This window comes from Tamandua tetradactyla, chromosome 10 (assembly GCF_023851605.1).
Source record: "Tamandua tetradactyla isolate mTamTet1 chromosome 10, mTamTet1.pri, whole genome shotgun sequence".
In the NCBI taxonomy this organism is placed as follows: Eukaryota; Metazoa; Chordata; class Mammalia; order Pilosa; family Myrmecophagidae; genus Tamandua; species Tamandua tetradactyla.
Window position 1 is genome coordinate 45,740,034 of NC_135336.1, and position 121,896 is coordinate 45,861,929.

At 38.9% G+C, this 121,896-nt stretch overlaps 3 protein-coding genes and 3 pseudogenes across 7 annotated transcripts; 3 read left to right on the plus strand and 3 right to left on the minus strand.

Annotated features, from left to right (window-relative positions):
• Positions 1-12,898: 12,898 nt before the first annotated feature.
• LOC143648447 (large ribosomal subunit protein eL24-like) lies at positions 12,899-16,304 on the plus strand. The gene is made up of 6 exons (XM_077118513.1): positions 12,899-13,007; positions 13,131-13,206; positions 13,768-13,878; positions 14,856-14,992; positions 15,516-15,579; positions 16,184-16,304. Exons 1-6 carry the CDS (start codon positions 13,003-13,005, stop codon positions 16,262-16,264), a joined length of 474 nt encoding a protein of 157 aa, XP_076974628.1. The 5' UTR covers positions 12,899-13,002; the 3' UTR covers positions 16,265-16,304.
• Positions 16,305-26,335: 10,031 nt separating this feature from the next.
• Positions 26,336-103,469, minus strand: LOC143648449 (centrosomal protein of 97 kDa-like). Of its 4 annotated transcripts, XM_077118519.1 has the most exons (12): positions 103,345-103,469; positions 101,377-101,519; positions 100,234-100,392; positions 99,140-99,241; positions 97,761-97,874; positions 97,088-97,254; positions 79,070-79,234; positions 74,183-74,316; positions 72,993-73,767; positions 66,010-66,085; positions 27,717-27,841; positions 26,336-27,053 (listed from the first exon to the last, which is right to left on the minus strand). In XM_077118519.1, the coding sequence occupies exons 1-12, from the start codon at positions 103,385-103,387 to the stop codon at positions 27,041-27,043; spliced, it is 2,016 nt and encodes a 671-aa protein (XP_076974634.1). In that variant the 5' UTR covers positions 103,388-103,469; the 3' UTR covers positions 26,336-27,040. The 4 variants fall into 4 exon arrangements, with proteins under 4 accessions (XP_076974634.1, XP_076974633.1, XP_076974632.1 ...); XM_077118518.1 differs by lacking the exon at positions 26,336-27,053 and having other exon boundaries at positions 27,662-27,841; XM_077118517.1 differs by lacking the exons at positions 26,336-27,053; positions 27,717-27,841; positions 103,345-103,469 and adding exons at positions 56,480-63,474; positions 102,894-103,178.
• On the minus strand, positions 46,161-53,103 carry LOC143648844 (solute carrier family 28 member 3-like; annotated as a pseudogene).
• Positions 66,850-72,982, minus strand: LOC143648452 (heterogeneous nuclear ribonucleoprotein D-like pseudogene; annotated as a pseudogene).
• Positions 103,165-106,429, plus strand: LOC143648453 (large ribosomal subunit protein eL8 pseudogene; annotated as a pseudogene). Its single transcript, XR_013158556.1, has 2 exons — positions 103,165-103,635; positions 104,969-106,429. The product of XR_013158556.1 is annotated as a large ribosomal subunit protein eL8 pseudogene (transcript).
• An 11,231-nt stretch (positions 106,430-117,660) lies between these two features.
• Positions 117,661-120,061, plus strand: LOC143648455 (large ribosomal subunit protein eL24). Its single transcript, XM_077118524.1, has 6 exons — positions 117,661-117,775; positions 117,901-117,976; positions 118,514-118,624; positions 118,835-118,971; positions 119,279-119,342; positions 119,938-120,061. Exons 1-6 carry the CDS (start codon positions 117,771-117,773, stop codon positions 120,016-120,018), a joined length of 474 nt encoding a protein of 157 aa, XP_076974639.1. The 5' UTR covers positions 117,661-117,770; the 3' UTR covers positions 120,019-120,061.
• The last annotated feature ends 1,835 nt before the right edge of the window (positions 120,062-121,896 follow it).

Below are 121,896 nucleotides of genomic sequence, written 5' to 3' on the forward strand. Positions count from 1 at the left end.
GGCTGATTACAAATGGAATCAGCTGTGGATGCAGCTGACGAGCTCATGATTTAATTCTATGAAATGTCCTTGTGCAACAGACAGGCCAGCACTTGCCCAAGCAGACAAACAGATACCACCACTTGGCCTAGTTGACACATGGACCTGACCATGACACTTTTGTACTTTTGAGCTCCTTAATTGGGAGCATAAACATTTATGATTGTTATGTCTTCTTGGTGAATTGACACTTTAATTAGTATATAGTGTCCTTCTTTGTCTCTTATGAGATCTTTACATTTAAAGTCTGTTTTGTCCGATATTAGTACAGCTACTCCTGCTTTCTTCTGGTTACAACTTGAGTGAAAAATCTTGCCAGATCTATATAGTCTTTTCTCTCTTTCTCTCTGTATTCTTTAAATTACTCTTAGTGGTACTCTTCAATTCTGTGCCCTCCTCCAGACCTCCCTCTGTTGTCTTTTTTTTTTTTTTTTCAGCTGGCAGAACTCCTTTTAGTATTTCTTGTAGGGTCGGTCTCTTGTTGACAAATTTTTTCAGTACTTCTTTGTCTGTGAAAACTTTAATCTCTCCCTCAACTTTGAAGGACAATTTGGCTGGGTACAGAATTCTTGGCTTGAAATCTTTTTCTTTCAGGATATTGAATCTATCATACAATTGTCCTCTCACCTCCAGGTTGCTAGTTGAGTAATTCGAACTCAGTCTTATTTGGTTTCCCTTGTATGCAGTAGATCATTTTTCTCTTGGCACTTTCAGGATTTTCTGCTTCCCTTCAACATTTGACAGACTGATTAGTATGTGCCTCGGGGAAGGTCTATTTGGATTTATTCTGTTTGGCATTTGTTGAGCCTTATTATATCCTTTATGAAGTTTGGGAAGTTTTCCCTCATTATATCCTCAACTACTCTTCTTAGCCATTTACTCTTCTCTTCTCCTTCTGGGACACCAATGATTTTTATATTTGTATGCTTTGCTTTGTCTATGTTTTCCCTGATTTCCAATTCAATTTTTTTCCGTCTTTTTTGCCATTTGCTGTTTTGAGTCTTCAAAGTCAATATCCTCTCCTCTATATCACTTATTCTTTCTTCTGTCTCTTCAAATCTGGTGTTGTGTGCCTCTAGTATGTTTTTTATTGGGTCAACAGTCTTTAATCTCCATGATATCTGCTATTTTTCTATTTATTCTTTCAAATTCCTCTTTATGCTCTTCTACTGTTACCTTGATCTCTTTTATGTCATTTGCTATCCCATTTACTTTGTTAAGTAGAACTTTATGAACATCTTTGATTACTTGTTCCAACGTCTGTGTCTCCTCTGGTGTTTTAAATTAGTCATTAAGCAGGGCTATATCTGCCTGCATTGTGATATGCTTAGTGATCTTCTGCTGTCTTCATGGTATGTAAATATCTTGATTGGTTTACTTTGGAAGTTGATTTCTTTCAGTAGTCTAAGGCCTTGTGTTTGTGGGATGGTTGTACAGCAGGGAGCAGGGTACAGGGTGGAGCACTCAGTGTGGTGATTTTCAAGGCATGTATAGGCACAGGTTGGAGATCTTACACTGATGCTTGTGAACATGGGCATCCAGCAGCCAGGAAGGATGTACCTGTGCAGGTGCACCAGTCCAGATGGTATAACCCTGGTATGCATTGGTCTAAGGCATGGGGAACTTTGTGCACATGTGTAGAGCTGTGGCAGCAGGTCAGCATTATGCCTTCATGGATTGGGGGCAGATGTGACCTGGCTGCACAGGTTATCACTTTCTCAGAGCTGGGAAGTGAGGCTGGGGGCCGAGTGCACACGTGGCTCTTGGACTGCTGTAAAGTGTGGTTCCCAGAGCTGAATGATGTGACTGGGGGCCCGTGTGCATGTGTGGACCTGGGAGTGCTGTAAACAGATGTGCAGAGCTGGGGTGGGAGGGTGGAATGAGGCTGTGTGACACTATGGACAGGGGGGCAGGGGTAGCCTTGCTATGGAGGTTAGTTCCTATAGCATTTATGTGCGGGCAAAAGCCTGTGGGGAACAGGGAGGGGGAAGTAGTGCTCAGGAGGGGTGCAGGAGAGGTGGGCTGGGCTGCACTTGGGGTGAAGATGTGGGGAAGGTACATGCCCTGTGGGCTGGTGGGCTGGGGGCATCTGAAGTGCGGGTGATGGGAATCAGGTACATGGGGTGTGGGATGAGTCACCGGTCATGGGGCTGCCCTGGTGAGGGTAGTGTCCCACAGAACAACAGCCTGGCTTACTTCCTAGTCCAGGGCTCCCATCCGTGCAGTACCATGGGCTCCGCAACTCTGTGCCAGGCTCCAGCTTTCTGTCTCTCAATTCCTCAGCCTCTGCAACCAGGGCTGCCCCATGTGGTGCAGAAGGCTCTCTCAGGTCAACCGCACTCCTGAATCACTGCCTAAGTCTCAGTCCTGTCCCTTCTCTAACTTTCCCATGGAGCAGGGCTTATCTCGAGCTACTCTATTCCTATTGTTTTTATTACATTCATATTTTAGAGAATGTCAACAAAACACCAGGGTATGTTTTGCTATAGACTATTGTATTAGTTAGGGTTCTCTAGAGAAACAGAATCAACAGGGAACACTTGCAAATATAAAATTTATGAAAGGGTCTCACGTGACCGTAGGAATGCAGAGTCCAAAATCCACAGGGCAGGCTGCGAAGCCGACGACTCCGATGGATGGCCTGGATGAACTCCGCAGGAGAGGCTCACCAGCCAAAGCAGGAATGGAACCTGTCTCCTCTGAGTCCTTCTTAAAAGGCTTCCCATGATTAAATTTAGCATCACTAATTGCAGAAGACACTCCCCTTTGGCTGATTACAAATGGAATCAGCTGTGGATGCAGCTGATGTGATCATGATCTAATCCTATGGAATGTCCTCATTGCAACAGACAGGCCAGTACTTGCCCAATCAGATAAACAGGTACCACAACTTGGCCAAGTTGACACATGTCCCTAACCATGACAGAGCTGAAAGCAGTGACACAAACAGACATTTGCACACTGATGTTCACAGCAGCATTATTCACAATCTCCTAAAGATGAGAACAATCCAAGTGCCCATCACAGATGCGTGGATTAACAATGGTATATACATATGATGGAATATTATGCAGGATTAAGATGATATGATGTTCTGAAGCACATGACAAGATAGATGAGCCTTGAGGACATAATTCTGAGTGAAATAAGCCAGACACAAAAGGATACATACTGTATGATTCCACTTTCATGACCATAGTAAAGGTAAAATCAGAGGTTTATAATACAGAATATAAGAGACCTGAAGATACATGGCAGCTTGAAATGGGCAAACAGTTAGCTAATGAGGTTGAACTCCAATGTAAGGGAATAGATAGAAGTGAAGGTGGTTCACTAGTGGGTCTATAAATGATATTACCATATTGAAGGTGAACATGATTGAAAGGGATTGTATAGACTCATGTGTCCTACCAATTAACACTACAAATATAAATAAGTTCTTGCATGAACTAATGCAAGGGTATGTATCTTGTACAAAGAGTGTATAATTGGGGTTGTAAGGGGGAAAATGCTATTGCATGCTATGGGCTATTTTAGCAGGAAAACATCAACAATACTACAGCAATACCAGGGGTATATAATGGGGGGAGCGACAAGAGTCAGGGGGAAGTTTGGATTTTCTATTTGGTGAGGATGTGTTTATTGGTTATCTTTCTCTTGGGAAATGAAATTATCTAAAATTGAGAGTGCTGAGGGACTGTTGACTTCGGACATTATACATGAGGCTCAGTAGATGGAGGTGGCTGAAAGATGCACTGAATGAGAAGTAGATTGGTGAATGATGGTGTATACATATAATTGAATATTGTGCTGCTACGAAAAGAATGAAGCTGTGAGGCATGCAACAATGCGAGTTGTTGTGGGACATTTGATGGGGCAAAATAAGCCAGAAACAAAAGAGAAAATATTGTATAATCTCATTTAGAAAATACTTATAAGAAAATTTGGGCCTAGATTATAAGCTCTTATTGCAGTTACATTTTGTCCACAGTGGTAATTTTTGTTTCTGGATTTTGAGAGGCTGTTTTATATATGTATAACCTGGTATTTAGAGATAAGAATGAAGCTGACCAGGTCAGGATTAAGGTAATTCAGAATACAGAATACAGGAAGACATTGTCTATATTTAGAATGTCACCTACTCTTTGAGACCAAAGGAAGAAAGATTTATTTTGTCCAGAGCCTAATTTTCTGTAGCATATAATCTAACTCAATCTGTCTGGATAGATCATTTAAGCAATTCAAACACAGGGAGCCTAGAATAAGAAAGAGGGCCTTAACTCTGTATAGCTTAATGTAATGCCTGGATACATCCCAGAATATTCTAGAATTAAGCAGATAATCAAAAAGTGGGTGCTTCCTGCTGGGAATCTCCAGGGCTCCAAGTATGATCATCCACTTCATCCTGGAGTCTGAAAGGAGTTGGAGCCTTAGGGCAAAAGAGCAGTGTCTGAGTGGGTATCATAGTGCTACCTAGGGTCTCCCAAAACCACACTCTTCCTTGCACAGCAATTCAATGCTAAGGAGCCTCTTTTAGGAGAGTCGGGGCAAGGTGGGCGGGGATGGGCAGGGCAAAGCAGCCAGGGGAACCCAGGTCTGCAAGCCCATCAGAACTGCCCAGGATTTGGGAGGATCAGATCTCATCAATGATGGGAGCAGCCGCCTCCCAGGAACAAGTTATGAAGAAAAGCATCCTCCATATCTCTTGGCCTTCCACCGAAGTCCACAAACCTTCAGCTGCTTCCACCCCCTGGGCAGACATGGGATTTGCTGGGAGCTTTTGTGCCTCCCTGGGAGCCCAGTCTGTCACCTACCCAGTCAGCTGGGCTGTCATAGGGGCTCCCTGTGCCTTCTATCTTTACTTGGGTTTCCCGCTGCAAGCATACACAGGCCCTTGGACCTCAACATGGGTACTCTTTGGCAGTTATCTCTGGATGGGGCATCTACCTCCAGGTGCCTGGATGTCTTCCATTTGGTCAAGGGGTGCCTCCGCCTTTGATCCCTGGGTGGAAAGTCAATACCCAGCCCCCTTGGCCTGCAGCATATTTCTTTACCCCATAGACCACCCTCTGCCATATTCATCTGTCCCTTCAATTCTGAGCAAGAATGTCTTCCACACAGTTTGGCAGTTCTGCAGGAAGCTAAGTATAGAACTGCCATATGACCCAGCAATACCATTGCAGCAATACTCAGAGGACATGATGGCAAGGACACAAACGGACATTTGCACACCAATGTTTATAATTGCCAAGAGATGGAAATAGCCCAAGTGTCCATCAACAGACGAGTGTCTAAAAAAGCTATGGTATATACATATGATGGAATATTATGCAGCTATAAGACAGAATAAAGTCATGAAGCCTATAACAACATGGATGGACCTTGAGGAGATTATGCTGAGTGAGATTAGCCAGAAACAAAAGGACTGTTGTCCTTTTGTTTGGTCTCAGTGTCTCAGTTCTATGGTCTCAATGATACAAACTAACATTAGTGAATGAACTTGGAGAATTTCAGCTAAGAACAGAAACCATCAGGAGATAGAAATAGGGTAGATGTTGGGTAATTGGAGTGAAGGGATATAGATTGTGCAACAGGACCGACAGTAAAAAATCAGAAATGGATAGCACAAACCTAACTGTAATACAATAATGTTAGTATACTGAATGAAGCTGAATGTGAGAATGATAGAGGGGGGAGGGCTGAGGGCACAAATGAAATCAGCAGGAAAGATAAATGATAAAGACTGAGATGGTATAATCTAGGAATGCCTAGAGTGTACAATGATAGTGACTAAATGTAGAAATTAAAAAATGTTTTAGTATAAGGAAGAACAAAGGAATGTCAATATTGCAGGGTGTTGAAAAAAGATGGTAATTCATATTTTAAAACTTTAACTTATGTGTAAGACTAAAGCAAAAAATGTTTATTTGGTACAAAATGTGTAATTTGACTAGTGCATTTCCAAATATAACTTCCGTGGACGGTTTAACTGAACACCATAAGTACCTGGAACCTTGAGTAAGGCGTAAGGTTTTGTGGGTTTGTCCAGAGTGGTGTCCTGATAAATCCCAGAGTGATTTAAACAGCAAATTAAAAAGTATTTGCAAAGTCAAAAAAAAGTATGTCTTCCACAATCTTATCCAGGTGCAATACCAGTCTCCAACTTGGCCTCTGGGGCGGTAGTGAGGGATCCATTCAGAGCAGTTTATGGCTTGAAGAAGAGCAAGGTCCCTCCTCCAGAATTGGTCTCTCCATTCAGGATATGGGCACCCATACTGCCCTCCAGCCCAGAACTCTTCCCTCTCCTGATGTGCCCAGCACAGAACTTCAGCCTTATCCCTTCCTGTCCTGCTCACCTCAGTCATCCTGTAGAGCTCCCCATGGCCTCTTTGAGCTCTAATCAATCCTCTACACAATTGCCCCACCCCCCTCCATGATCAAAGACCAGTCACACGAGGTCCAGTAAGCTGGAGTTTCTGCTTGCAGTCTTACATTTTATCTTTTAATATTTTAAGCTATAAGTTTCTCATTATTCTTCAGTGAATAGGGCATACCCATTGGCCCATACAAGGTTATTTGTTAATTGCTTTTCATTTTCAGTTTTTTACCCTACAACCCCAAACTCTGCACCCTTGCCCCATGCCAAACCCTTCTAATAGGCTAGCATTCTAATATCTTTGATATTAGGCCCTTAATTATGCATGCATCAACCTGGTAAAAATGAGTTTTACATGTTATGTTCTTAAAGTACCTAAGTGATGTTTTAGAAAATCTCAGTTTTTTAATACTTTATAGGTTGACCCAATACTTAAGATCCATCACAGTTCTGTATGTTCATTTATTTCCTGGCTTCAATCTGCTGTAAAGAAGGTCATAGCATGCTTCAGCACCGTCTGCTCTTCTCCTCCCCAAATGAGGGTGTCTTCAGTTCTCTGCAGCAACTATTACCCAGCAAGCCCAAAGGAAAATCAAATCCCCCTGACATGGTCTCTTAGGGCCTGAATGAACATTTTTCAGAGTCATGGGAACATGACTGATTTTACTGAGGCTGGCCAGGCCATTCTCCAGAATGGTTTCATCAGCTTCTACATCCATTAGCATGACCTGTGTTCCCTGCCCCACATTTACTGTGATACCCATTTTTAACTTGCCATATTGATTGGTGCAAAGTGTTATAATTGTTTTAGTTTGACTTCCTGTCAGCCATTTGGGCTTCCCTTTCTATAAAGCCACATATTGATTTAACTTACTTATTTTTAAATAAGGACTATTAAATTCTAGATATTAATCTTTGTCAATTTTGCACATACAAATGCCTCCTCCACATCTGTGTCTATACTAGTGATTTTCAAAGTGTGGTCCCAAAGTTCAGCATCAGTATTTCCTGGGAAATTGTTAGAAACACACATCTTCAGCCCTGCTCCAGACCAAAAAAACAAAAAACAAAACAAAAAAAGTATTGGCAAAACCCCTTGAGGGATGGGAGAAAAAACATGGAACTATTAAACTTTACTACTGAGAGAACCTCAGATACTGTGTCAAACGTTAGGGACACCCAAATCAATAGGCCAAGCCCATGATCTGGAGGCTTGCTGTTGTGAAGCTTATGTGTATGTAGGGGAGAAACTTAGCCTACCTATAGGTATGCCTAAGAGTCACCTTCAGAAGACCTCTATTGTTGCTCAGATGTGGCCTCTCTCTCTCTAAGTCCAACTCTGCATGTGAAAGCATTGTCCTCCCCACTATGTGGGACATGACGTCCACAGGTGAAAGTTTCCCTGGTGGCATAAGAGATGACTCCCAGGTTTGAGCCTGGCCCTGATGGGCTCGACAATGTCATCCTGACCAAAAGAGGGTGTTCTAGTTTGCTAGCTGCCGGAATGCAATATACCAGAAACGGAATGGCTTTTAAAAGGGGTGATTTAATGAGTTGCTAGTTTACAGTTCTAAGGCCAAGAAAATGTCCCAGTTACAAGAAGTCTATAGTAATGTCCAATCAAAGGCATCCAGGGAAAGATACCTTGGTTCAAGAAGGCCGATGAAGTTCAGGGTTTCTCTCTCAAGTGAGACAGCACATGGCAAACACAGTCAGAGCTTCTCTCTCAGCTGGAAGGGCACATGGCAAACACAGTGTCATCTGCTAGCTTTCTCTCCTGGCTTCCAATTTCATGAAGCTCCCCGGAAGGCGTTTTCCTTCTTCATCTCCAAAGGTCACTGGCTGGTGGACTCTCTGCTTTGTGGTGCTGCAGCATTCTCTGCTCTCTGAATCTCTCATTCTCCAAAAGATTTCCTCTTTTATAGGACTCCAGTAAACCAATCAAGACCCACTCAAATGGGTAGAGACATGTTGTCCCTTAATCCAGTTTAACAACCATTCTTAACTAAATCACATCAACCAGCGAGATGATCTCATTACAGTTTCAAATATACAGTATTGAATAGGGATTATTCTACCTTTAAGAAATGGGATTTATATTAAAACATGGCTTTTCTTAGGGGGCATACTTCCTTTCAAACCAGCACAGAGGGGAAAGAAGTATAACAGTATCAGTGGCTGAGAAAGTTTAAATAGAGTCAAGAGGCTGCTCTGGAGGTCACCCTAATGCAAGCTTCAGCTGGACATTGCTACCTATCATAACTTGCCAAATCCCAACCAAAACTATTCCTGTCAATCCTAAAAAATACCTAGGGCATTATATAAGATTCTACAAAGTTTCCATGCACTAGGGTAACCTTCTAGAAACCTACAACCTCCAGATGGGTCCCTGGACCAGACAAGTCCTGAAATGCAGAGGGGCCAGCCCTTTCAGAATATCAACTAGCTCCATCCCCCTACCCCATATTATCAAGCCCCTTTCAACATGAAAAGGTTGGAATTGGCATAACCCAAATACTCATAAAGAGTGGGAGAAGGATCAAAGGTGATGGCGGAGTTATACAGAAAGGGTCATGTTTAACAAATGAGTATGAGTACTGAATCATTATACTGATGTGATTGAATACTGAATGATTCTTTTGGCCTTAGAAGAGCTAGAAATAAAAACCTAAAATTATGAAATTGTAACCCATACCAAATTCTGAGGTCTGTTCTGCAACTGATTGTTGGGATATACTTTGAAATTTATTGCTTTTATGTATATATGTTATTTAAAGAGAGAGAGGAGTATAACAGAGCAAATGGGATTTGGCAAATGAGTATGACTGTTGAATCATTATATTGATATTTCTGTTGGTCTCCGCTGTATTGGAGCAGCTAGGAGAAAAAAACAAAAAATTGTGGAACTGTAACCCATACCAAACTTTAAAATCTGTTCTATAACTGCTTGTTAAAATGTAGTTGGAAATTTATTGCTTTTTTTGTATATATATTTCACAATAAAAAAAAAGTGAAAATAAAAAGACATGCAGGCACTCTCCCAAGTAAAGAAAGATGAAGAGAAAGAGACTCCCCAGATCGGGACCATCTGCTTTTGTTTTGCTTTATTTTCTTCCTTCGGTCTTCCTTGTTCGAGGTCCTTCCTCTTACCCTCAATTTTCTCCAGGGCAGTGCCTGGTGGTAGAGAGTACATTGGGTGAGTTCGTTGGTTTCACCCTTCTCCATGGATGACTTAGGTAGGGGTCATTTGGCTTCAGATGGGTCAGCTGCCTAAGGGGTGTTTCCCCTCAAGTGGGTCACGTCCCGGCAGGGTGTCTGTACCAAACTTGGGCCCTGATAACCTTGATCAACCATCTCTGTTCAAGGGCTACACAGTTTTTTCCCTTTCTGCCTGTTCTAGACTGCCTCAGTAGTAGCAATAACCCCCAGATATCATAAGGCAAATCTCAGACTTCATATTATTTTATCTGGAAGTATTTAGTACATATCTGTATTTAAGACTGTAAAAAAATTTTATGAAAGCATAACCACAGAACCATCATCACATGTAAAAAATTAGCAGTACAAGGGCAGGCCACAGTGGCTCAGCAGGCAAGAATGCTCACCTGCTATGCTAGAGGACCCGGGTTCAATTCCTGGTGCCTGCCCATGTAAAAAAAAAAAAAAAGAAAGAAAAAAAAGTAGCAGTACAAGCAGTGTGGACAACCAAAGCTATAGGCTGAGCCCCTGATCATGGGGTTTGTACTTATGAAACTTAATCCCACAAAGGATAGGTCAAGCCTACTTAAAATTAGGCCTAAGAGTCACCCCCAAGAGAGCCTCTTTTGTTGCTCAGATGTGGCCTCTCTCTCCAGCCAACACAACAAGCAAACTCACCACCCTCCCCCTATCTACGTGGGACAAGACTCCCAGGAGGGTGGACCTTCCTGACAACGTGGGACAGAAATCCTAGAATGAGCTGAGACTCAGCATCAAGGGATTGAGAAAACCTTCTTGACCAAAAGCGGGCAGAGTGAAAGGAGACAAAGTGTTAATGGCGGAGAGATTCCAGAGTCAAGAGGCTATCCTGGAGGTTATTCTTATGCATTAAGTAGATATCACCTTGTTATTTAAGATGTAATGGAGTAGCTGGAGGGAACTGCCTGAAAATGTAGAACTGTGTTCCAGTAGACATGTTTCTTGATGATGATTGTATTATGATATAGCTTTCACAATGTGTCTGTGTGATTGTGAAAACCTTGTGTCTGATGCTCCTTTTATCTACCTTGTCAACAGATGAGTAGAACATATGGAATAAAATTAAATAAGGGGAACAAATGTTAAAATAAATTTAGTTTGAAATGCTAAAATAAAAAATTAGCAGTAATTCCTTAACATCATAAAAAATCCAGTTGGAATTCAAATTAACCCAATGAGTTAATTTCTTCTTCAATCAAGGCTGAGATAATATCCAGAGGTAGTAACTGGTTGACATGGTTCTTAGACCTCTTTTAATCAACCGGCAGTCAGTTACAGATGTACTAAAAGAAAAATTTTCATGCCATTTAGGATCTCAGAGTTACACTGAGCAATTCATGCATCAGGCAACATCCTATTCAGTAAATGCAAGGGAGCTCCACCCAGGAAGTGGAAAGAGGAAGTTTTTATAAGAGAACCCTGAAAGCAAGTGAAAAAAATCTTCTGATAGGCTGATGTTACCTTTCCATTTTGTATAAGGGGGTCTTACATAGTAAGGAGCAGATATATATTAATTAGTATTGTCCATTCTGATAAACTATTTCTCCTAGACTAAAATTGATTTATTACTACATGTTGCTTATCTACAACCCTATAGTGTTCATTTTTTTGTCTTCTGGAAAATCCCTTCTGGGAAAGGGGTCCCTCTCAGCAAAGCCCAATGCAGGTGGGCATTTAACGTACTTAATAGGTAAGTGACCAGTGCAGTCACACAGGGCCAGTGCTTCAAACGGTCTGAAACTTGGGGGTTTAATGCTCTATGGTGGCTGTATTGAAAGTTTTAATATTATCTTTGAATTTGTTTTGTAACCACAATAGAGTAGGAGAGTGGAATAGAGCATGTACAGAGGCTTGGAGCCTGCCTCAGCTCACATACAGTACCATTTTCTGCTGCAGTCCTAGACCAGTCCTCTATCACCTGTTGCCCAGTCACAGGACCTCCTCCTGCCTTCTCCTGGCAGGAACCATTGCCATCCTCTACACAACCAACCCACTCCCCAGCTGACAACACCTTACATTATGCAAGCAATTTGGTGCCCCACCCCTGATCCAGGTACACAAAAGTTGGTCTGAGAGGATTGCCCTCTGCTGTGGGCTGGGGCAGGAGGCCTGTGAAATGGAGATGGCTGGCTGAGTTTTCCAGCTGCAGCTGGGACATAAGTCCAGCTGGAGCTGGTCCAATAGGAGAGAGCATCGGCAATTGATGGGCAACGTGTGTGCCCAGGCAAGCTGCTAGGAGGACCTGCTGGGTATCCGTGAGAGTTTGCACTGGCCCTGCCAGCATCCTCCTGCCTGAAGAACGAGGTCAAACAGCACATTAAAAACACCATTAAACAGAGAGAGAGAACTGCAGAAGAAAGGAACGGTTTTTTATTTTAGTATCTTTCACAGCACTTTTTTCCCAGTTTTTCGAACAAAGGGTCCCACACTCATTTTGCTCTGGGCCCTCCAAAGTTATTTATGTAGCTGGCTCTATTCACAGGTTCTAATCAATCTCTCTCTCTCTCTCTCCAGAGTTGCTTGTGCTCAGAGAACGTCAGGCACTGCTTTTTTTGTTTCCTAGTCTTGTACTCGAGTTTCCCATCCAATTCAATAACTGCCTCTTGCCTCTTAAGCAGTAGTACCCAGCATCACAAAACGAATCAAGAGACTGAGGCCCTGGCACAGCCGATTCATCTGGCCACCGTCGTTTTCCCCTGGCTTTGCCTCTCTGTGCCGCATTCCGCCGGTCGCACCCGGGACAACTCCGCAGAGTTCCTCTCGACCCGCAGTCATTTTGCGGTGCTAATATATATAAGGCATAATTCCTGGCACAAAGAAAGCACGGAATGAAATATTATAATTAATGCAAATCTCCACCATGCACAATCCCATTAGTACAATCTGGAAAATAGCTAGGAAGATATTACTCTTTTGCAAATGGTGAAACTATCAAAATCTAATTTTGTTGGTTGAGGAAATGGGGCGACATGAAAAGTAAAATGTTACGTCTTTAGATTTTTTACCTGTGAGGAATTCGTCTCGGTCACTAAACTATGAGAGAGAGAAAAGGGAGAGCCGCTGGTTCACATATTCTGTAGCAGGTGGATGGCTCTAGAAACCCCTGACCATAAGAGAAAATAACTAACACAGAAACGAATTGCCCGCCTACCTGTGTAAATCTCGCCGCCGTCCTCCAGCCACCTTGCGAAACATTTATCCAGTTGGTCGCCTTTCGAGAATGACGTCATCGTAGGGCGACGGGGCCAGGGAGGAAATGTGGGAGGGGTTTCTCTGCGACGTTATAAACTGGCTTCCCATGATCCTCTCCTTCTCTTCGCCATCTTCCCGGTCCCTAGGCGTCTGCAACCATGAAGTAAGTAGGAATACTATTACAATCTGTTTCCATCCTTGGGCAGGATTGTCGCCCTGTTGTTCTGGGCATGGCCTTTCTTTACCGTAGCCTCCTACCCTAATGGGGCTTCACTCTTCCTTATAGGGTGGAGCTCTGCAGTTTCAGTGGGTACAAAATCTATCCCGGACATGGGAGGCGGTACGCCAGGACCGACGGGAAGGTAAGAGGCACCGTAGGATAAAGACAGCTTTTTGTTCTCGGGGGAGCGGACAAATCGACTCGGCAGATTCATTTTCGACATCACCCCTGGTCCTTGAAAGGCCTCGGGAAACTTGTGTGCAAAATTTGTAAGGATCTGATGTCTCCAAGTGAAAAAGGTCTTGGGCCTTGATCTAGTGTAGGGGTGGGCTTTGTGCAATTTTAATAGCCCAATGTAAGGGAAATAACGGGCTACCGAGACATCTGGCTCTTTTATGGACACTAGATCCTCCTGGAATCCTGAATGCCTCGCCGGATTTGACACTCCTCCTTCCCCCACGCTACAAGCTTATTTGTCTGCTTTGGAGCAACGAACGACCAAACGCAAAGATATTCGTGATGCCACCTTGCTAGCTACCTGCCAGTAGTGCAGTACAAGCCTTTTTTTTGTCTGTGTGAGCTTCAGGTTCATCAAATGAGACTAGGACTAGAATCCTAGGGATATCAAGCTCAGCGCCCCCTCACCCCCACCCCCACCCCCGCAAGTGTAGTTTAATAGGTAACTACAAACTTGTCATGACAGGTTTTCCAATTTCTTACTGCAAAATGCGAGTCGGCATTCCTTTCCAAGAGGAACCCTCGGCAGATAAACTGGACTGTTCTCTACAGAAGAAAGCATAAAAAGGGACAGTCGGTAAGTGAAACGCCCTTTGATGTTATGGTTTCTTGAAGTTATTTTAAGCTCTCTGAGCATCAGTTTTCTGCTCTGTAAAATTGTGCTTAAATGAAACTATGTGAAAGCGCTCCAACTATAAAGGATTAAACAGTGAAGAGAAACTGATCATATAAAAATATATCTGCTTATATCTCTCAGGCTCACAGTAATAGCAAGTTGGAATTTGAAAGTATACTCTTGTGTGAGTCAGATCAATACTAAATATACTTGGATTATCCGGCACCTTGGAGGGATTTAAGGTGTTCAGTGCATGGAAATTGAGTAGTTAACTACAGTAACTTAGTTTTGATTATTATACGGTAGGAATAGTCCTAACATAGACAATAGTGGAATCTTCCAGGAAGTAGTTTAATTCGTTCTCAAGCCTAGTGGATATGTTTTGTTCACTTTTCGTGCCCTTTTCACTTGATGTACGTGCTTTGTGAGTAACAGAGTTTGTCATGGTATAGGATTCAAGCGCCTTGGAATCGTTAGGCCTAAATGCCTTCTCTTAAGTAAGTCAAAGATACTACTATGTATTGTGAAAGTGCTATCATATATAAAACATTGTTAAAGTTTAGAGGAAGAAAAGTTTTATTTCCAGTTTAAATAAAAAATGGATTTTAGAGAAGAAAAATATTAAACCAACTGGTAAATACTGGCATTTCCTACAAGATTTCATCCTGACGTTTACTTCAGTTGAACACAAACCTGCCCTGTTTTATGCCTTAAAAGTTTTAAGGTATTTTTGCACAACCTTGTCCTCATAAACAGTGTATAAGCTTCTGATCATCGTTCTTAGAGTTTAACTTTTTGTCTTTAAAGTAATAAAAAAATTCCAGGTATTGTAGTAAATGGTTTATCCTAAGTGGAAAACTTACAGCTCCATATTTAATATTGAATTAATTTTTGTTGGATGTGGATCTTAAAAGACTTAATTCCTCATCTTTTTATAGGAAGAAATTCAAAAGAAAAGAACCCGCCGTGCAGTTAAATTCCAGAGGGCTATCACTGGTGCATCTCTTGCTGATATTATGGCCAAGAGGAATCAGAAACCCGAAGTTAGAAAGGCTCAACGAGAACAAGCTATCAGGTGAGGATTGTTTTCAGTATAAGTGTTTTGGTTATTGGGATGGATTTTTGTGTTTTGATACTTTTATCTATATGGGGATTTTCAGTAAAATATTTAGGTTTATATTATAATATTTTATAATGTAAAATAAGTTGCATAATACAGTGGTAGAATTCTTGCCTGCCATGTGGGAGACCTGGGTTTGATTCCCGGTCCATGCACTTCCAAAAAACAAACAAACAAGCAAAACAAACAAAAATTCAGCAAACGGTGCTGTAGTAATGGGATACGCACATGGAAAAATAATGAAATGTGACCCTGCCAAACAGCATACCAAAAAAAAAAAAAAGCCTAAGATAAGGCTGCAACTCCAACCAAAATTGCATAATACAATCTAAAATGTTAAATTGACTTGGGTTTTGTATTTATCCTGCAAATAAATGGAAATGGAGGAGGATGATGATAGTTCTCCTTCTCCAGGGCTTTGTTAATCTGTACTTTCAGAAGTGAAGTGCTTGGCCCTAAATTATTTTTAATCCCACAGGGCTGCTAAAGAAGCAAAAAAGGCTAAGCAAGCATCTAAAAAGACAGCAATGGCTGCTGCTAAGGTATTTATGGGGCTTTTCTTGGATTTCTTAAATAAGTCAACAGGATATCTTATTTTAATTCAAATAGTGGTGAAGGTTTTAAGAAATGTAGTGCAGGTCACTGATAGAAATGATGTTAGTAACTGATTTCTTAGTGAGTGGTTCAGGTCCCCTGAGAGATCCCTTCTGCCAAAGTCAGATGAGTCCATCCATGCTAGAAAGGAATTTACGAAGGGGGAAATAACAATGGCTTTTTATTTTAAATCTTATTTTGAGATAAAAGTTTCAAGAATAGTACAAAGAGTTAGTAACAAAAATATAGACTATTCACATTTCACCAGTTTTGCCACTAATGTCCATTTTCTGTTCTAAGATCCAATTAAGGATCCCACAATGCATTTAGTTGTATGTCTTTACTCTGTAATCTGTGACAGTATCTCATTCTTTCCCCTACATCATAGAGTGGCCTTTTAAACATTTTTATATCCTACTTAAGATTAATGTTAGGAATGTAGTTAAATAAGAAAGCAATCTAGAATACTTAGAGAATCTGGACCTAGAGGAAGGTGATAAAAAAGAAAGAGCTTGGTGAAATAATGCCACGAAATCCTATCTTTTTTTACAGGCTCCCACAAAGGCAGCACCTAAACAAAAGATTGCGAAGCCCGTGAAGGTTTCTGCTCCCCGAGTTGGTGGAAAACGTTAAGTTGGCAGATCAGATTTTTAAATAAAGATCTTGACTCAGACATGTACTGGCTTTTTTTATACCCTTAAAACCAGAGGTATTTGACCTGCATAGTACAGTTGAACTATGTAGTTAAGGGTTTTTTTTTAAGAGCTAAGCATTATTCAAGGGTTTGTGTCACACTTTTTAAATAAATTATGTTCTTGTTAAATAGCTTTAACTATTTTAAACTTTAAATACACTTTTCCATGAAATGGAAATACTTGCTAAATCTGGATTAATAGATCAGAAATAGAATTAAGTTATTGCTTTGATAATAAACATTTATTCTGTATTGGGTTTGCTTTGCATTCCTTGGCATCTTACATCTTACCATTTGCTGCTCCCTGAGCTAGAAAGTGCTTAAAACTTATTAAGCAAGAGCAGATTATTTTATTAATCTTATTATTTATTAATCTGCTCTTGGTTCCAGAAAATGAACAGCACTCCTCCTTTGAGAAAGGATCTGTTTTACAATCCCAGAATAGCTTGTTGAGTTAGGGATTTGACAGAGCTATAGGCAATTACAAAGTATCTGAGTTGTCTGTTTATACTGAAGCAATGTATATATGGGCATATAAGGAAAATATTAGTCACTATCATTTATATAAGGAATAGGCTTATGCTTCTGCAGAAGGTAGATAGGCTTTATCATAGAGCATTTGTTACTTGCCTAGCTGTACAAATTGACAAAAATAAAATAAACCACAGTCCCCTTTTGGAGTATGGTTATTAAGATTATTTTGAATACCTTGGTTAAAACTGATTTGCAGAGCACCTACTACATGTCAGGTGCATGACATTCTTGAGCTCTGTCCTTTCAGTGGTAGAGGTATCCCTGTGTTTTAGATAAGGAAACCTGTTCATAGATGTTCACTACTCCGTAATTTTGCATACACCTCTACCTTATCTCCCCACCCTCGTTGACTTTTTTTTCTACATTTTTATTGAGAAATCTTCACACACAGTCTATCCATAGTATACAATCAGTGGCTCAAAATATTATTGCACAGTTTGTATTCATCACTATGATCATTTTTAGAACATTTGTATCATTACAGAAAAAGAGAAAACTCATACGTCTCATATCCCTTATCCTTTCCTCTCATTGACCAAAGGTATTTCAATCTACCCAGGTTTTTTATTTATCTCCCTATTTTATTTTTAAGTTGGTTGTCCCCACTGCTTGTGAGAATATCAGAAATTCCCCAGTTAAGTATTTCCTCCTTTCTCTCCAGTCCCCAAGGGGACTTTGCAAATACTTCCCAAATTTCTCTGGGATATAGCAGGGCATCATACTAACCTGAAAAAACCAACAAGATCTCATGCCCTATGGTGTTCAGATAAACTGACCATACAAGTTAAGTAATGTGCTATGCAAGATATGAATCTCCCTTTGGGCTTACACAGAAGGTGAAGTTTTAAAATATGGACCATATCATCCTTTATCCTGTAATCTGATTTACCTTAGTCTTTTCCAGAGCAGCCTGGTCACTTCTTCAACTGTTAATGGCTTGTATATGGGGTAATGTTGACTTTCGTAGCTTCAGGGCTCTAACTCCGAATGTTACATAAATACCTGAAGTTTCAGGGAATGACCAGGTTATACACAAATAGCTCAATATCTCAGAATTTAGAAATAACAGTTATAACTCCTGAATATATGTGACTGCGACTCCTGAATGTGTGTGATTGCCATAAGAGCTTACAATCTAGGAACCTTAACAATAGGCCCCAACCTGATAACCCATGCTCTTGACTTCCATTCTCTGAGTTTGTATATTATAGTTAGTCCGTACGAATGAGGGATGATAATATTTGTCTTTGTTTCCGGCATTTCATTCAACATAACAGTCCTTAAGGTTCATTCCCTAATTGCATGCCTCATAACATTAACCTATTCTTGAAACTAACAGGAAACTTCTTCCAAGAGGCCTTCCCAGGGTTTCCTTTTCCGCAGCCTTCCAGAGCAGAGTATAACTTTTTCTTTGTCAACTATGTTTTTTATATATATACACAAACACATACAAATAAGAGACTGCTCATAATTTCTTACACAAACTTGAGAAACATGCTTTTACACATAGGAATACTAGCTGAAAGTAAAGTCAACACCAACCACTTTCCCCCCATCTCCATTCTGTCCAAAGGATGGAACTGATTTTTCATTCTAATACTTAGAAGGAATTCAGGCCATGTTAATAAGCTTTGGGGATAACGAATAACAACAATCCCATTGGGGAGTTGAGAATGTATAAACAAACATGTGCAAGTAAGATACGTAAAACTGAAAAAGAAAAATGCAACGTATACTGGCTGGCTGGCCTTTTTACATAAAAGGAAAGCTTAAATATTAAGATTTCACTTGAAAAAGGCTTTGTTAATGTAATGATGTTTTCTTTATCTAAAATTACAAGGAAAGTAAGGTCATTTAGCTGTTACCAAGCAAAGTTTACATAACCAAATTAAATCTCCAACTTGAATGCAGAGTTCATGCTTTTTTAAAAAAAAAAAAAACAACAAAATGTCTCCTTAGAACACTATTCTGGTCTGAATGTTGGGTTCTAATAAAATGGAACCGCCCATTGTGATTACCTTTTGGCTCAGAATGAACTGTAAATAAACACTACTTACAATACAGCAAGTTTAGACAATTTGTAATCTAAAAAATATTCTTTTACCAATCAGAAAGCTTTAAAAAAAAAATCTCCATATTTGCAAAAAGGTACAGAATAGGAGAATCGCTAAATGTATTAGTAGACCTCTGAGTGTGTCTGGCTGCAATCCAGGGACATCTTTTAAACTTAGATCTTCTTTAGTAGTAGTGGTTGCCACTTCCACAACTTTTGTCATTTCTATATACTTGACCTGCATTATTAAATCTTAGGTAAAGATTTTGTTTAAATCTATTAAGTTTATTTTGATTTTTGATGCAAATGTACTAAGAAATGATGAATATGCAACTATGTGATGATACTAAGAATTACTGATTATATATGTAGAATGGAATGATTTCTAAATGTTTTGTTTGTTAATTTTTTTTAATTAAAAAAATTTATTTTGATTTTTAACTTTATCATGAAATACAACATATATACAAAAAGCAACAAACTTCCAAGTATATTCCAACAAGTAGTCATAGAACAGATTCTAAAGTCTGGTATGGGCCACAGTTCCGTGCTTTTTTGTTTTTTCTTCTAGCTGTTCCAAGACATTGGAGTCCAAAAGAAATATCAATATAATGATTCAGCACTTATACTCATTTGTTAAACACAACCTTCTCTGTATAACTCCACCATCACCCTTGGTCTTTCTTCCACTCTTTAGGGGTATTTGAGCTATGCCCATTTTAACTTTTATGTTGGAAGGGAATGTCTAATATGGGATAGGAGTATGGAACTAGTTGCTATTCTGGAAGAGCTGGCCCCTCTGCATTTCAGGACTTAACTGGTCCAGGGATCCCTCTGGAGGTTGTAGCTTTTGGAGAGTTACACCAGTGCATGAAACCTTTGTAGAATCTTATATAATGTCCTAGGTATTCTTTAGGATTAGCAGGAATAGTTTTGGTTGTGGTTTGGCAAATTATAGGTAGCAATGTTTAACTGAAGCATGCATAAGAGTGACCTCCAATGTAACCTCTTGATTCTACTTGAACTCTCTCAGCCATTGATACCTTATTTGTTTCACTTCTTTTCCCCTTTTTGGTCAAGATGGCATTATTGATTCCACATTTTATTTTGTTTTTAATTTTTTAAATTAGCTTTACATACAATAAAGTACTCACATCTTATGTATATATTTTGATGAGTTTTGACAATAGTCCAATTTCTTTATCTTCACCGGTTGATGACTCTTGGGGTTATTTTCAGGTTTTGGCTGAAAGTAATGTCTCGTAGTAAGATCTCTTCACCATCTCTGTATAAATATCTGCAGGAACATACATTTCAATTTCTCTTGGATATATACTTAGAAGTGGAATTATTGGGACAGATGATAAAGTTATGCTTAACTATCAGCAATGTTTGTGAATTCCCAACACTTGGTACTGTTGGTCTTTTTAAGTTTACCATTCTAAAGAGAATATATAGTAGTATTTCACTGTGATTTTTATTTGCATTTCCCTGATGAATAATCATGTTGAGCATCATTTCATGTAATTATTGGCCATTTATATACTTTTGTGAAGTAGAAACTTTGTTTTTTGGTCTATTTCTAGTTGTTTTTTGTGTGTGTCTTATCATTGAACTGTAAATGTTTTTTACGTATTCTGGCTAAAAGACTTCAGAAATCTTTAGTTTTTGGTTTTACTATCTGGAAAAACCAGTCACTATTGACTAATGATTTCCCCCAAACCATGAGAAATCTTGCAGATCAAGCCAAACTTAATTTACTAAACCTATTCATTAAACAGTCTTCATGTCTTAGAATGGGAGGATTAGGGGAGGATATTTGTAGGTTTTTAGGCAAGTGTGATTTCTGGGACAGGATAGAAAGCAGTGTCCAAAAAGGAGACTAAAACAAAATTGGGGAGGGGCGGATAACAAAAAATTGAAAACTTTTTATTTTGCCAAGTTATGACATTAAAACAAAGTCAACCTCTGACTATTCCCAGTACTATTTCACAAAAAGATTTTTTCCACAAAAAGTAATGTCACGTAGTAAGATCTCTTCACTGGTGACTGACAATTTCTGAGTAGTGTGGATTAAAAATATGAAAGCAATAGGGAATAGATTTCAAGAAACTTGACTTTGAAAAGGAGGGAGAACAATTGGGGATGGGAATTCAAAGTAGGAAATTTTTGTTTTTATTTTAAAGTGGGCTGCTAAATACATATATTTAGAACTGAGATAAGAAAAAAATAAAGTTGAGGGCTGAAGGCACTGGAGCAGTTTCTAATGACTTGTACCTGAGGAAGTTAATTAGAAAGTTTTTTTTTTTAATTTTTTATTAATTAAAAAAAAAATTACAAGAACGAAACACAAACATTCCCAGCACATACACTCAGCAATTCACAATATCATCACATAGTTGCATATTCATCATCATGATCATTTCCCAGAACATTTGCATCAATTCAGAAAAAGAAAAGAGAACAGAAAAATAAAACAAAAACAGAAAAAAAAATTTACATACCATACCCCTTACCCCTCCTTTTCATTGGTCACTAGCATTTCAAACTAAATTTATTTTAACATTTGTTCCCCTTATTTTTATTCCATATGTTCTACTCATCTGTTGACAAGGTAGATAAAAGGAGCATCAGACACAAGGTTTTCACAATCACACAGTCACATCGTGAAAGCTATATCATTATACAATCATCAAGAAACATGGCTACTGGAACACAGCTCTACATTTTCAGGCAGTTCCCTCCAGCCTCTCCGCTACATCTTGGATAACAAGGTGATTATCTACTTAATGCGTAAGAATAACCTCCGGGATAACCTCTCAACTCTGTTTGGAATCTCTCAGCCATTGACACTTGGTCTCATTTCACTCTTCCCCCTTTTGGTTGAGAAGGTTTTCTCTGTCCCTTGATGCTGGGTCTCAGCTCATTCTAGACTTTTTCTCAATCCCTAGATGCTGAATCTCAGCTCATTCTGGGATTTCTGTCCCACGTTGCCAGGAAGATCCACACCCCTGGGAGTCATGTCCCATGTAGACAGGGAGAGGGTGGTGAGTTTGCTTGCTGTGTTGGCTGGAGAGAGGCCACATCTGAGCAACCAAAGAGGTTCTCTGGGTGGGGAGGGGACTCTTAATAATTATAAGTAGTAGCCTTAGCTTCTCCTTTGCAGGAATAAGTTTCATAAGGGCAAGCCCCAAAATTGAAGGCTTGGCTTATTAAATTGGTAGTCCCCAATGCTTGCGAGAATATCAGGTCTTCCCTAGGCAGGGATGTTTAACATTTCCACATTTTTCCCCAATCCCTGAAGGAGACTTTGCAAATAGTTTTTTATCTTCTGCCCAGATTATTCTGGGATATATCAGGGCATCACACAAACCTGTACAAACCAACGAGATCTCATTCCCTATTCAAGGTTCCATGTAATTATGGTGTTCGAATAAACTGACCATACAAGTTAAAGTATATACTGTGCTACAGGTAATATAAGTTTTGTACCAAATAAACTTCTTTCAGTCTCACACAGAAGTTGAAGTTTTAAAATACAGTCAATATCATCCTTTATCCTTTAGTCTGATTCATATTAATCCTAACCAGATCAGCTTCATTCATATATCTAATTGAAGCCTGATTTCTATTCCAGTTTTTTAATAGTTGCTTATGCGGTAATGCCGATTTTCATAGTTGCGGAACTCTAGCTCTAAATTTCAGGTATTGCACAGAGATACCCATGTACCAGGGAATCACCAGGTTATACACAAAGAATTCAGCCTCAGAATTTAGAAATAACAGTTACACACTCAGGAATAGAATGTGACTCCCGTTAGAGCTTACAATCAGGAACCTTTACTGTTTAATCAGGGTTCTCAAGAGAAATAGAACCAACAGGAGATATCTGTAAATATGAGATTTATACAGGCGTATCGTGCAACTATGAGAATGGAACAGTCCAAAATCTGTAAGGCGGGTTATAAAGCTGGCAGCTCCAATGAAGGGTCTGGATGAATTACACAAGAGACTCACTGGCTGAGGCAGCAGTGACAAAGTCTCTCTTCATCCTTAAAGTCTCCAGCTGTTAAGACTATCTCTTTGCGGGGAGGTGCACCTTAGTTGATCGCAGATGTGATCAGCCACAGATGCAATCAACTGACTGATGAACCTTAGACATTATCCCATGTGAGGCTGAAGCTTAAGAAGTAACAACTGCTTAAATAATTTAACTAAAACATACTCCTAGACTAATTGCTGCACTGGCATATGAAACAACCAATTTCTATCAAAAAGCTGATCATACTTTGTCCAGTTTGTAGCCTATACACTCATTCTGTGAAATGGAGAAAATATCTTCATTTGAAAATGTGTTTTTACACAGCTTATACTTGCTATTATCATGGTCAGACTTTGTTGGCTAGTGAGAAATGTGGTGAAGCAATCAGTTCTCCCCAAGAAGCAAAAAAATTTTATGCAAAAGCAGAAGCATTATGCAAAGAATATGAAGAAACCAAAGGACGTGGGCCAACAGTCAAAATTTCAGGACAGTTGTTCTCTAGGAAACATGGAACTCTTGTGAAGATTACCCTAGAAAAAAAGTCAGAGAGAAAATGGATTTATACCAAATCCAAACCAGAAGAAGTAGTAAAACCTGTGAAAGAACCAGATATCAAACCTCAGAAAGACACTGGGTGTTACATCTCATAAAATACATTCACAAAATGTTCACTTTGAATTTTATACTACAAGATAAACCATGGGACTTCAGATTTCTTAAAATGATTTCTCTGAAGACTGTATAAAATAATTTATTATATTCAGAGGGACTCTGCTTTCAGTTTATCTGTTCTTAATTTGTGTTTGGTGTTATATTTAAATGTTCTTAATTTTTAATATAGTAGAGATGCTTCATACTTTGTTCCAGGTTCTCCTTTTTTATCAGGACAGCATTCTGAAGATTTTAGTGTGCCGCTAAAGGCTGTTTTGCGGGTTGGCTCTTTTTTGAACTCTGGGTAGTTTCAGGTAAAGATATTCAATTATAGGTCAGAATCATATGGTTTCAGATAAGTTTTTCTATCTTCACAAAAAAAGTTTCCTTTCCTTCCTCTATTTTATACCAGAAGAATGACAGGAATCATTTTTCAACAGAGATAGTTATTTCCATTCATCATATTAATTGTAGCAGAGGCTTATTATGTTTTGAGTCATATATCTTTTCTGTGGGAAAAAAAGTCACTTGTGGCTAAAGATGAGACTATCACTCATACCAATTCCCTTATATATAATAGAATGTACAAAAATGAGCAAAAGACTTGAACAGACACTTCTCAGAAGAAGCAATACAAATGGCCAAAAAGCACATGAAAAGATGCTCAACTTCCCTCGCTATTAGGGAAATGCAAATCAAAACCACAATGAGATATCATCTCACACCCACCAGAATGGCCATTATCAATAAAACAGAAAACCACAAGTATTGGAGAGGATGTGGAGAAAGAGGCACACATCCACTATTGGTGGGAATGTCAAATGGTACAACCGCTGTGGAAGGCAGTTTGGAGATTCCTCAGGAAGCTACGTATAGAATTGCCATATGACCCGGCAATACTGTTGTTAGGTATCTATTCAGAAAACATGAGCGCAAGGACACAAATGGATATTTGCACACCAATGTTTATAGCAGCAATATTTTACAATTGCGAAGAGATGGAAACAGCCAAAATGTCCATCAACAGACAAGTAGCTAAGCAAACTGTGGTATATACATACAATGTAATATTATGCAGCTGTAAGACAGAATAAGGTTATGAAGTATGTAACAACATGGATGGACCTTAAGGACATTATGCTGAGTGAGATTAGCCAGAAACAAAAGGACAAATACTGTATGGTCTCACTGATACAAACTGACATTAGTGAATAAACTTGGAGAATTTCATTGGTAACAGAGACCATCAGGAGACACATGGTAAGATATTGGGTAATTGGAACTGAAGGGATACAGACTGCAACAGGACTGATTGTAAAAACTCAGAAATGGATAGCATAATACTCCCTCACTGTAATACAATAATGTTAGAACACTGAATGAAGCTGAATGTGAGAATGATAGAGGGAGGAGGGCTTGGGGCACAAATGAAATCAGAAAGAAAGACGATAAAGACTGAGATGGTATAATTTAGGAATGCCTAGAGTGTATAATGATAGTAACTAAATGTACAAATTTAAAAATGTTTTTGCATGAGGAAAAACAAAGGAATGTCATTACCGCAGGGTATTGAAAATAGATGGTAATTAATATTTTAAAATTTTAACTTATGTGTGACACTAAAGCAAAAAATGTTTATTTGGTATAAAATTTATATTTTGGCTAGTGCAGTCCCTAATATAACTTACGTGGACAGGTTAATTGAACACCATAAGTACATGGAACCTTGAGTAGGGCATAAGATTTTGTATGTTTGTCCAGAGTGATGCCCCAATAAATCCTTGAGTGATTTGAACAGTGAGTAAAAAAGTATATGCACAGTCCCCTTGGGGGAATGGTGAGAAAGGGGGAAAATTCAACTTCCCCAAGTGGAGAATTCTTGATATTCTCACAAGCAGGGGGGACAACCAAAGCAATAGGCTGAGCCCCCAATCTTGGGGCTTGTTCATATGAAACTTAACCCCACAAAGAATAGGTTAAGCCTACTTAAAATTAGGCCTAAGAGTCACCCCCAAGAGATGCTCTTTTGTTGCTCAGATGTGTCCTCTCTCTCCAGCCAACACAACAAGCAAACTCACCGCCCTCCCCCTGTCTACCTACATAGGACATGACTCCCAGGGGTGTGGACCTTCCTGGCTACGTGGGGCAGAAAGCCTAGAATCGCTAGGACTCAGCATCAAGGGATTGAGAAAACCTTCTCGACCAAAAGGGGGCAGAGTGAAATGAGACAAAATAAAGTGTCAATGGCTGAGAGATTCCAGAGTCGACAGGTTATCCTGGAATATGTGTTATTCTTACACATTAAATAGATATCACCTTGTTAGTCAAGATGTAATGGAGAGGCTGGAGGGAACTGCCTGAAAATGTAGAGCTGTGTTCCAGTAGCCATGTTTCTTGAAGATGACTGTGTAACTATATAGCTTTCACAATGTGACTATTTGATTGTGAAAACCTTGTTTGTGATGCTCCTTTTATCTACCTTATCAACAGATGAGTAAAACATATGGAATAAAAATAGATAATAACGGGAACAAATGTTAAAATAAATTTAGTAGATTGAAATGCTTGTGATCAATGAAAGGGAGAGGTAGGGGTATGGTATGTATGAATTCTTTTCTGTTTTTTTTTATTTCTTTTTTGAATTGATGCAAATATTCTAAGAGATGATCATGATGATGAATATGCAACTATGTGATATTGTGAATTACTGATTAATATGTAGAATGGAAAAAAATAGAATGTATAATTTACTGGAAAATCAGTATTTATAGGTATTTTGAGACCATATAAAGACTCATTTCTATGCTCTTAGCCCTGTGCTTCATTTTAGTCTCAATAAACCTGCCATGATTTTTACAAGTTCCCTTTCTAAATGAGGTTTTTACTTAAAGGACAGAACTTTGTAGCAGCACTTAGTGTTTCCATATGAGAGAAGACATGGAAAAATGTTTTTTGAACATGTCAAATATGGCATGATGGAAAGAAAAAACTCTAAACTTAAATGAATTGTGTTGATGAATTGCACTGACAGCTCTCTACTTCTTTTTTTCTTTTGGTACAGCAGGTTCCAGGAATCGAACCCAGGTTTCCAACATGGCAGGCGAAAATTCTGCCACTGAGTCAGCATTGTACCACCTTCCCTACTTCTTTTTAAAAGAAGTTAGAATAAAATGTTTTGTTACCTAATTTCAGCATACATTGTTTTTATATGGTTTTCTAATATACATGTCCTGTCAGAATAGTATTACTTTAGGCCAAAAGCCATAGCAAATACTTAGCAAACAAATGTAGATATAGTAGCATATTTAAAATAGATGGTTATGTTTAAGACAGAATTAGTTTAGTATATACACAAACTTAAGAAATAGTAGATGCATAATACTTTAACAAAAGTCACTTATCTGTTGGTATATCTTCTTTTGATCTCCAGGGACTTCAGTCAGTTTTCCTATTTTAAATGAGATATATGTTCACTTAATAAAAAAAAATAATAGCATATGTCTACTGGGAGCTTAAGATGTAATAGGCATTGTGCTGCGACTAGAATCCCCACAGCAACTCTGTGAGAAATAAATATCATTATCCTGAAGAAAATCTGTATAAAGTATTGATATCAGAACATGCGTTTCATTACAAACAATAGATCAAGCCTATCTGAATCAATATTGTTTTCAAATAAATAGTTACTGAAACTACATATCATACTTTACACTCCTTAGGCTACATAGAATCAGTGAGGCTTTGTTTTAATACATGGAAATGCTAATTACTCTTTTTAATGTCACATTTTAAATCTGAAACTACATTTTCCAAAGTAAATGGAATAATAACTAAACAGACATTTAATTTTGTTTGACTATCTACAGAAAAACATCTTATTTAATTTCACTGTATTTGTGCAGTCCTTATTTAATAAAATCATTGATGTTTGCTATATGCCATTTATATGATAGTAATGATATAGCTTTCACAATGTGACTGTGTGATAAAACTTTAAACAATATTTGATGCCAGTTTATTGCTCTGCCTATAGAACATATTAATCTTAGGCACTAGTTCTTCTTAACGTGGTTACTAAATTTCACAACTGACAGTTTTTGGATTACAGTACCATATACAAAATGGAAACATAATGTGTTCAATGCTTCTGTAAAACTCAGTAAGGGCGGGCCACGGTGGCTCAGAAGGAAGAGTTCTCGCTTGCCATGCCGGAGACCCAGGTTCGATTCCCAGCACCTACCCATGCAAAAAAACAAACAAACAAAAAAACATGTCAATAAATACTGGTATAACTTGAAATCAGCAATTGGCAGCTTTGACATGGGCAGATAATAAATATCCTATTAACTCACCCAAGGTGACACTATATGATGAAAATATCCCATTTTATATAATATTGTTTGAAAGGGCATTGAAAATTTTGGAGATTTAATAATTGTAAAGAAGTTGCATGAACATTATAGTGTAGAGAGTTGTAATTATCTGTGCTGTCACATACATTTAACAAGTTATCTTTTTATTTATGAAAATAAAATACAATTTTACATATTTAAAAAAAGGTGAAAGTGAAACTACAGAAGACACACATTCTCTTATCAGAAAAAAAGGATGTTAGTACACCAGGAAAAATAGGAGGTATAAGTAAGTCTTGGTGAAATTACGAAGCAAATTAAAATACAATATGATTAAGCAACTAATGGAATGTATTTTTTAAAAAAGATCCTTTTGACCTTGGTACTTGGAATATTCCCCTTCAAGAGATATAAGTTTGGTTGCAAAGGATCATGCTCTATAGTGAATAACATTTCCATAATAACGTGAAAATGGAATGGTTATAGCTTCATGAATCAATGTGATCTGCCTTGAACTTTTTATCCAGGGAACTACAAAAAAGAAACAGAGAACAACTGAGTCCGGCTGATATACCAATAATCCTTCGTAGGGCTAAATAATACCTCTGCCCCTGCAGAAAAGAAACAAGCCATGCCTACACCAGCAAGTCTGTTTATTTTCACTAGATAGATCTCTTTCTGCAGAGATATCCAGCCTGTCCAGTTGCAAAATTAATGAAACATAGACCAAGGACATCCCATCCCAAGCAACTCACTTAGCTCTCTCCACCCTTGCTCCATGCTCCATGCTCCATATTCCCCTATACCCTCCCTATGTTCCTAACTGCATATATACTGCTTGCCCAAAACTTGCCTTTTGAGCAGTAAGTTTCTGTTGCTGTTCCACATTAATACAAAGTATAGAAGAAGTTCATTTAATGAACTTCTTCTATACTTTGGCTTTCAGAGTCTGTTTCGAGCAAAATAGTAGTCAATAATATAAATACTATTTTTAAGAACAAGAACTGATTTGAGGGTGTGAAGTGAGGATAGTACAGTGGTAGAATTCTCTACCTGTGAGAGTGTCTATGACTTCCCCCAGCAGGCACTCCTCAGTCTCTTAACCAGCCCAAACCTATTCTCCTCTGCATAAGCTTTCAGAACATAAGCCCACCTTCCACCTCGGACATGAAAGCAGATAGGCATGTTGTCCTGTAGCTCATGCATTTCCCAAACAAAGAAACCAAGAAAAGACAAACAAATAAAAAATTAAACAAATGGTGCTGCAATAATGGGATACTCAAATGAAAAAAGAATGACGTGTGATCCCACCATACGGCATACAAAAAAAAAAAAAGAATTGATCCATAAAGAATATATATTAGTCTTATTACAGCAATAAATCTAAAGATTATAAAATCTAACAGTACAAAACTAACATTATAGTTAAAGAAACCAAGTGTAAAATCTATGGGACAACTTGTCTTCCTCACAGTAGGGAAGTAAGATACACTGTTGAAAGTTTATACATTATTTAAGGTCATAAACATAATAATAGAAATAAAAATAATTTTATAAATTTTTCAGGGTGACAGGAAAAAGTATAAGCAGAAGGACTCATCTTTCATTACTATAACAGAGATTGCATGAACAGCCAACATTTACTGAGGCACTCACTGACACTTTACATTAATCCTTTAATTCAATATTCAAATTCTCTCACAAAATAGGTCTTATTATTATGCCCATTTTACAGGTGAGAAAACTTAGGCAAAAATATCTTAATAATTTGGCCACAGTCATAAATTATAAGCAGCAGAGCCAGGATGAGAACCCAGGCTGTCGGACTTCAGATCTGCGCTTAACCACATCTATGGAGGAGTACACTTCCTCTGTGGAGGAATCAAAAGATACCATATAAAGCAGAGATATCAAGATTTAACTATGTAATATATAATAAGCACTGACTGCTGGGAATTCATGGACACACTCTCAGCTGCTATCTCCTAACCCTCACCTACCCCTGTCCCCTGTGATGACGTTTCAATCTGTTTCCATTCCACAACTTGGAGATGTTAAGTCTAATGAAAAGGTCTGAGCAGACATTAAACCCAGAAACCAGGAACAAGCAGCGCCAGATGCTCATCAAGGCAAGAATTGTAACTGTGGCAAGACCCCATCTCCCCAGTGTGGATAAATACCACTCAAACAGTATAAATCTGTCTCGCTTCTCTAACATGAAGTGGGGCATGTGGAGCTACCATCTATAGACTCCAACTTGAGCAGTTTGGGCCACCCCAGAGACTGGCCATATGGAATTTCTCTCCCTGCTCTTCTGGACCTTTTGTGCTATGTAAGTAACAAAGTGTTCATTTGCTGAAAGTTTTGCCCTGCCCTGAGCCTGTGTTCCCACAAGGCACTATGTAGCAACTCACTCCACACTAACCACCCAAACAATTAAAACAAGTAGTAACGTCCGGGGAGAACAGTAAGAGTGAAGAATGGGCAGAGAGCCCTATTATGCACTTACTACCATGCCCTGTTTTTTGAAATTGTTTATACTATTCGTGAATTATTTTCTTAATAAACAGAAAGGCAGATGGATAAAAGGAGATAGATGACCTATTTTATGTCAGAGCTAAGGGACACTTATGATGCCCAAGTGCTGGATATTTATATAACCCAGGGGATGGGGCCCTACCAATGAACAAAAACATGTATTAAGCAACCTTTGAGCCCTAGCAAACAGCTGGGGCTGTTTGAGATTTAATATCTCCCCCAGGCAGATTGCATTCTCTTGCAAAATGGAAACATGCTGAACACCTGCACATAAACAAGTGGGAGGAGTAACACAGTGGACTAGGCAAATTTGGGAGATGACTAACTTTGTTGGGAGAGTGTGACTTCCCCCAGCAGGCACCCCTCAGTCTCTTAACCAGCCCAAACCTATTCTCCTCTGCATAAGCTTTCAGAACATAAGCCCATTTCCCACCTCGGACATGAAAGCAGATGGTCATGTTGTCCTGTAGCTCTCAACAATGTTGACAGAAGTTTGGGATGACCAGTGGCTGCAGCAGATTAGAGGGTCTCTGATGACTCCTACACATAACATTATTCCAAGCGGGGTAATCAGGCTTGTCTGGAGTAATGACCACATCAAAACCCCTTGTGCTGGTTTGAACCGGTAGTGGACCCCAGGAAAGCCATGTCCTTTAATTCTCATTCAATATTAGTGGCTGGGAGCATTTTGATTGTTCCCATGGAGATGCAACTTTTGATCAGATAGCTTCCATGGAGTTGTGACTCCACCCATTAACCTTTAAAAGAGGAAGGATTTTGGAGAGAGTCCCTTGCTAGAGCCACGAGAAAGCCACAGCAGAGCTGAGCAGAGCCACGAGGCCGAGAGAACCACCGAGTTCACTAGCCATTGACCTTTGCAGATGAAGGAGAACGCCCCTGTGGGAGCTTCATGAAACAAGATGCCGGGAGAGAAAGCGAGCAGACTGTCACCATGTTCGCCATGTGCCTTCCCAGTTGAAAGAGAAACACTGAGCCCATCGGCCTTTCTTGAATGAAGGTAAACTCTTCTTGGTGCCTTAATTTGGACATTTTCATAGCCTTGCTTTAACTGGAACATTTTCTCAGCCCTAGAACTGTAAATTAGCAACTTATTAAAGTCCCCTTTTTAGAAGCCATTCTGTTTCTGGTATATTGCAATCTGGCAGCTAGCAAACTAGAACAGATTTTGGTACCAGAGGAGTGGGGTGCTGCTGCAGTATGCAAATACCAAACATGTTGGAACGGCTTTTTAAATGGATAAGGGCAAGATTCTGGAAGAGTTGTGAGAAGCTTGAAAGAGAGGTCTTTTTAGAATGCTTTGAAGAGACTGTTGGTAGAAATGTGGACTCTAATGACACCTCTGACCAGGCTTTAGACATTAGCCATTTAGAAATGAGGCATGTGTTATTGCATACTGGAAGGAAGGCGATCCTTGTCTTAAATTACAGAGAATCTGGCAAAATTGACAAGTGCCTTTGACTGGAAGGCAAATTTTAAAAGCCATGAACTTGGATATTTAACAGAAGAGATTTCCAAATTAAATGTGGAAAGTGCAGGCTGGTTTCTCCTTGCAGTTTATAGTAAAATGCAACAGGAAAGAGATAAGCTGAGTACTGAACTCTTGGGTGCAAAAAAAAAACAGAAATTAATGTTCTGGAAAATTCTGGGCTTCCAGGAGGGGAGACCCCAGAGAGTGGTGCCCCATGTGAGGATTTGGCCAAATGCAGAACCAGTCAGCCATTTCAGAGAAAGCCAGGATTGGACATGGAGTTATCCAGGAAGGATTATGTCTTGTCTGATGGGCATGATCTGAGGCTACTGCATAGAAAGCCAACAAGACTTCTGTGGGATCTGTATAAAGAGAACCACTGCCAGTTCAGACAGAGAAAGGACACACTGGAGGAGAAACTTCAGAGGCAAAGCCGTGGAGACTGGGGTCTGAAGTCAAGAAGCCTTGGGCCAGGAGAGCAGACCCACCCAAGCACGTGGAGAGGGTAACTTTGACCCCAAGGCAGAGGATGAGCCTTCGATCTCTTGTAGTGGAACAAGTTATGCTGCCTCAGGCCTTAGAGAGGATGAAGCATATTCCAAGGGGCTTGGGGAGAGCCTGGCTGCCACAACATGGTGGGGTTGAGTATGTGCCCCAGAGACGGCAGAGAACCCGGGTGCAGCCCCAATGCCTGAAGACAGTGGAGCCAAGAAAAAGGTGGTCTCCCCAGTGTCCCCCAAGATTGTATTTGGAGAAGGAGGCCACTGTGTAGGCCCTTGGAAAGAGTGAGACTGCTGCTTTCTAAAGCCCCAAAGATAAATGACTCTCAGGCTTTGAAATCTAATAGAGTTTGCCCTGCAGGTTTTAGAAACTGCTTGGTCCTGTGTCCCCTGTGTTGTTCCTTACAATTTCTCCTTATGGAAATGGGTATATGTATCCTATGACTGTTCCTCCTTTGTATGTTGGTAACAAACAACTTGTTCTGAGTTTTACAGGTTCAGAGGCAGAGGAAAAAATTTTGCCTTAGGACAGACCATGCCTGTAGCATGAGATTTTATACTGTTTTTGACTTTGTATTGTTACTGAAATTTTTAAGGCTTTCTGATATAGTTGTGGAATGAATGTATTTTGCATTTGGAAAGAACATGTCTTTTGGGGGTCCAAAGGGTGGAATATGCTGGTTTCAGTCTGTGGTGGACCCCAGAAAAGCCATGTCCTTTAATCCTCATTCAATATTGCTGGCTGGGAGCATTTTGATTGCTCCCATGGAGATGTGACCCACCCAATTGTGGGTGGTAACTTTTGATCAGATAGCTTCCATGGAGTTGTGACTCCACCCATTAATCCTTTAAAAGAGGAACGACTTTGGAGAAAGTCCCCTTTTTTGACCCACGAAAAAAGCCACAGCAGAATGTTACAGAACGACGAAGCAGAATGTCCTTCAGCCAGCGGCTTTTGGAGATGAAGAAGGAAAACGCCTGAAACAAGAGGCTTGGAGAGAAAGCCAGCAGATGCTGTCATGTTTGCCATGTGCCTTCCAGTTGAGAGAGAAACCCTGAATGTAATCAGCCTTTTTGAACCAAAGTATCTTTCCCTGGATGCCTTAGATCAGACATTTCTATAGATTTGTTTTAATTGGGACATTGTCTCGGCCTTAGAACTGTAAATTAGCAACTTACTAAATTCCCCTTTTTAAAAGCCATTCTGTTTCTGGTATATTGCATTCTGGCAGCTAGCAGACTAGAACACCCCTAAACTCCCCAGGATGCAGATGAAGAGGTCCCATAGAGAACAGAGGTATCTGACAACCTAAAGCAGGATGTACCCCAAACAGTGGAGGCTTTGTTTCTTCCACAAAGGAAGATAAACCTTGGAGGGGCCCAGGTCATCTCTGAAGAATTACTGTTTATCTAGGGGATGGAAGCAGAAAGATGACAGTCATCTAATTATATCCAGTGGGCTGGACTCATGGGTTAGGGGAAAAGGAGAGACAGGCTGGGTGGCCTTAGAGGGAAAAGGTAAGTTACAGTGAATGGGCTGAGAAAAGTGTCTCCCATGGGAGGCAGTTGCATGACCACCCTGTTGGGACTGGTTGCTGCTATCCCCTTCTGTTTCTTAAGATTTAGCCCAGGGACAACCTGGTAGGCAAACACCTTCACCCAGCTCACTTGGCCCATTGTGACGGCAGGGAACCTGACCAACTGCTGGGTCTGCTGTGTGACCCCTTGCTCCTTCTCCCTTCTATGCCAAGTCCAGATTGCTACTTAAGGAGCTGATTTTCCCTGCCTCATCTATGTACTAATATCAGGAAATCCTTCTTCTATACCTTGTGAGAAAGACAGCAGAACAGCTATTAGCTCTGTGCTCTTCTCCAACCTCTCTTTATATAATTACAACAAACTCCTTATATAATTAACTGCTGTCTCTCCTTTTCCTTGAGCTATTACTCAACTCTATCCTACAGATCTGAGTGCCTTACCCATATCTTCCAGCCCACAACTACCCTTTCTTGATAGATAGGAGTTTTAACAACTCCTCACAGGTATCCCAGGATTGTTCCCAAGAAGACTGGTGACCCAACCAGGGATAAGCACTGACCCCTAACCCATGAGTCCAGCCCAGTGGATTTTCACCCACTGTGTTAAGGACTTCTACACTTGTTTCCGTCATACCATACCTCCACCTGGCAGCTCTAACCTCCAGTCATCTTGGGAATTATGTGGAGGGTTTAAGAGAGTAAAAAATGAGATGATTCTGAGAGTGACTGAAAAGGAGAGCCCCAAGTGGTGTGTTCTTGTTCACCTTTTGAAGCCAATCCCCATCTTGACAGGTTTAAGGGCAGATGTGCAGCAAAGTCTGGGTTCCTCTCCCAATCTCATTCCTTCCCTCAACTAGGAAGCAGGGTAAGGAGGTGTTTCCACTCCAAGGAAATGCTAAATTCAGCTTCCAGAGTACCAGAGTAAGGAAGACAGTCTACCCATTAAGAGAGTTGTTGGGGCATAGAAGCCGAAGCGCCTTTTTTCGGCAGCCACTTAGTTCTCCACAATGCCAGCTACCTGTGGGTGGTGACAACATGGAAGGTTCATCTAATTATGTGAGTCTGGACCAGTCATTGAGTGGATTGTGCAGTAAAATGGGGGCACTTGATCAGAGATGTTATCTGGGTAACTGAAGGGGTACCAAAGCTGTTTTTCCAAGCTATCCCATACAGGTACCATGCCCGCATAACGAACTGGAACTGCAAGGCCATAGCCTGAATAGGTGTTCACCATTACCTTGGGATGGGTGGAGAGGACTGATGTAGTCTGCTTGTCATAACAATGTAGTTCACCCCTGTGGGAATATGCCCTAAATGCCCTTTTACAGGCTTTACATCTCTCACATTGGTAAATGGCAGATTGGGCCTTTATAATGAGCGAGGTATTGTGTTCCTTGGCCCATAATTTTATGGTGTCAGAATTTCCATGTTCAGTTCAGCACTGGATCTACACAGCAGCAGAAGCAGCCATAGGAAGTGCAGCTATTTCATGGATGTCATCAAGGGTAAGTTCATTGCCCTCATCTTCTGGACAGGGCTCATCTTCTGCCTCTGTCCCGGGAAGACGTCCAGCCTTGTTAGGGTCAAAAAAGAGATCAAGGCATCCTTTGTCAGCTAGGTCATTCCAGTGATATTCATCATGATATGGGCTCTTGCCATGTGCACCAACATGGGTAATATAGATAGTGCCTTTTCATGCCATCAGTTGTTTCCAGAGGTACCTTCCCCATACCTGAGAACCTTTAATTCTCCAATTGTATTCCCTCCATGATCCAGAGCAGACTGCTAAGCCACTATCAATGGCCCATGAGTCAATAAACAGGTATACAGGAGTGCTTGGGTCCAGATGTTCCAAGGTAAGAGATACTTTTGCAGGTCAGCCCATTGGGCACTTTTTCTGGTGCCAGAGAAACAGCAGATGCTGCCCAATGGCCATCGAATGGCTTCAGCTTGGCTGATCCATCATTGAACTAGCATTGAACATCTGGTGGGGCATCCCTGAGTCAGGGACCCCAAGATGGCAATCCAAGGAGGGAAGGACCTCCATCTGGTATGGCAACAGGATCATAGATGAGTTAGTTTTATCTAACTGCTCATAAAAGCATGTCACTTCCTAGGAGCCCAGGCAAATGTGATCCGGTGGGGATGGGGAGGAGAGTAGGGCCCCTGACCCCACCCTTAGACCATTTTCAATTTAATCAAGTCTGGGTAAAGATGTCCTTCCTTCCTAGGGGGCAGGTTCCTCAGTAGGGACCAAAAGAAAAGGCAAGAGATCTTCAAGCTTCTTCTCCTCTTCTACCACCCAGATCTGGGAATTGTAGACTGTTCCTGTCAAGCCCATGGCCCTCTTTATATTCTACTTTATACTTTTTCCAAATTAACCTTGGAGATCCTATCTATGGCATCCTTCAGGACCCCTTGCTCTAGAAACCACAAAAACATAGAGTGGCAAGCAGAGATCCCAAGAAAAAGGGATGGCTGCTGACCCATACTGCATGTCTCAGGATGCGCTAGCTTAACAGGCAGGCACCCACCACCCTTTAATTTGACTCCTTGGTCAATTACCATGGCAGCCATCCTCCTAACAGGGGAGCCCTTGCCCCAAGCAGGAGGGTACAATAAACCCACTCAATTACATCTCCCAAAGAAATCTCAGGGGTGAGGAGGAGAACTAGCCTGTTGCCCCATTCAGGGAGTTTCTTTCTAATTATCACATTAACCTGTGTAGATGACAGACTGTGGATAAGCCTGGTTCCAGAATGAGAACAAGTATAAGAAACCATGATCCAAGGGAGGGTATGGCAGGCAACAGAAGTATACACCAACTCCCTTGCAATCATGAGGGGATTCACAAAATTCCATTTATCACTGTTCTTCCCCCAAAGGACAGAGACAACACACTTTAGGTCCCCCAGCCATGTGTAGGTACCTCTCCCAGGCTAGGAGGGTGTGGACAACCCTTCAGTTTATCCCAAGGAGCCATGAATCCTGTTTTGCCCAAGATGCTTCCATACAAAAGGAACATCATCAAGAATGATGAAAAGAACCACCAAAAAATTCATACTTCTCCATACATCCTGCTTGCTGTGCCAGTGCTAACCCAGGAAACTGCACCTTAGATTATGCAATGAGTTAAAGTACAGGGAAAAAAAATAATAAACAAGGCAAAATCAACCATTTCTCTCCTTAAAATAGCTAGCATTTCCTCAGATGCAAACCACTTAAACAAGACCTCAGAGTCCTCCCCTTGGGAAAATTATTTGTATAAGGTATAAATAAGTCCAGAATATAAGAATATTTTTTAAAAGATAATTTACTTAACATATTCCAAAACCTTTTTCACAATCAGAATCTCTTGTGACTCATTTTTTGACTCAGAGTCATTGATGTTTGTATTTATTCACAAAACGTTGTTCTTATGTGCTATCAAGAGCTTTGGTGATGAGCATTTCATTAAAGAATACTTGACGACTGTCTCTGGAATTTTCTTTTGATACCTGTGCTGGTTGGTTTGAAAGGATGGATGTACCCTAGAAAAGCCATGTTTTAATCCTAATCCCATTCTGTAAAGGCAGCCATTTCTTCTACTCCCTATTCAGTACTCTACGTTTGAATCCGTAATTAGATCATCTCCCTGGAAATGTGACTCAATCAAGAGCAGTTGTTAAACTGGATTAGATGGAGAGATGTCTCCACCCATTTGGGTAGGTCTTGATTAGTTTACTGCAATCCTATAAAAGAAAACATTTTGGAGAAGAGAGAGATTCAGAGAGAGCTGCAGTACCACAAAGCAAAGAATCCACCAGCCAGCAATCTTTGGAGATGAAGAAGGGAAATGCCTCCCAGGGAGCTTCATGAAACGGGAAGCCAGGAGAGGAAGCTAGCAGATGATGCTGTGTTCACCATGTGCCTTTCCAGATGAGAGAGAAACCCTGACTGTGTTCACCATGTGCCTTCTCACTTGAGAAAGAAACCCTGAACTTCATTGGCCTTCTTGAACCAAGGTATCTTTCCCTGGATGCCTTAGATTGGACATTTCTCTAGACTTGTTTTAATTGGGACAATTCCCTGGCCTAAAAACTGTTAACTTGCAACTTATCAAACTCCCCTTTTTAAAAGCTGTTCTGTTTCTGGTATACTGCATTCTGGCAGCTAGCAAACTAGAAAAATACCCATTAAGCGAATTTGATGCTGATGCTTTTGTGGTATCAGCAGAAGATTTTCAGCTCTCAACCAGGATATATTTCTTCCTCAAATAGTATTTATATAGCTTTTGGACTAAAACATTGAGGCATAGCCATTCTGCAGTCTTGAAACCAGGAATATAACCAAAATTTGCATATACATAGAATATGACAATTGCTGCATAACAGGTTGAATACTTGAAGGGAAATATGGATATCATGTACACTTGCAATAGATCACATAATTCCTTCAAAATATTCATTATCCCTCCCTATGAGAGGGTAATTCATTCACCTCATGCTTGTCATTATGATGTGTTTTGGCCAATGGAATACAGTGAAAAGAAAGGGTGCCCCTTCCTAGCAAAAGCTTTGAGAATCAGCAGTCCCCCACCTTTCTTTTCTCTCTGCCAGAAGACCAACATCTTCACAAAATGGCTGCTTCCTTAGCGTTGGTTCTGTAAAGGAAGATAATGTGGGGCACAGTCAAACTAACCCTCAATAAACCTGTAATGTGAAAGAAAAGTGAACTTTGCTTATAAGCCACCAAGATTTTTGGGTTGTTTGTTACTGCAGCATAACTTAGCTAAAGCTGACTGATGGAACTCTGTAAGCTCAAGGGATATAAAACATGACTTGAGTATGGCCTAAGCGCTCTACTAAAGGATTCCTGATTTCTGCACGATTTCCTGAAGGCAGACTATGAATAGATGACTGATGACTGGTTTTCCTCCATGTGAAATTAAAGTTCAGCCTCCTTCAGGTCAGCTAAAGTGAATGCAGAAAAAGCTCATCTAGATGTCTTTAAAACGGGTCTCTCTGGACTACAAAGATAGAGACTCATTCAGCACACTAAGTAAGTGTGGTGGAGTCATAGCAAAGTTACTGGGAGACATCATTTATATCTGTATTTTTTCTGGTAAAATGCCCTGAAATTCCAAAGCTGGAAAAACACTACTGGGACTAGAGAGGAGATCTCAGTTTGGGACATCAGAGTAGTTCCCAGTGGGGAAAGAATGGAAAGGAAGAGGTGAAGATCATCTTCTTATTCAAGATGATTCTATGATGGAGTTATCAATTCATGCAGAGAAAGCGTTTCTTTTCCCCAAAGCAAGAAAATACTGCAACTATACTCAGAGTTTCACTGGAGAAGAGCCTGAACTCAAAATCTACCAACTGCAAGTTAACTGCAAGTTAAATGTTGATGGATTCATAGAGTAGCTCGAAATTAGCCCTGCTCCATGGAAAAGTTAGAGAAGAGATAGGAGGGCAACTGAGACAGTGATTCAGGAGTGCGGCTAACCTAGGTAAGCGTTCTGCACCACATGGGGCAGCCCTGGTTGCAAAGGCCTAGGAATGGAGAAGAAGCAAGTGTGAACCTGGCGCAAAGGTATGGAGCCTGCAGGAGTGCAGGGATGGGAGACAGTGACTCGGAAGAAAGCCAGGTCGCGTTCCTTGGGTGCGGCTACCCTTGCCCAGTGACCAGCAACTCGTCCCACACACTATGCATCCAAACCCCGTCTTCTGCTCCCATTTCCCGCAGTCCAGGCGCCCCCACCCCACCAGCCCCCAGTACATGTACCTGCCCCCACCCCCACCCCAAGTGCAGCCCAACCCACCCCAAGTGCAGCCCAACCCACCTCTCTTGCACCCGTCCCGAGCACTAGCTCCCCCTCCATGTTTCCTGGTTGTCAACACAAAAAAGGCTGCAGGCACTAACCCCCATTACATGCTACCCCTGCCCCCCTGTCCATAGTGTTGCACAGCCTCACCCTGGCCCCCTGAGCTCTGTGTATCAGTTTATAGCACTCCCAAGCCCACACATGCGTGCGAGCCCCCAATCACATCATTCAGCCCTGGGAACTACACTTTACAGCAGTTGTAGAACACGCATGTGCTTGGCCCTCAGCCACACTTTCCAGCTCTGAGAAAGTGCTAACCTGCGCAGCCAGGTCACAAGTGCCCCCAATCCATGAAGACATAATACCAACCTGCTGCCACAGCTCTACGCATGCGCCCAATGGGCCCCGTGTCTTAGACCAGCGCACACCAGGGTTACGTCTCCCAGAACAGTGCACCCGCACAGCTACATCCTCCCTGGCACTGGGCGCTCATGTTCAAAAACATCAGCATAACATCCCCAGCCTGCACCTATACCTGCCCTGAAACAAATCACCACACTGAGTGCCCCACCCTGTATACTGCTCCCTGCTGCACAACCACCCCGCAAACACAAGGCCTTAGACTACTAAAAGAAATCAACTCCCAAAGTAAATCAATTAAGATATTTACATGCCACGAAGATAGCAGAAGATCACTAGGCATATCACAATGCAGACAGAGAGAGCCCTACCTAATGACCAAATTAAAACACCAGAGGAGACTTAGACATTGGAACAACTAATCTAAGATGTTCACACAACTCTACTTAATAAAGTAAGTGGAGAGCAAATGACATAAAGGAGATTAAGAAGACAGTAGAAGAGCATAAAGAGGAATTTGAAAGAATAAGTAGAAAAATAGCGGATATCACAGAGATTAAAGACTCTGTGACCCAATAAAAAAACATACTAGAGGCACACAACACCAGATTTGAAGAGAAAGAAGAAAGAATAAGTGATATAGAGGACAAGATAACTGACTTAAACAGGATAAGAAGACTAAAACAGCAAATGGCAAAAAATGAAAAAAGTTGAATTGGATCTCAGGGAAATGACAGGCAAAACAAAGCATGCAAATATAAGAATCACTGGTGTCCAGAAGGAGAAGAGAGGAGTAAAGGACTAGGAAGCATAGTTGAGGATTTCATGGGGGAAAACTTCCCAACCTTCATAAAGGACATAAATATACAAGTCAAAGAAGCCCAACAAACTCCAAACAGAATAAATTCAAATAGACCTTTTCCAAGGCACATACTAATCAGTCTGCTGAATGTTGAGGAGAAGTAGAAAATCCTGAAAGCAGCAAGAGAAAAACATTCTACTACATACAAGGGAAACCAATAAGACTGAGTTCAGACTAATCAATTAGCACCCTGAAGGTGAGAAGGCAGTGGTATAGATATATTCAAGATCCTGAAAGAGAAAGACTTCCTGGAAAGAATTCTGTACCCAGCCAAACTGTCCTTCAAAATTGATGGAGAGATTAAAGTTTTCAAAGACAAAGAAGCCCTGAAAGAATTTGTCAACAAGAGACCAGTCCTACAAGAAATACTAACAGGAGTTCTGCCAGCTGAAAAAAAAAACAAAACAGGAGAGGTAGGTCTGGAGGAGGGCACAGAATTGAAGAGTACCACTAAGGGTAATTTAAAGAATACAAAGAGAAAGAGGGAAAAGAATATATAGATTTAACAAATAAAATAAAAAAGATAAGATGGGTAGAATCAAGAAATTAAAAGATACAGATTGGAAAAATGGATTAAGAAACATAATCCAGCTATATACTGCTTACAAGAGACTCATCTTAACACAAGGATACAAAAAGATTGAAAGTGAGAGGATGGAAAAAGATTTTCCACACAAGTTGTAACTAAAAGAAAGCAGGAGCAGCTATACTAATATTGGACAAAATAGACTTTAAATGTGAAGACATTACAAGAGACAAAAAAAAGGACTCTATATACTAATTAAAGGGTCAATTCACCAAGAAGATATAACAATCAAATGTTTATGCTCCCAATCAGGGAGCTCCAAAGTACATAAGATAGACACTGGCAAAACTGAAGGGAGCAATAGATGTTTCAACAACAACAGTAGGAGACTTCAATACATCACTCTCTTCTATAGATAGAACAACCAGACAGAAGATCAACAAGGAAACAGAGAAGTTAAATAACTTGATAAATGAATTAGACCTAACAGAAATATACAGGTCATTGCACCCTAAAGCATAAGGCTATATATTCTTTTCTAGTGCTCATGGAACAGTCTCCAGGATAGATCATGTGCTGAGGCACAAAACAGTTCTTTATAAATTTAAAAACACTGAAATTATTCAAAGCACTTTTGCTGATCACAATGGGATGAAGCTGGATCTCAATAACCACCAAAGAAAAAGAACACCTGCAAATATATGGAGATTAAATGACACAATCTTAAATAACCAGTGGGTCAAAGAAGAAATTGCTAGAGAAACCAGTAGCTATCTGGAGATGAATGAAAATGAGAATACAACTGATGAGAACTTATGGGATGGGGAAAAGGCTGTGTTGAGAGGGAAATTTATTGCCCCAATTGCCTATATTAAAAAACAAGAAAGAGCAAAAATCAAGGATTTAACAGCACACCTGGAGGAATTTGAGAAAGAACAGCAAACTAACCCTAAAGCAAATAGAATAAGAGAAATTACAAAGATTAAGGCAGAGATAAATGAATGGTAGAACAAAAGAACAATAGAAAGAATCAATAAAACCAAAAATTGGTTCTCTGAGAAAATCAATAAAATTGATAGGCCACTAGCAAGACTGACAAAGAAAAAAAGAGAGATGATACAAATAAACAAAATCAGAAATGAGAAGGGGTGTATTGCCACAGACCCTGAAGAAATAAAAGAAATCACAAGAGGATACTATGAACAACTAAACGCCAACAAACTAGACAATGAAGATGAAATGGGCAAATTCCTGGAGACACCCAAATAAACCACACTGGCTCAGGAAGAAATAGAAGCTCTCAACAAACCATCACAAGTAAAGAGATTCAATCAGTCATCAAAAATCTTCCTATGAAGAAAAGCCCAGCACCAGATGGCTTCACAGGGGAATTTTATCAAACATTCCAAAAAAGAACTAACACCAATCCTACTCAAACTTTTCCAAAAAATTGAGGAAAAAGGAACTCGACTTAACTCATTTTATGAAACTAATATCATTTTAATACCAAAACTGGGTAAAAATGTTATAAGAACAGAAAATGACAGGCCAATCTCCCTAATGAACATAGATGTAAAAATTTTCAATAAAATATTAGCAAACAGAATCTAAGAACACAATAAAAGAATTATACACTATGACCAAGTGGGTTTTATACCAGGAATGCAAGGATGGTTCAATGCAAGAAAATCAATTAATGTAGTACAGCACCATTAACAAAACAAAAGGGAAAAATTACATGATCATCTGGAATGATGCTGAAAAAAGCATTTGACGAAATTCAGTATCCTTTTCTGATAAAAACTTTCCAAAAGATAGGAATCAAAGGTAACTACCTCAATATAAGAAAGGGAATATATGAAAAACCAACACCTAGCATCATCCTCAATGGAGAGTACCTCAGCAACAGCTGAGGTAAATAATGTGGGGAGGGACAAGAGCTAAGAGGTTTAGATTTTCTATTTGTCGATGGTGTATTTATTGGTTTTCTTTCTCTTGGGAACAATAAAATTACCTAAAATTGAGAATGTTGATGGGCTGTGGACTTTGGGCCCTCTACATGATGCCTGATGAATGCAGGTGGCTGAAGGATGCACTGAGAAGTAGACTGGCAAACAATGGTATGAACCATTGTATGAACAAAGGTTGTGCTGCTACCAAAAAAAAAACAAAACAAAGTTGTGAGGCATGCAACAATGTGAATGAACATGTGGGACATTTGGTGAGACAAAATAAGCCAGAAACAAAAGAACAAGAATGGTATAGTCACCTTAGAAAATGCTTATAAGAAAACAGGGGCCTAGATTGTAAGCATTTAGAGCAGACACATTAAGTCCAGAGTGGTGATTATTATTTCTGGATTTTGAGTGGCTGTTATATATATATAACCTGATATTTAGAGATAAGGATGAAGGTGAACAGGTTAGGGCCAAAGAAATTCAGAACATGGGGGTAAGGAAGATAGTGTCCATGTTTTTGAACCACACATACACTTTGAAACCAATGGAATAAAGTTTTATTTGGTCTGGAACTAAAATTTTCTGTAGCCCATAATCTAATTCAATCTATCTGTATAGCTCATTTGAACAAGTGAAACACAGAAAGCACAGATTAAGAAAGAGGTGCTTTAATCCTGTATGGATTATTGTAATGCCTGAATACATTTAGAGGATATTATGCAGATAATCAAAAAGTATTGGCAAAGTCCCCTGAGGGATGGGAGAAAGAATATGGAACTATGAGACCTTACCATCAGGATTACCTTACCCTGATACTGTGTCAAACTTTAGAGACACCCAAATTAATAGGCCATGCCCTTGATCATGAGGCTTACTGTTTGAAGCTTATGTAGGTAAGCGGAGAAGCTTAGATTACCTATAGGCATGCCTAAGAGTTACTTCTGGAGAACCTCTTTTGTTGCTCAGATGTGACCTCAGTCTCTCTAAGCTGAACTCTGCAAGTGAAATCATTACCCTCTCCGCTCCATGGGACATGACATCCTGGGGTGAAAGTCTTGCTGGTGACATGGGAGAGGACTAACAGGGATGGATTCGGACCTGGCACCATAGGATCAACAATTCCATCCTGACCGAAAGGGGGAAAAGAAGTGTAATTAATAAAGTATCAGTGGCAGAGAGAGTTCAAAGAGAATCAAGAGGTCACTCTGGAGGATGCTCTTACGCAAGCTTCAGTTAGACCTTGCTACCTATCATCCTATCATAACCTGCCAACCCCCAACCAGAAGCATTCCAGCCAATTCTAAAGAACACCTAGTACAATATATAAGATTCCACAAAGGTTCTATGCACTAGAGTAACTTTCCAGAAACCTACAACCTCAGATGGTTCCCTGGCCCAGATAAGTCCTGAAACCTAGCCCAGCCTCTCCAGAACATCAGATAGTTCCATCTCCCTACCCCATATGTGCTGGTTTGAAATGATGTATGTGCCCTAGAAAAGCCATATTTTAACCCTAATCCCATTTTGTAAAGGCAGCCGTTTCTTCTAATCCCTATTCAGCACTGAATGTTTGAAACTGTAATTAGATCATCTCCCTGGAGATATGATTTAATCAAGAGTGGTTGGAGGCATGTCTCCACCCATTTGGGTGGGTCTTGAGTGGTTTACTGGAGTTCTATAAAAGAGGAAACATTTTTGGAGAATGAGAGATTCAGAGAGAGCAGAGAATGCTGTAGCACCATGAAGCAGAGTCCATCAGCTAGTGCTTTGGAGATGAAGAAGGAAGATGCATCCTGGGGAGCTTCATGAAACAGGAAGCCAGGAGAGAAACCTAGCAGATGACGCCATGTTCGCCATATGCCCTTCCAGATGAGAGGGGTACCTGACTGTGTTCACCATGTGCCCTTCCACTTGAGAAAGAAACCCCGAACTTTATTGGCCTTCTTGAACCAAGGTATTTTTCCCTGGTTGCCTTAGATTAGACATTTCTATAGACTTGCTTTAATTGGAACATTTTCTCAGCTTTAGAACTGTAAACTAGCAACTTATTAAATTCCCCTTTTCAAAATCCATTCCACTTCTGGTATATTGCATTCTGGCAGCTAGCAAACTAGAACACCATATAAGTGACAGACCCTTCCAATATGAGAAATTTAGAATTGCCATAGCCAAAACACTCCTAAAGAGAGGGATAGGAAGATTAAAGATTCCCTTCTATATGCAGAGAAGATAGGATTTAACAAATGAAAATGAATACTAAATCATGAAATTGATATCTCTTTTAATCTCCAGTATTTTAGAACAGCTAGAAGCAAAAACCTAAAATTGTAAAATTGTAACCCATGTCAACTCTGAAATATGTTGTACAACTAATTGTGGTGCTGTGCTTTGAAATGCATAGCTTTTTTGTATATATGCTATTTTTCACACAAAAAGTCAATTGTGGTAATAAAAAAATATTTAAGCCCTCTAGCCTACTATATTCTGGAGCAGCTGGAAGGAAAAAATATGAGAGGATCATATGGTAGCCCATAACAAACTCTGGGATCTGTCCTGTAACTACCTGTTGAAGAGTATTTTGAAATACTATTGCTTTTTTATTTCTTTGCTTTGTATAAATGTTATACTATACAATTAAAAAAGTTTTAAAAAATGTTGATGGATTCAACAATTTGCAGCACCCCTTCAAAACATACAGGCTCTGGTTTCCTCCTGGTATGACTGCACTGGGTTCCTTGGAGACAGTACTGCTCAATAAATCTTGGCAGCAAGATACTATTTCAGTTGTTTCTGGGTAAACTGGAGTTGAAGTCAGTCCCTAAAACGTAATGGGAGTCATCCACAGGAGTGCTGGAAAGCTTGCCCATGATACAGGCCATCATGAAGCAGGCAATGGTCCCTATAATCAGAGCTCTCATTACCCCTGAGGTGATGTACCACTTTCTGGAAGGAGCCCAGGATGTGAGTCCACTGATCACTATTCCTAGGAAACTGAAATTAAAAAAAAAACCACAGAGGACATGTGGCAATAGTGTCAGAACTAATCAATAAATATTGCTGTTCACCATTCACAAATTTGGGTCCAGCCACATCTCTCAAAGTGATCAATTTTGAGAGGTGCTCATAAGCCACAAATTCACTGAAGAAAGTCTTATAACCTGTGAGTTTGGCAACCATGAAATTATCTTGCCAGTCCATTCCCATCATGAATGAAAAGGGCATGAAGACATAAGAGCATATTATCTCAAAACTCAACTGTGGGTAGTGAAACAAGTTTCCAAACCAGGACAGAGTTGAACCTACCTAAAACAGCAGAGCCAAGAAGGCACTCAGATTCACTGCGATGTCTGCCACCAGGTGAGTGGAGGAGGACACTCCATGTGTTGCAGCTTCTGGGATATTCCTCAAATCACCGTTTTCCATTCTGATGGCATTCTTGAGAATTATTTTAGGATTTTCTTCCTAACAATAACCAGGGATGCAGGTGCAGATATAACTGAGGAAGTTAACAAGAGGGAGGATGAGGCCCTGAAAGACATGTGTGCTCCTAAGATGATTCCAGCAATGGGAGAGAACCCGGTGGTCATGATGGTATGGAACCCGGATTTGGTGACATGCAGCAAACAGCGGTGGACTGTGCAGCAAAGACAGTCTGTCTGATAATTACAATGCCAGCAGCAACTACAGATTCAATAAGGAAATGATCCCATAGTAACTATTATTACCGATCTGACCTTTCTAATGATCCACTGCATCAATCCAAGATGGTACAGCATCAACACTATAGTGCTGAAGAAAAATTGGCAGAACCTTTAATGCAAACAAGTGGTCTGGGTATTTCTCACCAAAGACAAACGAATCGCCAGCATCAGTGAACCCCAGGAAAGCCTGAACGTGTCTGTCCAACCAATCAAGAGTCATAAACCCAACTTTTGTCCTCAGAATTAAGAATCCCAAAAGAAACTGTAAACCAATTCCTCAAAAGATAGGTCTCCAGTAAATTCTGGTTCAGTACTTGGAAAATAGAAATACCAGAATAACGTACATAATAAGCCCACTAAAGGACACCAGCTGCTGTTGGCTCAATGTGGCAGTGTCAAGGATCAGCCAGAAAATTACCTCCAGGATGAGCAAGACCCTAATCACTCACTTCAGCCAGAACCAACAACTGTCCAGCAGCCTTTTCAGGGATCGCGGCTCCCAGCTCTCCTGACCCGGCTACGTCGCCTCACCCCCGACCCCCGTTTAGGATTGGCCGAGCTCCAGGAGGGGCGGGGCGAGTGCCCTGTGCCGGGTCGGACCAGGTCTGGGCTTCGCCCGGGTCCTGCGTGCCTCGGGGTCCCTTAGCTCTCAACCACCCGCAGGAGGTGTGGCCCTTCTCGCAACCCGGCTTCTCCTCCTCCTCAGGGATGGGTTTTCCCAGCGAGCATTCGCCTCAAGGCTTTGTTCTCGCCGGCGAATGTGACTTTCACCGGCAGAGTCCCTACTCCGGCCGTCTTTCCTCTGCAATAGCGGAGTTCATTGTTGCCTGTAGCGGAGCAGAATGATTTGCCAAGCACTAGCCGGGTGTCGGCGCGCTCTGAGTCTTACCTGTAAGGTTTAGGAGGCGAAAGAGAGAAGAGGCAGACCAGGAAACCGTAGAGTGAGTGAGTTTATTCCTGCGCTCCCGGGCAGAGCTCACAGAACTCCAGGTAGGGAGTTGTGAGCTCCCTGCTGGGTCTTGGTGTGGGCGGGTTTTAAGCAAGGGGGTTAGGTGAGGTCTAGAAGGGGCGGCACATTTTACACAGCTCAAGTCATGATGACCTCCCCTGTTCCCCCGACCTAACATTCCAGCCTTTTTATGATAATAGGGCGCAGAGCTCTTTCTGACTACTTCCTGCTGCATTGGGGCAGCGTGGGGTTATAGGCTGGAACCGTCATAGTCAGGAGAGTGGGGAGGTTGGCTATAGGAATTTGGTGAGGAAGGCAGGTGGTGATAATGATGTAGGAGCATTTGGTTGATTGCCACCCGTGACAGTTCTTTTATGCGTCCTTGAAGGAAGTTGAGGAGACAGAGTTAGGAGAAAGAAAAGACAGATTAGAATAATTGGTCCTAGTAGCGGGGAGGAGCCATGTCTCCAGGGGTGAAGAGAACCAGGTTAGGGCAGAGTTGGTTCCCTGTTTTCTAGGAAGAATAAGTGAAATTCCTGGAGACAGGAAGGAGTGAGCAGAGAGAGATTTATGGGATAAGAAATCTTGTAAACGGTGGGGTGACAGTACTTGGAGAGGCCTACCCAGATTAAGTTTAAGAGCTATACGAGTTAGGGTGGCGGCCGCAGCCAGTGCTCGGCAACAGGGAGGCCACCCAGGGGTGGTGGGGTCTACTTGCTTAGAGAGGTAGGCCACTGGAGTATAAGTTGGTCCAAGGGGTTGGGTTAAGACTCCCACCGCTATTCCTTGTTTTTCGTTGAAAAGGAAGAAGGGCTTGTCAGGATTTGGAAGAGCGAGCGGGGGAGAATGAAGTAAGGCATTACGGAGAACCAGAAAAGCTTTGGCTATAGTACAGGGGTCATTCAGGGGTCCCGTGGGTGTCACCTTGGGTGCTTCATAAAGAGGTTTTGCTAGGAGGGAAAAGCCGGGGACCCAGTGTTGGAAGAACCCCTCAAAACCTAGGAAGGATAAAATTTGTCCAGCATTTTCTGGAGGTTGGAGTTCTTGGAGGGCTTGCTGTCTGTCTCCTGTTAGGTGTCTGGATGTGGGAGTGAGGCGGAGCCCCAGGTAGGTGACAGTGGAGGAAGAGAGTTGAGCCTTGGCAGGGGAGATTTGATATCCTTTGTTAGTTAAAAAATTTAATAGGGTGGCTGTAGCCTTTGAGGAAGTTTCTTCAGAAGGGCTGCAAATTAATAGATCATCTATGTATTGGAGAATGATACTGGGAGTTAGAGTGCACCCTATTAGGTCCCTGGCTAGGGCTTGGCCAAAGATATGGGGGCTGTCGCGAAACCCCTGAGGTAATACTGTCCATGTAAGTTGTTGGGCAGCCAAAGAGTCTGGGTCTTCCCAGGTAAAGGCAAATAAATTGTAATAGGCAGGGTCTAGAGGGATTGTAAAGAAGGCATCTTTGAGGTCTAGGACAGAATAATGAGTGGTGTGAGGGGGATGTGTGAGAGAAGAGTATATGGGTTGGGAACTATTGGGTGGTTGTGGATGACAGCTTCATTAATTAGTTGGAGGTCTTGGACTAGATGATAAGAACCGTCAGGTTTTTTGACAGGCAAAATAGGGGTGTTATATGGCAAGTTAGTGGGTATGAGGAGTCCCTTTCCCTTGAGCCGGTTAATGATGGGTTGGAGTCCTTTTTGATGGGTTATGGAGATGGGAAATTGTGGCCGAGACGGGAATGAAGAGAGATCCTTTAGCTGGATAAGAACTGGTTTATGATGGGAAGCTATTAGGGGAGTTGACGTATCCCATACCTCTGGGTTCACTAGGTGAGGTGGTAGAGGAGGTGAGGGAAGGATGGAACCCTGAGTGGAGGTGGAGGCCACACATAAGGGTAATAGTAAATTCGTTTGAGGTTTTTGTATCCAGATGTGAGGCTCCTAATTTGGTGAGAAGATCCCGCCCTATTAGTGGGCTGGGGCAGGAAGGCATCACTAAGAAAGAGTGTGTAATGGGGTAGCCTTCTATTAAACACGTAAGTGGTCTGGTAGTTAAGGGGCACGAAGGATAGCCATCTATGCCCATAACTGTGACCTGGGAAGGGGGAAGTTGACCCGAGTAAGAGGGGAGGATGGAGAAGGTAGCCCTTGTGTCCACTAAAAAGGATGGGGACTTACCCACTACCTTGATTGTTACCCTGGGCTCATCGAGGGTGATGGGGTCACTGAGGCCAGGCGTCGTCAGTCGTCGGTGGCCAGGCCCAGGACTGCCAGTGGTGGGTCAGGGGTTGGAAGGACGGCCCCTCCATGGCTAGGCGCTGAGGGGCAGTCACTTTTCCAATGCCCATTTTTCCCACAGAGAGGGCATGGTCCCTTGGGCAGTCAAGGATTGGGGCACTGGCGGGACCAGCATCCGTCGAGGCCACATTTGAAGCATTTTCCTGGTGGCAGATTAGTTGTAGCTGGCTTCTTATCAGTTGAAGTGGGCCACAGGGCCTTAATCAGGGATTGGGTTTGTAAATTTGCCCTTCGGTGGTCCCAGGACTCTTTCTGCGCCCTCTCTAATTCATCACGAGTATTAAAAATTTTAAAGGCCTTGTTTACCAGGTCACGAATAGGGGCCTGAGGATCGTCCTCAATTTTTCTAAGTTTGCGCCTTATATCCAGAGCTGACTGGGATATAAAATGTGTGGCTAAGATGATTTTACCAGCCTCCGAGTCAGAGTTTAGGCAGGTATATTGGGTGAGGGCTTCTGTGAGCCGGTTTAGAAAAGCGGCTGGATTTTCTTCAGGACCTTGAATAATTTCCCTTAGCTTATGAAAGTTGACGACTTTATGGGAAGTTTTTGCATGCTGGCTGTGAGGCAGGTAAGCATTTTGTCTCGCCTAATCTGTCCGTTTCTTCCTGCTGGAGTGTCAATTTCATAGTCCCACCCTGGCTCTTGATCTGGTACTGCCTCGGCCCCTACCGGCATGGTGTGGTCGGTTATATGCAGCTGGTTAGCATGAGCCCTGGCCGCATTGAAAATGCGGTCCATTTCATCTGTAGTTAGGGAAGAAGAGCAGATTACATGAATGTCATGCCAGGTAAGGTTGTAGGCATTAGCCAGATATTGGAATTCTTTAGTATAGGTAGTTGGATCGTTGGAGAAGGAGCCCAACCATTTTTCGATGTGAGAGAGATCAGCCAGGGAGAAGGGAGTGTGTACTCGAATTAACCCTTCAGGTCCTGCAACTTCCGTATGGGAGCTTACAGGTGAGGATGGCAAGGCTGTTGAGGACAGTGAAGGATTAGGTGGTGGCGGAGGAGCCGGTGAAGGGGGAAGGGGACACGGGGGTGGTTGGAGAGCCGCTGGAGTAGAAGGAAGAAGGAAAGGATAAGATGGCGGCTGGAGAGCCGCTGGAGCAGAAGGGGAAAGAGAAGGACAGGATGGCAGCTGGAGCGCCGCCAGCGGAGAAGGAGGAAGAGGAGGGCAAGATGGCAGCGGGAGTCCTGCCAGAGGGAGAGGAGGGTAGAGCGGGGGAGAAGAGGATAGTTTCCCTAAATACGGTGGAGGCCCTGGTTGTTTAAAGGAAGAGGAATCGAGGGGGTCGGAAAAGGAGGAAGTTTCATTGGACTGTTTGTCCACGACTGAGGGCTTGGGGGTTTCTTTGGCTAGAAGAACCTGAGCCATAGAGCAGGAAGTGCAGAGAGAGGGGCGGGAGCGCAGAAGGAAAAAAGCCTGGACGTAAGGAATTTCGGCCCATTTGTCGTTCCTCTGGCAAAAGTTGTGGAGGTTTGGAAGGATATTAAAATCGAAAGTCCCATCCTCAGACCAATGAGAATCGTTGTCCAGTTGATATTGGGGCCAAGGCTTTTTACAAAAGTAAGTGAGGCGTTTTGGCTGGATGTCTGGAAGTAAATCCAGCATCATTAGGTTAGTCAAGAGACAACCCAGTGGGGTAGAGGGTTTGGCTTTCGAGGATTTGCTGCCCATACTGACGGGTCTGAAAGGAGAAAGGACTGGCCCAGGGGGTGTCGGCGTCCCAACGCCCTGAGAGAGTCCTTGGAGCTCCTACGAGCAGGGCCTCGTCTCCCCAGGGGACGACTCACCCTGGTTTGAGGCCCTTTCAGGTCCTGGATCTGAAAATCGGGAGGGAAATGAGAAGCGGGGCGTCCCCACGACTTTTTGAGTCCCGGGAAAGGGTGTGAGGTTTGCGGGCGTCCCTGTTCACCTCAGCCCTCAGAAGAGAACCTGACGTGAATTCACGATTTTTGGAGGGTAATTTACAGACAGACTCTCTCGGAACTGTGAGACCGGACAGCAGGGCTAGGAGGGAAGGGACTTACCAAATCTGTGGTGGGTGTGGTGGCGGGCCAAGGGATCCCTTGTCGCTGGATATGTGGAGGAAAGAGGAGAGAGGAGGCCGGGTCACCCCTGGCTAGGCGGGTGGCACCAGCGCTCTCCTCCCGGGCTACACACACCAAAATGTAAGGTTTAGGAGGCGAAAGAGAGAAGAGGCAGACCAAGAAACCATAGAGTGAGTGAGTTTATTCCTGTGCTCCCGGGCAGAGCTCACAGACCTCCAGGTAGGGAGTTGCGAGCTCGCCGCTGGGTCCTGGTGCAGGCAGTTTTTAAGCAAGGGGGTTAGGTGAGGTCTAGAAGGGGCGGCACATTTTACGCAGCTCGAGTCATGGTGACCTTCCCTGTTCCCCTGACCTAACATTACCTTGCTTTGACATTAATCGACTTATTCTTATACTTGTCCTTATAACAGTCCGGTTCCTTTTACTTTCCTTGAATATGACGTGGATGATGCACAGGACTTATAGCAAAAATGCCAGAGTACTTTTTCCTTTCAATTCTAAGTTATCCTATTTTGAACACTGCTCTAACCGGCAACATGAAGCCAGCAGTTGTGGGCTGCCCGGTGTTCCTTAATCTTCATAGTTCAGCGGTGTTAACCGAATTTATCCAAACAAAATGTAGGCCTGAAAACAGACCTGACCCAGACTATTATATAGACATTGAGAAATAATACATATAAATTATAACTGACATTAATTAATCCCATGCTCATTCAGAGGTTTTTGTTGCAGGCCTACACGCATGGGTGACCAGGTCTATGAATGGGATAAAAGGAAGTTCTTCCAGAGGACAGTGTCTTCTGAAGTAACTATTTCATTCTCCTTCCTCAAGGAAATTCAGTGTCTGTCTAAGGAAGAAGTACCCCATATGCTAGACTTGTATTCTAATTAAGCCTTACCTTACAACGGATGGTACTTCAGTCACCTATCTTTCATAGTTGGCTGACTGGTAAGCATGGAATGCTTAACCAGGACATAATGACTTATAGGTTGAGTCGTTTTAGTGAGTCTTATTAATCCTCATTCACACAAACACTTAGAACCGTGAGGCATTTGAGTAATCCTACATATATGTACAATCCTCATAGCTACAAAAAAAAAGAGCAGCTAGAACTACAGAGGCCATTCCAACGCTACAAGACTATCAAAAGGTCTCTAACTGCAAAGTCACCACACTCCCAATTTAGCACATCTAGGCAGAACGCTACCGTGTAAAGAATATGCACTTTGGATCCTGGTCTGCTTGAGTCTGCACGCAGCTTTACCTCTTACTAGCAGGGCTGTCCTAGGTACGTAACGTCATTGAGCTCTCGTTTCCTTACCTGTACTGTACATTAGGGTCATCACCACTTGCATTTAGGAATAAATGAGATGACAAATGGAAAGTACCTAGCCCCACGTCCCAAAAGCTCTTCTTCAATTCCCTGTTTCAAGTTGTGACACAGCATAAGGAATTTAACATTCCATTAATGATAATCTAGCCTAGAAAATTGAAAAAAAATGACAGCATAAGGTCTATATATTAGAATATAAAACCAAAGGAACCAGTCATTTCTAATGCAAAATTGGTTTAGATGTTATGTTGCTTAACTTTACCTCTAAGCAAAATGAAATGTGGATCTTAAGGGTACATAAGCCAAAGCAAAGTAAACCCTGTTTCTTATGTAGCTACCTGGGGGGAATATTCTTTAACAAATCTGACTCCAGTGATGGTAGATGTTTGGCTTACAAGCACTGCTGAGCCACTCAATTCCTGATTCAGTTTCCTTTGCTACCTCCCTTTGAACAAGTGACTGAAATTTGGGCTCCAAGAACCAGCAAATCATTGTTTAAAATAAAGTTACTGCTGTTACATTACGTATCAACCACTCTATTCCAAACATATCTGCCAAGGGTGGGAGATTGGAGGTGCCACTAACGGCTTGGTTTACAGCTTCACATTAATAGTCTTCTTTCCTTTTAAATTTTTCTTTAATATGCTGTGTGTTGGGGGGGGTCACATTTCATTATTTTCCATGTGAATATCCTGTTATTGCCACACTATGTGTTGATTTTTTTTTTGCATGGGCTGGGAATCGAACCTTCATGGCAGGAGAGAATTCTACCACTTAACTACCTGTGCACACCTTTTTAAAACTGTTAATTGATGAAGACTAATCCCTTATTCCCTCATATATGTTTTAGGGAGAAACGAGATAAAATATTTCCTCCAACCTTGATTTCTCCAGCTCAGTAGTCCTCAAATCAGACTCCGCTAATAAGCAAAATAGCGCCAGGAGCTTTTAAAAAACAGAGGTTCTGCCCCACCCCACCAACCTGCTATGTTAGCATCTCGGGGCAGTGGTATTTGAATTTTGCATTTTGTGAAGCCCCCCAGAGTTTAAATTTTTTTTAATCTTCCGGATTAAAAAAAAATTCCGAGATAATTTTAGGTGTACAGAAGAGTTAGAGTTCATTCACTTTCCCTAATGTTAATATCTTATGTAACAATGGTAAAATGAAGAAACTAGCACTAATATAATACCATTAACTAAACTACACACTCTTCAGTTTTCACCAGTTGTTCCATTAATGCCCTTTTTCTGATACAAGATTCCACCCAGGACACCACGTTGCATTTAGTCATCATACTTCCTTATTCTTTTCCAATCTGCAAGAGTTTTTCAGTCTTTCCATGTTTTTCATGACCTTTGTAACTTTGGAAGAGTGCTGGTCAGGTATTTTGTAAAACCTTTCGTGTTTGGTGTTTTCTCATGGTTAGATTAGGGTTTGACTTTGGGAGAACACCAGAAGTGAAGTGCCTCTCTCCTCACATCAGATCACAGGGAATATGATATCAGCATGATTTATCATTGGTGATGTTAACCTTGGTCACTTAGTTGAGTTGGTGTCTGCTGGGTTTTTCCACAATAAAATTTCAATTTTTTTCCTTTCCAAACTTTATGTTAGTGAGGATGTGAGAAGCTAGGACTCTCATACACTGCTGCCAGAAATGCAAAATGGTACAGCCACTTTAGAGATCAGTTTGGCAATATCTTATAAAGGTAAGCATATACCTAACATATAACAAGCCTTTACACTCTGAGGTTTTATCAAAGAGAAAAGAAAACATAAGTCCATACAAAGACCTGTACACAAATATTCATAGCAGCTTCATTTGTGATAACCAAAAACTGGAAACAACCCAAATGTCCATGAATAGATGAATGGATAAACAACTTGTGGCCAATTCATACAATGGAATACTACTCAACAATGAAAAGTAATGAACTATCAGAGGACTCCCAAAGTCATTATGCTGAGTGAAAGAAACCAGACAAAATAGAGAAGGATTACCGAGGGAACAGAAAACTTTTGGGGGTGATGGATATGTTCATAATCTTAATTGTTATGATGCTTTATGGGAATGTGTATGTGTCAAAGTTTATCAAATGTTCTACTTTAAATATATGTAATTTACTGTATGTCAATCTCTCTCTCTCCATATATATCTAGTTTAAGTTTAAGGTATATATATCATTATTATTCCCTGCTCTAACCAATCTTTTGATTAGCTAACCAACTACAGGTCCTAATTGTGTCAAATGAGAGGGTCTCTACTCCACTTATTCACTCACCCTGTAAAACTTTCAGCACCTATGGTCTTATCCAGGATCTGGCTATGTCATCTGTGCTCTTTGAGGAACAACCTCTGCTATTCTCTACCTGGAGAATTCCAGTGGGTAAGCAGTAGGTAATGAAATCTATACTGAATAAAACTAAATTAGCATACCTTTTACTTCATATCCATTTTTAAAAGGTTAGGAGTATTTTATTGTAAATTCACTTATATCATGACAATATTCTGCACCTTCCTTATTTAAATTTTATTTACCCATTAACTGCAACTGAATAAGAACAAACTACTTAGTATAATAAACATTTCACCCTCAAACAAATTTCGAAACCTTTTATTTAAAATTAGAAACTCAAATACAAATTAAAGCAGTACAATATAAGATATTAACCCTTCATAAACAGACCATAACCACTTTAAGTCACACACTATTTCTACAACAAATTTAAAGAGAAATTTAAAAATAATCCACAATCAGATTATTTTTAAACTCTTAGTGTCACCATTAAGACTATTAGAAAAGACTCAAATTTAATTATAAATTGATCAAAGCTACTACAGAGTGATTCCTGCTATCCACTAAAGAATTAAAATTTAGTATGACTTTTATTCACTCATAAGTAAAAAGTACCTCATTTCTAAAAGACAATTATTGTTTATTTTCTCTACAAGGCTGTAAGAACTGCTTTGTTTAGTTGACTTTTGATTTTAATATGCCACAATAGGGTCTTTGAGTGAAGCAATCTCATTAAAAATGTTTAGAATTTTGACAGATCCCTTTCTTCACTTCATGAATGTTTTTCATTTATGAATAAGAAAATGATTAGACTCATCCTATATTCCCTTTTTAGTGTCTTAATTTTCCTGAAAAAAATGGTTTTATATTTTATATATTAATACTATAAGTCCAATTCTAAGAATTCACACCAAAAAAAACAACAAAGGAGACAGTATAATATCTTGAGCCTGTATTGTTCCTGAAAATACTTATACAAAGTAGAATTATATTTGTATTGAACAGGTAACAGGAAAATACATTATGTAGTGTTTATATATTTAAAATAATCTGAAACAAATAAAACATAAACATACTCAAGAATGGCTGTTCTAGTTTGCTAGCTGCCAGAATGCAATATAGCAGAAATGGAATGGCTTTTAAAAAGGGGAATTTAGTAAGTTGCTAGTTAACAGTTCTAAGGCCGAGAAAATGTCCCAATTACAACTCTACAGAACTGTCCAATCAAAGGCATCCAGGGAAAGATACCTTGGTTCAAGAAGGCCAATGAAGTTCAGGGTTTCTCTCTCAAGTGAGAAGGCATGTGGCGAATGCTTGTCTCTCGGCTGGAAGGGCACATGGTGAGCAAGGTGTCATTAGCTAGCTTTCTCTCCTAGCTTCCTGTTTCATGAAGCTCCCCAGGAGGTGTTTTCCTTCTTCATCTCTAAAGCGCTGGCTAGCGGACTTTCTGCTTTGTGGTGCTGCAGCATTTTCTGCTCTCTCTGAATCTCCTTCATTCTCCAAAATGTTTCCTCTTTTATAGGACTCCAGAAATTTATCAAGACCCACCCAAATGGGTAGAGACATGTCACCTAATCCAGCTTAACAACCACTCTTGATTAAATCACATCTCCAGGGAGATGATCTGATTACAGCTTCAAACATACAGTATTGAATAGGGATTATTCTGCCTTTACAAAATGGGATTTTGATTAAAACATGGCATTTCTAGGGTCCATACATCCTTTCAAACCAGCACAATGGCACTCACATTATTCAAGAAAAAGGTTATGAGTATCAATATATGAAAGGTTTCCTAAAACACTCATTTTATGAAGTCTTTTACAATTAAATTTATAAAATCAAACTAAATTGTGTATGTATCAACTGCCATGATCATAGCTTTCTGCACACCAGGAAAGTTAAAACTTTAACATCTGTTCTATAAAACTGAAGATGAAATATAATCAAACTCGGCATTTCAACATAAAGTTTTATATTTCTCAGCAGCATATCATACTTCCTTATCATCAAATAAATGACTCTAAGATGCAACTAGTCTTTTCTACTATTATCTATTATTGCTCTTTAAAAACCATTTTAATCTATTATTGCTCTTTAAAAACCATTATCTATTATTGCTCTTTAAACCATTTTTTGGAGAAAATCCACTCCGGGTTCTGAGAGCATTAGTTATTTTCTACAACCAACTCTGCTTTGAGTGGCAGATTTCTAGCTCTCTTAGAATTCTTCTTCTTTTAAAGAGAATAAAAAAACATGCAGACTTCCCTACAGACTCATTAAATGTAGAGATTAATAAAGAAACGTAGAGATTAATTAAGAAAATTTTCAGATGCAATAATGTTTAAGTGTTCACGGTTTATTTACTACTAATTAGTGGTAGCCTTAGACAAGTTGTTTAACTTCTTTGCTAATTAGTTTCATGTTTAAAACAAAGAGATTTGAATAGATAATCTCTAAAGTTCCTTCCAATTCTCACATGGTGTGATTCTGTGCTTCTATAAGAATTTCTAATTGATACACTGAATTTTTCATAAATCAAGAGATCTGCTATGACCTAAAATAGCACCTAAACCTCTCTTGTTAGAAAAGTCATAAAGAACATGTTAAAAGCTCAACATCCCAAGACTTACTGTACCTAGTCCCTCTTGAGGAGACCAATGAATAGCCCTTAGTTGAAACCAAATATCTTACTTACAAAAACTACTTTTAAATTACATTGTAAACTGTAATCCATACCAAACTCTGAAATCTGTTCTAAAACTAATTGTTGTGGGGTGCTTTGAAATGTATTGCTCTTTTGTATATATGTTATTTTTCACAATAAAAAAATTATATTGTAAACCTATCAAAATATATTAAATCTATGCCACAGATTTCCTACATTCTAATTTACATTTTTCATTCATTTACATTCAAGATAGTCTGCACAGTTAGGGTGTGGGGGGGACTGCTTAATATTCTTATACTTCAAACCATAGTGAAAAGTCAAATAAAATACAGATGAAAAGCAGAGTATAGTTAATTATCATATTCTGTTGATTTCTGTAAAAGTATTCTCAATGCTATTTATGGGCTAGAAAAACAAGGCAAAGTTGAAAAAGGAAATACTGCTTATAAATGCTGATGTTCAAATGGATTTAGTTGTGTTTCGCCATTAAATAATACTGAACCAAAACACTTGAGCAGCTTTTATGAAAAGTTAATGCACCATGAAGTAGCACTTTGGTACTACTACAGTGCAAGTTGGAAGTTTTTTTTTCCTTAACTATGGGCAGCAAATGAGGCACTTAACTGTAGAATAGAAAAATAGGGTATGTTTAAGAAGAAATTCAAGATTATTCATAAAAGATAATAAGCACTATTCAAAAAGTAAAAAATTCATTTTTTTTTCCATTACCACACTAAATATTTATTAAAGGAGTGTCTCATTTCAAGGTAAAGTATATAAATGGTATACAAGTCAAGCAAACATATTACTTTATGCACTTTACCAGCTTATGAAAAATAAATTACAATTAAATCTATTCAATGATTACATGCTATGTACAAAATAATGCACCATTATTATTTCCAATATCTTTATCCTTGAAATGGATTATTATTATTTTTAATGGTATTGTGTATAACTGTAGCTCATTTTATATGGCACTTCTTTATGCTAAGTGTTTTGCCCATTACTGCAGTTAATACACACAGCCAGTCTAGAGTTAGATACTCTTAGTTAACTTATTAACTACTAAAATACCACCCCCACCTCTTGCTCTCCCAATCCTACACTAAAATGAATTTTGTCCGGTGGCCTGACAACTAATCCAGATATGCCAGGACAAAGAAGGAAATGAACTGTATGGAGGGAAACCCATGAGCTCCACCTTATGCAAGCATTTTTCTAATAATACCTAAATTAGTCCCTGTTCCTTCACCTCTTTCCTTCCTCATTAATATTTTCTGGATTTATTTAGTCAATACTGTCCACTCCAGTAGAGTGGAAAGATGGTTTCTGTAGTCAAATAGACTTGAGCTACAAAGCATTTTAATGATTGTGTGACTACACCATTAACCTCTCTGAGCCCCAGGTTTCATATCTGTAAACTGCTACCAAGTGGTGGTTTGTGGAGTTAATGGGTAAATTATGCATTAAGAAGCTGGCACATCAAAGAAGATAGGGAAAGCATAATTTCCTCTGTCTTTCTTCTGGGGATATAATGAAGAAAAAACTCATATCCCTACCATCAATAGCATCTTAAGAGTATAGTAGAGAAAAGAGTCCTAGAAACAAATAATTTTTAAAATGATGCTAAATAGGCCAGCAGTTCATCAGCCTCTGTTTCTCTCTTTTATTTAAAAAATATTTATTGATTCTCTGCTATGCCCCGACATAAAAGATGGCAATAATCCAGACATTTAAAGAGCTATGAGAAGAGAGAAGGTGGGGTCAGTAGGAACAAAGACCCAGAAAGAGAAATAACTGATAATTTAAGGATTAGGAAAGTGTCTTCCATAATTACATTGTGGCCAGCAGAGGAAGTGGCATGAAACAGCATTGACAAAGGGCTATGGGGAGCTTAATTCAGTCCTTTCTCTCACTAAGCGGATCATTTCCTTAGATCAGAATGGCTTTACTTTCTGCACAACTGCATGATACGAATCTTGCTTTACTTCTGGATGATCCTGTCCTGTTGGCTATTTGTTACAGTGGTCAAAAAATTCATTTTTTATTTAACAAACACCCAACATCACACATGCTTCACTAGGGAAAATCATTTTGAATTTAAAACTGCTGTTTTGGCGATAAGAGACAGAAAATATTTCCTTTGTAAGATATACTGGATTTCTCAGAATGAAATCCAAGTCTTCTCAACCTGAGTGCTACATATTTATAAACCCAGAAGAATACATCTTACTATACTGGAAAGATATTTCTAACTATCAACTAAGTATAGCATGTGATCCCTGACTATTTCTGAAGGATGGAAGTTTGTATTTTATATAATTTCAAAGAAGAGAACCTCATGACTGTAACAGAATATGGAACAGATATTTAGCACCTAAATTTAGAGAGCACATAAGTATTGCCATTGTTTTAAACAGTTGTTATGTCCACGGATGGCAGAGGGAAGATAAATGTTGTTTCACGATTTTAGAACATTCTCAAAGATTAAAATATTAAGTTTCCAAAAATTATCCTTGATTTGCAAATGCATCTCATCTATAACATTCAAACACAATCTTATCATTTCTTCTTGAAGTTATGGATATATGTTCTTTTTTAACAAGTAAAGAAATAATTGAGGTTTTGTTTTTCTTAACCATCAATAAATTGTCTTCCAAATGTGACACTGTTTCAGAGCTTTAGATAGAAAATAGTTTTTTTTTAAGTAATTCATATTCTAGCATTAGCATTACTTGAAATGTTCTTCACTATAGGGTAGAGGTTAAAAATGAAGTGAATAGTATGACTGCTGAATCATTATATTGATATTTCTTTTGGTCTCCAGTGTCTTATAGCAGCTAGAAGAAAAAATGAAAAATCGTGGAACTGTAACCCATACCAAACTTTAAAATCTGTTCTATAAGTACTTGTTAAAATACACTTGGAAATTTACTGCTTTTTTGTATATATGTTAAGTTCATAATTTAAAAAAACTTTAAGAAAAAATGAAGTGAATATCCACGAATCTTCTGCTGAAATACGTGAACAAATACAAGAAGAAACAGAAGATGAACATACATCAATTTCTGGCAATATACTGGCACATAAATGCTTCTCTGTAGGGTAAAGAGCACTAAATGAAAAGATAATAAATGTTTGCCATGACATTATTCCAAGCAGATGGAGCTTAACATCTGCTTTCTTCCTATCTAAGAGAAATATTCTTATGCTGTTCTAAGTAATCTTTACTTTAATCCTGTATGAAACATTTTACTTCATATTATGCATGACATTAACTAAAGTTTTCCATGAAATAATTTAATCATGCCCACTGAGCAATCCTATATATTACCTGTACTTTACTAAATTTAACTACAGGAAGGTCTTGACTCATAAGGAAGGAAAGAAAGACTTTTAAAAATATGTTTTTGCCCCATTAAGACTGTTTGGGAACTTAAATAGTTCATCCCCATACTCATCATTTATAATCACTTTAACAAATTATATTCCTTACTACATAATTTCCTCACATACAGAAGAATAAAAATTCTGTTCTTTATATATCTTTAGATAAAACTTCCTATTTGTAAGATATTATGTTTTTGAAAGGAAATAATTTGAGTACATTAAAGAAACAGGAACATTGTTGATATAATTAATTTGTTAAGAAATAAAGTGCATAGAGCTTTCAATGTAAATATTGCCTGGTATATTACAGCTAAGTAAAAGATTAGGAAAATAAAAATGAAGACTCAGTTTAGAACCTAGACTGCACAAATAATGAGATGAGAATATAACTTCCATATATTTATACAGAATTTATACTCTATATAAAAATAGGATATTTTTATATAGGGAGTACTTCCTTTCCACCCACCCCCACCCCCCAAAAAAGAAAAAGCAACTGAAAACATTCTAAAGAAAAGTTAGGTAGATTTCTACTTCCCAAATAAGCAGACATGCTACACAGTAATACCGACATGCAATACTTGAAATGTAGAATCACATTCTGACTGCTCCCCTAGAATTTCTTTATTTAATTTACAGTTCTCTGGTGTCTGGCTGATTTCATCTTGCAAAGTAGCAGATATGCCATGAGTCTCACCTAAATCACCACTGTCAGATAAGGTATCAAACTTTTCCGGGGAATGAATTATATGAAGCTTACTATCTCCTAGCGCTTCATCAAAAGCTGTCCTCTCCTCAGCATCTTCTAGCTGTTGAACTGAAGTTAAATACCGTTCAAGCAGACTATTATCCTGCTCATTGTGTGCACTTTCCCTACTCCATTCAACATGTTTCTCACTAACATCCCCTAAATCTGACTCTTTGCCACATTTGACTGTGTCAATGGAATTCCCCATTGTGGAACTTTCGCTGCCCTCTGGGGAATTTTTTTCAAAATCCAAAGAATCCTGCAAATAATGCACTTGTTCTGTTAGGGAGGAATGAAAACCAGAGTCTGGAAATTCTGGTAAGGATTTCTCTTGAGGAGCTTCATCAGGAGCAATGACCCAGTCAGAATTTTGATCAGAAGATAGCTCCTGGCTTTCCGTGGATAATGGAAGCTTAGATGATATCCAACTACTTGACATAGGAACATCAGCATGCCAAGAACTGAGGCGCTGGTCCACTGTCTGTTGCCAAGCCTGTAAAGACCTTACCTATAAACCAGAGGATACAGTTTATTATGAAATAAAAATCGTACCTGCTTTACAGTTGCCTTTTGACCTTTTTTCCCAAATAATCATGAAGCTGGTAAATGTATAACTAGAATTAGAAACTGCCTGATTCTAAAGCCCTTCCCTTTTCATAGCAGCCTCAACCTAAACCAATCTGGCATAAATGGCATGTGTCCTTGGTTACAAAAAGCCCTCACCAGTAATGATAGGCCAAAGCAATCCCCTTGCTTCTACTGGAAAAACAATCCAACGCACAACAGTTTACATCTAACTGACCTCGGGGTCAATAATATACCAATATACACTGAAATCTATTCAATAAGATAGATTAAAACTTAGCAATATAAATAAATCCACTAAAAAGTCTCATTTAGATATCTATGTAAGAGAAGAGTTTGTAAACATAATCTAACAATATGTATATGTGATTCTCTAAATAACCTAAAAATATCCTGAGCTCTTGATAAATATGACCTTTACATTTTTAAAATATTCTTAAAAGGTCACAAATAATAAATATTTATTTAAAAAACTGCAAGCAAGAAAGCAATATATAGTATTTTTAAAAGTTTCCCTTTGCTCTTAGAGGCAAATCTCTGATAGCAGCTTGATGTGTATCCTTCTAGATCTTTTTCTATATATTTTTAAATACACAGGTTACTGTTTTATGGTAAACAATAAGTAGAACCCTCATAGGCATATAGTTCTGTGACTTGCAGTTTTTTACTGAGCAACATTATTTTGGAGATCTTTCAACTTCATTTTATACCATTACCTTATTCTTTTTAACTGTTCCATACTATTCCATGGTACTGTTATTCTATAATTTAACCATTCCCCTACTATTCGTAATTACAAAACCTTAAAATCAATAATTATCTTTTAATTTTGTAGGTCAAATCCTATTATTAAAAAATCTCTCTATTAAAAACATTTCCAAGAAATTATCATCAAATATTGATACTAGATTAGTAAAATCAATTGTCTGAACTGTCCCAAATGTGTGCTGTTACAGACTTCAAACTCTCTTTCCCAGGGAGTTACGCTGTACTTTTTAGGACATACATATTGTAACCATCTGTGGTGGATTGAATTGTGTATCTCAGTCTGTTCATGTTCTTGGTCTCTGTCCACATACCGGGGGTGCAGATGTGGACCTATCATAAATAAAATCTCTTCAAGATACTACATCAGTTAAGGTGTGGCTCAAATGAATCAGGTTGGGCTTTAATCTGGACTCTCAGAGTCCCTTGTAAGCAGGGTGAAATCAGAAGAAAGAAGGCAGGGAGCAGTCACCAGAGGCTGGAAATGGAGCCCAGAAGAGAAAGGAAAAGACAGTGCCATGTGCATGTGCACAGAAAATCCAACGACCAAGGACCATGGCAGCAGGCCCAGAACACCAAATTCTTGAGGAAGAGAGCTTCACCTTGCTGATGCCTTGATTTTGAACCTCTAGCCTCAAAACTGAGAGCAATACACGGGGTTGGTTTAAACAACAGAAATATATTGACTCGCAGTTTTGAGAACAGAAGTCTAAAACTGAGGCATCAGCAAGGCGATGCTTTCTAGCATTCTGGGGCTGACTGATGGCCATCCTTGGTCCTTGGCTTTTCTATCACATGGCAGCATCTTCTCCTTTCTTTCCCTGGTCCTGTTGACTTCCAGCTTCTGGCTGATCCACATAGCTTCTCTTTCTGTGTCCAATTTCCTTTGCTTATAAGGACTTCAACCATACAGAATTAAGGCCTACCCTCATTCAGTTTCTGCAAACCTTAACTACTAACATCTTTAAAGATCCTATTTACAAAAATATGGGTAAGAAATAAGCAAATAATAGGGGGAACAAGGGTAAAATAAATCGAGTAGATTGAAATACTAATGATCAATGAGAGGGAGGGGTAAAGGGTATGGCATTTAAGAGTTTTTTCTTTTTTCTTTTCCTGGAGAGATGCAAACATTAAAAAAAATGATTATGGTGATGAACACACAACTATGTGATGATATTGTGAACCACTGATTGTAACTATGTCAAGAATGTTTGTATGTATGTTTGTTGTTTACAATAAAAAAAAAAAGATCCTATTTACAAATAAATCCAGACCCACAAATATGGATTAAGATTAAGAAATGTTTTTCTGGGGTACATAATTCAATCCCCAATACCATCTTAGTCACTTTGCATACAAACATTTTGGAAATAATGTTTAATAAGATAAAACCAGATAGATAACAACATCAAACTTCAAGTTAGATTTTTTTTATGCCTCCTGGAAAGTTATAACAACATCTCAGTTTTGCCACTGCTCTTCAGCTTTTCTTCCTTCTCAAACTATGAAAATACCATTCTTCATGTTAAATAAAATGTAACAAAATTCACTGTCCTAGTACAAAGTTATTGACAAAAGAACACAAATCCTTAACTTTCAGAGAGGATGTGCCTAACTATCCTACGATTATCTCAATAAATCCAGACTTTACCTCTGTTCATACATTAGCTAAATCAAGAGGAGGGTTTACCTGGTTCCAAAGGAATTGGATGGCCTCTTCTTGTACAAATGTTTTCATACATTCTTCATCTCTTTCTTTTCTCAATCTACAATAATTAAAAAAACATTATTGGTTCAGGAAGGATGCTTTGACTTGCATTTCCTGTTACAGCTACTAAACATATGTGAAATGAAGTTAATATTAATGTCTTTTCCATTTTTAGAATACTTAAACTGAAACTTTAATTTTAAACTATGACTCAAAGTAGAAGCTAAATGAGATGTGACTGAAATTCTTATTGTATTAGTTCTACAAAGTATTGACAGTGATAAAAATAAAATAAAATATCAAAGTGGTTCATTATCTGGCCTGTTTCCCAGATACCACACTAAAGGAGGAGCTGCAGCAGAGAGTTCCACAGCTTGAATCACCCTCTTCTGAGAGAACAGCAAGGGTAATCCCATCAAGCTTCACTGTTGATAATGGACCTTTCTATGCATCACTCCCCTCACTAAAGTTTAGCTCTATACTCACTGCCACCTTCTATATACTTACAGCTATCAAAAACCTAAGGCCCCCTAGTTATTTATGATCTCCCAGATTTTCACCACCATTCTGCTCTGGACCCCGACCCAATTCTCTATTTTCTGTCTCCCCATTCCTACCCCCACCCCACCTAAAACCTTCACCTGTGCCATCTGGGACTCCTGAATTGTTATCAGCAAACTTTGGAATAAGCACCTGAACTTTTACCAAATTAGATCATCTTCTGAGAGCACAGTAGCCCTCTGAAGTTTAGGATGTTTTCTTCTCTCTTTCATCAGTATCAAAATATTGCTTTCTCACTATTGTTTTCAAACTGTTCTTTAACTTCCTCCTCCACCCAGCTCCTGTGTTCCAGGAGCCTTGATTCTTAAAGATGATTGTATAACAATATAGCTTTTCAATCTAACTGCTTGATTGTGAAAACCTCATGTTGATGTGCCTTCTATCCAGGGTATGGACAGAAGAGTAAAAAATAAGGATAAAAACTAAATAAATAATAGGGGGGGATAAAGGGTAAAAAAATGGGTAGCCTGAAATACTAGTGTCAAGCAGAGGAAGGGTAAGGAATATGGAATGTATGAGTTTTTTTCCTTTTTATTTCATTTTTTTAAAACAATCACATAAGGAAGCATTTATCTGAGGTTTAACATGAAACAATACAAATAAAATTTGCATAAACAAGTCCACATCAAGGCATAACACAGATAGCAAAGGACAAAGTAAAAACAAAGAAAACTAAATGGCAGCTATACATAGTTAGACAGTTGCACCTTGTACACTAGAAAGTCTTTTACAAAATAATCATCTTAGATCAACAGAAGTCCAATCTTCAACATCATCCTGTAAGATGGGTTACTTTAGTACTACCTCCTATTTTCTCCAAGGTCCTCTTCTGGTATGGCTGGTAATTGCTTTGGTGATTGCCACCCCCTCGTGATGCCTTGCCATATGTGCTCTGTTGGCCACTGTAGTCTGCATATCCCTGTCCATATCCATAGTTCCCATAGTTATATTCAGTATAATCATATACACCATAGCCACTATAGTTCTGATCACCACCATGGGCACTACTGTAATTTCCATATCCTTGACTGTAACAGTTATTAAATCCTTGGTTCCAGTTTTGGCCCTGACCTTGTCCACGACCCCATTACCACCTCATCCAGCAGCTGCAGCTCTTCCTTTCTGTTGTTGCTGTTGCTGCCTATGTATCTCTTTGAGTTGTACAACTTTGATTTCACACTTCCCAGAACCAATTTGATGATATTTGCCTTCTAATAATTTCTTTACTGGCTCTTCATCTGTATATGTGATAAAACAAAACCCTTTTCTTTCATTTGTTTTTGTACTCGTGGGATGTTCAAAATTTTCAGTCTCTTCAAATGTTCCAAAATATTCTTTTATTTGCTCTTCAGAAGTATGTGGCCTCAATCCACCCACAGAAACTTTTTTTTTTTTTGGCAGGGGGGTTCTTTCCCTTTTAAAGCCTTACTCTTTTGGGGTCTATCAATTTGCCTTCCAGTCTGTGTTCTTTCTGTTCCAAAACCTATCAACACTAGCAGCATCTTTGAAAAGCACAAATCCAAATCCTCTTGATCTTCCGACAACTGGATCTGTTTTAATTGTGCAGTCTACAACCTCTCCAAATTGAGACAAATGCTCAGTCAGATCTTTCTTGCTTGTATCTCAGCTCAAGCCTCCAATAAACATTTTACAGTCATCCTATTGATTCTTGCTCGTGTTAATCTTGGATTCCTCTGCAAATTCCTCTGTGTTCACTGATGTGAATGGATATTCGAGAATAAACTTGGAATATGTCATTGGTAACAGAGTCCAGCAGGAGTAAGAAACAGGGTAAGATAATGGGTAATTGGAGCTGAAGGGATACAGACTGTGCAACAGGACTAGATACAAAAACTCAAAAATGGACAGCACAATACCTAATTGTAAAGTAATCATGTTAAAACACTGAATGAAGCTACATCTGAGCTATAGGTTTTCTTTTTTTTTACTATTATTATTACTTTTATTTCTTTTCTCTATATTAACATTCTATATCTTTTTCTGTTGTGTTGCTAGTTCTTCTAAACCGATGCAAATGTACTAAGAAACGATGATCATGCATCTATGTGATGATGTTAAGAATTACTGATTGCATATGTAGAATGGTATGATTTCTAAATGTTGGGTTAATTTCTTTTTTTCCGTTAATTAATAATAATAATAAAAGAAAGACTGGCAGCAGACAACAAATAAATGTTCTGAAAGTTAGCTGGTCTTTACCTCAGAGGCCCAAGTGTTACCCCAGCCATGGGTGGAACCCTGCAGCTGGGATGGCTAGTGGTAGATGGAGGAAGAGGAGCCCAGAGGACTTTGGAGGTAGGCTACTTTGACTCTCCTCCAAGCCAAGGGTTCTTAATCTGATGTTCCTGAAGGAAAGCCATAGTTGCATGAGGTTCTCAAAGGAGTTTATGAGCCAAAAAAGGTTTAAGAATCACTACTCTAAAATGTACATGGTAGTACTAAATGCTCAAGAAGCATGATATATACAGCCTACACTCAAGTGTTCATAAACAGATTGATAGAGAAAGGTAGATAGACAGACACAGACAGACGGATGGACAGGTAGACAGAATGATATGGCAGATATGCCAAAAAGTTAAAATTGGTGGATCTGGGTATCTGGGTTAGGAGCAGATGTATGGTGGAGTTCTCTATTTGGGTTTTGTATTATTTTTCTAACTGCCGTATAATTTAAACATATTTCAAAATAAAAAGTTAAAAAAAAAAATTCCTCTGTGTTTCTGTACTCCATGTCCTCCATGGTGACGGAGTTGTCAGCAGTGGGGTGCTGGCACACACACCAAGTTCTATTAGCAGCGGCAGTGGAGCATTGTATAGAGCTAGATTTAAAATGGCAGCAGAAGAGCTCTTTTTCTTTTTGTGGAATGATACACATGTTCTAAAAATGATCATGGTGATGAATACACAACTATGTGATACTGTGAGCCATTGATTGTATACCATATATGGACTGTATACATGTATTTTTATTTTCTCAATAAAATATTTTTTTTAAAAAAAAAGAACCCCAGTTCCTGCCTGCCATCCTGCTAAATTGCACAAAACTTCTTGACAATGACTGTCATCCCATTACTCACCCCCATCTACTGACATTTCAGCACCAAACTCACTGCCTTTTTCTGTGCCCCATTCTTTCCATCAGTTTCAGAGACCTCAACATCCACATAGATGTTCCATCCAACAATCATCCACCTACTTTAGTCACCGAATCTCATGGCTCACCCTAGACTGAATCATTGTGGCTACAATACTTTCAAAATTGATTTCAAGCACCTCCACCAACCACACTACCTTTCTAGCCTCCCAGTTCACTTTCTCTTCCACCCCACTCCAACAATCAGACCTCTAATCTTCATCTACATCTCCAATCCAATGACTCCCTTCCTGTTTTCATTTCCCTTTGTAACTAAGAGTTCAGAATGAACAAATAATTATGAATATTGAATCATTATATGGATACTTTTCTTACTTTCTCAATATTACAAAATGACCAGAGAGAAATGCCTGAGGCTGCTGAACTGTGGCCTAGCTGCCTTGATCTTTAACAATGACTATATAACTATATAGCCTTTATCTTATAATTGTCAAAACCTTCTAACTAACTGCCATTTGTACCCCTTAATCCTGCTTTTCAACTTTAGAGTCTCATGATTACAAAGACAGTTCATGTTTAATAACAAAGGGCCTTGGGTCAACCCAGAGCTAACCCATCCTAATTCCTAAACTTGTCAGATGAAGCTAGATCTAACCAAACTGGCCTGCCTGAAATGTGCAGTAGCTTAAACTTTAACCTATAAATGACCTATACCTTATTATAATACCAAAAATCATGCCCATCATCATATTAAGGCCACCATTTTCTTACATATGCTCAGTGACTAAGCATGTAATCAATCTGCGCATACTCAGATCACCTCTAATTATATCTAGAGCTGCTTGCTCACTATCCTAAAACGTTTTGTGGTATATTTTGATACTACATAATGATCAGAGTGACTGCACTTTGGGGAGACAGATTTTTAAGCCAATGGCCATCTGTTTTTCTGCTTCACGCTTACCAATAAACTCTTCATCTTTCTGAAACCCATGGTCTCAGGAATTGGTCATTTGAGCACATCAAGGCAAAGAGCCCACCACTTTGAATCAGTATCACCATCTTACCCTATTTAAATTCAAGATCCATCATTATAATCACTCTTTTGGAAATATCTTTACCTCCTTTGTCCTTCCCTCTCTCCTTCCACCAAATTCACCTGTAAAAACCCACTCCTGACTGAACCCAAACAATCATGTCTGCATTAGAGCTGAACAACTGAGAGTTGTTGATGAAAATTATAAATCTGACCTATGGTTTTGCACTTTTCCTTCCTCACACTGCACAGCAATCCTATTCCATTTCCCTCACAAGCTCATTTTAAGATGATTATCTCACACCTCACACCTCTCTCCTTAAACGTTTCACACTTTCACCCCCTCCTCATTCTCAAAACTATGTCTAATGTGTTGTTGAAAAGGAAAAGCATCAGATAGGATTTCCCTATTATCCCACCATCAAACCTACTACCTTGCCTGCACCTGCTCCTATCTTAGGTCACTCCCTCTACTTGTGCATGGGATTCCTTCTTCTCACACCTTCACTAGAATCCCAATCCTACCCTTATCCCTTCTTTCCTCTACACCATCAGTTTTTCCCTTTATTGAACTATTCCTAGCAACATATAAACATGTTACAGTAACTTTCATCTTTAAAAAAGAATCTTCCTTGATCCCACATTCTCCTCCAACAATCACCCTATTCTCTTTTCCTCAGAAACATTTCCCAAAGACAGTGACTCCTTAAACTCTTCACTATTCAACCCATTCCAATCTGGCCTTCATTCGAATACTCCACTGAAGGTGCTCTTAGGAAGGTCACTGTGCAGTAACCACCAAGTCTTTGATCTGTTTCCTGGGGGATAACCTTTAAGCCCTTAGAATATCTTGCTTGATAAGAAGGTCTTTATATACTGGGAGACTAGGGTCACACTGGACAGTTGATGCTGACAATGTGATTTAAGATGTTCACCTGGTATGTAAGAATTTTTTTCTTTTTTTTTTATTTCTTTTTCTGGATTGATGCAAATGTTCTGAGAGGTGATCGTGGTGATGAATATACAACTATATGATGATATTGTGAGTTATTGATTATATACCAAAAATGGAATGATCGTATGGTAAGAATGTTTGTGTTTATATGCTGTCATGTTTAAAAAAAAGATGTTCACCTGGAGCCCTGGACCATTCTGTATCCATGGTGTGGAGGCTAGAGTCTGAGTCCACTCAGTAGGGTTTGAATGCCTGTGTGACTGACCCTGATAAAAAGCCAGGATGCCAAGTCTTGGGAGAGTGTCCTGATTAACAAAACTTTGTATATGTTGTCACACATCACTGCTGGGAGAATTAAGCACTGACTACATGGCCCCACTAAGAGAGAAGAACTGGAAGCCTGTGCCCTATGGCCTCTGCCCTATGTGTGTTTTTTCCTTTACTGATTTTATTTGGTATGCTTTCATTGTAATAATTCATAACCATGAGTGTAAAGTTTTCCAGAGCACTAATAGGGAATCATTAAGCCTGAGAGTAGTACTGGGAATTCCCAATACAATTTCCAGTGACTTTCATTTGCTAAATCTAATGGACAGTTTTCTGCCCTCACCTTATGATACCTCACATCTCTCCCAAAACACTTTCTTCTGCTGGAGCTGGGAAACATACTTACCTAGTTTTACTACTATTGTGGCTGCCCCTCTCAGTCTCTTTTGCTGCTCCCTTCTCTTCCATTCAGTAATATTTTTAATAAATATTAGTAGTGTGGTATTAATATTCAAAATAAACTTATGAATTCCTAATTCTCCTGTCTGTCAGCCGGTAAACCCTGTGAGCCATGGAATTAGAAAATAATTCCTATTGTAGCTCCAAAATTTTGTCCCCTTCTGAATCCCCATACTTTCTTTAATTCTCATGCCACCTACTGGGTTCTATTGAGACTTTCTCACCTTTCAAATATTTATTCATCTTTTTCTACATTATCTGTACATTTCTATGTTTATAATCATAGATGCCTACAGAGCTCTTCCATAATATTCACATTCATTCATTTAACATTCATGGCTACACTGCATCTGTGTACCAACTGCTGACCACGGATAGAAAAGCGTATGACAGACAATCTCTGTCCTCAAGATACTTTCAGTCCCTTGCACGAGACTGAAAAACAAGCAGTGGCAGCATGGTGTGAAAAGTATTCTGACCAAAGCAGCAATGCTTCTGTGTTCCAAATCAAGTCTAATAATCTAACTCCCCCAAACCAATAAAAGAGCTCTTAAATAGGTCTTTTGGCTCACCCCTTTACTTCTTCAGTTAAGCAGACAATGTGCTCCTGCATTCTACGCAGCCGAATTTCATAACGTACATCTTTGGCTTTAGGGTTGTAGTTCCTGGCATAAAAGCCTCGCCAACAGGCCTGAAGCTTGGTAGCTGCTTCATTCAACTTCAGAAGGGAAACTTTATCTTGCTCCAAAGCCACAGATCTCTGGCTTAAAGCCTTGCAGACAAATTTCTCTGAAGCTGTTTGGGACATGGTTTCTTCAATATCTGGCTGTGACTGGACAACAATGTGTCCAACTGATTCAAGGTAAGATGTAAGACTTGGGTCGTCTTCCTTCAACAAAGCTCTGGCTATTGTTGGGTCAGGACAAGGTAACAACCCAGCCTTTTCATTTATCTCTGTACTAATCTCATTTTTCATTATTCTAACAGAATTCTCATTTGTAGCCCATAAGACCTTTTTCTCTTCTTTATCCAAATTCTGGTTTTCCAACCCTTTCACAGGCTCATCTGGAACATCATTATCTTCTAGGCCCAAGTTAATGCCTTGTAGCCTCAGCTCAACTGTAGGTGATACTGGAGATAGTCCTGATGTAACTGGCATAAAAGTAGACTCTGAAGAGAGAAGACTACAGTTTAACTTGTCCTCATCTGTCTGTATATCTTCCAGATGCAGGTCATTTCGAGAATATCTTGTAGTATGTATAGAAGCTGGAAAGCTATTCTTAGCAGCACACAATTGCTCATCATTATCACTTATCCCAACCCAAGAATTGACTTGGATGACAGGTTCTAGAAGAAGAAACAGAGTATCATTTAAACAGCAAATATTTAAAGAGTTTATTCTAGTTGTATCTTTCTAATTAAATCTAACCCCTGAAATATGGCAAAAATGAAACAAAAAAAGGCTTTCAGGAATTTCCTTCAGTACACCCAAACTATCAAATTAAGCACTCTTTAAGAAAAAAGATTTTTGCAATAATCACAAGAATAATTAGGGCATCAGGCCTATGCAAAAAGTAGTAATCCTCTAACCTTTAAAAAATTAGAAATAAAATAGTAATAATACACACACACACAGAGTTCAAATGATGACTTAAGGTAACAAACTCATAAAATTATGAAAATATGCACTTTTAACATTTTATGATACCCAATATATCAAACAATTTGGAAAACAGGAGTCAGGAATAAAGTAACATTTTACCATTTTCCTCGACTATTTTGAAATCTTGAACAGGATTTGAATGCTCAGATACAAGAGGTGCCCTTGTGTCAAAAGCAGCAAGAGAAGACAACTCTTCATTTTGGCTTTGGTTCATTAACTGCCTCTGATGAAACCTAGAAACCAACATCTGATATTATTTAAAACACACACATACAAGAAAACTTTTCTGCTTCCTAGGTAATGATGTACAAAAGGTAGAAGCTCTCCAGTTTTATAAGTAAGTACCTCTACTGTGTAAAGGATGATACTGTCCACATTTTAAGACTTCAACTTCTATGTGAGACTAAAGGGAGAGATGTTTATTTGGTGCAAAACTTATATTTTGGGTAGTGCATTTCTTAATTTAATTTGTATGGTCAGTTTATTTAAACACCATAAGTACATGGAATCTTGAATAGGGTGTGAGATTTCGTTGGTTTGTCCATATTAATGTGATGCCACGATAAATCCCAGAGTGATTTGGACATGAATAAAGAAGTATTTGCAAAATCCTCGAGGGAATGGGGAGAAAGGAGGAAATATTCAACTTCCCTATTGGAAGAACTTTTGATATTTTTGAAAGCAGTGGGGACAACCAAGTCAATAGGCTGAGCCCTCGATCTTGGGGTTCATCCCCATACAAAAACTTATTCCTGCAAAGGATAGGCTAAGCCTACTTAAAATGAGGCCTAAGAGTCACCCCCAGAGCACCACTTTTGTTGCTCAGATGTGAGGTCTCTCTCTAAGCCAACTCACTGTCTTCCCTCCTACATGAAACATGACTCCCAGGGGTGTAGTTTCCCTGGCAACATGTGACAGAAAGCCTGGGAAAAGCCAGGATCCAGCATCAAGAGATTGAGAAAGCCCTCTTGACCAAAAGAGGGATGAGAGAAATGAGACAAAATAAAGTTTCAGTGCTGAGGATTTCAAACAGAGTCTAGAGGTTATCTGGAGGTTATCATTATGCAATTTATAGATATCTCTTTTTAGTTTATGGTATACTGGAGTGGTTAGAGGTAAGTACCTGAAACTGCTGAGCTGTGTTCCACTAGCCTAGATTCTTGAAGACAACTGTATAAAGATATAATGTTTACAATATGACTGTGAAAACCTCGTGTCTGATGCTCCTTATATCTAGGGTATGGATAGATGAGTAAAATATATGGATAATAAATAAATAATAGGAGGGACAAAGGGTAAAATAAATTGGGTAGTTAGAAGGACTAGTGGTCAATGAAAGGGAAGGGAAAGGTGTATGGTACGTATGAGTTTTTACTTTTTTCTTTTTCTGGAGTGATACAAATGTTCTAAAAAAAACAATCACGGTAATGAATACACAATTATGTGATGATAATGTGAGCCATCGATTGCTCACCATATATAGAATGGTATGTGTGGGAAGATTTCTCAATTGAAAAAAAAAAAAGTAAGTGCCTTTAATCACCTCCAAATTATAAAGCCTCATTTGAAAACATTGGATAGAAAAGGTAAAGAAATGTATATTTCAATGGCATAGACAGACACCCTCAGATGCGCATGCACATTTAAAGGCAGGATTTCTGATAAAAACAAAATGACTACTGGATGCTTCTAGCACTACTTTTATTTTTTTTTTAACTTTTTTTTATTGTACAGTATAACATATATACAAACCAAAGAAATAAAAAGGCAATAGTTTCAACGTACTCTTCAACAATAGTTACAGGACAAATACCTTACGATCCTCTCAGATTTCTCATTCTAGCTGCTCCAGAATACAGGAGGCTAGAGGGCGTAAATACTTTTTAAGTATCCCAAGCGACATGTTTCCCTTCTTTTTTTGTGTGAAAAATAGCATATATACAAAAAAGCAATAAATTTCAAAGTACAGTACCACAATTAGTTGTAGAACGTATTTCAGAGTTTGACATAGATAATTCCACATTTTTAGGTTTTTACTTCTAGCTGCTCTAAGCTATTGGAGACTAAAAGAGATATCAATTTAATGATTCAGCATTCATATTCATTTGTTAAATTCTATCTTCTCTGTATAACTCCACCATCACCTTTGATCTTTCCATCACCCTTTTTAGGGATGTTTGGGCTATGGCAATTCTAAATTTTTCATATGGGAAGGATTTGTCGCAAATATGGGGTATGGAACTATCTGATGTTCTGGAGAGGATGGGCTGGGTTTCAGGACTTATCTGGACCACGGACCCATCTGGAGGTTGTAAGTTTCTGGAAAGTTACTCTAGAGCATGGAAACCTTGTGGAATCTTATATATTACCTTAGGTATTCTTTAGGATTGGCTGGAATGAGAGTTGGCAGGTTCTGATAGGTAGCAAGGTCTAACTGAAGCTTGCATAACAGCAACCTCCAGAGTAACTTCTCAACTCTATTTTAACTCTCTCTGCTACTGATATTTTATTCATTTCTAGCAATATTTTTTTAAGATTTTAATTTTTTAATTAATTTTTAAAATTAAAAAAATATATTACAAGAAAGAAACACAAAGATTCTTAACATATGCTCATTCCATTCTACGTATATAATCAGTAATTCACAATATCATCACATAGTTGCATATTCATCATCATGATCATTTCTTAGAACATTTTCTAGCAATACTTTTTAATGTTACTATTTAAAAACCCATATCAGTATCTGGGGTAGGGACAGTTGGGATATGTTGGAGCTCCCTGTATGGATTTTGTATTATTTTTGCAACGGTCTTAGTTTGAGGTTATTACAAAATAAAAAATTAAAAAAAAAACATATGAAACATTTACATTAACAGGACAATTAAATTTTTAAAACATCCCATATCCCCACACTACTTGGTTCTCCCTGCTTAAGAAGAGATCAGCACTTCTGGGTCAAGATGGCAGCTTAACAACGTGCGCGTTTTAGTTCGTCCTTCAGAACTACTACTAAATAACCAGAAACAGTACAGAACAGCTCCTGGGGTCACATCAGTAACCAGACACACAGCGTACCCCAGTTTAGACCAGCTGGACCGGCTGCGAGCACCCCCCAGAACCGTGAGTTCCCAAAGATGTGGCGGCCAGCGCCCCTCCCCCACAGGCCGCTTCCCAGAGGGGAAAGGAAAGGACTTTACCAGCAGCAGGGACTGGGCACAATCAAACGCCAATTGTGGAACTAATTAACAAATTCTGACTACTAAAAATAGGCCCCTAGCTTAGGTGAACCTGATCAAAACAGAGGTTGCTCATTTTTGCCCCGGCGCCAAGGGGGCAGGACTGGCAGAAAAAGGGGGGAAAAAAAAAGAAGGAAAGAGAGGTTTTTGTGGCTGTGTATCTAAAAAGGCTTGACTGCCTCTGGATACAGCGGCAGGACTTTTCAGGCTGCAACTGCCCCAGGCATAGGTAGAAATGAGCTCTTTTGGAGGCCTGTCTGGAGCCTGTGCCTTCCCCAGGGGAGGCGTGAAGCCCAACTCAGGTGGGATCCCTCCCTCAAGGAATTCAGACACCAGGGATTGGTAATTTGAAGCCATTAAAACCAGCCTACAACCTCTCCTCTGTTTCCACCATGCCCCCAGCAGGGAGAGTCTGCCAAAGTTAAAGGTACCACATCATCTTATGCTGGTGGGACCTGGAGTCAGACAAGCGCCACACACAGGGCAGGATAAGAAAAACAGAGTCCAGAGACTTCACAGGAAAGTCTTTAAACCTGCTGGGTCTCACCCTCAGGGTAAACCAAGGCAGGTGACTCTTTCCTCCTGATAGGAGGCCAGTCTGGTCTGGGAAAATCTGGCTGGGGTTTATAATATCTAAGTAGACCCTCCTAAGTGTGTGTGGGGGGAAAGGCACCACACAAGCAGGGCAAGAAACAAGAAAACAAGAACTGGAAAATTCTCCTCTGTTAAACAAAACTTAAGCTAAAGGTCCAGATAAAGCTGAACAGAATGTCAAAGAACAGATAGACAACAAATTCATCCAGCAAGAAAACCCTAGATAAAAGAAGTGAAAGCAATCTCCAGAATAAACTAATTAAGGAAATTAAATGCCTAGACGCCAACAAAAAATAACAAATCACACTAGGAAAAGTGAAGATATGGCCCAGTCAAAGGAACAAACCAACAATTCAAATGACATACAGGAGCTGAAACAATTAATTCAGAATGTACGAACAGACATGGAAAACCTCATCAAAAACCAAATCAATGAATTGAGGGAGGATATAAAGAAGGCAAGGAAAGAACAAAAAGAAGAAACTGAAAGTCTGAAAAAACAAATCACAGAACTTATGGGAATGAAAGACACAGTAGAAGAGATGAAAAAAACAATGGAAACCTACAATGGTAGATTTCGAGACAGAACATAGGATTTCTAAACTGGAGGACAGAACATCTGAAATCTGACAAGAAACAGAAACTATAGGAAAAAAATGGAAAAATATGAGCAGGGACTCAGGGAATTGAAAGACAATATGAAGTGCACGAACATACGGGTTGTGGGTGTCCCAGAAGGAGAAGAGAAGGGAAAAGGAGGAGAAAAACTAATGGAGGAAATTATCACTGAAAATTTCCCAACTCTTATGAAAGACTTAAAATTACAGATCCAAGAAGTGCAGCGTACCCCAAAGAGAATAGATCCAAATAGACATACTCGAAGACATTTAATAATCAGAATGTCAGAGGTCAAAGAGAAAGAGAGGATCTTGTAAGCAGCAAGAGAAAAGCAATCCATCACATACAAGGGAAGCCCAATGAGACTATGCGCAGATCTCTCAGCAGAAATCATGGAGGTGAGAAGACAAATGCCCAGGATGGGGTCTACAGCATTTGCCTCAGGCCTATAAATTAGATCCACTTACACAGCAGGAAAATCTCAAAGGTATTTTCACTTGTGAATTCATTAGCTATTACCAGTGGATGGACTTACCTCTGCTTGCTCAGAATCTTCTCTAGTTTGGCATCCTCTGCACTTTGGAGACCCAGTGCAGATGTGAGAGGGCAGACTGTAGCCAGATATTGGACAAGCTGAATGTGCTGTCCAGGCCGATATGCCCTCCCCTTGCCTTGACTATAGAGCCATTCAGCTTTCAAACTGGAATTAAGGGAAATAAAGAAGAGGAAATGATATGAGTAGATAAAATACATGTTTAAGAGTTGTTCTTAATTTACCTTTATAACATTATTGGTTATTTTTCAAAAATAAAATTCACTCAAGTTTTAAAAAATGTATCCTACTCACCCAATCCTTTTAACTCTAATAATATCTTTTAGCCTTTTTGTCTTGCTTGGAGGCACTTCCATAAATCTGAATTAGGGGTTCTAAATATTTTTAAATTATTTTCAAAAAAGTAATGAGTATCTCCTCCACACACTGTGTCAAAATTTAGTGCCTAAATACAAAAATTATGTTTAAACCCATGAACTTGAACTCATATTAACAGTTTTTAAATAAACAAAATTAATTGGTCACAATTGGAAGATGTTGATGTACCACCAACTCATTACTGGTGAATAAAAGGTATTAATTAAATATTACTAATCTACTTCTCTTACACAAACTGTATCAATGGGCAATCAAATAGTTACTACATAGTATTCTAATTAATAAATATATGAACGGTAGAAATAGAATTTTACTATTTTGCAACCCTGAATAAATTAATAAATCATGAGAGACAACAAGACACTTGTGCCTCCTGATAAAACCCACAAAATAGTCCTCTAACACTCCCCCTCAAAAAACTTGAATCTGATCAAGCTTTCATATCCAACCAACAATGTACAGGAAATACAGAACATGTCAAAGGACAGCAGAATGCAATTAGTAAAATAAGCAGACAGTGGAAAAATCTGTATGACCAATAATCTGTTTTCATCAACAACAACCAAAACAAAGAGAAAAGAAAGAAGGAAATTAAAAGGGGAAGAATCTACAGATTAAGAGACTTGAGAGGGCTGATGTAAAATTTAAGTAATGGTTGGTGGTGATGGCAGCACAACATTGTGAAAGTAATTAACAGAATTACTTACTGAATCATATATTTGAATGCAGTTAAAAGGGGAAATTTTAGGAGGTATATATGTCACTAAAATAATTTTTTTTTAATTCACAAGACTGTAAAACACAGTGAACCCTACTGTAAAGAATGGACTGTAGTTAATAGTTAATGGCTAGCAATTATAAAAATGTTCTTTCATGATTTGTAACAAACGTACCACATAACTATGAAGTGTGAATAATAGGGTGGTATAAGGAGACTCTGGATTTTAGATTTGATTTTTTTGTAAACCTAACAACTTCTCAGATTAAGAGAAAGACGGAGTCATCTTGGACATCCAGCCAAGTGGAGCCTTAAGGTGACTCCGGCCCCATCTGCAATATGAATGCAGCCACATGAGACCCCAGGTGAGAAACCCCTAGAACCAACTCATAAAACCTTGAAATAATAATAAAATTTATGTTTTAAACTAGTGAAAAAGAGAGCAAGAAAGAAACTTGAATATTAAACAATTGCAAGGTATGGTCCTTATTTGGATACATTTTCTAAATGAGACCATACAATATTTGCTCTTTTATTTCTGGCTTATTTTGCATCACATAATGTTCCACAGGTTCATTCACAATGTTGCATGCCTTACCAGTTTGTTCCTTTCTGTAACAGCACTGTATTCATTCATATGTATACACTACGGTTTACGATTCTACTTCTCAGTCAGTGTATCCTAAAACCACCTCCATCCACCAGGCATCATGCATTATGTCCAAAGTCAACAGTTCATCAACACTTTCAATTTCAGACAATTTTCATCACCCCCAAGAGAAAAATAACAGATAAACATACTCTCATCAAATAGAAAATCCAAACCTCCACTTAGCTCTTGCCCTACCCCCACCCCCATTATTTACCCCTGGTATTGCTATGATACTGCTCATGTCTTCCTATTAAACATAGCCCATAGCATGCTATAGTAATTTTCTCCCTAAACCAAAATATTATATACGCTATGTACAAGACTCATACTTTTGAAGTAGTTCATGCAAGAACTTATTTATATTTGGCATATTAATAGGTGGGTACATGGCTCTATGCAACCCCTTTCAATCACGTTCACCTTCAATATGGCACTATTACTTACAGACCCACCAAGAAACTGCTTTCACTTCTATCCATTCCCTTACATATAAGTTGAGCCTCATTGTAATAGGACTCTATTGAATGTAACAAAGGCAATATGCCAAAACTAAATGTCAATAAATGGGGGATATGGAGAAGGAGTATGGGATTTTTTGCTGAAGAAAAGGAAGTGATCTAATATAGATTGTCATGATGAAGGCATGTCTATGTAATAATACAGGGAACCACTGATTTTTACTTATGTTGGGTTGTATGATGTGTGAATAAAACTGTTTTCAAATAAACAGAAAGATGAAAAGTATTGCAGAAAATGTTGAATGATGTACCTATTCACTGTTGGTAGGGAAGCAGACTGATGTAGTCCCACTGGAGGGCAGTGTTTTTAGTGTATTAGAATACCTAGAAAGAAATATCTGAAACTGCTGAATTATATTTCAATAATCTTGATTTCTGATGATGACTGTATAACTATATAGTTTTTACAGTGTGATCATGTGATTGTGAAAACCTTGTGGCTGACACTCCCTTTATCGAGGGCATGGACAGATGAGTAAAAAACTAAGGACAAAAATAAATAAATAATGGGGGAGGGACAAAAGGTAACAAAAAATTGGGTAGATTGCAATAGTAGTCAATGACAGTGAAGAGTAAGGGGTATTAGATGGATGAGGCTTTTCTTTTTCCTTTTTATTTCTTTTTCTGGAGTGATGCAAATCTAAAAATGATCATGGTGATGATGAATACACAACTTTGTGATGAGACTGTGAGTCACTGATTGTATATTTTGGATGGACTGTATGGTACATGAATATATCTCAATAAAAATATTTAAGAAAAAAAATAGTGCATATAGAGAATACTGGCCTGGCATTTTAGTACATATTCAGTAAACTGGGGTTATTACAAAAAAAAATCAAACATCCTTGTTCTTAGGAAATGTACAGGGCAGTATAAGTATTCAAGAAGTATGATCTATGCAAACTGCACTCAAGTGTTCAGAAAATGGGATGATGGACAAAAAACAGACAGACAGATAGATCAGATGATCACTGGATGGATAATGTGTTGGTTTGAAAGTGTCATGTGCCTCAGAAAAGCCATGACCTTTAATCCTGATGCAATACTGTAGGGTGGAAACCCTTTTGATTAGATTATCTTCACAGAGATGTGATACTCCCAGTTGTGGATGTGACCTTGTGATCAGATTATCTCCAAGAAGATGAGGTATGCCCGATTGTGGGTATGGCCTTTGGTTAGATGGAGATGTGACTCGCCCATTCGAGGTGGAGCTTGATTAGTTTACTGGAGTCCATTAAAAAGGAAATATTTTGAAGAAACCTTAGATGCAGATGCTGGGCAGATAGTTGCTTCAGAGCTGAAAGATGGATGTTTGGAGATGCTTATACCATTTTTGGTATATTGTGTGCTGGCAGCTTTAACAAACTAAAACAGAAAGATATGGCAAATGTGACAAAATTTTAAAATTGGTGAAACTAGGCATCTGGAGGGTAAGGGTACACTGGTGCTTTCTTTATGAGGTTTATGTTACTTTTGTAACTGTCCTGTAAGTTCAAAGATATTTCAAAAGAAGAGTTCAAAAATTTATATGGAGGGGCAAGGGGTCCAAAAGAGTCAAAACCATCTTGAAAATGAAAAATATAATTGGATGACACACTTCCTGATTTTAAAACTTATTACAAATTCACAGTAAGCAAAACAGCATGGTACTAAGGGTACATGGGTGGTTGAGTGTATAATGCTCACCTGCCATGCAGGAAACCTGAGTTTGATTCTTGGTCCATGCACTCCACCACTCAAAAAGAAAAAAACAACAACAACAACAAAAAAATCCAGCATGGTACTGCCATAAGGACAGACATAGATCAATTAAATTGAACTGTGAGTTCAGAAGTAAAGCCTCACATTACGGGTAACTAGTTTTTGACAAGGCTGCTGTGCTGGTTTGAATCTGTGGTGGACTCCAGAAAAGCCATGTACTTTAATCCTCATTCAATATTGCTGGGTGGGAGCATTTTGATTGTTCCCATGGAGATGTTACCCACCCAATTGTGTGTGGTAACTTTTGATTAGATGATTTCCATGGAGGTGCGTCTCTACCCATTGAAGGTAGAGTTGCTTACTGGAATTCTTTAAAAGAGGAAACATTTTGAAGAGAGTCCCTTTTGTAGAGCTACAACAAAGCCAGCAGACGCTGCCACATTTGCCACGTGCCCTCCCAGCTGAGAGAGAAATGCTGAATGTCACTGGCCTTCTTGAACCAAAGTATCTTTTCCTGGATGCCTTTGATTGGACATTTCTAAAGACTTGTTTTAACTGGGGCATTTTCTCAGCCTTAGAATTGTAAACTAGCAACTTATTAAATTCCCTTTTTACACTGAATGAAGCTGAATGTGAGAATGATAGAGGGAGGAAGGCTGGGGGCACAAATGAAATCAGTAAGAAAGATAGATGATAAAGACTGAGATGGTATAATCTAGGAATGCCTAGAGTGTATAATGATAGTAGGAATGCCTAGAGTGTATAATGATAGTAACTAAATGTATAAATTTTAAAAAATGTTCTTGCATGAGGAAGTACAAAGGAATGTCATTACTGCAGGGTCCTGAAAATAGATGGTAATTAATATTTTAAAATTTCAACTTGTGTGTGAGACTAAAGCAAAAAATGTTTATTTGGTACAAAATTTATATTCTGACTAGTGCATTTCCTAATATAACTTATGTAGGCTGCTTAACTGAACACCATAAGCATGGAACCTTGAGTAGGACATGAAATTTTGTTGGTTTGTCCCGAGTGATGCCCCAATAAATCCCAGAGTGATTTGGACAGTGAATTAAAAAGTATTTGCAGACATATGTCAGGAGGAGGGGCCAAGATGGCGGTTTAGCAATGTGCGCATCTTAGTTCGTCCTCCAGAACAACTACTAAATAACCAGAAACAGTACAGAAGGCTCCTGGAGCCACAGTAGTGACCGGACACACAGGGTACCCCAGTCTGAACCAGCTGGACCAGCTGCGAGTCTCCCCAGAACCGTGAGTTCCCCAAGCTGCTGCAGCCGGTGGCCAGCGCCCCTCCCCCACAGGCACATTCCCAGACGGAAAGGAAAGACACTCTAACGGCAGCAGGGACTGAGTCCAACCAAACACCAATTGTGGCATTAATAAACAAATTCTGACTATTAAAAATAGGTCCCCAGCTCAGGCGAACTTGGTCAAGGCAGAAGTCGCTTATTGGGCTAACCGAAAAAGAGGAAAGGGGATGAAACGGAAGTTTTTGTGGCTGTTTCTACGGAGGCTTGGCTGCCTCTGGATTCAGCGGCGGGACTACTCAGGCTGCAACTGCCCCAGGCACAGGCAGAAACAGACTGCTTTCAGGGCTTTCTCTCCCTGTGCCTTCCCCAGGGGAGGGGTGAAGCCCAACTCAGGTGGAATCCCTCTCTCAAGGAATTCAGAACCCAGGGCTTGGCAATTTGAAGCCATTAAAACCAGCCTACAACCTCTCCTCTGTCTCCACCACGCCCCCAGCAGGGAGAGCCTGCCAAAGTTAAAGGAGCCACAACATTTTTTGCTGGTGGGACCCGCAGGCAGACAAGCGCCACATACTGGGCAGGATAAGAAAAACAGACCCCAGAGACTTCACAGGAAAGTTTTTTAACCTGCTGGGTCTCACCCTCAGGGAACACTGATGCAGGTGAATCCTTCCCCCTGATAGGAGGCCAGTTTAGTCTAGGAAAACCTGGCTGGAGTCTATAATACCTATGTAGACCCTCCTAAGGGTGGGGAGGGAAAAGGCACCTTACAAGCAGGGCAAGAAACAAGAAAACAAGAACTGAAAAATTGTCCTCTGTTAAACAAAACCTAAGCTACAGGCCCAGAAAAAGCTGAACTGAAGGTCAAAGAACAGATAGACAACAAACTCATCTAGCAAGAAAACCCTAGGTAAGACAAGTGAAAGCAATCTCCAGAATAAACTAATTAGGGTAATTAAATGTCTAGACACCAGCAAAAAATAACAAATCACACCAGGAAAATTGAAGATATGGCCCAGTCAAAGGAACAAACCAATAGTTCACATGAGATACAGGAACTGAAACAATTAATTCAGAATATACAAACAGAAATGGAAAACCTCATGAAAAACCACATCAATGAATTGAAGGAGGCTATGAAGAAGGCAAGGAATGAACAAAAAGAAGAAATGGAAAGTCTGAAAAAACAAATCACAGAACTTATGGGAATGAAAGGTACAGCAGAAGAGATGAAAAAAAAACAATGGAAACCTACAAGGGTAGATTTCAAGAGACAGAGGTTAGGATTAGTGAACTGGAGGATGGAACATCTGAAATCCAAAAAGAAACAGAAACTATAGGGAAAAAAATTGAAAAAGATGAGCAGGGACTCAGAGAATCAAATGATAATATGAAGCGCACAAATATACGTGTTGTGGGTGTCCCGGAAGGAGAAGAGAAGGGAAAAGGAGGAGAAAAACTAATGGAGGAAATTATCACTGAAAATTTCCCAACTCTTATGAAAGACCTAAAATTACAGATCCAAGAAGTGCAGCGCACCCCAAAGAGAATAGATCCAAATAGACGTTCTCCAAGACACTTACTAGTCAGAATGTCAGAGGTCAAAGAGAAAGAGAGGATCTTGAAAGCAGGAAGAGAAAATCAATCCATCACATACAAGGGAAACCCAATAAGACTATGTGCAGATTTCTCAGCAGAAACCATGGAGGCGAGAAGACAGTGGGATGATATATTTAAATTACTAAAAGAGAAAAACTGCCAACCAAGAATTCTATACCCAGCAAAATTGTCCTTCAAAATGAGGGAGAAATTAAAACATTTTCAGACAAAAAAATCACTGAGAGAATTTGTGATCAAGAGACCAGCACTGCAAGAAATATTAAAGGGAGCACTAGAGTCAGATATGAAAAGACAGAAGAGAGAGGTGTGGAAAAGAGTGTAGAAAGAAGGAAAATTAGATATGACATATAAAATACAGAAGGCAAAATGGTAGAAGAAAGTACTACCCGTACAATAATAACACTAAATGTTAATGGATTAAACTTCCCATCAAAACACATAGACTGGCAGAATGGATTAAAAAACAGGATCCTTCTATACGCTGTCTACAGGAAACACATCTTAGACCCAAAGATAAACATAGGTTGAAAGTGAAAGGTTGGGAAAAAATATTCCATGCAAATAACAACCAGAAGAGCAGGCGTAGCTATACTAATGTCTAACAAATTAGACTTCAAATGTAAAACAGTTAAAAGAGACAAAGAAGGATACTATCTACTAATAAAAGGAACAATTCAACAAGAAGACATAACAATCATAAATATTTATGCACCGAACCAGAATGCTCCAAAATATATGAGGCAAACACTGTAAACACTGAAAAGGGATATAGACACATCTACCATAATAGGTAGAGACTTCAATTCCCCACTCTCATCAATGGACAGAACATCTAGACTGAGAATCAATAAAGAAACAGAGAATTTGAATATTACAATAAATGAGCTAGACTTAGCAGACATTTATAGGACATTACACCCCACAACAGCAGGATACACCTTTTTCTCAAGTGCTGATGGATCATTCTCAAAGATAGACCATATGCTGGGTCACAAAGCAAGTCTCAACAAATTTAAGATACAAATCATACACAACACTTTCTCAGATCATGAAGGAAAGAAGTTGGAAATCAATAATAGGCAGAGCGCCAGAAAATTCACAAATACATGGAGGCTCAACAACACACTCTTAAACAACCAGTGGTTCAAGGAAGAAATTACAAGAGAAATCAGTAAATATCTCGAGGCGAATGAAAATGAAAACACAACATATCAAAACTTATGGGATACACAAAAGGCAGTGCTAAGAGGGAAATTTATTGCCGTAATGCCTATATCAAAAAAGAAAAGGCAAAAATTCGGGAATTAACTGTCCCCTTGGAAGAACTGGAGAAAGAACAGCAAACTTCAAACTCTTCAAAAAAATTGAAGTGAAGGGAAAGCTACCTAATTCATTCTATGAAGCCAACATCACCCTCATACTAAAACCAGGCAAAGATATTACAAAAAAAGAAAACTACAGACCAATCTCTCTAATGAATATAGATGCAAAAATCCTCAACAAAATTCTAGCAAATCGAACCCAGCAACAAATTAAAAGAATTATACATCATGACCAAGTCGGATTCATCCCAGGTATGCAAGGATGGTTCAACATAAGAAAATCAATTAATGTAATACACCATATCAACAAATCAAAGCAGAAAAATCACATGATCATCTCAATTGATGCAGAGAAGGCATTTGACAAAATTCAACATCCTTTCCTGTTGAAAACACTTCAAAGGATGGGAATACAAGGGAACTTCCTTAAAATGATAATGGGAATATATGAAAAACCCACAGCTAATATCATCCTCAATGGGAAAAACTGAAAACTTTCCCCCTAAGATCAGGAACAAGACAAGGATGTCCACTATCACCACTGTTATTCAACATTGTGTTGGAAGTTCTAGCCAGAGCAATTAGACAAGTAAAAGAAACACAAAGCATCAAAATTGGAAAGGAAGAAGTAAAACTATCACTGTTTGAAGATGATATGATACTGTATGTCGAAAACCTTAAAAAATCCACAGCAAAACTACTAGAGCTAATAAAGGAATACAGCAAAGTGGCAGGTTACAAGATCAACATTCAAAAATCTGTAGTGTTTCTATACATTAATAATGAACAATCTGAGGGGGAAATCAGGAAATGAATTCCATTTACAATTGCAACTAAAAGAATAAAATACTTAGGAATAAATTTAAGGAAAGAGACAAAAGACCTATACAAAGAAAACTATAAGAAACTGTTCAAAGAAATCACAGAAGAACTAAATAGACGGAAGGGCATACTGTATTCATGGATTGGAAGACTAAATATAGTTAAGATGTCAATTCTACCTAAGTTGATTTACAGATTCAATGCAATACCAATCCAAATCCCAACAACTTGCTTTTCAGAAATAGAAAAACCAATAAGCAAATTTATCTGGAAGGGCAGGGTGCCATGAATTGCTAAAAGTATATTGAGGAAAAAAAACGAAGCTGGAGGTCTCACACTGCCTGACTTTAAGGCATATTATGAAGCCACAGTGGTCAAAACAGCATGGTACTGGCATAAAGATAGATATATCGACCAATGGAATCGAATAGAGTGCTCAGATATAGACCCTCTCATCTATGGACATTTGATCTTTGATAAGGCAGTCAAGCCAACTCACCTAGGACAGAACCGTCTCTTCAATAAGTGGTGCCTAGAGAAATGGATATCCATATGCAAAAGAATGAAAGAGGATCCGTATCTCACACCCTACACAAAAGTTAACTCAAAATGGATCAAAGATCTAAACATTAGGTCTAAGACCATAAAACAGTTAGAGGAAAATGTAGGGAGATATCTTATAAATCTTATAATTGGAGGCGGTTTTATAGACCTTACACCTAAAGCAAGAGCACTGAAGAAATAAATAAATAAATGGGAGCTCCTCAAAATTAAACACTTTTGTGCATCGAAGAACTTCATCAAGAAAGTAAAAAGACAGCCTACACAATGGAGACAATATTTGGAAATGACATATCAGACAAAGGTCTAGTATCCAGAATTTATAAAGAGATGTTCAACTCAACAACAAAAAGACAGCCAATCCAATTACAAAATGGGAAAAAGACTTGAACAGACACTTCTCAGAAGAGGAAATTCAAATGGCCAAAAGGCACATGAAGAGATGCTCAACGTCCCTGGCCATTAGAGAAATGCAAATCAAAACCACAATGAGATATCATCTCACACCCACCAGAATAGCCATTATCAACAAAACAGAAAATGACAAGTGTTGGAGAGGATGTGGAGAAAGAGGCACACTTATGCACTGTTGGTGGGAATGTCAAATGGTGCAACCACTGTGGAAGGCAGTTTGGCGGTTCCTCAAAAACCTGAATATAGAATTGCCATATGACCCAGCAATACCATTGCTAGGTATCTATTCAGAGGACTTAAGGGCAAGGACACAAACAGACACTTGCACACCAATATTTATAGCAGCATTATTTACAATTGCAAAGAGATGGAAACAGCCAAAATGTCCATCAACAGACAAGTGGCTAAACAAACTGTGGTCTATACATATGATGGAATATTATGCAGCTTTAAGACAGATTAAACTTATGAAGTATGTAACAACATGGATGGACCTTGAGAACATTATGCTGAGTGCGAGTAGCCAAAAACTAAAGGACAAATACTGTATGGTCTCACTGATATGAAGTGACATTAGTGAATAAACTTGGAATATGTCATTGGTAACAGAGACCATCAGGAGATAGAAATAGGGTAAGATATTGGGTAATTGGAGCTGAAGGGATACAGACTGTGCAACAGGACTGGATATAAAAACTCAGAAATGGACAGCACAATACTACCTAACTGTAATACAATTATGTTAAAACACTGAATGTAGCTGCATGTGAGAATGATAGAGGGAGGAGGGCTGGGGACATAAATAAAATCAGAAAGAAAGATAGATGTTAAAGATCGAGATGGTACAATCTATGAATGCCTAGAATGCATAATAATAGTGAAATGTACAATGTAAAAATTTTAAAAATGTTTTGGCATGAGGAAGAACAAAGGAATGTCATTATTGCAGGGTGCTTAAAATAGATGGTAATTAATATTTTAAAATGTCACCTTATGTGTGAGACTAATGTAAAAAATGTTTGTTACAAAATTTATATTTTGACTAGAGCATTTCCTAATATAACTTATGTAGATAGTTTGATTGAACGTCGTAAGTACTTGGAATCTCAGGTAGGACATGAGATTTTGTTGGTTTGTCCAGAGTGATGCCCTGATGAATTCCAGAGTGATTTGATCAGTGAGTGGGAAAGTATTTGCAAGCCCCCTTTGAGGAATGGTGAGAGCGGGGAGAAATTCAACTTCCCCAAGTTGAATTCTTGATATTCTCACAAGCAGTGTGGACAACCAAAGCTATAGGCTGAACCCCCAGTCTTGGGATTTGTTCTTATGAAACTTAACCACACAAAGGATAGGTCAAGTCTACTTAAAATTTAGGCCCAGGAGTCACCCCCAAGAGAGCCTCTTTTGTTGCTCACATGTGGCCTCTCTCTCCAGCTAACACGACGAGCGTCCCACCACCCTCCCCCTCTCTACGTGGGACATGACTCCCAGGGGTGTGGACCTTTCTGGCAACGTGGGACAGAGATCCTGGAATGAGCTGAGACTCAGCATCAGGGGACTGAGAAAAACCCTAGAATGAGCTGAGAATTACCATCAAGGGATTGAGAGAACCTTCTCGACCAAAGGGGGAAGAGTGAAATGAGACTAAGTGTCAATGGCTGAGAGATTCCAAACAGAGTCGAGAGGTTATCCTGGAGGTTATTCTTACACATTAAGTAGATATCACCTTGTTCTTCAAGATGTAGTGAAGAGGCTGGAGCGAACTGCCTGAAAATGTAGAGCTGTGTTCCAGTAGCCATGTTTTTTGAGGATGATTGAACAATGATATAGCTTTCACAATGAGACTCTGTGAATGTGAAAACCTTGTGTCTGATGCTCCTTTTATCTACTTTATCAACAGAAGAGTAGAACATATGGAATAAAAATAAATAATAGGGGGAAAAATGGTAAAATAAATTTAGTTTGAAATGCTAGTGGTAAATGAAAGCGAGGGGTAAGGGGTATGGTATGTATAATCTTTTTTTTCTCTGTTATCATTTTATTTCTTTTTCTGTAGTCTTTTTATTTCTTTTTCTAAATCGATGCAAATGTTCTAAGAAATGATGACTATAAAACTATGTGATGATATTAAGAATTACTGATTGTATATGTAGAATGGAATGATATCTTAATGTTTTGTTTGTTGTTTATTTTTTTTTAATTAATAAAAAAAAAAAACTGAAAAAAAAAAGTATTTGCAAAGTCCCCTTTGGGGAATGGTGAGTATGGGGGAAAATTCAACTACCCTGAGTTGAATTCTTGATATTCTCACAAGCACTGTGGACAACCAAAGCTATAGGGTGAGCCCCAGTCTTGGGGTTTGTTCATATGAAACTTAACCCCACAAAGGATAGATCAAGCTTACTTAAAATTAGACCTAAAGAGTCACCCCCAAGAGAACCTCTTTTGTTGCTCAGATGTGGCCTCTCTCTCCAGCCAACATAACAAGCAAACTCACCACCCTCCCCCTGTCTGTGTGTGACATGACTCCCAGGGGTGTGGACCTTCCTGGCAAGGTGGGACAGAAATCCTAGAATGAGCTGAGACTCAGCATCAAGGGACTGAGAAAAATTCTAGAATGATCTGAGACCCAGCTTCAAGGGATTGAGAACACCTTCTTGACCAAAACAGGGAAGAGGGAAATGAGACAAAATAAAGTGTCAATGGTTGAGAGATTCCAAACAGAGTCGAGAGGTTATCCTGGAGGTTATTCTTACGCATTAAGTAGATATCACCTTGTTATCTAAGATGTAGTGGAGAGGCTGGAGGGAACTGTCTGAAAATGTAGAGCTGTGTTCCAGTAGCCATGTTTCTTGATGACTGTATAATGATATAGCTTCCACAATGTGAGTGTCTAATTGTGAAAACCTTGTGTCTAATGCTCCTTTTATCTACCTTGTCAACAGACGAGTAGAACATATGGAATAAAAATAAATAACAGGGAGAACAAATGTTAAAATAAATTTAGTTTGAAATGCTAATGATCAGCATTCCGGCAACTAGCAAACTATAACAGCAGCCAAGTCTACTTAATGAGGGAAGAATAATCTTAACAAATGGTTCTAGGAAAATAGGATATCCATATCCAAAACAATGAACAAGCATCTGTATCTCAGATTACGTATAAAAATTAACTCAAAATGGAACAAAGAGCTAAATATAAGAATCAAAATTATAAAATTCCTAGAAAAAAAACAGGGAAGCATCTTCAAGACCTTGTGCTAGGCAATGGTTCCTTAAAGTCCAACCCAAAGGGACAAGCAACAAAGAAAAAACAGATATTTGGGACTTCGTCAAAATTAAAACCTTTTGAGCATCAAAGGATGTCATCATGAAGGTAAAAAGACAACATACAGAATGAAAGAAAATATTTAGAAACCAAAAATCCAACAACAGTTTAATATCCTGACTATATAAAGATCTACAAAACTCAACAACAAAAAGACAAAAAAACCCAATTTAAAAAATCGGCAAAACACCTGAAAGACATTCTCCAAAGAAGATATACAAATGGCTCAACAGCATACAAAAAGATGTTCAACATTGTTAGTCATTAGGGAAATAAAAATAAAAACCACAATGAGATACCATTTCACACTCACTAGAATAGCTATTATTAAAAACACAGACAATAAGTGTTAGAAAAGATGTGAAGAAATAGGAACAGCTGTGCATTGGTGGTAGTAATGTAATATGGTAGCCACTGTGAAGAAACAGTTTGTTGGTTCCTCAAAAAGTTAAGTATTGAATTAACATATGACCCAGCAAACCCACTTGTAGGTATAAAAGAACTGAAAGTGGCACTTGAAAAGATATTTGCACAGTGATGTTCATTATTCACAACTGGCAGACGATAGAAGCAACCCAAGTATCCAACAGATGAATAAACAAAAATGGTATATACATACAATGGAAGATTACTTAGCCATAAAAGGCAATGAAGTTCTGAAACGTGACAACATGGATTAACCTTGAAGACAGCACGTGTAAGGAAATAAGCTAGATACAAAAGGACAAACACTGTATGATCTCATATGAAATATTAGAATAAAAATTTCATTGAATCAGAAACTAAAATACAAGTTACTGGAAGATGGGATAGGAGTAAGAATAGCAAGCTAACATTTAAATGGTACAGAGTTTCTTTTTGAGGTGATAGGAAAAAATTGGTAAGGGACGATCTTGATTGTAGAATATTTAGAATGTAATTAAATCCACTAAATTATGTATTTTAATATTTTATTAATGTAGTTAAAAGAGGAAATTATAGGCTGTATATATGTTACAAGAATAAAAATTTTTAAAAAATACCTAGCACTATACAACACAAATTATGAACCCTAATGTAAACTATGTACTGCAGTTAATAGAAAAATTATAATAATTGTAACAAATATACCACACTAAGACAAAGACTTAATATGGAATACTCTGTTTGAGATGGGGCAGAAACAGGTACTCCACATTTTCTGTACGGTTTTCTATAAACCTCCAACATCTCAAAAAAAAAAAAAACACACACACAATACCAGGATCTGACTACCTGAAGTCATCAAAGAACCAGGGATACTTTTCACAAAGGAGATTTTAACCTGGATGCTCTTGGCAAATTCCAGTCAAGTTGGATAGGTAACAAAGCTCGAAATTCCTTCCTGATCTTCAGAAAAATTTCCAGAATTGAAATGTTTTAAATGTTGCTCAAGCCACTCACTGAATTTAAGTCCATATCTCTCCCTTAGAATAATTCTTCCCCCCCCGAACAGAACGGAGTTATTGTAAAACATGGGAGCACTGTTTATACAGACTACAGAGTTTTCTCAAACATTGCAGTACCAATTCCTCTATAATAAGGCATTAACAACAATCTAGGTTTCTGAGTTTGAATGTAGCTCAATTTATTTATCCATTCTTTTGTTGATAAACATTTGGGTGCTTCCAATTTGGACTTAGAATAATAAGATATGCTCAGATGTATCTTTTGGTAAATATAAGTACCTATTTCTGTAGAGAACCTTCTGGTTGATATGGTATATAAATGTGTTTTGCTTCCACAGATACTGTCAGTTTTCCAAAGTGGTTGTACCATTTACACTCCCCGAGAAGTATCTGAGAATTCCAATGTTTCCAACATTCTCCAATATTCTCACCAACATGTACTACTTTTGTCTGTTTAATTTCAGTCTTTCTTGAAGGGCTGATAGTTTGAAGACTCCATAATAACCTCAAAAAGTCATTACAGTAGTTACATACAGTGGGGAGGGATTTGTGATGAGCGTGGGGCACAGAAAGTCTCTGTGTTGGTTATGTTCTAGTATTGTTCTGGGTGGTAACTACATGGATACTTTGAAATATAATTCTTTAACTACATCTGAATTATGTGATATTTTGCAATTTTTTAAAGTATGGGAATTGGGGAAAGAATTTGAGAAAAGGATGGTATTGAGCTACCCTCCCATCTCTATCTTCCCCCCACATTCTTTGATGCAAAACAACTCCAAATAAAGAGCTGCCCAAGTGGGTACCCACTCTTTCCCCACTCCTAAAGTCTCTGAAATTAAATTGTAAAACATTGTAGAAAGAACTAAAAAAAAATGTGAATTTGCCTTAAAGTCACTTGGGTTAAAATGATTCCTACAGTGTAGAAACAATGTCTTTACATTATTACTCATTCAGTCACTCAACAAATATTTATGTTCTACCATCTTTAATACTTCTTTTGTTTCAATATAATAATGTTAATTATCATTGATTAAACACCTAATATATGACAGTATCATGCTCTATATATTATCTGTAAGTCTCATAATGTACTTGAAAGTGAGCTATCCATACTTTATAGTTGAAGAAACAGAGAGATTAAGGAACTTGTCAAGGCCACACATCTAATGGTTGGCAAAGAAAGATGTGAAGATTTTCTCTTGTCTCTCCTAACCAAGTCTGGTCTATCTTCACAGGTCTTCCTCTAGGCCAAACATTAGCTCTTCCTACCTCACCATCCTGCTTCCAAGAAAAAAAATATGTTACCAGTCCCAGCTGCACAGAAAAATCAAACAACCTATCTTCTTTCTCTTACAGGAAGACCCAAAGAAAATAATCCTAGTAGACCCATATTCCAGCTTTAGAACAGATAATAGTTTGAAACAAAATAAGGTTTCTCCTCAGAGCAACACTTACTGCAAGAAAAAGAAAAGCCATCCCTTTTTGTAGGTTAATTAGACCTGAACTATGCCCCTTCACTATCTAGGCGCCTACTTGCTATTCCACACTGCTGCTTGCCCTATTCGGCAACTAGAGGGCAACCAGATGAACAGGGAGAAGGAGAAGTAAAACCCTGTCTATATCCTACCACTCATCCCCTCAATTAGGAAACCTCTCAAGTAACTATTAACAGTCTCTACTACAGAAAGGCAAAAAAGTCAAGGTAGAATGTATTTGTTGAATCCACGAATGCATGTAATATATGTGTTGAGAGGTAGAAATGAAACAAGGCAAAGTAAAGAGAATAAAGTCATCTCAATTCTCACCATCTCCCTAACTCTACCCCTCTCATCCACATCCTAGTTCCTTCCCTGCCCTAAAGTTCTAATTTCACTGATCTTGTGCCAGGGTCCAGAAAAGCCCATCCTGCAGGAATTCCAGCTCTAAGCCATAGAAACCAATGATCTAGATATGGTGGAGGCCCGACTTCTGCTGACTCACAGGTATAAGAAGGGGAGAGCTAATCACATCTGCTACCAGTTCTAAATTGGCAGTTGCTTGTTAAAAAGAGAGTTGAGGTCTAAGGTATTCGTAATACTGCTTTTACATATATGATAGGTTACAAGATTTGGGGGAATGATCTGAAGCCCTAAGCAGCATCTGTAACATGGTTGCTATGCAAAAATGTGTTCTAACCCCCAAACAACTGAATAAGAAAATAATTTTTACCAGGGAACCCCCTGATACTATGTCAAACAGTAGGGACTCCCAAGTCAACAGGTCAAGCCCTTGATCTTTAGGCTTGCTCTTTTGAAGCTTACTTATGTAGCAGAGAAGCTAAGCCTACTTATAGCTGTGCCTAAGAGTTACTTCTAGAGGACCTTTTTTTCCTCTGATATGGGCTCTCTCTCTAAGCCCAACTCAACAAGAGAAATCATTACACACCCCGCTACATGGGACATGACATCCAGGGATGAAAGTCTCCCTGGCAATATGGGACTTGACTTTCAGGGATGAGTCTGGCCCTGGCACCGTGGGCTTGACAATGCCTTCCTGACCAAAAAGGGGAAAAGAATTGTAACAAATAAGGTATCGGTGGCTGAGAGAGATCAAATAGAGTCAAGAGGCTACTTTGAAGGGTATTCTTCAGCTAGATACTGCTACCTATCATAGTTGCCAAACCCCAACCAAAACCATTTGGGCCAACCCTAAAGAACACCTAGGGCTTTATCTGAAATTCTACAAGGGTTCCATGCACTAGGACTACTTTCCAGAAACTACAACCTCCAGATGGGTTCCTAGACCAGTTAATTCCTAAAACCCAGAGGGGCCAGCCTCTCTAGAACATCAACTAGTTAGTTCTATCCTCCATCCCAAATTATCAACAGCCCTTTCCAACATGAAAAAGTTAGAATGGGCACAGCCCAAATACCCCTAAAGATTGGGAGAAAGATCATAGGAGAAGGTGAAGTTATAACAGAGAAGATAAGATTTAACAAATGAGTATGACTGCTAAATCATTATACTGATATTTCTTTTAGTCTCAATTACCTTGGAGCTGCTAGAAGGAAAAACCTAAAATTGTGGAACTGTAATCCATACCAAACTCTGAAATCTGTTCTACAACTAACTGTTGTGGTATGATTTGAAATTTACTTTTTGTATAGATGTTGTTTTCCACAATAAAAAAGAAATAATATTCAGCTTAATAATCTGTAATGGCCAGAAATGGTCCTTGAGGAACTTGCAAAGATAAATGTGATGTCAAAGATGTCATGTTTACCTTTCCTTCTGAGAAATTATGTATCCATCTAGGACTCTGAGGTTTAAGCACCAGCTAACGATGTATGGCCGATAGTCAAACCCTGGAATGGAAGGTGTTGACATCACACAAGGATTGTTCATGATCGACAACTGTTCCAATTCAGTTAAGGATGCCAAAAAAGAAATCTGGAACAAAGCATAACTTTGTTGAACAAAAATGAACTATTCAGTGTCAAGCACAGAAATTCCGTTGATGACACAACTTTGGCAGCATTTGAAAATGTAATAATCTCCCTCTTGTACTGAAAAGCGACATGCAACACTCTTCTATTATCCACTGACTTCCAAACTTCCAACAACATGGCCATTGGTCCTTGTTGCACAAAATCCCTTAGAAATTATTAGCACTTTGTTTCAGCAGGGAGAACCCTAGTTTAAAAACATAATAGTCTAGGATATGGTGCCTTATTAACCCTTTTAATGCATATTACCACCAATCACTTCCCAATGCAAAGAGAATTATAGCACAAGAAAGGAAATTAAGAAAAATTAGAAAGAAAAGTAATGATGTCTATAGCTCAATACTTCATCTTGATGGTGGTTTCTTCCAAGATGCTCATAATCACAACCTTCTCCTGGCTATCTCTAGACTTTCTAGCTCCTGGATCCCATAAAATACCTTCAAATTTTACCTCATTTAAGTCTCGTATTTCATTTTCTGCCAAGGAAAGTATAGCAAGACTCCTGGGTACATAAGCAGGTGTCATCCTAAGAGAGGTGATGATGTTTCCATGTAAAAGCAGGGTCTTGAAAGTAAAAACAAGATGAATTACAAATAACACAATTATAAATTAACTGGTCTATTCTGACAATACCAAAACGGTGTAAGAGAAATAAAAAAGATCCATTATTTTATACTTCTCATTGCATATGAATGAAAACCTCTTAAGGCTAGAAGGGTCCTAGGTGATCTTCTGGTTCAACTTCCTCTTTTCACTGCAGCATCTTAAGCCCATGAAAATTTAAAGACTTACCCCAAAACACTTGATGTAGCAACTATCATACAGTGAGATTTACATTATTAGACATTGAGCAACTTCTAATATACTTGTTCATTTTCTTTTAAAAATCAAAACAAGGTGAGCAAAATAAAAGAAAATATTCAGTACAACAATCATGTATAAAGTAAGATTTCCAAAACAGAGAGCGAGCGTTAACCCATAACCTATAATTAGCAACTACATTCTTTTGATAACTCAAAGCTCAAGGAATGTAGCATATGCTACTTCAAGATGAAGCTGACTCAAACTAAGTCAACAACAAAAAAGAATAATAAACTCAAGACTACACGTATTCAGGGTTCTGATAAGAAAATCATGCCTACATTCCCAAAAAATCAAGTTCAATGATCTTTAGTTCATCTGAAATCTCTTGGCATCTATTGCTACAATGTTTACAGCTTAAAATTATTTTTGTCAAAGAAATGGGGGAATTGAACTAACATATTACTCACAGCTAAATGACTCCATCTAATGCTAATAATATCCAACAAAGAATAAATATGGAAAAAGCCCTACACGTTTTTTTAAGCTATGATTCCAACTGCCACTTACTTAATTGTATGCTACAGTCCCTTCCATAAACAGTGCTAAACACTGGGATTTTTTAGTTAATATGAAATTAATTTTGATAATTTAGTAATACCCACTAAAAATAGATCATCAAAAAATAGACTCAAGTGCAGATATGAATACACTCAACCTCACCAACCTCTTATGTAACTAAAGCTACTAGCATTGACTGGTTGGGTGTGAAGGAATTCCATCATATTTGGAGGATGGTAAATTAGGAATTAACCTTAATTACAATGACCAGTTTTACATAACATAAATCAGTTCTAGAAACTAATAGCAAAAAGTTTCATACTTAATTTCTGGTACTCAAATAGAATTTTTATCATAATGAGTGCAACCTTCACGCAAGGGAGGTTGAGTTTAGATCAAGCATATTACTTTCTCTTGGTAATCTGGTTTGAAATTTCAAAAGCAATATGATCAGAAAACACACTTACCTTCAAGGACACTAATTTAGATAGATCACCTATCTGGGGTATGTTATTGTCTGATAAATCGAGGTGCTGTAGAGCTGTGCAGCTACTGATTTGTTCCATGGCCTATCGCAACAAAAGCATCACATTATTTCATGCACACAAAATATGAAATTCTTCCCTAGTTCCCTGCAGCTGAGTCTATTGCCTCTTCTCCTTACTGTAAACAGAGGAGCAGTTAGTAAAACAAAGAGGAGACAGTGCTAACAGAATCTGGTAAAGTGGCATATTATACGCTTTCACCTTCATTATCCCTATAAGAGCAGAGGGCTACCAAGAGTTTATACCACTCCAGATATTCACAGATTGAAGCAACTTTAGTAATGACAAATGACAATTCATATATCACAGAGTTTACTAGTTATGAGTGGAGCCAAAATGCCTGGTTTTAAATCTTGGCTCTATACCTTTCTGGCTGTGTGACCTTGGACAAGTTTTTTAACTTCTCTGTATTTTAATATTCTCATCTCTATAATGGGCATAACAACTATGTCTCCATCACAGGCTATCATGAGACTGAAAGAATTAATACAGTTAAGGTATTTGGAATAGCATCTAGTATAAATTAATTGCTTAATAAAAGTCAGCTATTAATATCATTTAATCCAGTCCCCTCATCTAGCATATTAAGAAATGAGACACAGAAATATTAACTTAACCAAAATTATACAACTACCAAGTGGGTGGAAACAGAACTAAACTCCAGATTTCCTGCCTTTTAAAACAATACATTCTCTATTATATCATTAAACATTTACTTAAGATTATTTTAGCATAATATAGTCTCCTTAACACTTTATTCTATTATTTGCTCTACTTTTCTAAGCATAATTAGATCTTTCGCATTTCTCTCAAAAAATTCTAATAAAAAAGAAGTATAGTATACTGCATGACATGTTTTAAACTGAGACTTTTAAGTTTATGTTAACATAAACAGAAATTATCCCTGGAGAGTAGGAGTGGGTGTTTTAATTTTTAAATCTACCTATGTTTCTATATTGCTTAAAATTTCTTTTTTACAGTTAATACTTTGTAATTAAAAAAAAGAAACAATTCACCTTGAGATTATTTCCTGCCAAATTCAGCCATTCCAAATGTACTAGCTCCTTTAGCCCCTCCACATAGCCAATACTATTATGAGGCAAATTTAACACACGGAGTTGGGTCAGTTTGGCCACACCCATCATCCGCACTAGTCGATTATTAGCCACTGACAACTGTGGAAAAGAAACACCACATTATCTTAGGGAAAAAAATACAGATCTTACTTTCACATTAGGTTTGTTTAAACAGCCAAACATTCCCAAATATACAAACCCAATATGTACTTTTCACATATACTATTTAAATACCCTAAAGTGTAAATATCAGTTTTGTTGTGGTTGTTGTTCCTAAGCAAAGGCAAATAGTAATAAAGCTGAGTGCTCAGACCTCTTCCAAGTACTAAAGAGAAAATATTTGTCTGTGTGTATAGTATCAGACAAATTTTGGTAATGGATGGTGCTGATGTCAGCACAACATTGCTAATGTAAATAACACCACTGGATTATGTATCTGAGTGTGGTTGAAAGGGGAAATTTTAGGATATATAAATGTTATTATAATAAAAATTTTTTAAAAACTTGACTGTCAACCAAACGGTAATGCCTATTGTAAATCATGGCCTGTAGTTTATAGTATAATTATATTTTTTCATCAATTGTATGCAACAGAGGTACCACACTAATTTAAAGTGTTACAATAGGGAAAATTATGTGTGTGTGTGTGTGCGCGTATGTGGGGAAGAAAACATTTTCAACACAACAGCAACGTGAGAATATAAGTTTTATAAAAATGGGCTCCTTACACTGCCTTAGTTAAGACCTAGGATAGTTATGGAACATAAGAGGAGTTCCATAAACACTTACTGAATGAATAAAGAAACGAATGAACTCTTTACCCCACCATGAGGTGAGGGGTATAGTAACAACACAATATTTTACCAACGTGAAAAGTTTTTTTTGTTAGTGATGCTTCTTTTTCTAATCTACTCCTAATGTAGCATATATTTTCATCTTCAGGAGAAACTGTCATAAAAACCTGAGGCAACATTTACTGATTTCTAGGCCTGTAGAGATACTTTTTGTCTGGTTATTTTATTGTTTTACTGTGTTTATTAATAAATTGTCCTATGTAACTATATCCCAGTTAACAATATTTACCTGTAATAATCCTTTGCATTTCTCCAAATTTTCCAATTTAATAATCTGATTTTTATCCAGAATCAAAGTACGAATATCAGCTTCACGTGGTAAATTCTGAGCTAATTTCTGTAACCCCTGCCCTGACCAATTGATCACTGATCCTTAAAAAGAAAAAAGAAAATTGTTAGAAAACACAAAGCAAATATAATACTGGTGCATCGAGATGGAACTACTCATAAAATCTCTATACACTTAGAATTAGAAGAAACTAGAGCACAATAAATATCAAAATTTTAAAACTAAAGTTATCTTGACTTCTAAATCTCCACAGATTGATTTTCTTTAAAAATATCACATTATAACCAGATTCATGATTTTCTAAATTTCTATAATGCAATACTTTGAAATTCTTCACTCTTAAATATGACCTTTACTTCCATATTTTGCAAGGATAGCTTTTAAAAACAGAACTAAATTTTTTGAAAGAGCTCATTAACCTGTTACAGCCTAAATTCCAGTGTATCATAAAGTGCCCAAACTATTTCGAAAATCAAAGTTTAGTTCACTTAACTCATTTATAAAACCAGGTCAATATGGTTATTTCATTAGGTTGATGCAAGGATTGGATTAAGTGAGAAATGAACAGCACTTAGCCCTACTCCTGGCACAGAGCGCTCAATTAAGCACTTTAGTATATGGAAACAAACAGGCATTCAAATCCTCACTCCACGAGTTTACCCAACGTGGTATTTTGAACAAATTACCTCTTTGGGGCTCACTTTTCTACTTTGTAAAATACGGATGATAATACCTTTATCATCCATATTAATAACTTTACAATGTTATTCCACAGAGAAAATGAGATGATACATATGAAAAGCACATAGAACGTCAGCTGACGCATAAAATTGCTCAAGAACTGTTAACTGCTATTACTTTCTGTACTTGCTTTGGTGGACAGGGGAGGTGGAGTTAAAAAGCAGCCAATTCAGAAGGGGCAAGGCCAGGGAAAATTGCCAATTTGAAATTTATACCCAGATTAAGACGACTGCGGGAAATAATTAAGCTGGCATTGCTAGCCTGGAGGATTTCAACGTTTTCCCATTGTCTCATACCGTGTGTGTGGGGGGAGCGGGGGGGGGTCATGGGCTCCTCTGAAATTTGATGAGATCTGTGGACTGTCCCAGGAAAATGCACAGCCTTTGCGCACAACTCCAAGGGACTGGCGGGCCTCTTAGAATCATAGACAAGGATTTACCGCCTCCAGATCAGGAGCCTCGGGTCTAAACCACCGAGACAGGCCTCGACCCCGGCCCTGCCCCCAACCCAGACCCGAGCAGTCGTAACCAAAACAAAGAAGCCCAAGCCCAAGCCCCAAGGAGGTACCGCCGGGCCACAGAACCTCCCATACCCCGAAGCTCCGCCGGGCGGCGACCGATCCCTATCTCAGAACCCCGTGGCGGAGAGAAGCTGTAGCATGTGAACTGCGGGACCTGGATCGCATCAAGATTTTATCACGACCACAGGCCACTTACAAGAGCGGCTCAACGTCAGTGCAGGGCAGTGTTTGAAGGAGGATTTCCTGAACATTCTAGGAGAACCGAGGGGAAAATGGTGCGCCTGCAGGGAAAGCGGGAAAAATCCCAAATTTCACTTAAGCAACCGAAAGGCAGAGTGGATGTCCAGGAAAGACAACCGCAGCTCAAAATCCACCGCCCAGCCATCCCCCGGAGGGCGGGAGCCGTGGTATCCGGCCGCGCGAAGTCCCCTGGAGGCTGTAGTCCCCCGGCTCGGCCCTCGCCGCGACGCGGGACAACTGGGCACAGCCAGGAGACTACCACTCCCAGAAGGCAGCGCGCCCACCGCCCCTCAGTAAAGAACTGGTCCAAAGCTGCACCCCTAAACGTAAGATTCCCCTCTCCACGCAACTATTTAATTCTGCTCACTGGAATAAAGCTTGGGACACAGCGATGGGGATCGTCTTACCTTCTCCCAGAGGCAAAGTCGCGTCCGCGCGCGCCACCGCCATACTTCCCGCTTGCTAATAATACCAGGCAACCGACTTCCAGCGGCTCTCTGGAGCTTGTAGGCGGGATGACGGAGCAGGAAACTACAACTCCCAGAATGCACGGCTCCCACGGCCCGATTGGCTGGCCACGCTTAATGACGCGCAGCCCTGGTTAGACACTAAGGGATTAGGAGCCGGAACCTCTGTCCAGCTGCCTCATTTGACGCATGAGCAAAATGCATTAAGTGGTCGTTTCATGCCTTCACTAGGTAATTGCGAAATTTGATACTTTTACCATCGGAATGATTATAAAGATATTACTTAATGCAGACCTAATTTGACTTCATTTCTAGAAGTCTCTAGGAGCTGCCTCTTTTTTGTTCTGACAATCTGAAAGAGTTGGAAATTTTCAAATCCTCTAGAGGATTTAACTGAAGTGATCTTGTGATACTCAAAACAGATACATTTTATTTGAAATTTTAGTTGAGGACTTAAACATGCTGACAGAAATTTTCTTACAGTATTTTTTAGTAGAATTTATCTGGACAACCAATAGTTTTTTAGTGTAAATATGTCCCAAATATTGCTTCTAAGTATATTAAGTATTATAGAAAATATATATTCTATGTATATATGGCAATATATATATGTAGATTATCAAAGTGGTCTATGAAACAAAAAATTTTGATCCAAAGCTTTAAAGCATTTCAACAATAAAATTCTACAATATTAATAGAAGGGCTGGCCATCTTTGCTTTATTATAAACTGGTTCTAGTTGGGCTCCTGGCAAGAAGTTAGAGATGCACAAATAGTAAGTCTTTTCAAGGAATGGAAGTGGCAAAGCAGGTTGGAGAACCAATGAATGAACCAATAAATGATTGCCTCCATTAACTCCACTGCAAACCATTAACTCTCCATTCCCAAAACCAATGAGATTTAGGAAGGGTGGACATTAAAAAAATATTTTTTATTAGATAAGTTGTAGGTTTACAGGATAATCATGCATAAAATAAAGAATTTCCATATACCACCCCACCACAAACACCTTGCATTTGTGTGGAACATTTGTTACAGTTGATGATAGCAGGTGGTTATAGCAGTACTATAAAAATTCATGGTTTAACTTATGGTTCACAGTGTATGTAGTGTATTTCCATGGTGTTCTACTTTGCTAGTCTGCTGAAGCAAATATCATAAAATGGGTTGTCTTTTCAAAAGGGAAATTTATTAGCTTAGAAGATTACAGTTCTGAGGTCAACTGTCCAAATCAAGGCATCATTAAGATGATACTTTCCCCCAGAAGACTAGCTGCTGGCCATCTTTGGCTTCTCTCTGACATGGTAAGGCACACAGTGACATCTACTGGCCTCTCATTTTTAGTATGGTATATTAATTAAATCATGTTTGCTGCAGCTGAAGAAATATGTATACAGAAAATAAACTTCTTTAAGACCGTTGGCTTTTCAGTTGCTTTAAGTATTGAGGATACTAGGTGCAATATCAATAGCAAATCTGAAAACAAGGCAAATAATTTTGAGTGGTTTTCCTTAGCTTTGATGATTGGAAAGATGTTACTGATACTGCTCTGTTGTTTATTCAAGGAGTCACTGTCTAAGGTAACTGAAGAATTAGCCTCTATGAGTAATCTGCATGGAACAACTACAGATGAAATATTTTTAAAGAGAAAATGCTAATTCAATATTCCTGAAGTGGTTTCTGCTATGCGTGTGACATAAACAGAGAAAGGCTCAGTTGAACAGATTTATAACACTTGTGAAAATGTAAGGTTTTCCTCTCGCCCCATTACCTGAGATGCTGAAAGGAAAGAAGGTGAAGGGGAGAAAGGTGGCCCCGGCCCCTGCTGTCATGAAGAAGCAGGAAGCAAAGAAGGTGGTAAACTGCCTGTTTGAGAAAAGGCCCAAGAATTTTGGCCTTGGACGGCAAATCCAGTCCAAAAGGGACCTCATCGCTTTCTCAAATGGCCTTGCTACATCTAGCCAAAGTGGCAAAAAGGCCATCCTTTACAAGCAGCTGAAAATGCCCCCCACCATCAATCAATTCACCCAGGCCTTGAACTGCCAATCGGTTACTTGACGGCTTATGCTGGCCTACAAGTACAAAGCAAGAGAAGAAGTAGAAGCTGTTGGCCTGGGCTGAGAAGAAAGCTGCTGGCAAAAGGGATGTGCCCACTAAGAGGCGGCCTGTTCTTGGAGCAGGGGTGAACACTTTCACCACGCTGGTGGAAAACAAAAAGGGCCAACTGGTGGGATTGCACATGATGTGGACCCCATCGAGCTGTTTCTCTTCCTGCCCATCTTGTGTTGCAAAATGGAGGTTACCTACTGCATCATCAAGGGCCAGGCTGGGAAGCCTCCTCCACAGGAAGACCTACACCACTGTCGCCTTCACACAGGTCATCTTGGAAGATAAAGAAGCACCAGCTAAGATGGTGGACGCTATTAGGACCAATTACAATGACAGATATGATGAGATCCGCTGTCACTGGGGAGGCAATGTCCTGGATCCAAAGTCTGGGCTCACATTGCCAAGCTGGAGAAGGCAAAAGCTAAAGAACTTGCTACTAAACTGGATCAAATGTCTCAGTTGAATTTAATGTACATAAAAGTAAAATTTCTCCTTCAACAACAACAACAAAAAAGTAAGGCGTTCAAGCCTATGGTTATAACAGCATTTTAATCAGTAGGTATTTGGTGAAATACATTTGAATCTACCATGTGTCATTGAACCAGTAACATCAACAATAAACTTCCTTCACTCTTATAGGCCTCCTATCATCAATCTATCACTTTTTGTCATAAATAGCAGCTGAACATCTTGACTGGCCTACCTCCACAGCAGTTTAATGGCTTGCCGGTGGTAATGTTTTATGCAATTTTTTTGTAGCTCAGGGCTGAGGTTAAAATTTTTCTGTGTGAGACAAACCTCCTTTAACCAGTTACAGAACATTGAATGGCTTTTAAAGTTTTTATCATTTTGATTGTTTCTTTATGAATTCACCTAAAATTACAGAGTAAAAATCACTTCCATACAAAACATTTTCAGTAGTAAAGTGAATTTGACAATAACTAATATTGTCTGAGTCACAATTCTTCTTTCTCAAACAAATTTGCAGTGGCAATATTTTTCTAGCTCAAACTACAGTTCTAGCAGCATTTTACAGATCTCAATGCAAGTGCAAGGGAAATTTCCATATTTCAAAATCCATTTAACTGTGTGTTTTAGTTTGTTAAAGCTGCCAGAATGCAACATACCAGAAATGGAATGGCTTTTAAGAAGGGGAATTTATTAAGTTGCAAGTTTCCAGTTCTAAGGCTGTGAAAAGTGTCCAAGTTAAGGCATCAACAAGAGGTTACTTTCACTCAAGAAAGGCAAATGCTGTCTGGAATACCTCTGTCAGCTGGGAAGACACATGACAGCATCTGCTAGCTTTCTCTCCTGGCTTCTTCAATGGCTTCGCCAGGGGTGTTTTCTTTCATCTTCAAAGGTCTCTGGCTGTGTGGGCTGTCAACACTTCACAAAATGGTTCCTTCTAAAAGGATTCCAGTAAGCAACCCCACTTTGAATGGGTGGGTCACATCCCCATGTAAACAATCAAAAAGATCCCACCCAACAATATTGAATCAGGTTAAAGAACATGGCTTTCTGGGGTACACAACAGTTTCAAACCAGCACACTATGCAATTGAGATTTCACCCAAACTTCAATTAGAAGTAAATAATCTAACAAGCTAATAGGCAAATATCAAAAAAAAATGTAATTCTATACTTGCTTTCCAAGAGACGAGTATGCTCAATTAAAGTCATATACCCTGAATTGATATTAGTACTGGGAAGTAAGCAATTTTGTGAAAAAGACATTTCTCAAAAATGAAATTTATAAAACCTCATTAGAGATTAGGATTCAATAAGAAACATTTGTACCAATGCTGATGATAATAACTTTGAACCCCATTAAAGCAAAATGTTATCCGCCATTCCCCACAAAAAAATAACTTAATTCTTCTCATTACTAGACTTGTAATACAATACAAAAAGTACTCAATGTTCTTATTATTTTTGGAATTCCATCAACGACAATTATATTATTTTTCTGTCTTGTTATTTAAGTACCTTAATAATACCCTCAATTTTGTCTCTAAGCCCTAAAAGCCTAAAATATTTACTGACATTTTACAGAAAATTTTGCCAACCTATGTTCTAGAAGCAGTAAAATCTGAGTAGGAGTTGGCAGTAACAGGAAGGGAGATTTTCCAGCCAAAGAAGACAGATTGGCCACATGAGTAACAACCAGTAGGGGATATGAAAAACAATAAGCTTCTATTAAATCCCAGGCATCTGAAAACCATACTTTGTTCCTTTTGCCTTTTTGGGACAATCAGTAATACTAATTTCCTCCAGAAGATGGCTCTTCTTTCTTTTTTTTTTTTTACTAACATTTTACTCTGGAAATTTTCAAACATACAAAAAACTTGTAAGAATTTTATAGTGAACCTTCATATACTCAGTACTTAGTTCCTATTCTTAACATTTTATTGTACTTGTTTTATCACATATCTATCCATTTGTCCCTCTATCTTCCACTAATCCATCTTGTTTTTTGATGCATCAGTACATCTCCTCGTAAGTACAAGTATTTCATTTCATTTTCTACATTTGTTTACAGTATCTTTTTTTTTGAAGCAAGATTTACATGAACGGAATGCTCAAATTTTCAACATTTCCTGAGTTTTGAATGCATAACCTGAAACCCCTCAAAATATAGAACATTACCATTACTCCAGAAAATTTCCTTGTACCACTTCTCAGACAATCATTACAGCATCCTCCCATCTCGAGGCCAGCACTGTTCTGACTTTTTCCCACCTTAGGTTAGTTTTGTATGGTTGAGAAATTGATATATGTGGAGTTAGACTGTGTGAACTTTTAAATATAGGGCTTCTTTCATTCAGCATAATGTTTTAAAGATTCATACATGTTGATGTGCAAATCCATTTTATTACGTGTTCCATTTTATTGCTGAGTGGTACTCCACTTTAAAACTATATTAGTTTATGTATACATTTACCTGTACATGCGCACCTAGACTGTTTGTGTGAGTGTATACATATATATTTACTTACTATATATTATATGTAATGAATAAAGCTGCTCTAAACATTATTGTATATATTCTTTTTTGCCCTTAAAATTTTGTAAATTACAAAATAATATGGGTGTCCAGTAGCCATGTTTCTTGAAGATGATTGTATAATGATATACCTTTTGCAGTGTGACTGTGTGATTGTGAAAGCCTTGTGTCTGATGCTTCTTTTATCTATGGTATGGACAGATGAGTAAAAAATATGAATAAAATAAACAAATAATAGGGGGAACAAAGGTTAAAATAAACTGAGTTGATTTTAAAAAACAGCTAAAACTCTTAGAAAAAATAATACAGGTGGTACTTGTACTTTCTATTTTTTGATGTTTTTAAACTTTTTAATTGTATAGTAAACGTATATACAAAGCAAAGAAATAGAAAAAGTAATAGTTTTCAAAGTACTCTTCAACAGATAGTTACAGGACAGATCCCAGAAATTGTCATGGGCTACTGTATGATCCTCTCATATTTTTCCTTCTAGCTGCTCCAGAGCATAGGAGTCTAGGGAGCTTAAGTATTTTTTTTATCATCACAATAGACATTTTTCCTTCTTTTTTTTGTGAAAAATAACATATATACAAAAAAGCTATAAATTTCAAAGCACAGCACCACAATTAGTTGTAGAACATATTTCAGAGTTTGACATGGGTTACAATTTTACAATTTTAGGTTTTTACTTCTAGTTGCAGAAGCATTTGATTTTGAGGAGTTCCCATTTATCTATTTTTTCTTTTGTTGCTTTTGCTTTGGGTGTAAATGTTAGGAAGCTACCTCCTATTACTAGGTCTTCAAGATGTTTCCCTATATTTTCTTCTTGAGTCTTTATGGTGCTAGTTCTTATATTTAGGTATTTGAGTTAATTTTTGTGTAGGGTATAAGATAGGGGTCCTCTTTCATTCTTTTGGCTATTGATATCCAGTTCTTCCATGCCCAATTATTGAAAAGGCTATTTTGTCCTAGTTCAGAGGATTTGGGGGCCTTGTCAAAAATCAGTTGACCATAGATTTTGTGGTCTGTTTCTACACTTTCGATTCGATTCCATTGGTCAATGCTTCTATCTTTCTACCAATACCTGTACTTTCTATTTTTGAAGACTGAACTGTAGGGTTTAACTCTTTCAATCCCAAGGCACATTATAATTGTTTAAATTTTTGTTTCATAGGGAAAGATAATTAAAAAGAATATATAAGAATATAAAAATGATTGCAATGAACCCCATACCCACACCAAACTTCAACCATTATCATCAACCATTACCAACTCCTGGTCAATTCTTTTTCACTCATACTCTTACCCACTAGTAGTGGCAATAATCCCTCATTATTATCAGGCAAATCCCAGGCTTCATATTATTTTATTACTAAATATTTAGTACAAATCTGTATAAGAGCTTAAAACGATGTTTTTTTTTTTAAGAGAACATAACCACAGGACCATTATCACATTTAAAAAATTGTCAATAATTTCTGAACATCATAAAAAAATCCAGTCAGTATTCAAATTAGACCTATGGTCCTTCCAGCTCATTTCAATCAGGGCTCAGATAAAATCGAGAGGTTGTAGCTGGTTCACATGTTCTTAAATTTATTTTAATCCATAAACAGAGGCAGTTTCAGATGTACTAAAAGTGAAACTTTTCATGCAATTTAGGATCTCACAGCTTTGCTGAGCATTCATGAATCACACAGTATCCCATTTAGTAAGTACAAGGCAGCTCCTCCCAGGGAGTGAAAAGAGGAAGATTTTAAACAGACAAACAATTTTTATTTTGAAATATAAAATATATACAAAAAAGCAAAAAATTTCAAAGTAGTGGTATGGGTTACAGTTCCACAATTTCAGATTTTTCCATCTATCTGTTCCAAGACACTGGAGACTAAAAGAAATATCAACATAATGACTCAGCAGTCATATTAATTTGTTAAATCCTTTCTTCTCTGTAATAACTCCTCCTTCTCCTTTGATCCTTCTCCAAATCATTAGGGATATCTAGGCTATGCCCATTCTAATTTTTTACATGTTAAGAGGGGTGTTGATAATATGGGATGCAGGATGGAACTAGCTGATGTTCTTGGAGATGCTGGCAGTCTGGGTTTAGGACTTACCTGGCCTAGGAACCATTTGGAGGGTATAGGTTTCTGGAAAGTATTCTTAGAGCATGAAACTTTTTGTATAATCTCAAATAGAGCCCTAGATGTTTGTTGGAATGGTTTTGGTTGGAGTTTGGCAAACCATGGTAACTAGCAATACATAGTTGCAACTCCATTGGTCAGTATATCTATCTTTATGCCAGTACCATGCTGTTTTCACCATTGTAGGTTCATAATATGCCTTAAAGTCAGATAGTATGAGACCTCTGACTTCATTTTTTTTTCCTCAGGATACTTTTAGCTATTTAGGGCACCCTGTCATTCCAGATAAATTTGGTTATTGGTTTTTCTATTTCTGAAAAGTAAGTTTTTGGGATTTTAATTGGTATTGCATTGAATCTGTAAATCAATTTAGGTAGAATTGACATTTTAACTATATTTAGTCTTCCCATCCGTGAGCACGGTATGCCTTTCCATCTATTTAGGTCCTCTGTGATTTCTTTTAACAATTTCTTGTAGTTTTCTTTGTATAGGTCTTTTGTCTCTTTAGTTAAATTTATTCCTAAATATTTTATTCTTTTGGTTTCATTTTTTGTATATGGAATTCTTTTCTTGCTCTTTCTTATAACATCTTTACTAGTTTTGGTTTTAAAATGATATTAGTTTCATAAAATGAGTTAGGTAGAGTTCCTTTTTCCTCAATTTTTTGGAAAAGTTTGAGCAGGATTAGTGTTAGTTCTTTATGGAATGTTTGATAAAATTCCCTGTGAAGCCATCTGGCCCTGGGCTTTTCTTTGTAGGAAGATTTTTGATGACTGATAGAATCTCTTTACTTGTGACTGGTTTGTTGAGATCTTCCATTTCTTCCTGAGTCACTGTGGCTTGTTTGTGTGTCTCCAAGATTTGGCCGTTTCATCTAAGTTATCTAGTTTGTTGGTGTATAGTTGTTCATAGTATCCTCTTATGATTTCTTTTGTTTCTTCAGGATCTGTGGTAATGCACCCCTTCTCAAATAAACTTTGTTTATTTGCTTCTTCACTCTTTTTTTTTTTTCGCTGTCAGTCTTGCTAGTGGACCATCAATTTTATTGATAAACCAATTTTTTGTTTTATTGATTCTTTCTATTGCTCTTTTGTTCTCCCATTCACTTATTTCTTTAATCTTTGTTATTTCTCTTCTTCTATTTGCTTTGGGGTTAGTTTGCTGTTCTTTCTCAAGTTCCTCCAGGTGTGATGTTAAGTCCTTGATTTTTGCTTTCTTGTCTTTTTGATATAGGCATTTAGGGCAATATATTTCCCTTTCAGCATAGCCTTTGCTGCATTCCATAAGTTCTGATATGTTATATTCTCATTTTCATGCATCTCCAGATGCTACTGATTTCTCTAGCAATTTCTTCTTTGACCCACTGGTTGTTTAAGAGTATGTTGTTTAATCTCCATATATTTCTGAATGTTCTCGAGATCTAACTTCATTCCGTTGTGATCTGCAAAAGTGCTTTGTATAATTCCAATGTTTTTAAATTTATAGAGACCTGTTTTTTTTTTGCCCCAAAGCATATGATGTATCCTGGAGAATGTTCCATGAGCTCTAGAGAAGAATGTATATCCTTGTGCTTTGTGGTGCAATGTTAGGTCTAATTTATTTATAAACTTATTTAACTTCTTTATTTCCTTGTTGATCTTCTGTCTGGTTGTTCTATCTATAGAAGAGATGGTGTATTGAAGTCTCCTACTATTATTGTTGAAACATCTATTGCTCCCTTCAGTTTTGCCAATATCTGTCTCATGTACTTTGGAGCTCCTTGATTGGGAACATAAACATTCATGATTGTTATATTTTCTCGGTGAATTGACCCTTTAGTTATTATATAGTGTCCTTCTTTGTCTCCTATGATATCTTTACATTTAAAGTCTATTTTGTCTGATACTAGTATAGCTACTCCTGCTTTCTTTTGGTTACAACGTGCATGGAAAATCTTTTTCTATCCTTTCACTTTCAATCTATTTGCATCCTTGTGTTAAGATGAGTCTCTTGTAAGCAGCACACAGCTGGATTATGTTTCTTAATCCATTCTGCCAATCTGTATCTTTTAATTAGTTAGTTTAGTTCATTAACATTCAAAGTTATTACTGAAAAGGCATTTCTTGATTCCACTATCTTATCTTTTTTATTTTATTGGTCACATCTATATATTCTTTTCCCTCTTTCTCATTGTATTCTTTAAATTACCCTTAGTGGTACTCTTCAATTCTGTGCCTTCCTCCAGACCTCCCTCTCCTGTTTTTTTTTTCAGTGGGTGAACTCCTTTTAGTATTTCTTATAAGGCTGGTCTCTTGCTGACAAATTCTTTCAGGATGTCTTTGTGAAAATTTCATCTCTCCCTCAATTTTGAAGGATAGTTTGGCTGGGTACAGAATCCTTGGCTGAAAGTCTTTCTCATTCAAGATCTTGAATATATCATACCATTGCCTTCTTGCCTCTAGAGTTCTAGTTGATTAGTCTGAACTCAGTATTATATGGCTCCCCTTGTATGTAGTAGATTGTTTTTCTCTTGCCACTTTCAGGATTTTCTGCTTCCCTTTATCATTTGACAGACTGATTAGTATGTGCCTTGGGGAAGTCCTATTTGGATTTACTGTGTTTGGAGTTCTTTGGCATTCTTTGACTTGTATATTTATATCCTTTATGAGTTTTGGGAAGCTTCCTCCCATCATATCCTCAACTACTCTTCCTAGTCCTTTATGCCGCTCTTCTCCTAGGACACCAATGATTTTTGTAATTGAGCACTTTGTTTTGTCTATCATTTCCCTGAGATCCAATTCAATTTTTTCCATCGTTTTTGCCATTTGCTGTTTTGAGTCTTTGAAGTCAGTTACCCTGTCTTCTATATCACTTACTCTTTCTTCTGTCTCTTCATATCTGGTGTTGTGTGCCTCTGGTATGTTTTTTATTTGGTCAATAGAGTCTTTAATCTCTGTGATTTCTGCAATTTTTCTATTTATTCTTTCAAATTCCTCTTTATGCTCTTCTGTCTTCTTGATCTCCTTTATGTCATTTGCTATCCCACTTATTTTATTAAGTAGAGTTGTATGAACGACTTTGATTATTGTTCCAATGTCTGTGTCTCCTCAGGTGTTTTAATTTGGTCATTAGGCAGGGGTATATCTGTCTGCATTGTGATATGCCTAGTGATCTCCTGCTGTCTTTGTGGCATGTAACTATCTTGATTAATTTACTTTGGGAGTTGATTTCTTTCAGTAGTCTAAGGCCTTATGTTTGTGGGATGGTTGCACAGCAGAGAGCAAGGTACAGGGTGGGGCACTCAGTGAGGTGATTTGTTTCAGGGCAGAAATAGGCACAGGTTGGGGACGTTATGCTGATGCTTGTGAATGTGGGTGCAGAGCAGGCAGAGAGGATGTAGCTGTGCGGGTGTACCGGTCTGGGGGTCATAACCTGGGTGGGCACTGGTCTAAGGCACAGGGCCCTTTGGGCGCATGTGTAGAACTGTGGCAGCAGATCATTATGCCTTCATGGATTGGGGGCAGATGTGACCCAACTATGGAGGTCAGCACTTTCTCAGTGCTGTGAAATGTGGCTGAGGACCATATGCATGCAGGGTTCTAGGACTGCCGTAAAGTGTGGTTTCCAGGAGTGAATGACATGATTGGGGGACCGTGTGCACGTGTGGGCCTAGGAGTGCCATAAACTGATACGCAGAGCTCATGGTGGGTGGAGTGAGGCCTTGTGACAGTATGGGTTGGGGGTGGGGGTAGCCTAGATATGGAGGTTAGTGCCCACAGCCTTATGCACTGGCAATAGCCTGGTGTGAACAGGGACAGGGTATAGTGCTCAGAAGGGGTGCAGGAGAGGTGGGTTGGGGTGCACTTGAGGTGGGGGTGTGGGGCAGGTGCGTGTACTGGGGGCTGGTGGGGTGGGGGCACCTGGAGTGAGGGGAATGGGAGAGGGTGACAGGGTTCAGTGCATGGGGTGTAGGGTCAGTCACCGGACTGTACTGGTGAGGGTAGCGCACCCAAGGGATGTGGCCTGGCTTGCTTCCTATTCCCTGGCTCCGGTTTGCGCACTCCTGCAGGCTCTGCGCCTTCACACCAGGCTCAAACTTTCTGTCTCTCAGTTCCTCGGCCTCTGCAACCAGGGCTGCCACACGTGGTGCAGAAGGCTCTCCCAGGTCAGCTGCACTCCTGAATCGCCGTCTCTGTCGCCCTCCTGTTGGTTCTCTAATTTTTCCATTGAGTAGGGTATAATCTTGAGCTAATCCATTTGGCCATCTTCCCTGAAGTCCCTATACATGCATTTTTTATCATCACCTTTTTGTGTGTGAAATATAACATGTACGCAAAAAAAGCAATAAATTTCAAAGTATAGCGCAACAATCAGTTGTAGAACAAATTTCAAAGTTTGGTATGGATTACAATTCCATAATTTTAGGTTTTTGCTTCTAGCTGCTCTAAGACACTGGAGAGTAAAAGAAATATCAGTATAATGATTCAGCAATCATATTCATTTGTTAAACTCTACCTTTCTGTATCACCTTTGATCTTTCTCTTACTCTTTGGGGTATTTGGGCTATGCCCATTCTAACTTTTTAATGTTGGAAGGGGCTACCAGTAACATGGGGTAGGGAGATGGAACTAGCTGATGTTCTGGAAAGGCTGGCTCCTCTAGGTTGCAGGACTTATCTGGTCAGGGACCCATCTGGATGTGCAGGTTTCTGGAACCTACATGGAAACTTTGTAGAATCTTCTATAATGCCCTACATGTTCTTTACGATTGGCTGGAATGGTTTCATTTGAGGTCTGGCAAGTTATGATAGGTAGGAGTGTGTAACTGAAGTTTGCATTAAAATGACCTCCAGAGACCTCTCCACTCTGTTTGAACTGTCAGTCACTGATAACTTATTTGTTATACTTCTTTCCCTCCTCTTGGTCAGGATAGCATCATTTATCCGATGGTGCCAGGGCCAGACTCATCCCTGGGGGGTCATCTTCCACACCGCCAGGGAGACTTGCATTCCTGAATGTCATATCTGACATAGTGGGAGGACACTGGTTTTGCTTGCAGACTTAGGTTTAGAGAGAGAGAGAGAGAGGTCATATCACGTTTTTAAACAGGAACCCCACACTCATTTTGCACTGGCCCCTGCAGCTTATTTATGTAGCTGGTCTAGTCTATAAGTTCTACACAATCTCTCTCACTTTCAATTTACATGTTTTTAAGGAAATAAAGTCATAGTTACCCAGACTTGCTTATGCAGATAGTACGCATCGCAGTCATTGCTTCTTTTATCTATAAAAAAATAGTTTTATTCACACACCATCCAAGCCATCCAAGGTGTACAATTATTGGCTCTCAATATAATCACAGTGTTGTACATTCATCACCACAATCAATTTGAGACCATTCTCATTGCTCAAAAAAAAAATCTCATATCCCATATATTACCTAATTATTGATACTTAGCATTGGTGTAGTACCTTTGTTACAACTGATGCAAGAATATTACAATGTTACTGTTATAGTCCATAGTTTGCATTAGTTGTATTTTTCCCCATATTCCACCCTGTATTAACACCTTGGAATAGTGATATACATTTGTTATAATTCATGAAAGGACATTTTTATATTTGTACAGTTAACCACAATCATTGTCCATAACAGGGTTCACTATGTTATACAGTCACATGTTCTGTCCTCTAACTTTCCTTCTAGTGACATATATGACCCTAAACTTCCCTTTTCAACAATCGCACCTGTAATTCAGCACTGCTAGTTAACCTTATAGTAATGTGCTATTATCACCTCTATCCTTTTCCAAACATTTATAACTAACCTTAATAAAAATTCCCCACAAATTAGGCATCAACTCCCCATTCTCTACCCTTTTTCTATCTCCAATAACCTATACTCTAGATTTTAGCTCCAGGAGTTTGCACATTATACTTAGTTCATATTAGTGAGACCATACAATATTTGTCCTTTCGTCTGGCTTATTTCACTCAGCATAATGTCCTCAAGGTTCATTCATGTTGTCGTATGGATCAAGATGTCATTTCTTCTTGCAGCTGCATAATATTCTTTTGTTTACATACACTGCATTTTGTTTATCCATTCATCAGTTGATGGACACTTGGGATGCTTCCATCTTTTGGCAGTTGTCAACAATGCTGCTACGAATATCAGTACTTAAATGTCTATCCATGTCCCTTGGTTCAAAAAGGCTGATGATGTTCAGGGTTTCTCTCAGCTGGAAAGGTACACAGGGAGATCTGCTAGCTTTCTCTTCAACGGCTTCCCTGGGGCTCTGCCCATTCTGTTGTCTCTGTCAATTCTGGTGGCTCTCCTGATTCTGGCGGCTGAATCATTGCTCTTTTAAATTCCTATTATAGTTCTCCAGCCTCCCGCCCAAATCAACGATTGCCTCTTGCCTCTTCCTGTCATACACAGCAGTATCCAGCATTACAGAACGAATCAAGAGATTAAAGCCTTGGCACTCCACCTTTATTCCCACTCCACCAGGCAACTCCACAGAGAGCTCCTACCGACCCGCAGTCATCATTTTGGAGCCCTTGGGCGTTTAAGAGATTTTGAGCTCTGGATGAGCTAATGTATATAAAGCATAACTTCTGGCACAAAGAAAGAACGCAATAAACCATTATAATTTATGTTATAGCTCCATCATGCACAATTCCATCCATACGGCCTGGAAAACAGCTCGGACGCTACTACTCTTTTGCAAATGGTGAACCTATTCAAATCTAATTTTGTTGGTTCAGGAAATGAGGCGACACGAAAGGCAAAAGTTACTTCTTTAGATTTCACCTGCGGGGCATTCGCTCGGTCACTAAACTATAAGATAGAATGGAGAACCCCCGGCTCACAATCTCTGTAGCAGGCCGATGGCTCTATTAACACCTCACTGTAGGAGGAAGAGATAACACAGAAGCCCACTGCCCGCCTGCCTGTGTAAGACACGCCTCGCGAATAGTTCCCCGGGTGGAAGATGGTTACGGCTGGAGAGTAACGTCATCACAGGGCGACCGGGAAATGTTGGAGGGGTTTCCCTGCGACTTCATAAGCCGTTCTCCCATGATCCTCTCCTCTTCGCCATCTTTCCGGTCTCCCGGCGCCGGCAATCATGAAGTAAGTAGGAGCCGTAGATTCCTAACTGTTTTCGTTCTCGGGTAGCGGTGTCGCCCTGTTGTTCTGGGCATGGCCTTTCTTTGCCGTAGACAGCTACCCTAATGGGCCTTCACTCTTCCTTATAGGGTGGAGCTCTGCAGTTTCAGTGGGTACAAGATCTATCCCGGACATGGGAGGCGGTACGCCAGGACCGACGGGAAGGTAAGAGGTACCGTAGGCTAAAGACAACTTTTTGTCCTGACAGGAGCGAAGACTGTCTAGTCGGCTTCGCAGGTTCATTTTTCCACATCAGCTTTGGTCCGTGAAAGGCTTCGGGAACCTGTGTGCAGAGGTTGTAAGGATCTGAGGTGTAAGCTATGTCGGAAGTGAGGTGAGGGTTTTATGTAATTCTAACAGCCTAGGGTAAGGGAAATAACTGGGTCTATCGAGACATCTGGCTACTTTAGGGGCATTAGATCCTCTTGGAATCCCGGACCCCTACCCGAATTTGACACCCCGCTTTCCCCTGCTCTACAAGCTTATTTCTGTCTGCTTTGGAGGAAGCAACGACCAAACACAAAGACGTTCTCTAGCTACCTGCCAGTTGTGCAATAACAAGCCTTTTTGTCTGTGTGAGTTTCTCATTAAAAAATGAGAGGCTAGGACTAGAACATTAATCTGTTAGGGATTTCAAGCTCAGCCTTTCCCGCCCCCCCCACACTTGTAGTTTAATAGGTAACTACTTTAAACTTGTGACAGGTTTTCCAATTTCTTAATGCAAAATGCGAGTCGGCATTCCTTTCCAAGAGGAACCCTCGGCAGATAAACTGGACTGTCCTCTACAGAAGAAAGCATAAAAAGGGCCAGTCGGTAAGTGAGATGTGCTTTCATGTTGTGGCGCTGTCTCTTGTAAAAAAATTGCCAGGTTTTGTAATAGATGGTTTAACCAATCCATAAGTGGAAAATTTATTTCCATATTAAGTATTGAATATGGGTGTTAAAAGATTTCATTCTTTTCTTTCCTCCTCACCTCCCAGTTATTGAGCAAGTTTCATAAATGTGCTCATCATATTTTTAAAGGAAGAAATTCAAAAGAAAAGAACTCGCCGTGCAGTTAAATTCCAGAGGGCTATCACTGGTGCATCTCTTGCTGATATTATGGCCAAGAGGAATCAGAAACCGGAAGTTAGAAAGGCTCAACGAGAACAAGCTATTAGGTGAGAATTGTTTTCATTATGAGTATTTCTGTTGTTGGGATGGATTTTGTGTTTTGATATTTAAATCTATATGGGGATTGTCAATCAGATCTAGGTTTATATTACAATACAAAATTGTATAATATAAGTTAGAATGTTAAGTTGACTTGGTTATTGAAATTTTTTGACAAATCCTTTAGGTTTTGAATTTATCCTGCAAATAAGTGGAAATGGGAAGGAGGATGATAGTTCTCCTTCTCCAGGGCCTTGTTAATAATCTGTACCTTCAGAAGTAAAGTGCTTGGCCTTGTTATTTTTAACCCTACAGGGCTGCCAAAGAAGCAAAAAAGGCTAAGCAAGCATCTAAAAAGACAGCAATGGCTGCTGCTAAGGTAATTATGGGGCTTTTCTTGGATATCTTAAATAAGTTAACAGGATATCTTATTTTAATTCAAATAGTGATGAAGGTTTTAAGAAATATAGTGCAGGGCACTGATAGAAATGATGTTAGTAACTGATTTCTCAGCGGGTGGTTCAGGTCCCCTGAGAGATCCCTTCTGCCAAAGTCAGATCCATGCTATAGACAGTCCATCCGTGCTAGATAGGAATTTACAAAGGGGAAAATAACAGTTACTTCTGTTTTAAATCTTATTTTGAAGTAAAAGTTTTAAGAATAGTACAGTTATTAACAAAAATAAAGACCTTATTCATGTTTCACCAGTTTTGCCACAAGTGTCCAAAAACTTTGGAGTAAAGTATGTCTTTACTCTCCTCCAATATGTGACAGTATCTCAGTCTTTCCCCTGCATTATAAAGGTGGCCTTTTAAACATTTTTATATCCTACTTAAGATTAAGGTTAGGAACGAAGTTAAATAAGAAAGCAATCTAGGATAGTTATAGAATCTGGGCATAGAGGAAGGTGATAAAAAAGAAAGAGTTGGGTAAAATAATGTTACAAAATCCTATCTTTTTCTTTTTTTCCACAGGCTCCCACAAAGGCAGCACCTAAGCAAAAGATTGTGAAGCCCGTGAAGGTTTCAGCTCCCCGAGTTGGTGGAAAACGCTAAGTTGGCAGATCAGATTTTTAAATAAAGATCTGATTAACTCAGACTTGTGCTGGCATTTTAATATTCTCACAATCAGTGCCGTTGGACGTGCAGGGTAATAGTTGAACTATGTAGTTATGAATTTTTTTTTGAGTTAAGCATTTTTAAAGTTTGTTTCAAACCTTTTAAGTAGATTATGTTGTTGTTAATTAGAATAGTATTTTGTGACGTGGGAATACTTGATAAATCCAATTAATAGCTCAGCGATAGGATTAAGTAATTCTTACTTTGATAATAAACGTTTATTCTATATTAGGTTTGCTTTGCATTCTTTGACATCATACATCGTATTATTAGCTGATAGCTGAGCTAGAACGTGCTTAAAATTTACAGCTGAATTAATCTGCTCTTGATTCCAGAATATGAAGAGCACTGCTCCTTGAGAAAGGAGCTATTTTGCCATTCCCAGAATAGCTTGTTGAGCTGTGCTTTGGTAGTTTTAGTGTTTGAGTAGTCTGTTTATATTCAGAGATGTATGTATATAAAAGTGATATAGAAAGAACAGACTTGTGCTTCTGTAAGGTAGATGGTCTTTACCATAAGGCATTTGTACTTGCCAAGCTGTGCCAGATTGCAAAAATACAACAAATAAACCACAATCCCCTTTTGGAGTTGGTATTAAGGTTATTTTGAATGCCTTGGTTAAAACTGATTTGCAGAGCACCTACTATATGTTAAGTACACTACATTCATGAGCCCTATTTTTTAATTTATGGAACAACCACATACAAACAGAAACATTCTTACCATATGATCATTCCATTGTTATATAATCAATAACGCACAATATCTCATAGTTATATATTCATCATCATGATCATTTCTTAGAACATTTGCATCAATTCAGAAAAAAAAAAATAGAAACAAAAAAATTCATACATAGCATACCCCTTACCCCTTTCACTGACCACTAGCATTTCAATCTACTTAATTTTAACATTTGCTCCCCCTATTATTTATTATTTTTAATCCATATGTTTTACTCATCTGTCAATAAGGTAAATAAAAGGAGCATCAGACACAAGGTTTTCACAACCACACACTGCAAAAGCTATATTATTATACAATCATCTTCAAGAAACATGGCTACTGGAGCACAGCTCTACATTTTCAGGCAGTTCCCTCCAGCCTCTCCATTACTTAACTAAACAGGTGATATCTAATGTGTAAGACTAACCTCCAGGATAACCTCTCGATTCTTTGGAATCTCTCAGCCATTGACACTTTATTTTGTCTCATTTCTCTCTTCCCCCTTTTGGTGGAGGTTTTCTCAATCCCTTGATGCTGAGTTCCAGCTCATTCTAGGATTTCTGTCCCATGTTGCCAGGAAGTTCCAAACCCCTGGGAGTAGAAAGGGGGAGGGCAGTGAGTTTGCTTATTGTGTTAATGAGCCCTATTCTTGACTGTCAATGGTAGAAGTATTCCTGTGTTTCAGATGAGACATATGCATAGGTGTTCAGTACTCCATGATTTTGCAAATTATGAGGTGCATACACCTCTACCTTGTCTCCACCTTCCTTGACCTATTCTTGAAACAGGAAACTTTCCAAGAGGTCTTCCTTGAGCTTCCTTTTCTGCAACTTTCCAGTGTATAGTGTAACCTTTTCTTTTTCCTCAACTGTGTTCTCTGTATATATATTCAAAATATACAAAGTACAGACAGACCTATTTCATGAATTTGTACACAAACTTGAGCAACATGCTTTTACGAAGGAATACTAGGTGAAGGTAAAGTCAACATCAACCACTTTTCCCCCATCTCCATTATATCCAAAGGATAGAACTGATTTTTCATTCAGGCACTTGTAAGAAATTCAGTCCTTGTTAGTAAGCTTTGGG

Excerpts from the sequence above, each read along its gene's own strand:
- LOC143648447 (XM_077118513.1), top strand. Across the intron at positions 13,879-14,855 it reads AGCATAAAAAGGGACAGTCG|GAAGAAATTCAAAAGAAAAG; the intron begins GTAAGTGAAACG and ends ATCTTTTTATAG. Across the intron at positions 14,993-15,515 it reads CAACGAGAACAAGCTATCAG|GGCTGCTAAAGAAGCAAAAA; the intron begins GTGAGGATTGTT and ends TTAATCCCACAG.
- LOC143648449 (XM_077118516.1), bottom strand. The coding sequence starts at position 103,387 with ATGGCGGTGGCGCGCGCGGACGCGACTTTGCCTCTGGGAGAAG. Across the intron at positions 97,255-97,760 it reads AAATACGAGACTTAAATGAG|ATTTCTTTTTTGGCATCCTT; the intron begins GTAAAATTTGAA and ends GCTTTGTTCCAG. Across the intron at positions 79,235-97,087 it reads ATAATTTCTCAGAAGGAAAG|TTTGAAAGCTGAATGGCTCT; the intron begins GTAAACATGACA and ends CCTTAATTCCAG.
- LOC143648455 (XM_077118524.1), top strand. Across the intron at positions 118,625-118,834 it reads AGCATAAAAAGGGCCAGTCG|GAAGAAATTCAAAAGAAAAG; the intron begins GTAAGTGAGATG and ends ATATTTTTAAAG. Across the intron at positions 119,343-119,937 it reads CAGCAATGGCTGCTGCTAAG|GCTCCCACAAAGGCAGCACC; the intron begins GTAATTATGGGG and ends TTTTTTCCACAG.